This window comes from Oncorhynchus tshawytscha, linkage group LG11 (assembly GCF_018296145.1).
Source record: "Oncorhynchus tshawytscha isolate Ot180627B linkage group LG11, Otsh_v2.0, whole genome shotgun sequence".
Classification (NCBI taxonomy): Eukaryota; Metazoa; Chordata; class Actinopteri; order Salmoniformes; family Salmonidae; genus Oncorhynchus; species Oncorhynchus tshawytscha.
The window spans coordinates 11,604,075-11,748,253 of NC_056439.1; the positions used below are offsets into that span (position 1 = coordinate 11,604,075).

The 144,179-nt window shown below is 42.4% G+C and overlaps 3 protein-coding genes across 6 annotated transcripts; 1 reads left to right on the plus strand and 2 right to left on the minus strand.

Moving 5' to 3' along the window:
- Positions 1-16,351: 16,351 nt before the first annotated feature.
- On the minus strand, positions 16,352-43,808 carry LOC112261425 (succinate--CoA ligase [ADP/GDP-forming] subunit alpha, mitochondrial). The gene is made up of 9 exons (XM_042329778.1): positions 43,571-43,808; positions 40,240-40,340; positions 38,217-38,333; positions 37,871-38,083; positions 37,663-37,720; positions 36,712-36,795; positions 35,095-35,246; positions 25,137-25,325; positions 16,352-16,752 (listed from the first exon to the last, which is right to left on the minus strand). The coding sequence occupies exons 1-9, from the start codon at positions 43,602-43,604 to the stop codon at positions 16,726-16,728; spliced, it is 975 nt and encodes a 324-aa protein (XP_042185712.1). The 5' UTR covers positions 43,605-43,808; the 3' UTR covers positions 16,352-16,725.
- Positions 43,809-46,219: 2,411 nt separating this feature from the next.
- Positions 46,220-51,153, plus strand: LOC112234419 (CDGSH iron-sulfur domain-containing protein 2B). Its single transcript, XM_024402541.2, has 3 exons — positions 46,220-46,527; positions 49,388-49,602; positions 50,104-51,153. The coding sequence occupies exons 1-3, from the start codon at positions 46,425-46,427 to the stop codon at positions 50,191-50,193; spliced, it is 408 nt and encodes a 135-aa protein (XP_024258309.1). The 5' UTR covers positions 46,220-46,424; the 3' UTR covers positions 50,194-51,153.
- A 2,342-nt stretch (positions 51,154-53,495) lies between these two features.
- On the minus strand, positions 53,496-74,767 carry LOC112234418 (sodium/hydrogen exchanger 9B2). 4 transcript variants are annotated; one of them, XM_024402537.2, is made up of 14 exons: positions 74,252-74,597; positions 73,950-74,029; positions 68,288-68,543; positions 66,312-66,510; positions 65,581-65,751; positions 63,664-63,806; positions 62,658-62,785; positions 59,437-59,612; positions 58,812-58,918; positions 58,143-58,292; positions 57,584-57,692; positions 57,285-57,421; positions 56,762-56,945; positions 53,496-54,522 (listed from the first exon to the last, which is right to left on the minus strand). In XM_024402537.2, exons 3-14 carry the CDS (start codon positions 68,375-68,377, stop codon positions 54,464-54,466), a joined length of 1,653 nt encoding a protein of 550 aa, XP_024258305.1. In that variant the 5' UTR covers positions 68,378-68,543; positions 73,950-74,029; positions 74,252-74,597; the 3' UTR covers positions 53,496-54,463. The 4 variants fall into 4 exon arrangements, with proteins under 4 accessions (XP_024258305.1, XP_024258304.1, XP_024258308.1 ...); XM_024402536.2 differs by having other exon boundaries at positions 73,950-74,075; XM_024402540.2 differs by lacking the exons at positions 73,950-74,029; positions 74,252-74,597 and adding an exon at positions 74,612-74,767.
- Positions 74,768-144,179: the final 69,412 nt, after the last annotated feature.

Below are 144,179 nucleotides of genomic sequence, written 5' to 3' on the forward strand. Positions count from 1 at the left end.
ACGTAATGATGGTGTTGGAGTCGTGTTTTGGCCACGCAGGCGTGGGTGAACACCGAATACAGGAGTGACTAAGTACACACCCCTGAGGGGCCCCAGTGTTAAGAATCAGCATGGCAGACGTGTTGTTGCCTACTCTTACCAGCTGGGGGCAGCCCGTCAGGATGTCCAAGATCCAGTTGCAGAGGGAGGTGTTTAGTCCCAGAGTCCTTAGCTTAGTGATGAGCTTCGTGGGCACTATGGTGTTGAACGCTGAGCTGTAGTCAATGAACAGCATTGTCACATAGGTGTTCCTTTTGTCCAGGTGAGAAAGGGCAGTGTGGAATGCGACTGAGATTGCATCATCTGTAGATCTGTTGGGGCAGAATGCGAATTGGAGTGGGTCTAGGGTGTCCGGGAGGATACTGTTGATGTGAGCCATGACCAGCCATTCAAAGCACTTCATGGCTACCGACGTGAGTGCCACGGGGTGGTAATCATTTAGGCAGGTTACCTTCGCTTCCTTGGGCACAAGGACTATATGGTGGTCTGCTTGAAACATGTAGGTATTACAGACTCAGACAGGGAGAGGTTGAAAATGTCAGTGAAGACACATGCCAGTTGGTCCGCGCATGCTTTGAGTACACGTCCTGGTAATCGGTCTGGCCCAGCTGCTTCGTGAATGTTGACCTGTTTAAGGGTCTTGCTCACATCGGCCACCGAGAGCATTATCACAGTCATCCAGAGCAGCTGGTGCTCTTGTGCATGCTTCAGTGTTGCTTGCCTCAAAGCGAGCTTAAAGGGCATGTAGCTCATCTGGTAGGCTCACGCCACTGGACAGCTCACGTCTGGGTTTCCCTTTGTAGTCCGTAATAGTTTTCAAGCCCTACCACATCCGACGAGCATCGGAGCCGGTGTAGTAGGATTCAATCTTAATCCTTTGTTGATGCTTTGCTTGTTTGATGGTTCCTCTGAGGGCATAGCGGGATTTCTTATAAGCTTCCGGATTAGTCTCCCGCTCCTTGAAAGTGGCAGGTCTAGCCTTTAGCTCAATGCGGATGTTGCCTGTAATCCATGGCTTCTGGTTGGGATATGTACGTACGATCACTGTGGGGAGGAAGTCATCGATGCACTTATTGATGAAGCCGATGACTGAGGTGGTGCAATATAAAACTAAACTAAATATAGTCACGTCACCATTAAAAACACTATTTTGCAAAGGTATACAGTAGCCTCAGCAGCACTTTGTAGGGTATCGCTGTGGTGTAGCTGGAGGACAGCTAGCTTTGGTCTTCCTCTGAGTCCATTAACTTCAATACAAATCCTAGGAGGCTCATGATTCTCACAATAATGATGAGAACTTCCGGAGGATGTCCTCCAACCTACCAGAGCTCTTGCAGCATGAACTGACATGTTGTCCAACCAATCAAAGGATCAGAGAATGAATGTAGTACTGAAAGCGTAAGCTACAGCTAGTTAGCACTATGTGGTGAGTAGTTGACTCAAGGAGAAAGAAAATAGTTGAACAGTTTAACAAATTACATTTCTTCCTAAATGAAGGAGAATTTTTTTTTCCACTTTCCGTTTCATTTACTCAGCTAGTAAATGCAGCTAGCTTGTTTAGCCTACTGAAACTCCCTGCTCAAACAGATGGATGCTATGTTAGCTGACTGGCCAACAACACTGGAACTCTTCCAAGTCAAGGTAAGCTTTTGGTTTTATTAATTTATTGCCACCGGGGCCTGCCAGTGTAACTGCTTACTGACCACACACTGTAACGTTACTGCATGATTGTAGCAGGTTTACTAACACATTAGTTCTGTTAGCTATGTTGACTAGGACATTACTTTAGTTAATATGGGGACAACGATGTAGGCTGTGTGTAGCGGTTTGGCTTGGTTTTTTCACCTGGTCACATAGAGCTGATGTGTTGTGCATTGAAGTCCACAAGCAAATGGAAGATGTGAAAGGAGGAGAGAGCATAATGTAATTGTGAAAAGGAATACAATGTGGCTGCTATGAAACTGAACTGTTTACGAGGGATCAGGGGTGTATTCGTTCTGCCGATTCTGTTAAAAAAAGACTTTCTTACACAGTAGCAAACGGAACAAAACATACCTGAATTTGTCCAACTGCAACTGTTGGACTAATGATTACACCCACTATAAGCTAGATGCAGGCAAGAGTGTGCAAGGTGGTATATGCTGTAATAGAAATAAGGCCATGTTCATTAAAAAAATTATTATTGTCCTCCCTCATCTGAAAACGCACTGACCGCCACTGGACTGCACTTACGTTTGTCAGTGTCCAAATACATCATAGGCCTACAAACTTTTACTAGTGTAGGAAAAGGAAACAAATGCATTTCAAACCACCAATTATAGGTGCATAAATGCTAAATTATTCTCTTTTAAACGGTGCTGAACATTTGTTCCAGCAAGGTGTCACAGACAAGAAAAACAATAGCTTGTTCTCTGAGGAAGTCTTACTCTGTAGTCAACACCAACACCCGAGCAAGGGTGAAAATCTTTTCCCCATCGCAACAAGAAATAATCTTACACTGTCTTGAAAAAGGATAGCCGAGCGTCCCTAGTATTTTGCATACCCCACTCTTTTTCCCATTCCCAGAGCAATTTTCAGAGCCAGTGGTTCAATTAAAACAATACTAGCTCATGCAAATTGCATATTGTTAAGGCTTCCGTTTTATCTCACATTCTCTTGGGGCGGCTGGGTAGCCTAGTGGTTACAGCGTTAGGTCAGTAACCGAAAGGTTGCAAGATCAAATCCCTAAGCTGACAAGGTAACAATCTGTCGTTCTGCCCCTGAACAAGGCAGTTAACCCACGGTTCGTTCCTAGGCCGTCATTAAAAATAAAAGTGTTCTTAACTGACTTGCCTAGTTAAATAAAAAAATACACCTCCCTTCTCAACACCTCTTGGCCTCTCTCTCTGCCTCCCTCATAGGTATTCATTCATGGAGAGTGTGACAATCACACCTTGTTGTAGAGTCAAAGCAATGCCACTTTTCACATACATACAGAGGGAACATAGAGCAATCAGATAAATGTATAGTCTGAATGGTTTCTTTTACATCCAGCTAATTACCATCTAGGGGTCAGGGATGACGCTTAACTAAAACCACCACCTGTATGTGTCCAGGAAGACCCAAATGAAGGTCTTGTATCACTGATTGGCATGGCACCTCTGCACTATTGTTACTGTTATGTTTGAGTGGCAAACCGTCAGAGTTAACCACCCACCTTGTATCCCGTCAACATTCTCCTCATTGTACAAGATGCCCTGGAATACACTCCGGGAATTTAGCTAAATACCGCCAGCCTCTCGGAACAGTAGGAGAGAAAGCGAATCAGACCGGTTTTAATAGCGGAGGCATTTAATGAACGAGCTGGGAGCTCATTTAAATGCAAGGCACATCCTGGCACATTCCAACTGCGTATTATTTGAATACATTACGCATTAGGTGTAGTATTGTGTGTGAAGAGCACTTGCTAGGGCAATCCGTCAAGTTCATTATGGGTCGTCTGCCTGAAGGAATTTGGGGGGAGGAGGGGTTATACATTTTTCTAAATACTGCCTCTCAGTGTGTGTCTCTCCGATGGAGTCGAAGATGTGCACTCGACAGGTAATGAGATCCTTGCCTCGGGGTTGGTCCATGGTTGGGTCTCAATCACAATGACTGTATTCATAAAGATGGACAGGCCCCTGTGGCCTAAAGAAGGGCCTTGGTCATTCGCCTGGCGAGTATACTGCTGCCCCGTTGCCATAGAGATGGCACAACTTTCAGGAATTCACCTGGATGTATTGAATGGAACATATTCTGCTGCTCTGACTGGCTGCAAAACCTTCAAAACAGCAGAACGTCTGAAAAGTCCCTTATAGAACTTCACAACAACAGTACCTAGGTAGTGATCCCAACTCACTCTGAACATATATATTTTTTTGCTATCAGGTTTGTTTGAAATAATAATTTCAGACCATAATTCATCACTAAAATGTTCAAAACACAAATCGACGACTCCTTTTTGAAACAGCAACCATTTGAATAAAATAACTTCCAGGCTGCACTTAACAACCCAAATGTAATTTAATTCATTTGTGGTTCGAAAGTCACGTTGGAAATTATCTCTCGTCACACTCAAAGCGCCCTGCATGCAGACAGCGGCTGTAAGAAGACTGAAAAGACTACCTTCAAATTATTGAGCACATTGAGATACCAACTGACAAAGTGGTTGCCTGAGTGCAGTCCATTTAAAATGGGAAGAAAAGAGAAACATGTCATGGAAGAACACCCCAGGTGTGAAACCTAGGCCTACCTGTTGGTGAGCTGCATCTTGCAGCCTTCTTGCATCATAATATACAGCACATAAGTATTCTTGTTCCTCCACATCGTGTTTAATAAAAAAGAAATGCCCATGAAGCACCAAACACATACTTTGCCTAGCCTACAAATGACTGTTCTCCATATTCCTTCATCTTATCCATAACATCAGCAAGACATTAGCACGGATACATTTAAGTAATAAAAACCGCAATTGCCAAAGATAAATGGCTGAATTAGCTTAAGGCTAATTTTTTAGACATAACTGCAATTTAAAATGTTCTTATAAAAGAAAAAAAAGAGCAGTTGTTTAACTCTCCAATTGCATTCATATGACAGGGGAGGCAATGCTAATTAAAAATGTACAATGTTCACATCAGTTGCAACTTACGCCCAAATAATATACCTTTGCAATAAACTATGTTTGTTATCCAAGAAAATTAAAGTATGCATAGTTGTTTTTGCTTTCAATTTGTTTTCAAAATTATTCAGGGGCGGCAGGGTTACAGCGTTGGACTGGTTACTGAAAGGTTGCAAGTTCAAATCCCTGAGCTGACGAGTTCTGCTCCTGAACAGACCGTTAACCCACTGTTCCTAGGCAGTCATTGAAAATAAGAATTTGTTCTTAACTGACTTGCCTAGTTAAATAAAGGTAAAATACCATGGCAGTCGGCAAACAATTGTTGCGATACCTACTGTGCTGGAATATACGATCAATCATGATCTGCCCAATTCTGTACTGCCATGAAAATAACATTCTAAACCAAATAAATCCCTAAACTTCTACCACCTCCTCCCCAACCCCATTAAACTTTATCCTATACTATTCTGAAACACTCCACACTTAGAATTGTTCAGCATGTCAACAACCATTTCAACAGTAACATCTGTTACCCCCAATCTCTCTTTTGCCGTCTCTACAATAACCTTCAGCGTGGCATTTCTGCTTTCCACGACCCGAGTCGTATTGATAACATTACCAATAAAAGCTAAGAAGTCAACTTTATTCATTATCAAAGTGTCCTTTGACACTGCCCATTCATGAGCACAAGATTTCTGAACAGGCCTCGAAACCATGCCAGGCCTATCAGAAGCACCAGCCCCGACAGTAGGTCCACTTAAACCAGGTACATCCATGTAAGCTCCATCAGTCCGCACTGTAGTTCCACCAATCTGGTTTTATGACCTCTGCATACGATACATCATGACTGATCCTAGATCTCTGAGCCTCCCTCTGTACCTGGCATCCATCAAATGCTGCACTGTGTTCTCCCCCACAATTACAACACTTAACATTGCTTCCACATTCACCGTAATCATGTGCTCCTTCACACTTGGCACATCTATTCTTTCCTTTACACTGAGCAGCTACATGTACCATTCGTTGGCATTTAAAACACTGCAGTGCATATGGGACAAAATCTCTAACATTGAAACTAAGGAATCCTAGCTGTACTTTTCTCAGCAAGACTTTCTCAAACCTCAGCATCAATGATAAGCTTTCACTTCTTTGTCCCTCTTTCCTACTGATCAACATTTTGGCCTCAATCCCTCTGCCTCCCTTCGCATTTTCTTAATATCATCTGTGGACATAGATATTGGGACCCCAGTGACGAATCCCCTTAACCTAGCATAAGCACCAGGTACATGGCTTTTAATCTTCATCCCATTAAGTTTCTACATTTTCAAAATCTTCCCTTGCTGAGCCTGGCAAACACACAATATTATCAATTTACCATTTCCAATGAACCATGCTAATTTCACTTCACCTGCCTCTTTCTCTACAGCATTAGTTAGTCAGATAGTGTGTAAATGAGGCCCTGTGGTCTCATCAAACAATATCAGCACTTTCCACTCCAACACATCACTACTCTTGCTTCCTACCTTGGCCCTCTTTGTTTTCTTTGCTAGACGAGCCACTGCTTTCTGTATCATGATCTCTTCCTCCTATGTCTTTCCACTACCGACCATTCTGGCCCTTGACCATCATCCGACCGCTCCATACTATCAAAACTGACACCCATATTGTTCACATTCCAGCACAGATGTCGCTTCACCAACTTTTTCTCCATTTCAGCCTCACTACTCGCCACCATTTCCCATTAACCTCTTACCACATTTCTACAACAGCAAAACAAGATTCAACGATATCAAACAACTCTCACTTGCGGTCAAACAATCGGTCTCATTAGTTTCTAGTCACCTCGTTACACAGTTCAACCGAGAACGTGTCTTTCCTCCTCCAATCCACCATTTTCAAAATTCTAAGAATTTGTTTGCAGTTTAGCAGGTCCATCCAGGTCAAACAAACAGGTGTGTGCAATTAGCTTGAGTGCAGGATCCAGTGATGGCTGGTGCATGGTGAAATCAGGGAGGACAGGCTCATAACGGCTGGAATTAAATCATCTAGTTTAGATGTTGCGTGCGGGGCCAGTGCCAGAATGAATCAGTTGGACGGGCATTTGATTTGGCATGTTTTTTTCACGGGACCACCTATTTTTTTTTAAATGGGTGTTATTGCAAAGGTGCAATAGGTGGCTCGTGAATTTCTAGTTTGGGGAAGCTTACAATTTATCCTACCATTTCTACCCGAACTGCGTGCCAGTTGTGATTATTTTTTATCTGCGCATTTGAATAATAAAGTTTTCGTTTCTCAAAATCATTGTCACGTGGTTAATCATAATCTAAATTAAAATGATTAAAATATTTAAAAAATTCAACTAATGTAGGCCAACCCAGCAGTAGGCCTTTAACTTCCATCCTCAAATACCGACAAAATACAAACAGTAGAAAATATCCTGATGAAAATACAGATTCTTTCAATCACATTCATCTCTCTACCACTAGTGAGGTGTAACATTGTATCAAATCAGTCAACTGGGTCAGGCCTGAACCTTCGCTAGCGAACTTGCAACAACTATCTTATTCAGGCCCTCACGCTTCCATCCCACCGACAGCGTCATTGTATTTTGGTACACCAGAATTACATTCATTTCCAATGAAACACTGCGTTTGCCTTGCATTGCAGAGGCAGTTGCAACGCGTTCCGTGTGGTGCATACTCTGGATTCTATCGAACGTATGCGTCAAACTTGACAGAAATGGTAGCAGAAGGTGAATGTTGAACTTTTGTTGCATACATACCCAGACTATTTTGAGCATTGATGCTGTCGGTGTGTCCGAAGTGTCAGACTGTCAGTGTCAGACCAGTGAGCTCCGGGACAGACCGCTGTTTCTTTAGGACGTTTCCAATGGATATATGGAATCATCAGGTCATGATATTTTGCTCTTTCACATCGAGGCTTGGTGATTAGCGAGGCCAGGAGAGTGTTGAAAATATTTTTCTCACACTGTGAGGAACTTTTATCATTCACAACGTTGAGAAGCTCAGCTTATTAGTTGTGAGTTAAAATAATCAGAAATCAAATATCCCAAATGGGCACTTTCCTTCATTTGCACACGGCAGGCCAGGTAGGCCTACTTCTATGCGAGCTCAGGCTGGTTATGAAATTAACCTAAACGTATTTCTCACAAGTGAAGCAGGTTGTGAACTCTGCAAACAATGAGAATGAGAATGGCAAATGACTGTAGCCTAATTAATACACGCATTAACAGAATGTATGTAACCAAATGATGTAACATTTACTAGGCCTACTTGTGACATGTAATGGGGAATTTATACAAATAAACAATACAAAGGGGCAAACAATTCACACAATGAAAGCCAACATCTCTACCACACACCCCTCCCCTTCCTGTCTCAACATTTTAAAGTATTTTGAATTATTTGATTTCGACAGGAGTAATGATGTAATTATGCCGAAACAAACATTTACTTTAGGGGAAGCCAGCATGCGAACAGAGCACTTGACAACTTTCCTTTCCTAAGTGGCTGAAACCAGAGATCTGGTGCCCCCAACGGCCACCTCCCCCCAATTGTTTAAAAGGCACTTCTCTTTTCCCACGAGCACTGACTTTACTGATACATAGTTTGTTGGGGGGAAATATACTTGATACAATTGTAATGTGTTGTCTCACCTGGCCATCTTAAGATGAGTGCAATCATTTTAAGTCGCTATGGATAAGAGCATCTGCTAAATGACTTAAATGTAATTACGAGATGCTCATGTCTCTGCCCTAACAATGGGAGTCTTTGTCCTAAAGGCAGGAATAAACCTATTGGGTTTATTCTGGACAGATTTTGGCAAGTGAGCACACTGGCTTCCGCCTCTTCCTCTGCAAGAAAATATCGCACTGGAAAAATCGACTAAAACAGCGACTAAAACAGACCAAAACAGAGCCCCTTTGTGTTACTATACGATGCTGTCTGGACATAAATAGTATGACATACCATGCTATTTCTATCCATACAGCATCATATACATGGTCCGCACATATTGAGACAGAGGGGCGCTGTTTTACTCGCTCGGGATACTTTATCTGAGCAAGACGCCTCTTTCTGCCGATGTGCCTCTCAGTCAAATAAATGATCAATATTTCAATATTTTTTATTTGGACAGGCAAGGAGGTACAGCGGGGCGGGCCAGGACCCCTATAATGCCTTCCCTTAGTGTAAGTGTGCAGGCATGCAGATAATGTACAATTTATTTCTTTAAAGTTAGAAATTTCAAAAGAGAAGAGAGAATACTTCAAAATAGGAAAGGGTCAGTGAGGAAGAAACCTCGGCTTATTTTTGCCTCATCGCCTGTCACTCAGGCATAAAGTTTGGAAAAGTTTATTTTTCATCGCCTCCCACGCCACCTTCGCACAGCCCAAAGGTCCCCCGCCTTCTCTGCTTCCCTTCCATTGAAAATGAATGGGAAGCGGTGTTTCACCGCGCAGCACCTTGTGCTAGTGAACATGGGGCATTACTCCTTTTGATCTCTGCGATCGAAGCTGTCGCTCAGAGGGTGACGGCCAGGACTCATGCAGCGAGTTCCTCTCGCCCGTCTCATTAGATATGCGCACCTAGATAAAAAGCTTGCCGTTGGCTATGTGCTCACTTGGCAACAGTTAGAAGGAGAGTAACAGATAGAAACTCCTGAGCCCCAAAACAAATAAGATTCAAATTCCACTGGTAGTATGGTAATTTCTCTAATGCAGATTAGAAAGTAATTGCTAACAATGTGTACACATAATAAATCTTGGCCACCTACCGGTTGAAGATAAAGACTACAGAGACGTCCGGTATAGGGGGGGGGCATTTTAAAGCTTCATCAACCGACTCCAATTCCTGCATATTTAGAGAACATATTCAGTTGTCCATCTGTAAACGCTGTTCCTCAATTTTCAATGGCAGACTTACATTTTCTAGTCTATATATGTCGGCCTTGGCTTAACTGGCCTAATCTTCAAGTCTTTCTATACTGTATGTCTTTGTTACCTATTGTGCCACTTCTTTCCAAGGTTAATATGCCTAAATGGGAGAGGAATGAATCTCGGGCTGAAAGAATCACACCATCTTCACCATCTTCACTAAAATATACAGAAAGTATTCATACCCTTGGACTTATTCCACATTTTGTTGTGTTGCAGTCTGATTTCAAAATGGATTAAACAGCATTTTTTCCCTTAAGCCATCTACACACAATACCCCATAATAAACCAAGTGAAAACATGTTTATAAATTTTAGCACATTTCTTGAAAATTAAATACAGAAATATCAAATGTACATATTATATTAACACACTTTACTCAGTACACTGTGAAGTGTCTTTGGCAGCGATCACAGCCTCAAGTCTTTTTGGGTATGACGCTACAAACTTGGCACACCTGTATTTGGAGAGTTTCTTCCATTCTTCTCTGACCAAGGCCCAGAGAAGAGCCAGAGGCCAGCTCTAGGAAGAGTCTTGGTGGCTCCAAACTTCTTCCATTTGTCCAGATGGAGGCCCACTGTATTCTTGGGGAACTTCAATGCTGCAGACATTTTTTGGTACACTTCCCCAGATCTGTGCCTTGACAGAATCCTGTCTCGGTGCTCTAGGCCGATTCCTTCAACCTCACGGCTTGGTCTTTGCTCTGACATGCCGTCATGTCAACTGTGGAACCTTATATAGACAGGGTTGTGCCTTTCCAAAACATGTCCAAATCAATAGAATTTTCCACAGGTGACCTCCAATCAAGTTGTAGAAACATCTCAAGGATGATCAGTGGAAACAAGATGCACCTGAGCACAATTTCAAGTCTCATAGCAAAGGGTCAGAATACGTATGTAAATAATGTATTTCTGTTTGTTTTTTTATGTGGAAAAAAATATATAAAAACCTGTTTTCGCTTTGTCATTATGGGGTATTGTGTGTATATTGATGGGGAAAACATTTCGTCCATTTTAGAATAAGGATGTAACATAAAATGTGGGAAAAGTGGAGGGGTCTTAATACCTTCCAAATGCACTGTACTTCCATTATTCTTTTTAACCCGTTACTGGTTACCTTCAGATGAGTCCTGTGGCATCTGTAGAGCAAACAATCGTGTTCATGAGAATCTCCCCTATTCACAATGGGGTCGCATTAGTTTGTAGCCCAAACGGTTTGGACACTGCAATCAGAAGTTGGCATATAGACATTACCGATTTCGGTGGTCGTAAAGCAAAATGGAGAGCATATTCATGTTCGTGAGTCTCCCCTTTACACAGAGGGGGAGACCGTTCTGCCACTACAGATGTTTTCGTGAGAGGACCGATTTTCGGGATGTCTCATGGTCTGGCAAACACCGCTCTAGCTTTGCCACCTTTCACCGCAGATGCAGAAGTGCAACATCAGCCAATGCGGTGGATTAAGATACATCCGATATCAAAAATATCTCTAGTTTAAACTATATCTCTAGCTTAAATTGATGGATTTTGATGTTTTTTTGTTTTATTATGTTACTTAGATTGATAACTCCAGGGGGTTTTAAACACTTATTGCACCCAGAGTGAATCCATTAAACATATTACGTGACTTGTTAAGCACATCTTTACTCCTGAATTTATTTAGACTTCCCACAACAAAGGGGTTGAATATCTATTGACAAAACATTTCAGCTTTTCATTTATAATTCTTTAAAAATATATATATATTAAAAAAAAACATTATGTGGTAGTGTGTAGTAGGCCAGTGATGCAAAATGTGGAATAAGTCAAGGGGTGTTTATACTTTCTAAAGGCCTCATCACAAATCTATTTCGGAATTCTACGGAATTTCCTTGGACTCCATGGAATAGTGTCTGCTCTGACATGCACTTCTTCGGTGAGGTTTAATGGTGGCTGGCATCCAATATGTTGCATTACCGCCCCCAACTGAACTATAGTTTAGATCTTTATGATACATAATGGGAAAGTTGAACCAGGGAAAACAATATACAGTGCCTTGCGAAAGTATTCACTGCTGTTATATAAACTGCTGTTCACAAATGCTCTCCATCCAACCTCACTGAGCTCGAGCTGTTTTGCAAGGAGGAATGGGAAAAAATTTCAGTCTCTCGATGTGCAAAACTGATAGAGACATACCCCAAGCGACTTACAGCTGTAATCGCAGCAAAAGGTGGCGCTACAAAGTATTAACTTAAGGGGGCTGAATAATTTTGCACGACCAATTTTTCAGTTTTTGATTTGTTAAAAAAGTTTGAAATATCCAATAAATGTCGTTCCACTTCATGATTGTGTCCCACTTGTTGTTGATTCTTCACAAAAAAATACAGTTTTATATCTTTATGTTTGAAGCCTGAAATGTGGCAAAAGGTCGCAAAGTTCAAGGGGGCCGAATACTTTCGCAAGGCACTGTATATATACTGTTTATATAAACACACATCTATGTTTAATTGTGTTTAATTATGTGTTATGTTTAATTACCCTACTAACTAACCCTATACTCATTAAAACCCATCACCTTATTCCACTACTTTAACCCTATCTGATCCTTCCCCAGGCCAATGCCCTGAGAGGACAGGACACTACCACTTAACACACACTGTAACTCTTCTGAAGTCAAATCTCGTACCTCCAAGTACTTCTCTGTAGCTGCCACCACAACATCAATTTTCTGTGACTGTACGTTCCGTCTCTGCGGTACAGTTGATAACCATTGCTATGAATGCTAAGAGGCCATACTTACTAAAACACACATACAGTATATCACAAAAGTGAGTACACCCCTCACATTTTTGTAAATATTTGAGTTTACCTTTTCATGTGACAACACTGAAGAAATTACACTTTGCTACAATGTAAAGTAGTGAGTGTACAGCTTGTATAACAGTGTAAATTTGCTGTCCCCTCAAAATAACTCAACACACAGCCATTAATGTCTAAACCTCTGGCAACAAAAGTGAGTACACCCCTAAGTGAAAATGTCCAAATTGGGCCCAATTAGCCATTTTCCCTCCCCGGTGTCATGTGACTCGTTAGTGTTACAAGGTCTCAGGTGTGAATGGGGAACACTCACTACTTTACATTGTAGCAAAGTGTCATTTCTTCAGTGTTGTCACTTGAAAAGATATACTCAAATATTTACAAAAATGTCAGGGGTGTACTCACTTTTGTGATATACTGTGTATATATATATATATATCACACTCATTGACCTGTCCCTCTGTTCTGGCACAGATCTACTATTCACAGGGATCCTCTCAGAATCCTTCACCCTTGATCAACCCTCCTCTAGTTTCTTCAAAGCCTCAGGATACGAAACCTTCGTGACCAACTCTGACCCTGGCCACCCCACCATGCCTCTCTCGCACCGGACATGTCAGGTCCACAGCAACATGAGCAACCCTACAGTTGACACAGCTTTTTCCACGGAAACAAACACATTCCTCCGTCCCATATTCTCCTGCACACTTCCCACATGTTGGAATCTCCCTCCTACACACTGCTGTGACAAGCCCATGAAGGTGATACCTAGAACACCGCAGTGGATTCGGCACAAAAGCTCTTAACAGCATAACTCATATATCCTCACAACACCTTCTACCCCTCCATTTCACCTCCAGAACTCAAACTGGTGTCCGGCTCACCAATCTTCCTCGACATACCCTCTCCCTTGTTATTGCTAGCTTCAACAGATTCAAACCCATCCTCTGCCTCCCTCAGTCTTTTAAATCTCTCTTTCCCTCCCAATCCTCCTCCCTTAACCAATTACCCGACTGCTTCTGAAAATATTCAACTTTTCCAAGCCAAAATCTCTTTCTAGCCTCCGAGAAAGACATGCTAAGCCCTGTACTACCTCCACTTCAAATTCGGCCAGCCAATCTACCTCGGTGCCCCAGTGCATTTAACCACATGCATTTAACGGGCAGTTGGCATCCAATATGTTACATTACCGCCCCCAACTATAGTATAAATCCAATACACTTTGTTATACAAAATGGGAAAAATAAAATACAAATACATTTTTTATTACCCTACACATTAAAAACCCAATACACCATTTGACCCCATCTGTTCCTGCACCATGCAGTCGGCCTGGGAGGATGGGACACCACCACTCAACACACCCTGTAACTCTTCAAACCTCAAATACCCAAAAGCTTTTCCCAAACTTACTGAAGCATATATCATTCGTTGGCCTATCCCTCTGTGCTGGCACAGATCTACTACTCACAGGTGTCCTCTCAGGATCACTCACCCTCGACCCATCCTCCTCTACTTTCTTTACTGCCTCAGCATATGAAACCTGCACTACTCTGACTCTGGTCACTTCAACCTGTCTCTCTCACACCAGACCCTTCCAATCCCCAGCAACATATGCACCCCTACAGTTGACACACACAACTTTATCAACATAAACTATAGAATCCTTTATCCCATTTATCCTATCCCATGCACACTTTCCACTTCTTGGAATCTCTCTCCTACAATGCTGTGACATGACCATAAACGTTGCCCCTGAAACAGCACAGTGGATGCGGCACAAAAGCTCTAACAAGATAACCGATATATCCTAACTATGACTTGTCGGGTAAAGACTGACTCAAAAAGGACTGGCAGTGACTGTTTCACCACCCGATCTGCGTCGCACAAAACGGCAGGCATCAAACACCAGGAATCTTGAACTGCAATTGCTCTAGCTCCACACTTAACGCTACCCCAGAAAACACACCATTCAATGGTGCCCTCTTCCTAAGAGCAAAGCAAGAAACGGATCTTGACCCAAGTTGCGTGACACGGAGTACCCTTCTCCCTCTGGTCAGAAGAAACACAAACAAACATCACAAGTCCACTACAGGTTACCTTCACAGACCCATGTGCACCCAACTCCTTTCTCACCCACCCTGAAACCATAAACGGATCAGCCAAAAAAAGGATCCACTTTCTCTCAAAAGTGTCACTCCTACGGGACCAGATTCTTCTTTATCATGTCTATTGACGCCAAGCTCGGATACCCAGCTCTTCACCACACCTTCCTCCTCACTTAACTCACACCCCTTCACTTCAATTTCACCTCCAGAGCCTGGTCTGGCACACGGCTCACTCGATTTGCACTCAACACCAATCTGCTTCGACACCCTGACTCTATGTTTCTCGCCATCTTTCTCAAATTCAACCTCTGCTTTCCTCATTCTCTTCTCCCCCCAATCCACCTTTCTGTGTCCCTGTCCCAATATTACACTTCTCCGGACTTCACTCGCAACCCATATCCCGACGTAACTCCATCTCATAATCATCCTGCCCACCTCCGAAACATGTATTCTCCAGGTGCCAACATTTTGAGAGCATCTTCCCAATATAGCTACAGTCCTCTTCATTAGCCTTCCTTCTCATGTGACTGCAACACATGCAATGGGTTTGGGCTGAATTGGACACAGGTGGACGCCAATAAAGTTGTAGTGACATCTTAAGGATGATCAAAGGAAATTGGTTGCACCGGAGCTCAATCTGAAGTGTCATAGCAGAGGGGTGGGAATACTTATGTAAATGAAATATTTCTGGATTAACATCCAATACATTTCCCATCTAAAAATGGGATTTCACTCTGTCATTATGGGACATTGTATATAGATGGGTGAAAATAAAATGATTGAATCCATTTTAAATTCAGGCTGTAACACAAATTGTAGAATAAGTCAAGAGGTATGAATACTTCCTGAAGGCACAGTATGCTCTCTACTAGCCTGGACAAGGTAAACAATGAATTCATTGAATGTAACCTACAAGTGGGCCAATTGACTGAGGCTGTGATGATCAAAATGTAATGCCTGATTCACACTATGCTACTATGGTGAATTCTTAACTAGGCCAGCTCAGTACCATACAACTGTTTGGTCCTATATTGTGAGTAAATGGTGACCGACTGTCTGATCTTTGAATAGTAATTAGTAGTTATGATGCAAGGTGATTTATAGGTTGGTTGTCACCTGCACTGACAAACAAGCCAATAAACCCCTCCACTGATTAATCTTTTAACCAATCATAACAGATCTTTTCAGAGATGATCTGATTAGTCAAAAGACCAGTTAGTGGGGGGGGGCTGCTTCCGTTAACACAACCTTAGTATTAATCCCTGAAACCACAGCTTCAAGAGTTATGAAGTGTGAATTGAGAAGGAATTAGCATTTGTCTGATATACAGTTTTTACATTTGTCAATATGTAATGAAGCAATGCAATTATACTGTAGGACCAATAAAAGGCCTCCTACACACCACCTCTTCCAATGAGGCAAAGAGAAAATGTGTGCACATGCAAATCCCTTAATGGGTGACATGTTAGCTCGATTATAGTAAATCAAATCCCTGGATTGTATATCCTGCCTCCTAACTGGCCTCGCCAGGGAGTGACACTGCATGACGGGGGAGTGTGATTGGATGAATTTAGTTCAGTGGCGACCTTTTCAAATTGGAACAAAAGAAAAACATCTTCCAAATAAAGTCTAGTATTACATACCATTTTCAAACAGATATTGTTTTTAATGCTATTACACTGTAGCAAACTTAGCAGAACCACACGTCATATGCACCCAATAATACCACAGTGTGATAACGCTTCAACACCATCATGCTAACCTGTGTGTGCGTGCAAAAGAGAGCGAGACAAACATAAAAATGAGCCCACAACCAAAACCGTGTTCGAGATATTTTCTTATTCAGGTGTATAGCCAGTGAGAACAGACATTTTGATGGAATACTTGGTTACAGTAGGAGAGTGTAGTAGTAGAAAGACAACACAGGAACCAGATCACCTCGGTTACCTTGGCATTCCTCTGTTGTCAAACTAAACACATCAGAAGCTACCATAACAGATGCCAATAACTATCCTCTAAAAGACATGGTATCACATATTTAAAAGACATCAAGATATACTGATATATTTACTCTCTTTCTGTAATGGTATGAATTCATAGCTGAAATAAAAAACATCTTAAAAACACTGCGTAGTGAGTGTGTATGGTAGTAGGGGCTTCGGTCGGGAAGATGGGGGGGGTGCCTTTCCCCGTTTACAACATCTTCCTCTTCTCAAACTCCTGCGGAGAGAGGGACAGAACAAACAGGAGGGGGAAACAGGGGGAAGGAGAGGAAATAATTATTTATTTATGTGGATTCAGTTTGTTTACATCTGAAAGCTACACGGGGTGGGGGATTGGAGGGGATGCTAGTAGACCCTGACAAGGCACTTTCTTCCTGGGGAGGTGGGGGAAGGGATAACTTCGTCCCAAATGGCACCCCCATTCCCTACATAGGACTCGGGTCAAAAGTTGGGCACTATGGGTGCCATTTGGGATGTAGACAATCTCTCTCTCTCTCATCAGGGATTAATGAAGGAGATCTAGACAAATAACATTCAAAATCATTATTTTGGATGCAAAGATAAATACCTTACAAACCGAATAAGGCTATGCAAGGCTCATGTCCAGTGTGGAGTAGTCCATACACAGAAAACATGTATATTCACACCAAAGCATCAAGATCCACAGTCATATTATACGATAGTGAAAATAAGACGTAAAAGCACATAACCAAAAGGACGGAGAACATTACAGACGGGATGTCTCTGTTTATTAAATATCAGCAGAGGAAGGACGATAAAACAAATACTCTCCTTCCCATCCTAGAATTCCCCCATGCCACAGAGGAAAAAGCTTCCTTTATGCAAATGTCATTTATCAGGACTGCAAAACACATGCATGATGTTGCCCATTGGAAAATGCCTTACTTCCAAAATACCTGAATGTCTACTGCCACCAAGTGGTTGAAAATGTCTACTTCGGCTCAACGCCTCAACTTTGTCAGAGTACTAGAGCAACTTGGCAGGCTGTGCGTGTGTTATCTAATGTAACACTCAGGAGTGTTAAGGGAAGACGCCCTTCAGTCTCACGCGGGGCGAATTAAGTGTATCTGTACGCGCCGATCAAGGCCAGGCCCTTGACTTTCTGTGAAAGAGAGAGAGAAGAGGGGGAAGGAGAAAGAGACCGGGGGATGAGCGGGGCTGTGTTAGGGCTCCTGACGGGAGTGCTGACATGGTGGCCACGAGGCTTCAGGCACTCTGATGGATGGAAGGAGGGAGAAGGGTGGAAGGTGGCACAAGGTCCACTCATAGTCCAGAGGGAGAATGACCGAGACTATTCTCTCTGCTACCGCACAGCAAGCAGTACCGATGCGCCAGGTCTGGAACTAATAGGACCCTGACCAGCTTCTACCCCTAAGCCATAAGACTACTAAATAGTTTACCAATAGCTACCCGGACTACCTGTATTGACCCTTTTTGCACTAAATGCTTTTGACTCATCACATACGCTGCTATTGTTTATTACCTATCCTGTTGCCTAGTCAATTCATCCGTACCTATATGCACATACAGTGGGGCAAAAAAGTATTTAGTCAGCCACCAATTGTGCAAGTTGTCCCACTTAAAAAGATGAGGCATGTAATGTTCATCATAGGTACACTTCAACTATGACAGACAAAATGAGAATTTTTTCTCTCCAGAAAATCACATTGTAGGATTTTTAATGAATTTAGTTGCAAATTATGGTGGAAAATAAGTATTTGGTCAATAACAAAAGTTTCGCAATACTTTGTTATATACCCTTTGTTGGCAATGACAGAGGTCAAACGTTTTCTGTAAGTCTTCACAAGGTTTTCACACACAGTTGCTGGTATTTTGGCCCATTCCACCATGCAGATCTCCTCTAGAGCAGTGATGTTTTGGGGCTGTTGCTGGACAACACGGACTTTCAACTCCCTCCAAAGATTTTCTATGGAGTTGAGATCTGGAGACTGGCGAGGCCACTCCAGGACCTTGAAATGCTTCTTACAAAGCCACTCCTTCGTTGCCCGGGCGGTGTGTTTGGGATCATTGTCATGCTGAAAGACCCAGCCACATTTCATCTTCAATGCCCTTGCTGATGGAAGGAGGTTTTCACTCAAAATCTCACAGTACATGGCCCCATTCATTCTTTCCTTTACACGGATCAGTCGTCCTGGTCCCTTTGCAGAAAAACAGCCCCAAAGCTAGATGATTCCACCCCCATGCTTCACAGTAGATATGGTGTTCTTTGGATGCAACTCAGCATTCTTTGTCCTCCAAACACGACGAGTTGAGTTTTTACCAAAAAGTTCTATTTTGGTTTCATCTGACATTCTCCCAATCTTCTTCTGGATCAAATCAAATTTATTTATATAGCCCTTCGTACATCAGCTGATATCTCAAAGTGTTGTACAGAAACCCAGCCTAAAACCCCAAACAGCAAGCAATGCAGGTGTAGAAGCACGGTGGCTAGGAAAAACTCCCTAGAAAGGCCAAAACCTAGGAAGAAACCTAGAGCGGAACCAGGCTATGTAGGGTGGCCAGTCCTCTTCTGGCTGTGGCGGGTGGAGATTATAACAGAACATGGCCCAAGATGTCCTGGATCATCCAAATGCTCTCTAGCAAACTTCAGACGGGCCTGGACATGTACTGGCTTAAGCAGGGGGACACGTCTGGCACTGCAGAATTTGAGTCCCTGGAAGCGTAGTGTGTTACTGATGGTAGGCTTTGTTACTTTGGTCCCAGCTCTCTGCAGGTCATTCACTGGGTCCCCCCATGTGGTTCTGGGATTTTTGCTCACTGTTCTTGTGGTCATTTTGACCCCACGGGGTGAGAGCGTGCATGGAGCCCCAGATCGAGGGAGATTATCATTGGTCTTGTATGTCTTCCATTTCCTAATAATTGTTCCCACAGTTGATTTCTTCAAACCAAGCTGCTTACCTATTGCAGATTCAGTCTTCCCAGCCTGGTGCAGGTCTACAATTTTGTTTCTGGTGTCCTTTGACAGCTCTTTGGTCTTGGCCATTGTGGAGTTTGGAGTGTGACTGTTTGAGGTTGTGGACAGGTGTCTTTTATACTGATAACAAGTTCAAACAGGTGCCATTAATACAGGTAACGAGTGGAGGACAGAGGAGCTTCTTAAAGAAGTTACAGGTCTGTGAGAGCCAGAAATCTTGCTTGTTTGTAGGTGACCAAATACTTATTTACCATTTCAGGCCTCTCTCATCTTTTTAAGTGGGAGAACTTGCACAATTGGTGGCTGACTAAATACTTTTTTGCCCCACTGTATCTACCTCAATTACCTCATTCCTCAACTTGGTACCCTGTGAATATAGCCAAGCTATCGTTACTCATTCTGTATTTATTACTCGTTATTATTTTCTAATATATATATATATATATATATATATATATATATATTAATGCATGGTTGGGAAGGACCTGTAAGTAAGCGTTTCAATTTTCGTCTACACTGGTTGTTTACAAAGCATGTAACAATTTGATTTGAAGAGGGCAAGGACAGAGGAGAAGGAGAAATAGTGCTTGCTTGAGATATGCATTTAAGCAGAGGGGAAACGACTTTATTGTTCATTTTTATATTGATCCTTTATTTAACGATTTAAGTCAGCTAAGAACTAATTCTTATTTACAATATGACGCTGGGCCAATTGTGCGCCACCCTATGGGACTCCCAATCATAGCCGGTTGTGATACAGCCTGTAAACGAAAGATGTAGAGTAAGAGGAACAGGAGAGAGAAAGAGATGCGATCGTCCTTGTGTGTGTGTCAAATGTGCTCCATACCGAAAGAAGGGGAGAGGTGGAGCAAGATTAAGAAGGATGAGGGCAGGAGGAAGGAGAGAGGGAGTGATGAAGAGTGCTGGTGTGCAACAGGAACATTTTGTCAAGGGAGGCCATGAGAAAGAGTGAAAAACAGAGCAAGCAGCACACATGGGTGACTGGAGGTTTATGTGGGCTTGACACAGTCTGCCTTGAATGCTAGGTGGGTGGAGTTTGCACATTTGGGACTATTTTATCAGTGACATGCAAATTTAATCTAGAGCATTTACAGTATTGGAAAGAAAACAAATACTTGAATCTAGGTGTGGACACAAGGAGAACTTCACCGACAAGCACAAACAACACACTAGAGAGTTGGGCCTTGTACTGTACTGAGAGCTGAGCATGTTAAACCAAACCAAATTAATTACCCCCATCGGGCACTACTTTGTTTGTTTGCTCTGTTGTGTCGTGTGTATTATTACACCGATTACAGCAGCGCCAATGAGATTAACAGAGATGTATGAACACAAAATGGCTGGGAAATTAACAGGCCGGGAAATAGTTCAACATTACAATGATTATGAATTAAAACGAAAACAGTGCCACCGTCGCGCAAATCAATAACTGGGTGTTTGGGTTTGCCACCCTGCGCTCGCTCGTAATGAAAGAATAAGATGAATGGGTGTAATACAAGCTTGAACTTTTTATACGTCTTGTTAAAACCGGCTTCCTCCGGTGATAAATTGAAATATAGGCAGCAGCAGCGTAGAAGAGTTGCCCGCCCCGGCATCAACAGCCATGGTTATTAATTCCCCCTCACCGGTGCCTTTTGTTCATTACGTATTAAAAAAGTTCAATCCACAAGTCCCACAACCTTACTTGTTAACGAACCCAAAGACTGAAAACATCATAAAGGTTACTGTAAGAAGATTGGCAAATTCGCCACTGGCGCCTTGTGCTCTTCACAGATGAAAGCAGGTTCACACTGAGCACATGTGACAGACGTGACCGAGTCTGGAGACGTCGTGGAGAACGTTCTGCTGCCTGCAACATCCTCCAGCATGACCGGTTTGGCGGTGGGTCAGTCATGGTGTAGGGTGGCATTTCTTTGGGGGGCCGCACAGTCATCCATGTGCTCGCCAGAGGTAGCCGGACTGACATTAGGTACCGAGATGAGATCCTCAGACCCCTTGTGAGACCATATGCATGTGCGGTTGGCTCCGGGTTTCTCCTAATGCAAGACAATGCTAGACCCCATGTGGCTGGAGTGTGTCAGCAGTTCCTGTAAGAGGAAGGCATTGATGCTATGGACTGGCCCGCCCGTTCCCCAGACCTGAATCCAATTGAGCACATCTGGGACATCATGTCTCGCTCCATCTCGTTGCACCACAGACGGTCCAGGAGTTGGCGGATGTTTTAGTCCAGGTCTGGGAGGAGATCCCTCAGGAGACCATCCGCCACCTCATCAGGAGCATGCCCAGGCGTTGTAGGGAGGTCATACAGGCAGGTGGATGCCACACACACGACTTGTTTTAAGGACATTACATCAAAGTTGGATCAGCCTGTAGTGTGGTTTTCCACTTTAATTTTGAGTGTGACTCCAAATCCAGACCTCCATGAGTTGATACATTTGATTTCCATTGATAATTTGTGTGATTTTGTTATCAGCACATTCAACTATGTAAAGAAAAAAGTATTTAATAAGAATATTTAATTTATTCAGATCTAGGATGTGTTATTTTAGTGTTCCCTTTATTTTTTTGAGCAGTGTATATACACACACCATATCACATGGAGATCTTTTACCTTATCATGAGTAGACATCATTGCAAATGATTAAAACAATTGAAATAAAAAATCATTTAGTTATGAATTTAACTTTAATTAAATGAGTTAAGGAAACTAACTAAATAAATATTGAATGATCCCCAATGATACATGGCATCTCCCAAAAATGTTTTCAACATACATCTCTAAAATTAGTCTAGAAACTAAAGCTTTGGTTGTCTTCCTCTCGGGCTTCCGTGTCTTCTCCCTGGACCTCATTTGAACATCAGACTGAGGTGTAATCTTCACTGTCACTTTCCAACCTTGTGGAGGATGGCTCGTTGTCAGGCTCAAAAAGCCTCAAATTTCCCCAGATGGCCACCAATTTTTCAACCATTGTATTGGTCAGCCTGTTGCATGCTTTGTTGTGTGTGTTCCCAAACAAAGACCAGTTGTGCTCTGAGGCGGCTGATGTTGGTGGGATTTGGAGGATGATGGAGGCAAAAGGGGAAAGAGCCTCAGAACCATTAAATCCCTTCCACCAGGTGACTGATGAGATATTATTAAACCTCCATCCCAAAGACCTTGCTTGGAAGCGTACTTCGCCAGACTGCCAAGAACCTTGTCCTCATCCAGGCCAAGGTGGCGAGACACGGTAGTGATGACACCATAGGCCTTGTTGATCTCTGCACCATACAGGATGCTCTTGCCAGCATACTTGGGAGTCCAATATGTACGCTGCGAAGTGTATGGGCTTCAGGCAGAAATCTTCACGCTTTTTGATGTATTTCAGAACTGCAGTTTCATCTGCTTGGAGCACAGTGAAGTGGGCAATACGGATTTCTCTTCTTCCATCTGCAAGCAGTCTGAACATCAGATAGGATGGCATTGTCTCCCTCAATCCATGCAATGGCTACTGCTATAGGTTTCAGGCTGCTTTCTGCTCTCTCCCAAAATACATCATCCAGGAGGATCCTCTTGATGGGGCTGTCCATATTGGCAGACTGTGATATGGCCATTTCTTGGAGAGATTTTTATTTTACCTTTATTTAACTAGGCAAGTTAGTTAAGAACAAATTCTTATTTTCAATGACGGCCTAGGAACAGTGGGTTAACTGCCTGTTCAGGGGCATAACGACAGATTTGTACCTTGTCAGTTCGGGGATTTGAACTTGCAGCCTTCCGGTTACTAGTCCAACGCTCTAACCACTAGGGTACCCTGCCTTGCCCTCCAGGAGATTGACAAACATGATGACAACACCACCCCAACAGGTGTTGCTGGGCAGCTTCAATGCGGTGCTCTTATTCTTCTCACTTTGCTTGGTGAGGTAGATTGCTGCTATAAATCTTGATGACCCTTCACAAACCTAACCATTTCCTTGGCTCTCTTGTAGAGTGTATCCATTGTTTTCAGTGCCATGATATCCTTGAGGAGCAGATTCAATGAATGAGCAGCACAGCAAATGGGTGTGATGTGAGGGTAGGACTCCTCCACTTTAGACCAAGCAGCCTTCATGTTCACAGCATTGTCTGTCACCAGTGCAAATACATTCTGTGGTCCAATGTCATTGATGACTGCCTTCAGCTCATTGGCAATGTAGAGACCAGTGTGTTTGTTGTCCCTTGTGCCTGTGCTCTTGAAGAATACTGGTTGAGGGGTGGAGATGTGGTTAATTATTCCTTACCCACGGACATTCGACCACCCATCAGAGATGATTGCAATACATTCTGCTTTCTCTATGAATTGCTTGACCTTCACTTGAACTCTGTTGAACTCCAGCAAATGAGTAGATAAAGCATGTCTCTGGTTGGAGGGGTGTATGCTGGGCAAAGAAGATTCAGAAATCTCTTCCAATACACATTGCCTGTGAGCATCAGAGGTGAATCAGTTGCATACACAGCTCGTGTAAGACATTCATCAGCATTTCTCTGACTATGTTCCTCAAATGAGTCAAATAAAAACTTCAGACTCCAGGAGGACCATATGTTGCTATTGATAAGGTGTCTGATTCATCATTTTCACCTCAAATGGATGTAGAGGGACTTTTGTCAGAGGTTGCTTGTTGTGAACGCTGAGGGAACTTGATGCACTTGGACAGACTCTGCATCTTTGTTGCATTCTTCACATCTACATTAGCTGCAGTGAAATGTCTCCACACATCAGATAGTGGCCGTGGCATTTTCCTTTAAAGAAAAAAAATAGTAAAAATAAAAACAAATACAACTCCATGTACAGATACATGTTTTATCTAACTGCTTAACTATCTATCTTACAAAGGAGTTGTTTAGAAATGAAACATGTATGGAAACAGGTGAATTAACACAGTTAGCAGGCTCAAGCAAGATAAAACCCACTTGGTAGCAAAAACTAACTAGCAGAAACTGTTAACAAGTTAGAAATTATTTAAACACTTTGGTGTATGCTACTATTTAACAAAAAAATGTCATATCAAATATATTCACCCCACCCAGTATTGTAATCAAAACTTACCAGAAAACATGTAGTCCTTGGCTCAGACAGTGTCGTGGTGTGGGCTCAATAGCATCGCATTAGTGTGCAAGATCTTGAGAATCAGCTGTACATGTGATGCACTGCACATGATGGAAAAATGCACTGTGCATGCAGATGTTTGGAATTCCATTGACTTGGGGACAGTAAACAAAATATGCCACAAGACCCATAACTGCCTTTTGTATCACACAATTAAAAAGTTGTTATAAGCTAACGTTTTTGATGAATTTAAGCAAAATCCCCCAAATTCCCAGGCTTAACGTCCCATGGAATATTTCATGAAGAATTTCCAGAAATTCTTTGCAACCCTAGTCGAGATTGTTTTTAGTATATTTGAGGGAAGAGGAAAAGTTGGGATGTGGGACTAAAGCGACCAAAGTAACCCTTTTGCAGTCCTCCCCCAGCTATGGGAGAATGGTAGTCCGTCGCGCCACTGAATGACATTTATCTATCGCTACGGGTCTCACCCATAGAGTTGGCTATAGGGCTCGAGTCATGGTAAAGATAGATTAGCTCTTTAATACATCTCTCTAATCTCACCTTGAACATGGTGCTGCCCAGTTGAGCCGGGGACATGCTGACCACAACGCCCGCCTGCTGTAGGGCGGCAATCTTCTCTTTGGCTCCACCCTTGCCCCCTGCGATGATGGCACCGGCGTGACCCATCCTACGGCCCGGCGGGGCAGTGAGCCCGGCGATGAAAGACACCACGGGCTTGGCATTCGTTCCCTGGGGGGGGTTGAGAAGGAGACAGCCTCGGTCATACTTGTGTTCTCAGACAAATAACAGAATAGACATTCCAAAACAAAAGACATTGTCTTCCTATTAACAGACCCTCAAATAGGTATTCCTAGAACAATCTTATTTTATTATTAAAATAAAAGGACAGTAAATGTTATATTCACATTCATGCCAATACTCTATTACATGCTCTGTCCAGATGTGTGTGAAAGAGTCAATGAGACCATTTAATTGCATGGGCAGATACACACCCTCCACACCCCTCCCTGCCATTTCACATGATCTCATTCTCGCAGAAGCAGGTTATTAGTCACGCGGACACTGATTAGCTCTGGCCCTGTCCTCTCAGCTCGTCCTGATGGAGGCCAAATTCAACAGTTGAGATAGTCTTCCAGCGCTTGGCAGGAAACACTCAGGAATTACATCGTATAGGAGATGAAAGACAGGCTTGTTCATTAGGGCATGCTTAGGAAAACTTTTCGAATTGGGTAGCGAAAATGTGCGTTTCCTATTCGACCAGGTACTGTAGTAGCCACCCATTTCAGTATTTTTTTTGCCAAATAAACACAAGCCAGGCCTCTCTTCAGACACTCCTTCTCAGGTACTTGTCTTGTGATAAGGCTCTCCTTCCATCTTTCTCTCCCTCATACCCTCTCCTTCAGATGAGAGTTAACACGGCGTGTAGAACAAACTGGCCGACAAGCCAGGAAAGGTGGTCCTCCTGCTTAAGTCTTTACTTCCCTGCTACCATTTCAGCGCATGCTTTCTAAATGGAACCCTACTGAAACTGGCAGGCATGTACAGCAAGACCACTGCCCGACGACCGCTATTCATTTCAACAAGCTTGAAGACACTGCATAATTGTTTAAGCGGAGCAGCCAATCCGCTCGTCTCTCGGGCCAAGAAAATGAATTTGTTAAAAAAAAAAGTTTTAAAAAACCTGACTAACAATGTACAGTATTAACAAGGCTCATGGCCCTGAAAGCAAAATGTTCATTAAACGGGGGAATATGACTGCAATCAAGGGGGGGGGGGAAAGGTACCGGGAGGATACTAATTAGTCGAGGTGAATGTTTCCTCTTGTAAGGTGGCCCAACATTTTTTCCTCTAAATGGGTCAGAACGAGGGTGGCCATGCCTTTTTCTAAAGACTGACCTTCCTGCAGGCTTTTGTTCCACACCTGATTCTACTACTTAGCTGCTTTTCAAGACCTTGACTAGCTGAAGTACGGCTGTAGCAAAAGCCTGAACACCCAGTAGCTCTCCAGGAGGAGGGGTGGCCTCGTCTGTTTTAGAATCTCTATTCACAAAGCATCCCTGTCCATACAATCTTATTCATTATGGTCAACAAGGCAAAACTGATCCTGGATCAGCACTCCTACTTACTCAGACACTTTATGAATGCAGGCCCAATGCTGTTCTTCTAGCTAGGCCCTAAACACTCCAGTTCAGGCTCTCGCTTGTCCCATCCTAATGAATTCACAGCTTTGACAAACAAACCACCCCCTGTGTGAATCAACTTTTAAAACCTACCTGAACAAGTTAGGCTGTAATTAGTCAATTAATCTTCATCTTCCCTCAGAGAAGTCGGAGCATAAGAGAAGTCAAAATAGCATTTGAAAGTTCCCACTGCCTTTGTCCTACATTGTTAACCTTAGAGATCTATTACTTTAATAATGGAACTAAAGAGAAGGAGTAGGTTGTTTCCCTACCTCTTCTTTAGTTTGTTCCCCCACAGGAGTAGGGGTGGAAGAGGAGGCAGGGGTTGTTTCGAAATGGGCCTTGCTGTATGCTCGGGGGTAGAGCCTCAATCTTGTCAGATTAAGACGACAAACAGACAATTACAAATTGATGAGGCCCCCTATTCGCACACTAGATGTGAATGGAGTGCGCTACACACGCCCCACCGCTTTCTAAAAATCGCTCACCTGCCCTCCTAGACGACAATCGGTGTGTTAGTGAATGCATTGTGCTTGGGCTTTGCATTGTGCGTAAAGCACCTAGGAGAGAGAGCGAGCAGTGGCTAAGAGTCGAGGATGACAGGGATGAGGATACATTTAGTGTTCACGTGGGTTAGCTGCCAAATACTCTGTCTCGTTGGAAAGCATGGGCCCAAAGGTGTTCCGTCTTCGGTAGCTCTTTAGTTTTACAAATGCATGGAGGCTGAAGAATATTAGGTGGGATTTAGAAGTAGAAGTCTCAAAAAGAAAAGCGCTTAAGACCTTCTGAAAAAGGTGACTGACACTGAACAAAAATATAAAAACGCACCAAACAACAATTCCAGATTTTACAGAGTTACAGTTCATATATAAGGAAATCAGTCAATTGAAATTAATTAGGCCATAATCTATGGATTTCACATGACTGGGAAAACAGATCTGCATCGGTTGGTCACAGATGCCTCATGCAGTGCAACACATTTCCTTTGCATAGAGTTGATCAGGCTGTTACATGTCGATCCAGAGCATCCCAAACGTGCTCAATGGGTAACATGTCTAGTGAGTATGCAGGCCATGGAAGAAATGGGACATTTTCAGCTACCAGAAATTGATCCTTGCGACATGGGGCTGTGCATTATGCTGAAACATGAGGTGATGGCGGCAGATGGCACAACAATAGGCCTCAGGATCTCATCACGGTATCTCTGTGCATTCAAATTACCATCAAAATGCAATTGTGTTCGTTACCCGTAGTTTATGCCTGCCCATACCATAACCCCACCATGGTGTACTCTGTTCACAACGTTGACATCAGCAAACCGCTTGCCCACACGACACCATTTTCCCAGTACAGTTGAAAACGGGATTCATCTCCAGCAGTTTGTGCAGACATTCTTCGGTTGTTCAAACCCATCAGCTGTCCGGGTGGCTGGTCTCAGACGATCCTGCAGGTGAAGAAGCCAGATGTGGAGGTCTGGAGTGGTTCCACGTGGTCTGCGGTCGTGTGGCCGGTTGGACGTACTGCCAAATTCTCTAAAACAACATTGGAGGTAGCTTATGGTAGAAAAATTAACATTCAATTCTCTGGCAACAGCTCTGGTGGACATTCATGCAGTCAGCATGCCAACTGCACACTCCATCAAAAATTGAGACATCTGCCTCCCGGGCTGTGTCGCAGCCGGGTCGAGACCGGGAGACGGCGCACAATTGGCCCAGCGTCGTCCGGGTTAGGTGAGGGTTTGGCAGGCAGGGATGTCCTTGTCCCATCGCGCACTAGTGACTCCTGTGGCGGACCGGGGGCAATGCATGCTGACACGGTCACCAGGTGTACGGTGTTTCCTCCGACACATTGGTGAGGCTGGCTTCTGTGTTAAGCAAGCAGTGTGTCAAGAAGCAGTGCGGCTTGGCAGGGTCGTGTTTGAGGACACATGGCTCTTGACCGTCGCCTCTCCCAAGTCCGCACGGGAGTTACAGCGATGGAACAAGACTAACTACCAATTGGATATCACGAAATTGGAGAGAAAAAGAGGTTAAAAAAAACTTCTTACAACATTGTGTTGTGTGACAAAACCAAACATTTTAGAGTGGCCTTTTATTGTCCCTAGCACAAGGTGCACCTGTGTAATAATCATGCTATTTAATAAGAGTCTTGATATGCCACACCTGTCAGGTGGATGGATTATCCTGGGAAAGGATAAGCACTCACCAACAGGGATGTAAACAAATGTGTGCAAAAAAAATAAAAAAATTCAGCTCATGAAACCAAAACTTAACATGTTGACTTTATATTTTTATTCAGTATACTAAAACAGACCAGGTTGGCAAGCAGCACACAGAGTTAGAGGAATAGTTTTTCTATGTAGGCTAATGACCTCTAAAGTGTGTACTAATTTTAGCTCTGCGAAATTAAAAACATCAGAGCAACTTTTTGGTGCAAAGATCTCCCTTTCAAGGCCCCTCTTTTGTAAATTAGTTGTCTATTTTTATACATCGCATTTTTTGTTAAGCATATTTTATGTCAAGTGTAACACTTTTAATAAAGACCGATTTGACTCAAGCTCGACAATTTGATCTTCATCCCCTAGACTTAAATCGTGTACAAGTGGTCACCAAACGGTCGATCGTAATCTTCAAGGTATTTCTAGTCGATCACCAAACTTTTCTGTAGAAAGGCCAATAAAGGCGTGCTTTTATTTCTTGCGCTGTTGGTTGTAGGTGCACTTCATTCAGAAGCCTTATGCATCGGGTAGGCAAAGTGTCCCTATTTTTAACCATTTCATTTGTCTCAAATCATCGTGCCTACGGCTTCCACAGCCCCGGCCACAGCAAAGTTTGATACTAGCCTACGTGAGATTTCATAACTTTTAAAACAATGACCAGAGGGAGACTATCAAAGAATACAGCGAAGAGCAGTTGTTATTATGAGTGAATTTATGTTAAGTTATTCAGCACTGTCAACACTCTATTCAATACCATCACAAAACATAAAACGCACTTCTCCCTACTTCCACTCGCGCTGCAATGAATGAGTAGCCAAGTCTATCAATAGAGCTACATTTTTATTAGCAGCTCATCTCGTCTGTTTTAATAGAGGAATATTTTCACTTTCTCTGGTCATAGGAACAACATGAATTTGTGCATGAGGCAGATGCATTGCGACTTGAGTTTCACCATCAGGTGGAAGCTGGTGTCCCCTCTCTGATTAGTCTCACCCGGAGGAAAGGAAGGAGAGAGCGGAGACCTTGAGAGGAGGACCCTCCGCTGATTTCTCCCTCCCTCAGCTGAGACTAATACTGTGTTCAAAACAACTGGGAAATCGGAAATCTCAGACTTCCGTGCTTTCAAAATGGTTTTGAACAGTCATCCAAATCAGAGCTCTAGAAAGATGCCTGAATTCTGACTTTTCGATCTGAAGATCACGGACGTCATGACTTGACCCCCCCCCAGTTGTCTTAAAAAGAACCATGACAGCAGTAAAATAAGAAAAGATCATTCTTTAAAAATGTATGCACCACTGTGCCTCACAAGTGCTACCCGACTGATCTATAAGTCTATGGAGAAAGAGATAATTTTGAAATATCTAGCTATGGCATACCAATGTCTAGCTACTGGTAAGGGCATACCAATGTGATATTATATTCTACTTTGAGTCCCAAATGGCAACCTATTCCCTACAGTGTCATTGTATTGTACTATTCACGTACGATTGACTGTCGCTGTAACCAAGAATTTTCCTCTTGCCATCTAGCCACTTAGCTAGCAAACCAAATGCATAGATGGAGCCCTGAGCTAGATATAATATATTAGGCAAATAGATAGTTAACTTACAGTTAGTTATAACATTATAGTTTTCTGAAAAACCTGGAAATTTTGGGAAAGCTACTGACATTTTGCAACCCTAGAAAATAACATGTCTGAAGCATGGAATTGTTCTATGAGTGAAACTAAAGAGAGGAACATAATTTTGGGTCTGGCTTTGCATTCAGTGTTTCCGTTTCTCAATGTTGACAGAACAGCAACTCCGATAAAACAATTTCAGGCTTTGGTTAAACTGCTGCCTCTGGTGTTCAATGCTCGGCACACACACACACTCGACTTTCAGAGAACTACCCGCCACTTTCCAATGGGCTTTTCATGCATGTTGGTGTCACGAGCCATTGGTCTCTGGTTGTCAACACTTTGGATGATTGGTTGAGCTGGTTTGTACATGAGGAAGGGAGAGAGCGTGTGCGTCCCAAATGGCACCCTAAGCCCCATGTAGTGCACTACTTTTGACATGGTCCCAAAGGGCTCTGGTCAAAAGATGTACGCTATTAGGAAATATGGTGTTATTTTGGCCTCAGCCAAAGAGTTGTTCTCCCGAGACAAAGAGTGGTGAGAGATTTACATGTATTAGGGCAGCTGAAAGCACATAAAATTAATTTTCAGCTGCTGAACACCTGACAGACAGACAAACCTCTGTGTGTGTGTGTGTGTGTGTGTACACACACGTATTTTCTCAATCAAAATTCTGTGTCTTGACAAATCTAGAGGGCAAAACACACACTTGGCAATAACTGTTGCTGAAAGGCACAACTACTTTTCAAGCCTTGCATAATTCACCATCCATGCTCCAAAGATCAGTCTCTCCCACACCTGCCTGGAACGAGTGTGTCAATCAAAGGTGTGTGCTGTATTCTGCACCATGAACCCTAACTCGAAGTAAACACTCCACTCCTATTCCCCAGGCGTCCTCTTTTGATGACTTCTGTAACCGTAATAGCCTTGGTTTCATGCATGTTAACATTAGATGCCTCCTCCCTAAGTTTGTTTTATTCACTGCTTTAGCACACTCTGCCAACCCAGATGTTCTAGCCGTGTCTGAATCCTGGCTTAGGAAGACCACCAAAAATTCTGAAATCTTCATCCCTAACTAGAACATATTCAGACAAGATAGAACGGCCAAAGGGGGCGGTGTTGCAATCTACTGCAAAAATAGCCTGCAAAGTTCTGTCCTACTATCCAGGTCTGTACCCAAAGAATTTGAACTTCTACTTTTAAAAATCCACCTCTCTAAAAACAAGTCTTGCACTGTTGCCGCCTGCTATAGACCACCCTCTGCCCTCAGCTGTGCTCTGGACACCATATGTGAACTGAAACATGCTTTAACACCCCAGCCATCCTACAATCTAAGCTTGATGCCCTCAAGCTTACACAAATTATCAAATGAACCTACCGGGTACCACCCCAAAGCCGTAAACACGGGCACCCTCATAGATATCATCCTAACCAACTTGCCCTCTAAATACACCTCTGCTGTTTTCAACCAAGATCTCAGTGATCACTGCCTCATTGCCTGCATCCGTAATGGGTCAGCGGTCAAACGACCTCCACTCATCACTGTCAAATGCTCCCTGAAACACTTCAGCGAGCAGGCCTTTCTAATCGACCTGGCCGGGGTATCCTGGAAGGATATTGATCTCATCCCGTCAGTAGAGGATGCCTGTTTGTTGTTTTTTTAAAAACACCATCTTAAATAAGCATGCCCCATTCAAGAAATTTAGAACCAGGACATGACTGCCCTTAACCAACACAAAAACATCCTATGGCGTTATGCATTAGCATCGAACAGCCCCCGTGATATGCAACTTTTCAGGGAAGCTAGAAACCAATATACACAGGCAGTTAGAAAAGCCAAGGCTAGCTTTTTCAAGCAGAAACTTGCTTCCTGCAACACAAACTCAAAAAAGTTCTGGGACACTGTAAAGTCCATGGATAATAAGAACACCTCCTCCCAGCTGGCCACTGCACTGAAGATAGGAAACACTGTCACCACCAATAAATCCACGATAATTGAGAATTTCAATAAGCATTTTTCTACGGCTGGCCATGCTTTCCACCTGGCTACCCCTCCTACCCCGGTCAACAGCACTGCACCCCCCACAGCAACTCGCCCAAGCCTTCCCCATTTCTCCTTCTCCCAAATCCAGTCAGCTGATGTTCCGAAAGAGCTGCAAAATCTGGACTCCTACAATTCAGCTGGGCTAGACAATCTGGTTCCCTTTCTTTCTAAAATTATCTGCCGAAATTGTTGCCACCCCTATTACTAGCCTGTTCAACCTCTCTTTCGTGTCGTCTGAGATTCCCAAAGATCTTCTAGGGGGGGACACTCTTGATCCAAACTGCAACAGACCTATATCTATCCTACCCTGCCTTTCTAAGGTCTTCGAAAGCTTGTCAACAAACAGATAACCGACCATTTCGAATCCCACCATACCTTCTCCACTATGCAATCTGGTTTCAGAGCTGGTCATGGGTGCACCTCAGCCACGCTCAAGGTCCTAAACGATATCTTAACCGCCATCGATAAGAAACAATAGTGTGCAGCCGCATTCATTGACCTGGCCAAGGCTTTCGACTCTGTCAATCACCACATCCTCATCGGCAGACTCGATAGCCTTGGTTTCTCAAATGATTGCCTCGCCTGGTTCACCAACTACTTCTCTGATAGAGTTCAGTGTGTCAAATCAGAGGGCAGTCTGTGGGGGTGCCACAGGGTTCAATTCTTGGACCGACTCTCTTCTCTGTATACATCAATGATGTCGCTCTTGCTGCTGGTGAGTCTCTGATCCACCTCTACGCAGACGACACCATTCTGTATACTTCTGGCCCTTCTTTGGATACTGTGTTAACAAACCTCCAGACGAGCTTCAATGCCATAAAACACTCCTTCCGTGGCCTCCCAATTGCTCTTAAATACAAGTAAAACTAAATGCATGCGCTTCAACTGATCGCTGCCAGCACCTGCACGCCCGTCCAACATCACTACTCTGGACTGTTCTGACTTAGAATATGTGGACAACTAGAAATACCTAGGTGTCTGGTTAGACTGTAAACTCTCCTTCCAGACTCACATCAAACATCTCCAATCCAAAGTTAAATCTAGAATTGGCTTCCTATTTCGCAAAAAAGCATCCTTCACTCATGCTGCTAAACATACCCTCATAAAACTGACCATCCTACCGATCCTCGACTTCGGCGATGTCATTTACAAAATGGCCTCCAGTACCCTACTCAATAAATTGGATGCGGTCTATCACAGTGCCATCCGTTTTGTCACCAAAGCCCCATATATTACCCACCACTGCGACCTGTATGCTCTCGTTGGCTGGCCCTCGCCAAACCCACTGGCTCCAGGTCATCTACAAGTCCCTGCTAGGTAAAGTCCACCTTATGTCAACTCGCTGGTCACCATAGCAGCACCCACCTGTAGCATGCACTCCAGCAGGTATATCTCTCTGGTCACCCCCAAAACCAATATTTCCTTTGGCCGCCTCTCGTGCCAGTTCTCTGCTGCCAATGACTAGAACGAACTACAAACATCTCTGAAACTGGAAATACTTATCTCCCTCACTAGCTTTAAGTACCAGCTGTCAGAGCAGCTCACAGATTACTGCACCTGTACATAGCCCATCTATAATTTAGCCCAAACAACTACCTCTCCACCTACTGTATTTATTTATTTTGCTCCTTTGCACCCCATTATTTCTCTCTCTACCTTGCACATTCTTCCACTCTACCATTCCTGTGTTTTACTTGCTATATTGTATTTACTTCGCCAGCATGGCCTTTTTTTTGCCTTTACCTCCCTTATCTCACCTCATTTGCTCACATTGTATATAGACTCATTTTCTACTGTATTATTGACAATGTTTGTTTTACTCCATGTGTAACTCTGTGTCGTTGTATGTGTCGAACTGCTTTGCTTTATCTTGGCCAGGTCGCAATTGTAAATGAGAACTTGTTCTCAACTTGCCTACCTGGTTCAATAAAGGTGAAATAAAACAAATTTAAAAATGCACTATAGCTCACACCCTCAGCCTGTCCAGAATCCCAAGATCCATTAGCAGGTGAGAACACACACACAGTATGTCTTACTATACTTGAGGACTTTTGGGGACCAAAAAATGACTCCCATTCAAAATCCTATTTTCCTTAACACCCAACCCTAATTCGAACCTTAACATTTTACAAGTAAAGGACCGGCAAAATGTCCTCACTTCTCTGTATTTTAGCTAGTTTACCATTCTTGTGAGCACTTCTGGTACTCACAAGTATAGTGAAACATGTCCACCCACCCACGCACACGTTTTGGACCTGGGGGCTCGGAGTGGGACTTCCCGAGGGGGTCGTCGGAATCAAAGATATGAAAGGGAGTACCTGACAGAACGACACTCGTCGTTCAAAAAGGGTCTGGATGATTCACAAAAGTACTGGTGGACCATTGGCAAAGTGTTAACAGTCTGGTAGCATGTTTAACGTGTGGGTCTCTCCTCTTACAGAGTTGTGCTGTTTGAGGTAATCGGCAGCGTTCTCCTCGGCGTTGCCTCCGATCTCTCCGATCAAGATGATGCCCTCCGTCTTAGGGTCCTGCAGGAATACCTCCAGGCAGTCAATGAAGTTTGTCCCGTTGAAGGGGTCCCCGCCAATGCCTGAACAAAAACCATTAGAAATCACTGTTACGCTGCTTATATCCAGAAAGATGAATGTCAGACGTGACCGAAGGCATAGAGTACCATGTACTCATCATTTTTTAGGTTGAATTGGTTTTATATGTGACTTGGGAATTGTTATGGTTGCATTAAAAATAACTACACTTAGTGCACAAAAGATTAGGAGCGCTTTCTTAAAATTGTTTTGCACCCCCTTTTGCCCTCAGAACAGCCTCAACTCATCGGGGCATGGACTCTACAAGGCGTCGAAAGTGTTCCACACTGATGCTGGCCGATGTTGACTCCAATGCGTCCCACAGCTGTGTCAAGTTGGCTGGTTATCCTTTGGGTGGTGGGCCATTCTTGATGCACACGAGAAACTGTTGAGCGTAAAAAACCCAGCAGTACTGCAGTTCTTGACAAACCGGTGTGCCTGGCACTTACTACCACATCCCGTTCAAAGGTACTTAAAAATATTGTCTTACCAATTCACCCTCTGAACGGCACACATGCACAATCCAAGAAATAATAAATCAAATTGTATGAGTCACATGCGCCGAATACAACAGGTGGACAACGACCCAAAGCATACTTCCAAAGATGTGGAAAAATGGTTTACGGACAACAAAGTCAAGGTATTGGAGTCAGGACCTCAGACTGGGGCGAAGGTTCACCTTCCAACAGGACAACAACCCTAAGCACACAGCAAATACAATGCAGTAGTTGCTCCGGGACAAGTCTCCGAATGTCCTTGAGTGGCCCAGCCAGAGTGCTGACTTGAACCCGATCGAAAATCTCTGGAGAGACCTGAAAATAGCAACGCTCCCCATCCAACCTGACAGAGCTTGAGAGGGTCTGCAGAGAAGAATGGGAGAAACTCCCCAAATACAGGTGTGCCAGGTTTGTAGCGTCACACCCATGAAGACTCAATGCTGTAATCGCTGCCAAAGGTGCTGTAACAAAGGGTCTGAATTCTTATGTCATTATGGTGTATCGTGTGTAGATTGATGAGGGGGAAAAATATTTAATACATTTTTGAATAAGGCTGTAATGTAACAAAATGTGAAAAAGGTCAAGGGGTCTGAAATCTTTCCGAAGGCACAGTATTTTGTCTATACCAGGGATGGACAACTGGTGGCCCTTTTTGTAGGCCCGCGGAAAAATCTCTGCGCCCCATGGCAAAGTGTAGAATTGCATGAAATTACTATAAAACTTCAGATTTTTCTCTCTGCCGTCAAGAGGGGAGAAAACAATTTCAGTTACTGAAATTGTGTTGTTTGAAAATGTCTTTAGGGCTCTCAAAAAGGCTAGGGCCGGCTTTGACTGCATGGGTTGGTACACAGAACCACTGAGGCCCCTCATGATCAGTTCAGAGGTTTTAGTGGCCCCCACCCCCATCAAAGTTGCTCATCCCTGGTCTATACATTTGCAGTATGTGTATATCATAGCGTTCAGTCCCACGTACCGATGCAGAGAGACTGTCCCAGGCCAACTTGTGAAGTCTGGTGAACAGCTTCATATGTGAGAGTTCCCGATCTAGAGACAATACCTGTCAGAAAAACAAAATACCTTTATTTCACTCTGGTGTCTGGTGCCAACACAGTTCCCTTTTCTGTCGGGAGATAAGGAGAGACTGAGGACAAGTTCCAATTCTCTTAACGGGCATCCTTCCTTCTTCTTGAGAGGTAAGGAGGAAGGATGCCTTTTTAAGTATTGGAAAGGACCTGTATTCATACTGTATGGGTGCACCCTAAATTGCACCATCTTCCCTACTTTTGACTGGAGCCCCAGGGACTATTGTGAACAGGGTAGCACTGGGGACACACACTGTATGCCTTCGCAATGAGCAGCAAGTGGTGTAGGATGTCTGTGCAGCGATGCAGCTCCCCAGCAGTCACTACACCAGTGGAGGTTGGTGGGAGGAGCTATAGGAGGACAGGTTCATTGTAATGACTGGAATGGAACAAAAGGAACAGAGTCAAGCATGTGGTTTCCATACGTTTTGACACCGTTCCATTTATTCCATTCCAGACAGACAGTACAATGAGCCCGTCCTCCTATAGCACCTCCCACCAGCCTCCAATGCACCTGGAGAAACATTTGCTATGGCTGTTTCTGCTGCCTGCAGGGCTGCAGCACTGACAGCTTATCAAACTGTCTGCCGCGAGACAGTGAAGAAAAGAAACTGCTTGGTTGCTCGCTGAGCGACTATCGTTGATAGCCACATGGGCAGAGGTCCTTTCTCCCTCTCACAATTTCAACTGCACGCATGTAATTTTGGAGACTGAAGCAAGTATTGTAGGATCTCTAACTTACTGTTAACTTTCCATCAAAGAACAAGATGTTGGTCTGTCAGCATTATGACACAGCTGCCAAGTAAAAGCAGATTTTATTCAATGATTCAAAAATGTCTCACCAATCCTCCCTTTCTTGTGAATGTGGCCCGGCATGATCCCAATCTTGCATTCTCCCGGCTGCAAAATAGGAAATCACAAAGTTAACACCAAGAGAGTGCGTGTGTGTTCTAGCCTCTTACGTTGACCACTCTAAAGCAGTTGCAGCCAATGAGGCAGGTAGCGCCCTGGCGCAGCAGCTTGTCTGTGTGTATATGTGTATATTCTTACATTAATAACGCCGGGGCAGTTGGGGCCGATGAGGCGCGTGGTGCTCTGGCGCAACAGCTTGTGTTTGACCTTGACCATGTCCTGCTGGGGGATGCCCTCTGTGATGCACACCACCAGGGGCATGCCAGCGTCGATGGCCTCCATGATGGCGGCACCCGCGAATGGAGGGGGCACGTAGATCACTGTGGCCTCGGCCCCGGTGCCCTCTCTCGCCTGGAGGTGTGGGACATGGTGAATTTAGGGCTTGCTATTCATCAATGTATGTATTTAACAATTTCTTAACCAGGCAAGCTAGTTCAGAACCAGTTCACTTTTAGGGAAACACAAATAGTGGAACACATTTAACCTCCTTGACAGAGTTGAAGACAGGCACGCCAAGGTGTGTCCTCCCCCCCTTGCCGGGGGACACGCCACCGACTAGCCGGGAACCATAGTCGATTGCCTGCTGACTGTGAAACGTCCCCTAGAGGGGGAGAGAAAGAGGAAGAGTCAGGGAGAATCAGCAAGTCCCAATCCACCCAGTCGTTTCTCTTGACCTTAGCCCGCTTCAATGTTTGATTGCAGATCTGCAAGCAATATTGTGACATTCCTTCAGTTCAAAGGGTTAGGGCCAAGGGGAAAGGGTAGGGAGAGAGCAGCTGACAGTGTGTGATGGATGGAGAGGGGAATTGTCCCAGTCACTGGCGGCGCCATCCGCCAACCTTGAGATATCATTAAAGCCAGGTAGTGGGGAATGAGAAGAACAGGCCTGCCATCCACCATTAATCAACTGGGCAGAATGGTGTCCGGTGCCCGCAGAGGGAGGGGGCATAGGAATCAAGCTGACATGGGTGGGCACACAGACACCACCAGCATATTAAGACTAGGTACATCAGCAGGTAAATCAATGACTATGTGAATGGGGGTCTCCGAGAGGAGATTTGGTATATGGTATTTTACGGTGTCTGTCACTTAGTATCCCATTGACCTAAATGCATGACTAAGTGAAAATTCAGCTTAAGTGTAAGTTAGGATTCACCTGTAAGTGAAAGGGGCTTAGGTTGGCATCACATTCAATCAGTTTAAATCCAACCCAGGCACACTAAATGACCATAATCAAATGGCATCAAGTCTCTGTATTTCTTGAGGTCATCAATAAAAAATAAATCACTCACAGTCCCACCTTCACTTTTTCAGGGGCATTGAGTCCAATAATGTGTTGTAATATAATAATATAATAACATTATGAATATTAAACCTGCCAAGTTGCCTTCTCAGTTAATAATTACAGAGGCTGTTAAGAAACGCTATAGATAAGCGGCTACGAGGGCCAACTACGACACGTCCAAACCAATGACCCTAAAGTTAAAACTATAATTACCAGCAGTAAAGAGAAAGGAAAGACTGAGCCAGCAATTTTTTCCCCTCGCAATGCAGATATCTTTTCATTTCAATACTTCTTCCATTCTCCAGACTCATCTTTTTTTACTCCCTCTGTTCATTTATAAACCCAACGTGCACCGTCTGCTCACTTTGCCCTTTCCCCCCGTTGGTGGCGGTCCTAACTATCATCCACTAATGAAAGGGCAATGAATTTGAAGTATATGGCTTGATAAGCAAACCATAGACGAAAGTCGGTGTGCAGCAGCAGCAGCGACACTTGAGTTATTGCTCAGCCCTTTCTAATTAGCATGGGTGTTCATTAAGAAGAACTATATTTAATAACACTATGTTAAGTCGAAGAGTTGTTGGAGAGGAGGGGGACGGTCATTAACCTACAAGGTGAAAGAGGAGAGAGGTTTTCGCTTGTGGGACAATGACGCCAACACTCTTCTTTTGACTTTGACAGAGACCTTCCATCGTCATCCAAGGCAATATTGTGGAATGAGATTATGGGGTCATTTAACGACAACCCGTTGTCTGTGGATAAGGTGCTCAGTTACAGATCGCTAGCTACTGTTGGCTGCTTAATTATTTAAAAAAATATATATATTTTTTTTAACTCAATGTAACATCGCAAATTCAAATCCTTAGCTAGTGGATACAGTTGGTTATTTTTAAATCTCTATGCCTACATGCTCCTCTGGCAACTTTGTCAATTAATGTTTTGGGAAGATTATTGAGCGGTTTTGACTCTGCACAGGCAGATCTTCAACAATGTCTGTTGACAGTGAAACAATAACCCAATCAGGGTTGTGTTCATTCGGCACCAAACAGATGAAAGCAGATTGAGACAGGGAGGGACTACCTGGACTTGTCTTATAGGAAACGCACATTTTCAATAATTTCAGTTGCAAAAGTTAAGATTTCCTTTGAGTGCCGTAATGAATACAACCCAGTTGAATGCAGAAAGCAGCCAGTGTCGGCTGGGTGTTGTGTAGCATACACACCTGCTTCCCAGTGAAGCCTTGGCAAATGACCTTGGTGTCTTTGTCAATGTAGAGGTGCTTCCTTGAAGCAGTATAACAGTTCCTTACCCCATTTTGCTGCACTGCAAATGGAGACAGAAGGACAGGAAAGTGAGACCACACACAGGTAGATTTCCAAAAAACACTATTGTCAAAGTCACATCATGATGGAAAGGGGAGAAGGATTGCCATCTAGGAGACTTAGTCCAGCGTTGTTGCCTGAGTTGTTGTCACATGATGTTCCTCTAATTAGTTTAAATCCAATTAAAACAGACCTGAAGGTAGGCCCAGCGGCTATGTTCCAAAATCTACAGCACACAGTAGTAACTGTTAGAAGTAAAACACACATACACTATGTAGGCCACTACGCTTGGATAACGAGTTTTGCTACCCATTGTGCCTATTCCCTCATGATTGAAATGGGAAGGAAGGGAAAGGGGGACACCTAGTCCGTTGTACAACGGAATGCATTCAGCTGAAACATGTCCTCCGCATTTAACCCAACCCCTGAATCAGAGAGGTGCGGGGGACTTAATCGACATCATCGGCACCTGGGTTAACTATCTTGCTCTGGGGCAGAAAGAACGATTTTTTATCTTGTCAGCTCCGTGACTCGATCCAGCAACCTTTTGGTTACTGGCCCAACGCTCCAACCCGCCAAGAGAAGCCTATGAATGGCATTAGTATGTGCAGTTCTGTATGGCAGTCATGGTGAGATTATTATTTCACAAAAGGCCGGTTATAAATAAGGTGAAAGAAACAAATTACCATGAATGTGTAATCTACAGATGTGTGAGATTCTGGAAAAATGGAGAACAAAATATATATATCTGCTATTTGGCAATGAAAGCTTGCTAGAACAGAGGGCAACAAAATGTCAATACAGGATTAAGATTGTATCCTACTACACCGGCTCTGACACTCATCGGATGTGGCAGGTCTTGAAAACTGTTACGGACTACAAAGGGAAACCCAGCTGCGAGTGGCCCAGTGACGCGAGCCTACTAGACAAGCTACATGCCTTTTATGCTCGCGTTGAGGCAAACAACACTGCACTGAAGCATACATGAGAGCACCAGCTGTGATGGATGACTCTGTTGAAACACTCTCGTTAGCCAATGTGAGCAAGACCTTTAAACAGGTCAACATTCACAAAGCCGCAGGGCCAGACAGATTACCAGGACGTGTACTCAAAGCGTGCATGGACCAACTGTCAAGTGTCTTCACTGACATTTCAACCTCTCCCTGACCGAGTCTGTAATACCTACACGTTTCAAGCAGACCATCATAGTCCCTGTGCCCAAGGAACCAAAGGTAAAGTGCCTAAATGATTACCGCCCTGTAGCACTCACGTCTGTAGCCATGAAGTGCTTTGAAAGGCTGGTCATGGCTCACATCAACAGCATCCTCCCAGACCCACTCCAAATTGCATACCGCCCCATCAGAGCCACAGATGACGCAATCTCTATTGCACTCAACACTTCCATTCCCCACCTGGACAAAAGGAACACCTATGTGAGAATGCTGTTCATTGACTACAGCTCAGTGTTCAACACCATAGTGCCCAACACCATAGTGCCCAACACCATAGTGCCCAACACCATAGTGCCCACGAAGCTCATCACTAAGCTAAGGACCCTGGGACTAAACACCTCGCTCTGCAACTGGATCCTGGACCGCCCCCAGGTGGTAAGGGTAGGCAACAACACATCTGCTATGCTGATCCTCAACACTGGCGCCACTCAGGGGTGTGTGCTTAGTCCCCTCCTGTACTCCCTGTTCACACACACACACAAATGCATGGCCAAACAACTCCAACACCATCATTACGTTTGCTGACGACACAACAGTGGTAGGCCTGATCACTGAAAATGATGAGACAGCCTATAAGGGAGGAGGTCAGAGACCTGGCTGTGTGGTGCCAGGACAACAACCTCTCCCTCAATGTGAGCAAGACAAAGGAGCTGATCGTGGACTATAGGAAAATGCCGGCCAAACAGGCCCCCATTAACATCGCGGGGCTATAGTGGAGCGGGTTTAGAGCTTCAAGTTCCTTTGTGTCCACATCAACAAACTAACATGGTCCAAGCACACCAACAGTCGTGAAGAGGGCACGACAAAGCCTATTCCCCCTCAGGAGACTGAAAGGATTTGGCGTGGGTCCTCAGATCCTCAAAAGGTTCTACAGCTGCACCATTGAGAGCATCCCGACGGGTTGCATCACTGCCTGGTATGGCAACTGCTCGGCCTCTGACCGCATGACAGTACAGAGGGTAGTGCGTACGGCCCAGTAAATCACTGGGGCCAAGCTTCCTGCTATCCAGGACCTCTATACCAAGTAACTTTAGTTAAGTGAACAATTTCTTAAATTAAGGTACACTAAAGATATGCTGCTTTCAGTGAAGTAACTGGTAGCTTGGTTAACTCTTTTCAGAGTACTTCTAAACAGCTTCTACCCCCAAACCATAAGCATCTTGAACATCTAATTACATGTGTTAAGTAAGGTTCCTTTCTTTTTCGGCATCACTGCATCAGACCTGCCTAATTCTCACTTTAAAACATCGTTTGTGTTTAATAGGCTAAATCACACATTCTGATAACATATCATCCCAAAGTGATCTGTTCGTGCACTTTGTAGTCTGTGACATTTGAGATTTCATATTATCATTTTTTCCCACGAAGTAGTTTAGATGTAGTGAACTACTTTTTCAAAGTAACTTTAAGTTTAAGTAAAGTAAACAATTTCTTAAATGAAGGTACACTAAAGCTATGTTTCTTTCAGTCAAGTAATTGGTAGCTTGGTTAACTCTTTTCAGAGTACTAGTACTATAGTTTCCCCCAACACAGCAACCAACAGCCTGTAGCTACTTCCCATATAGAGATAACGTTGTAAATCACACATTGAAAGCTTTACTAACGTTAGCTGTTTGTAACGTTACAATACAATGGGGGAGTAACGTTGGGTAGCATTAGCTTACCAAGTGCCCAGCTAACGTTACATGACAGTTACGTTATAGTATAGCTAACTACATGCCCTAATCTCATTTGAAGAATTGACACGCTAAATATAAAGCCTAAAGGACAAGCACGGTCAAAGTTCAGTAGTTCGGACTGTGGCCTGGAAATTGATGCGCTATCTATCAGCATGCTAAAACAGTTAGCCAGTAATAGAGGCCCTTGCGTTGCTTGCCATGGCTACCCTTTGAGCAAGAAACCCCAAATTCCGTCCAAAACGTGCTCCGTGAAACACTTAATTTAGCAGAACCTAAACAGTTTAAAGACTTGAGGAGAACACATATGTTGTTGTACTTACAGAGCAGCCGGGCAAACAACCTACTATTCGACATCTTCGGTCATTCACCAATGACACGGGAGGCTACGGACCTACACGTAAAAGGCAAAGGGCTGACTACAAATATGCCCAACTAATAAAACGTACTGCAAACGTTTTTGAACTTGTTCAACCGAGATACCAATTTCACTATGTTGTTATTATACCTATTATTTAAGTCGCTGACAAAAATAGTACAACCAGTGAGACGGAAATTTCTCCAGGCAAAAGATTCAAGGTTGGCTTTAAAACAGCAAAGAATTCTGGAAAGTGGAGTTCAAACTTTCATCAACAACTCGGATGAGGCTTGCATGCCTCAAACACTAAAGTGCCTGTTATGCCCATCATAGAAAACCCGAAGGGTAAAATCTGCTGTGGAAATGTGATTCTTACACTGAACAAAAATATTCAAGAAACATGAAACAATTTCTACGTTTTTACTGAGTTACAGTTCATATAAGTCAATTGAAATGAATTCAGTAGGCCTTAATCTATGGATTTTACATAATATTAGCCAGTTAGCAGACACTTTTATCCAATGCGACTTACAGTCATGCATGCATACATTTTAAGTATGGGTGGGAATCAAAGCCACACTCCTGGCATAGCAAGCACCAAGCTCTACCAACTGAGCTACAAAGGCCAACATGACTGGGAATACAGAAATGTATCTGTTGGTCACAGATATCTTTTTTTTTTAAGGTAGGGGCGTGGATCAGAAAACCAGTCAGTATCGGGTGTGACCACCATTTGCCTCATGCAGCGCAAAACATCTCCTTCGCATGAGAGTTGATCAGGCTGTTAATTGTGGTCTGTGGAATGTCCCACTGTTCTTCAATGCCTGCGCGAAGTCGCCGGATATTGGCGGGAACTGGAAAATGCTGTCGTATACGTTGATCCAGAGCATCCCCAACATGCTCAATTGGTGACATGTCTGGTGAGTATACAGGACATGGAAGAAATGGGGATTTTTTTCAGCTTCCAGTAACTGTGTACAGATCTTTGAGACATGGGGCTGTGCATTCTCATGCTGAAACATGAGATTATGGCGGTGGATGAATGGCACAACAATGGGCCTTAGAATCTCGTCAAGGAATCTCCGTGCATTCAAATTACCATCAATAAAATGTAAATGTGTTCATTGTCTGTAGGTTAAGCCTGCCCATACCATAACCCCACTGCCACCATGGGGCACTCTGTTCACAAAGTTGACATCAGCAAACCGCTCGCCCACACGACGCCATACACGCTGACTGCCATCTGCCTGGTACAGTGGAAACTGTGTTAAGAGCACACTTCTCCAGCATGCCAGTGGCCATCAAAGGTGAGCATTTGCCCACTGAAGTCGGTTACGACGCCAAACTGCAGTCAGATCACAACGCTGGTGAGGGCAACAAGCACGCAGATGAGCTTCCCTGTGACAGTTTCTGACCGTTTGTGCAGAAATTCTTCTGTTGTGCAAACCCACAGTTTCATCAGCTGTCTGGGTGGTTGGTGGACATTCCTGCACGCTCCCTTAAAACTTGAGACATCTGTGACATTGTGTTGTGACAAAACTGCATATTTTAGAGTGGCCTTTTATGACCCCCAGCACAAGGTGCACCTGTGCAATGATCATGCTCTTTAATCAGCTTGGCAAAGGAGAAATGCTCACTAACAGGGATGTAACATTTGGGAGAAATAAGCTTTTTGTAGTTTTGGAAAGTCTATGAGATATTTTATTTCACCTCTTGAAACATGGGACCAAGTCTTTACATGTTGTGTTTATATTTTTCTTCACTATATTTGGATTCATAAGGAAGTAAATATAAACTGGAAACGAAAAATACAACGTGATGCATGCTTTTCCTATGTGCATTTCAATAGTCCTTCCATTCATCAGGAGTGAGGTGAAATAATTTGACAGGCGTAAGCAAATCATCATCCACATTGACTTGTGTTTTCAGATCAGCTCAGATTGCAGAACAGAGGAGACAAGGACAAGCCATTATGTACTATGGAGAGAGAAAAAAAATACTTTAAACTTAAATAATTTCAGATTATAAACTATGTCTGAGACATAGATATATGATTTATGTAGCCCCTAAACTTTTAGGTGGATCCCATTTATAGCCAACTACCCACATCTCTCTCTCTCTCACACACACAAACACACTGTATCTCAGTGCAAGAGGCGAGTCCCATAGGGCGCTGCACAATTGGCCCAGCGTTGGCTGGGGTAGGCCGTCATTGAAAATAAGAATTTGATCTTAACTGGCTTGCCTAGTTAAATAAAGATAAATATATATATACATCCCAGCCTATTTAATTTCCTCTTGAAGTTCTAATCAAACTTTAAAGTATTATTATATGGGTGAAATTATGAGTAAACAAACATTTACACGTTTGCTTAGGAAGGCTGAATGAATCACTTAATAAATGAATGATTGAAGCCAATGCACAAATAATAACAAATATAATAGCATACAATAGCATGGAATACAATTAATTTTTTTCCTGAAAACATCGGTAAGATACTTTGTCATACAAACATCACATAGGCCTTTGTATCAAACAAAATAAAGAAATTGGCTACTTTCTCTTTATCTGCGCCATTAGAAACTGTCCAATCAGATGACACCAACTCTGCCAACGTTCATTGTTACATGTTTTAGCATCATCTTCCGCAATTGCTTCTATTCACCAACACATCTACGCGTCTTCTCTATTTATTTCTTTTGCACGGACAATTTGTACGCAACTGTCAAGACTTGAGCTTCTAAAATAGCGTAATGACGCAAACGGACCTCAAGAAATATCCAGCTCAAACTAAAACCTGCCTATAGTTTCATTCAAGATGGTTTTAGAAACTATTTCAAAGATCATAAAAACCCAGCTCCCAGCCTACCTCAAGAAGTTCCCCCTTCCTGAGACGATCGGGGGATTTGCGAGGTTAACAGGTAAATTGTTACGGTGTTGAAAAAAGGAAAGACAGAATAGTTTGTCCCCATGCATGCCTGCCTACAATATTAGCCACAGTAGTTCGCCAGTTTTAGTGCGGTTTTTCCAAGTTTCTTATAGATTTTCGGTTTCTGTGTGGCTGTAAAAGTGCTAATCCACTTCCTACTGAATGAAGTTCCTTACTTGGCTCAGGTCAAGTTGATTGCACATTGAAGGGTAGCTTAACAGTGCACTACTTTGAGATGCATTGTAACAGTACAAGAACATGTATCAGACTCTGAGTGGGAACGTATTAATTGTACAGCCAAACAAGTGCTTCGTTTGTATGTAGCACATTTCTTCTCTTGGCTATGGAAGGGAACTATTCCAAGCATATGAAACATTAGGCTACAACAAAATATGTACAAATTAAAATCCAAGTTGAGGCTGCTTATACTTTGATATACAGGCTATGCGTGTTTTACATACTCCTGTGTGCATAAACAACCATCTCCAAGCTTCAATAATTTGATGTCATTAAACATTGCATCTACAAACCTTTATTTTGCCTTCGCTGCAAAACATGAAATACACTCATGGTATTCCCATAGAGCAGTGTAAATCTAGGATGGCATGCTTACTCAATGGAGAACAGATTCCTCTCACCTTACACCTGAATGCGGCTCACACACTAGCCTTTGAGTAGTTGTGAGAGGAAAAAGGTCTGACGACAGTAACTGTCAGTGTACAACATTGGAAAAGTTATGCCTTGAATTTAAGTACTATGACAAACCCGCTGTAAATGAGCTATGAGACCTCAGGCGACCACTTAGTTGTTTCAAGCTTTGACAACTTGAAGAAACACTGAATGCACCCCTATGGAAAGTGTCAGATTTGTGATTTAAAAATAGCCCTAAACTAGTGGCTGGCAGATATCCCTGAGTGTGCAGATGACATGGGTAGGCCGTCATTGTAAATAAGAATTTGTTCTTAACTGACTTGCCTAGTTAATTAAATAAAAGCATGATGTTTTTTCAAAGGAAAGCAACAGACATGGGTACTATTTCAAAATCTTTCAAATACTTTTGAGTGTTTTCCCCTAATTCTGTCTGAATTGCCAGATGGGAGGGGTTTGCAGTTGTGGGACTTCTATTTGTCCATTAAGCCAGACAAGCCCAATCAAGCACAGATAGAGTACAATATTTTAAATGAATTCAAATAGGATTTGAACCCAGGTCTGGAAAACAGTGGTGGTAAATTATGGTTTCTCCCATTGCTCTGAGATGCTCCATACTGAAGATCATTGAAACATTGATTTAAGTCTTCGGTAGCAAATCTATAGGCGATGCATAAACGTGAAGCGACTGGAATAATTGACATGGCACTGGAAGCTCAATTGTTAATTTCATTGCCGTTCAGTGTAGTTTTGAAGTTGTTACTTGCCTGCAGTCAGTAGCATAAGTAATGAGGTTTTTCCACCCCTATATTACATTTGTCATGTTAATGTTTTCACTCTCAGGAAAAGATGGGAGTCAAGTGAAAGGTCCCTGCAGGAATCTAAAGACACTATGGCTGTGTTTAGACAGTCAAAAGACCAATTAGTGGAAAAAATATATAAGACTGTGTTTACACAGGCAGACCAATTCTGGTATTTGTTTCACTAATTGTTGACCAATCAGATCAGCTCTGAAAAAGATCGGATGTGATTGCTCAAAATACCAATTAGTGGAAAAAAGATCAGAATTTGATGCCTGTGTACACGATGCCTCCGCAGCAAAATTCAGTCTAGCAGCTTTAAAGGGTGAGCACCTCATTAAATGATTTTGTCCGGATTCGATGGTGTTTTTACATTTGCCTTTTTTGAAGTCGAGAAATCGTATAATGAGATTAACTTTCTCCTTTTAGTCACCCTTTTTAATCAAAAGCCATTTAATTTAATTGCCCTGAGATTCAAATACACAGCCCTCAAAGTTGTCATAGTCAATGGAATAATCCATGGGACATTATCCACTGTTATATTGGCCTCTTGGAACTGTGCATCGATGGGTAGGCCAGCCTATCAGATACTAAGATGCTCTGAGAGTATGAGAGCTGATATAGAATCAGTTTTGCCTTAAGATCTTAATGAATAAGATAATTGACAGGATGGACCTGATTTAAAAAATAAAAATAATATTTTTTTTTTATTTTTTTTTTTGATAACCATGTAAATCTCTTTCGGACAAGATGACTTTGATCAATATATTCGGCTGTATTTACTGATTTGAAAATGCTAATTAGCATCAAAGTAGACATCGCGCAAGACTACAAATCCCTGCAAGCTCCTGCACATAATTTCAAGCCTACACCTTTGCGAACAAGTATTGTGTAAAATAAAAAATAGTTGACAGTTGACAGAATTGAAAGAAATTTAGGCAATTTATTAATGACTAAATTTAGCTAACATTAGACAGTTAAACCAGAGATTCTTACCTTTGCCTGAATTCGGCAGTCTCGTCCAGATCATCATGGCATTTGTAGTTCTAAATGATAGCCACATTAGCAGCTAATTAGCATTTCATTTTTGTAGGGTAAATACAGGTGAAAATATTGATAAGTCACCCTGTCTTAGAGATTTCAATGGTTACCAAAACTTCATGCCATGGTAAGCCCTTATTTTAAAAATGAATGGTGGGAAAACGATTGGAACCATTTCCTTGTTTGACCGTTAGGTTTTATGATTCATACTGTGGTACTCTATACATGTTGTGTAATTGTATGACTCCGCTATAACCCCATGTTATGGGAACCGCAGGGGTGGAACTATTGAGGAGATCCAATATCACTGCGTGTTTTACCTGTGCCTGCCTGTGTGTGTGCCTGTGTGTGTTTTCTTCCCAGTCCTTGATTGGCTCCGGTTGCTGCCTCTCCTGGGAATCTTGGCCCTGCTGGGCTACCTCACCATCCGGCCCTTCCTGCCCAAGAAGAAGAAGCAGAAGGACAGCCTGATCAACCTGAAGATCCAGAAGGAGAACCCCAAAGTGGTCAACGAGATAGATATTGAGGACTTGAAGAGCACAAATGTCTGTTACTGCCGCTGCTGGCGCTCCAAAACGGTAAATTAGACTAGAGTGAGAGTTGGATGGTTATTGCTAACACTACACCTTCTTAGTAATTTCAGGGCCCATATTCAAAGTCTCTCAGGAGTGCTGAGGATCAATACTGCCTGATAATCTTATCCATTATGATCGATCTGGACAGGGGGAACCTAATCTTAGATCGCAGTACTACTCTGGGACACTTTTTGAAAAAAGGCCCTGATCAGCCTTCATGCGTCGGTGCCAAGGGAATGGGGTGGGGGGGGTTGGCTTGAGATTGGTTTTTAGATCATGTTAGATGCAAAGACTTATAGCAATAGCTAGTGGTCTTCTAACCTTAGCAATTTATGCAGATATCAACAGTTTCTTTTTCCATTCTCACTGTCTTGAGGCCAAAGGGAAGCATATGACTGTTAAGAAATGGTGAACTATAGAGGGGAAGGGCTCAAGTTAGCTGATCTATAAGCAATGCCTTGTACTGTACGTATCAGTCTAATATTAAGTTGTTTCCTGTTGCAGTTTCCTGTTTGTGACAAATCACACATAAAGCACAATGAGTTGACTGGAGACAACGTGGGGCCTCTCATACTCAAGAAGAAGATAATATAATCCATCTTTAACACTGAGGGAGCCGCCATCTTCACTCCCTACTTGTCTTTGGTTCTTTAAAAAAAAAAGTCTGTATTTTAGGGCATGACCTTTTGCACTCTTCCAATTTGTCTTTTGTTTTGGTAAAAAAAAAAAAAAAAAAAAAGGCACATACTTTCCTTTTGGTCGTGATATGCTGTAGAAATGTTGGTGGAACGTTAACTCAAAGATTTTACCATCAACACTTTTGTAAATCTTATTTATTTCAACTTGACAATAACGGACATTAACAGAGGTTATACCAGAATAGCATAAAACCTTTCAAACTATCACCACTCCCTCTTGTCTCCTTCTGAGAACTTTTTGTACAGTGGCCATTTTCCAGTCTGGCTAGCAGCTCTCGTTAAAAACAGTTAACTTTGGTCTCCTTGGTAGCACCGCTCGGTTCCAAACTATTGGGATCACATTGAGGGGAATTTGAACTTGAATCATGATTGCAATTAGGGTAGCAGTACATTTTGTTAAGTTGAAAAAAATATGTATACTTAGCCTTTTCAATCTCTGAACTACTGCAAACTTGAAGTCTTTCACTTGCATACAAACACACTTCCAGGATTTATTTTCTCTGCCATTTCTTTGTTCCTAACCTTATAAAACATGCCTTAATTCTGTGTTCATACTGTTGTGTATTCAACCTGAGACATCTCAATTTCACAACTCCTCCACTCAACGAACCCCTTTTTTTCCCTACAAATATTTAAGCAATTCAATGTTTTGCCTTTACAGTATCAAACATGTCAATTGTCTGACTTTGCATTAAAACTGAATGTATTGCAAATATTTCTTAATACATTCATGAGATTTGAAGAAGGTAGTTGATCCTTTGTTTACTGATCCTTATGTTAAATACCAGTTTTACTGGGATTTAGGCAAACTGTGCCCACCTGTGGACTTCTGTAAAATAAAAGTTGACCTGAGTTACTTTGTTTTAGGAAAGGAGTTTGTCAAAGGGCAAGAAGAAAGAAACAGGCCTTGAAGTTTTGGAAATTAATTTACAATAATTTGAAACACACTTCCCATGAGTTTGCACAAAAATGTTGACAACGATTAGGTGGCGTTTTTATATGCCAACATAACCTAAGGACACCAGCAGCACCAGTTACTGTTTGCGTCTGCTTTCCATACCAAAACCTTGATGCTAGGACCTGACCTGTGCTTTTTGATGGTGATATCAGACCCCTTATATCACCACATTAAAGATAAGAACGTTGCCTACCTAACACAAAACATGATTACAGTACATGCAGCATCTACGCTGAGTGTTAAATGTTAAGGACACCTGCTCCTTCCATAAGACTGACCAGGTGAAAGCTATGATCCCTTATTGACGTCACTGGTTAAATCCACCTCAATTAGTGTATTGCAGATATAGGGAAGACAAGTTTAAAGGATTTTTAAGCCTTGACATGGATTGTGTATACAGTGCATTCAGAAGGTATTCAGATCCCTTGACATTTTGTTACAGCCTTAAAATTGTTCACCCCCCCCCCTCAAAGACAAAGCAAAACCCGATTTTTAGATTCTCACATTTACATAAGTATTCAGATCCTTTACTCAGTACTTTGTTGAAGCACCTTTGGCAGTGATTACAGCCTCAAGTCTTATTGGGTATGATGCTACAAGCGTGGCACACCTGTATTTGGGGACTTTCTCCCATTCTTCTCTGCAGATCCTCTCAAGTCTTGTCAGGTTGGATGGGGGGGCGTCCCTTCACAGCTATTTTCAGGTCTCTCCAGAGATGTTCGATCGGGTTCAAGTCACAGCTCTGGCTGGGCCACTCAAGAACATTCAGAGACTTGTTCCGAGGCCACTACTGCGTTGTCTTGGCAGTGTGCTTAAGGTCATTGTCCTGTTGGAAGGTGAACCGTCACCCCAGAATGTGGTCCTAAGCGCCCTGGAGCAGGTTTTCATCAAGGATCTCTGTACTTTCACACCTTTCCCTTGATTCACGCTTCATGGTGACAGGTTCCCTCCAGACGTGACGCTTGTTATTCAGGCCAAATAGTAAAATGTTGGTTTCATCATACCAGGCAATCTTGTTTCTCATGGTTTGCGAGTTCTTTAGGTGTCTTTTGGCAAACTCCAAGCGGGTTGTCATGTGCCTTTTACTGAGGTGTGGCTTCCATCTGGCCACTCTACCATAACAGCCTGATTGGTGGAGTGCTGCAGAGATGGTTGTCCTTCTGGAAGGCTCTCCCATCTCCACAGAGCTGTCAGAGTCACCATCAGGTTCTTGATCACTTCCCTGACCAAGGCCCTTCTCCCCCAAATGCTCAGTTTGGCCAGGCAGCAAGCTTTAGGAAGAGTCTTGGTGGATCCAAACTTCTTCCATTTAAAAATTATGGAGGCCACTGTGTTCTTGGGGACCTTCAATGCTGCAGACATTTTTTGGTACAGCTCCCCAGATCTGTGCCTCGACACAATCCTGTCTTGGTGCTTCAACCTCATGGCTTAGTTTTTGCTCTGACATGCACTGTCAACTGTCGGACCTTATATAGACAGGTGTGTGCCTTTAAAAATCATGTCCAATCAATTGAATTTACCACAGGTGGACTCAAATCTTGTTGTAGAACATCTCAAGGATGATCAATGGAAACAGGATGCACCTTAGCTCAATTTCAAGCCTCATAGAAAAGGGTCTGAATACTTTCTGAATGCACCCTTCAGAGGGTGAATGGGCAAAGCAAAATATTGAATTGCCTTTGAAAATCGTATGGCACCGGTTTGGGTCAAGAACTGCTAAGCTGATGGGTTTTTTCATGCTGAACAGTTTCTCTGTGTGTCCACCACCCAAAGGACATCCAGCCAACTGTAGGAAGTATTGGAGTCAACATGGGCCAGCATCCCTGTGGAACACTTCGACACCTTGTAGAGTCCATACCCGGACAAATTGAGGCTGTTCTGAGGGCAAAAGGGATGCAACTCAATATTAGGAAGGTGTCCTTAATGTGTTCTTAGTGTCAAAAGACTACCACTTTCGTTAAGGGGCCAGTGTTGACATTTTCTATCAATATCAAATAATTTCCGAGTATAATAGTCCAGTTGAGCTAGACCTACAGCATATACGTAATCTGGAGCAAATGGAATTGTTTTAACAGAAAATGTGCTTTGATCTCAGAAAACACATTTTTTTACAATTTAACAGTTAAAGTTTCAAAAGTTAAAACAGGACTCTTAAATGGTATATATTACAAATTACTACTGAAAAACCTAAAAGGGACCCTTTCAAGAGTCCATACAAACGTAACAAAAGTATCTCTAAATCAACTGCACAATTAACTCTTTATGGAATCAAAATCATAAATACTGAATAATAAAAACACGATAAAATTAATAGAACAAATAAACTGACTGTTTGGCAGTCTTTTCTTAAAAACAGATTTTTACAGTATATTGCTCTGAATGTGACGCTATTATCTGAGCCACACTGATTTTGCATGAAAGACCCCCGTCATAAATATATCTTAGCTAGGGGTCCATATTATTCATGACATTCGGTCACATTTAGTGCACAACATGATTCCAATATTGCTTAAATGGTAACATTCAATAAATAAAATTGTCTTGCCTTCGTCCAGAGTCTAGCTAGCAACAACAGTCCAACGCAAAATATAATATTTTCTTTGAATCAAACTGCACAACAAGCTAGTACAACAACCTCATAAATGCATTACATTCACACAGAATACAACATCAGCAGCTGGTAAATAATTGATGCGTAAGGCCTAAGGACAAAAATAAATGCTGTGAAGGCGTACATACAGTGTATGACTGTATGATAATGAACACACAATATGCCTGATAGTCAATGTCAAAAACATTCAATTCTAGTGGCTCAGCTCATCGAACCACTTTTAAATGATAATAGGGTATCATTTTAATAGTAGCATTACTGAATTTTCAGTATAGTGCATAATGCTTGGATATAGTGGATTGTTGGTTGAGTGGCAGCTGTAGTTCGAGGCCTGGAAACTACCCTCGGGGAGATATAAATAAACGCTGCAGGATGTCACACACACCAAGGACAGACACACAGATGAGACCCCACTGTCCAAAAGGCATTATCCTGGGTGTCACCAGAGTCTGAAATAGGAACCATATTCTCTAAACAGTACAGCACTTTAAAGAGAATAGGGTGCCATTTTAGATGCACGCTTGAAGTGCCCCCATTTCCCTACAATCCATCCATGTAATTTCCTCCTTGGTGAAGTGTACTTCCTGGTTCCCGCCATCAGAGGGTACTCTCGTAGGTGATTGGGGTCTCGGTTATAGTTCCGCTTTGCTCCCGCTCTGCATATCCAAGGAAAAAGGGTAGAAAATAATGATTAAAAAAATTGCCATTGCAGTGTGTGTGCATGCTTGCATGTGTGTGCAAGAGAAACTGAAGTGCCTCCATGTGAGTATAAACTAAATAAGACTATAGGCCAAATAGTCAATATAGAAAATGTCTCAGGGAGTGTACAGTCTGAGACACAGTGATGGGCAGGACACAGTGTAGTCAAAAAGATCTCCCTCCAAACCTGAAGAGCAAAAAAAGCCACCATTGTGTGGTGACAGGGCTGAGACGAAACAAAGACTACCTGAACCCACGATGCAAAATCATTCTCCAATCCACAGCTTCTCTTTATTAGCCTGAGAATGATTTTGCATCGTGGGTGACACTCTGTTTCACCGCTGTCAACAATGTTGAAACATTCCATATCGGTTTGGATTCCAGGCTTTTTTAAATAAAGATAATCTCAGTCATAAAGGTACACTGCTTTTCATGAACACACTTCCTTCCCTATACTGTGTGGACAAAGTTGTGACAAGCTGGTTTTAAAAAAAAGCACAATTGAGTATAATAGGAGTGGAGGTTAAAACCCATAATGGGGTGTCACCGTTTACAGTGCCCTGCAAAAGTATTCACACCCCCCTTCGCGTTTTTCCTATTTTGTTGCATGACAACTTGTAATTTAAATGGATTTTTATTTGGACGTCATATAAATGGACATACACAAAATAGTCCAAATTGGTGAAGTGAAATGATTTCCCCCCCCCCAAAAGATTCTTAAAATTAAAAATAAATTAAAAACAGAAAAGTGCCACGTGTATTCACCCACTTTGCTATGAAGCTCGTAAATAAGATCTGGTACAACCAATTACCTTCAGATGTCACTTAATTAGTTAGATTGCACACATGGACTTTATTTAAATATCACAAAGTTGTGGAGAAGTACAGATCAGGGTTGGGTTATAAAAAAAAGATCAGAAACTTTGAACATCCCACGAAGCACCATTAAATCCATTATTCAAAAATTGTAAGAATATGGCACCACAACAAACCTGCCAAGAGCGGGCTGCCCACCAAAACTCACAGACCAGGCAAGGGGGGCATTAATCAGAGAAAACAAAGAGACCAAGGATAACCCTGAATGAGCTGCAAAGCTCCACAGCGGAGATTTAAGTATCTGTCCATAGGACCACTAAACCGTACACTCCACAGAGCTGGGCTTTACGGAGAGTGTCCAAGCAAACATGTTTGGTGTTCACCAAAAGGCATGTGGGAGACTCCCCAAACATATGGAAGAAGGTACTCTGGTCAGATGACTAAAATTGAGCTTTTTGCCCATCAAGGAAAACGCTATGTCTAGCACAAACCCAACACCTCATCACCCTGAGAACACATCCCCACAGTGAAACATGCTGGTGGCGGCTGCATCATGCTGTGGGGATGTTTTTCCATCAGCAGGGACTGGGAAACTGGTCAGAATTGAAGGATGGTGCTAAATACAGGGACATTTTTGAGGGAAACCTGTTTCAGTCTTCCAGAGATTTGAGACTGGGATGGATGTTCACATTCCAGCAGGACAATGACCCTAAGCATACTGCTAAAGCAACACTTGAGTGGTTTAGGGGAAACAATTAAATGTCTTGGAATGGCCTAGGTCAAAGCCCAGACCTCAATCCAAATGAGAATCTGCGGTATGACTTAAAGATTGCTGTACACCAGCGGAACCCATCCAACTTGAAGGAGCTGGAGCGGTTTTGACTTGAAGAACGGGCAAAAATCCCAGTGGCTAAATGTGCCAAGCTTATAGAGACATACCCCCAAGAGACTTGCGGCTGTAATTGCAGCAAAAGCTGTCTCTACAAAGTATTGACTTTGGGGGGTGAATAGTTATGCATGCTAAAGTTCAGTTTTTTTTGGTCTAATTTCTTGTTTTTCACAATAAAAATATTTTGCAACTTCAAAGTGGTAGGCATGTTGTGTAAATCAAATGATACAAACCCCCTAAAAATCTATTTTAATTCCAGGTTGCAAGGCAACAAAATAGGAAAAATGCCAAGTGGGGTGAATACTTTCGCAAGCCACTGTACATCATGTGGGGATAACAGCTGTCACTCAAGCTAGGTTAGTAGTAGGTGTGGGTTTTTGTGTGTTTCTATTTTAAAAGCGATGGTGTGGCAGTCCTTACTGTTGCTGTGAGCTTCTGTCTGTGCATTTATGCAGACAGTGTGTTTGCACATTCTGTGTGTGCGTCCTCACCCCAGGCAGCGTTCTTTGGTTTCTGCAGCAGGCGAGGTCCTGTGAGTCCTATGACCAGGGCCCCTATGGGGGCTGTGAGCAAGATGGAGAGCACGGCCACTGTCAGCACGTCCATGCCATACTTCTCCAGCTCCTTATCCTCCTTGGTGCGGGCCATGTCCAGCGCTGTGGAGCCGATGGCCGCCTGGGGAGAGAAGAAACATTGTGAGAGCTGGAACTCTGTCATAAAGTTAAAATAACGCAGACATATGTAATAATAGGTGTTGCAAGTCACGCAATCACTAGTTAGAATATTCAAATGTTATGGTTATTTTGCGTGTTAAGCCTTTTTTGCGTGAAGCAAATTTCATCCTTTGATCCTGTTTTGTATGCTTATTGGATACAGTGAAATGGAGAGAATGTTGAAAGAGCAGTAAGCTGGATTCGAGCCCATGCTGGCAGAGGTAGTACATCGTACATGTGCTCCAGAGGCAGGGGTTTAGACCACTCCAGGCCACCGTAGTTTCTATTTAACGTTAAGTACCTGTACAGTGGCTTTGGGTAGCCAGGCCAGAGCGATGAAGAGCTTCTCTTTGAAGTTGAAGCCGGCACACAGCACACAGACAAAGGTGAAGAGAACACGCACCAGCAGACCAATGGCCAGAGAGCCTATGCCCAGGCCTGGTGGGACAGAGAAGTTAAGAGGGGGTTGAATGATAAACACTTTATTCAAGTTAAAGTAGGAAAACACCCCTAATAGATTATCGCCAAAGAGCGGGGTATAAATGTATACGTAGTGTGTGTTCTTACGGACTGTGTGTTTGAGGGTGTTTGTGTTCTCACCGACAGTGTTTTTGTCCAGCTCTGAGATCTGGATCTCGGCCCCGATCAAGCCGAAGAGCAGTGGCTGGAACACCTCCCAGGCAATACCCACTATGTCCTCCACAGGGACCTGCACATACACCGAGTCAGACAGACACACGTTACGGTTTCTGAAAGTACTGACGTTTTCAAATACAATTTGTGAAAGTAGAGCAAATGGAGGGGTGATAAAGTGATAAAAACCACCTACGACACAAACCAGACTACAGAGAGAGTTCAGCAAATGCCAAGACTTCACAACTGTGTTACTCTACTGGAGAATCTGCCTCCCATAGAGACAATACAAGATGTGACTGACTATATTTGGGATTAGGCCTCTATCCTGATTGGAAGGGTCCCACTGTGTGTTAAGACAGCAGTTTGTGCTGCACTGGAACATCCAATGCTTTAGTTGAGTCCACTGTGTTGGAGGTAAGGGCTCGGGGGGCATTTGGGTGAGAGTGTAAGTGCCTAGCTAGAAGATGCAGGGTACGGCGTGTTGAGTGAGTGGGATGGGGTTGTGTGTGTGTGATTGACTGACCTTTGACCTTCTCCAGCCCAGGCTGGCCAGGAAGGCGAGGACCAGGGTGCAGAGGCCCCCCGAGCCGGGGAAGCCGGCCACGTTGCTGCCGAACACGGCAAACACCGACAGGCCCAGTAGCAGGAATGAGCGCTTCATCACTACGTTGTCCTACAGTAGAAAGAGTGAGAGAGAAGGAAGGATGTATTACTAAAGGTTTTCCAAACAAGGACTATGTCCCTGGAGTCACATTACTGAGAAAGGCAAACGCTACTGAGAAAACTGAGCTCCATTATAGGTCAACTCCACAGTCCAGTTTCCTCTCTATTACACTCCACACTACCCTTTCACACCTGGACAAAAAGGAACACCTATGCGAGAACGCTATTCAGTGACTACAGCTCAGAGTTCAACACCATAGTGCCCTCAAAGCTCATCAGTAAGCTAAGGACTCGGACTAAACACCTCACTCTGCAACTGTATCCTGGACTTCCTGTCGGGCCGCCCCCCAGGTGGTAAAGGTAGGTAACAACATATCTGCCATGCTGATCCTCAACACGGGTGCCCCTCAGGGGTGCGTGCTCAGTCCCATTACAGCATTTCACAGTAAGGTCTACACCTGCTGTATTTGGCGCATGTGACAAATAACATTTGATTTGAAAGCAGAGTCCTTTCAATGGTGATTCGTACCTGGTCTTTGCTGGGAAAGTAACGCAACAGAAATCCCAGCAGGACCCCAGCTACCATTCCCCCTCCCACCTCCAGTATACCTCTCAGCAGGTTGTACCACATGGAGCCTGCAGAGAGAGACACAGCACAACAAAACATATGAAATTAATATCAAAACAGGTGGGATTGTCCCAAATGGCACCCTGTTACTTTTGACCAGAGACCTATATGGGCCCTGGTCAAAGTAGTTCAATATATAGGGAATGCGATGCCATTTAGGACACAGATTCCAGCAGGAAGTCAATAATAAAAAGCATGCAATACAGAGGAAGACACAGTAATAGCAGAACACATGCAGTTTGCTCATACTAATGGTCCCGTGGCTCAGTTGGTAGAGCATGGCGCTTGCAACAACAGGGTTCGTAGGTTCGATTCCCGAAGTGTGAGGGTGTCATCTATTGGATCCAGGACAGATTGCAGGAAGATTTCTATTAATGCTGCAACAAAAACAGATAAGTTCTATTCTTTTTCTAGTGGTCTCCTCGCATCATTGGCTCAGAGTAGAGGCACAGATCAACAACCTCCCTCCTGATTGGCTTAGAGCAGAAGAACAGATCAACATGCTCCCGACTGATTGGATCCCTACCGGTGGCAAAGGCCATGCCCATGCAGGTGGTGAAGCCGGTGATGGCCAGGATGTCGTCGAAGCTGCCGGCAGCCATGAGGAGGGTAGGGATGCCCTGCTCCAAGCCGTAGCCATCCTTCTGCAGCAGCAGCATGGAGGGAACCACCACGGCCGGGGACACGGCTCCCAGCACAAATCTACAGGAGACGGGAGAGCCAAAGTGAGGGTTAATCATCATATCATATTCATCAGGTTTGTGTTGCCAGGCTGAAGAGTGACTTCAGAAGTAACAACCTGTAAAATGAATACTGATAATAATATTGTCATATGACCATTTAGCAGATAGCCAGTACAAACCGACAGGAGAGGAGACAGAGTTCATCATATAATATGGCCCTGTAGAAGATGCTTTCAAAGGACTGTAAAAGCACATCGAGCAACTGCTGATGTTAAATAAAAAATAATGATTGATTAACCAGTTGGATTTAGGGGGCGCTATTTTAATTTTTGGATGAAAAACGTTCCCATTTTAAACAAGATATTTTGTCACGAAAAGATGATCGACTATGCATATAATTGACAGCTTTGGAAAGAAGACACTGACGTTTCCAAAACTGCAAAGATATTGTCTGTGAGTGCCACAGAACTGATGTTACAGGCGAAACCCAGATAAAAATCCAACCAGGAAGTGCCGCATTTTTTAAAACCGCCTCATGCCAATGACTCCTTATATGGCTGTGAATGAGCTACGAATGAGCTTACGTTTTCCACGTTTTCCCCAAGGTGTTTACAGCATTGTGACGTCTTTTTAGGCATTTCCCTTGAAGGATGGCTATAAGGGACCATATATGGCATGTGGTCACATGGTGTCCCCCGCAGAAAACCTTGCGTAAAATACTGAGGTAGCCATTTTTCCAATCGCTTCTTATGAGAAACCAACTGCCTCGACGGATATATTATCGAATATATTTGTTAAAAACACCTTGAGGATGGATCCTAAACAACGTTTGCCGTGTTTGTCGATATTATGTAGCTAATTTAGAAAAAAGTTTGGCGTTATAGTTGTAGCATTTTTCGGTCGATTTCTCAGCCAAGGATGATGAAGAAACGGGAGCTTTTTCGCCTACAAAAATAATCTTTTTGGGAAAAAAGGAACATTTGCCATCTAACTGGGAGTCTCCTGAGTGAAAGCATCCGAAGTTCTTCAAAGGTAATTATTTAATTTGGTATAGCATAGCATTATGCCATGATAAACTTACACAAATGCTTGTCATAGCGTTGGCTGTAACGCATATTTTGAAAATCTGAGATGACAGTGTTAACAAAAGGCTAAGCTTGTGTTTGAATATATTTATTTCATTTCATTTGCGATTTTCATGAATAGGAAAAGTTTATAGGGGTATTTATGTCCGTTGCGGTATGCTAATGCGTTTGAGGCTATGATTACGCTCCCGGATACGGGTTTGCTCGTCGCAACTGGTTAATATGAAGACCTCACCAACCATGAAGAGACAGGGGAGGGGTTATGGGGGATAATACAATGAGCATAGACAAAGTGTTTAATGATGCAGCTTTACTAATAGGAATTAGTTTGAGATATACACTATACATTCAAAAGTATGTTGACATCCCAGCCACAAACAATGCTGTATAAAATTGAACACACAGCCATGCAATCTCCATAGGGATAACATTGGCAGCAGGATGGCCAAACTGAAGAGCTTTGAACCTTTCAACGTGGCAGTTTGTCAAATTTCTGCCCTGCTAGAGCTGCCCCGGGTAACTGTAAGTGCTGTTATTGTGAAGTGGAAATGTCTAGGAGCAACAACGGCTCAGCCGTGAAGTGGTAGGCCTCACAAGCTCACAGAACAGGACCGCTGAAGCACGTAGTGCGGAAAAATCATCTGTCCTCGGCTGCAACACTCACTACCGAGTTCCAAACGGCCACTGGAAGCAATATCAGCACAAGAACTGTTGGTCGGGAGCTTCATGAAAAGGGTTTCCATGGCCGAGCAGCTGCACACAAGCCTAAGATCACCATGCGCAATACCAAGCGTCGGCTGGAGTGGTGTAAAGCTCGCCGCCATTAGACTCTGTAGCAGTGGAAACCTGTTCTCTGGAGTGATGAATCCGCTTCAGCATCTGGCAGTCCAAAGGACAAATCTGGGTTTGGCGGAAGCCAGGAGAACTCTGCCTGCCCCATTGAATAGTGCCAACTGTATAGTTTGGTGTAGGTGGAATAATGTCTGGGGTTGTTTTTCATGGTTCGGGCCCTTAGTGTCAGTAGGGAAATCTTAACACTATAGCATACAATGACATTCAAGATGATTGTGCTTTCTTGTTTCAGCATGACAATGCCCCGTGCACAAAGCGTGGTCCATACAGAAATGGTTTGTCGAGATCGGTGTGGAAGAACTTGACTAACCTGCAGAGCCCTGACCTCAACACATTCAAACACCTTTGGGACGAATTGGAACGCTGACTGCGAGCCAGGCCTAATCGCCCAACATCAGTGCCCAACCTCACTAATGCTCGTGCCTGAATGGAAGCATGTCCCCGCAGCAATGTTCCAATATCTAGTTGAAAGCCTCCCCAGAAGAGTAGAGGCTGTTATAGCAGCAAAAGGGGGACCAACTCCATATTGATGCCCATGATTTTGGAATGCGATGTTCGACAAGCATACTTTTGGTAATGTAGGAGGGTAGGGTAGTGTATTTAGAGGGATGGATGAATAGAACGATGGATAGATCAGAGTGAGACACCGTATGAGTGGAGAGGACAGGAGAGAGAGTAAGAGGAGAGAGGATGAGAGAAATATAGAAGACAGAGGGCAAGGGGCTAAGAGTCAGAGGATGAAATGAAAATATATAAAGGCTGGGTATCCAATCCTACTCCTGGAGAGCTCCCCTCCTGTAGGTTTTCGCTCCAACCCCAGTTATAAACTAACCTGGTTCACCTTATCAACCAGCTCATTATTAGAATCAGGTGCGTTAGATCAAGGTTGGAGTGAAAACCTACAGGACAGTAGCTCTCCAGGAACAGGGTTGGAGAGCCCTGGTATAAAGTATACTTCAAGTGTTCACGGTGAGTTACAGTAGCTGCCAAATACTCTACACCGGTCTTAATAGAAAGGAAGTGGTGTTAGGTAGCCCTTTAGTTTTACAAATGCATCGGGAGGCTGCAGAATACTAAGTGGAATTTAGACGACTGACCGACAGACCCGAGACAGACAGAGAGTTTACCCTAGGATGAATCCCCAGATCCAGGGCAGGCCCATGAGGAAGTGGGAGGCGATGGCGACGGTGCAGGCCTCGATGATGCAGGGTCCCATTCCCACACGTATACACACCATACTCAGCTTCTTCAGAGCCTGGGAACACACATGTATACAAACACACACACATTAATGGAAAAATCTAAATGTCATTAGTCCACTGTTGATACAATCCCAAGTTAAGAGGAACAATCCACATTTCATTAGCCCCAAATGTTTTGCAGGTCAGCAGTAAAGTTGACATAATGTGGAAAGTGACACTTTGCTTCTTGAAGGTCCTGAAAGCTTGACTGCTAAAATGCAAAACATTTTGGGACTGTAACAAACAGTGGACTAATGAAAAAAATACACACACCGTTTTTGAGTGGATTTCTCCTTTAACACAGGTTATCACAGGAAAACAAATAGAAAAGGACTAAACACTAAAAGCTTTGGCCTATGGAGAGTGTGATCGAAAAATTACATATTTACCTGGTTTGTTTGACAGTTAGCGATTAATACTTTACAAATAGGACATTGCTGTTGTTTAATTATGTATTTCTGTAAAGAGATGGTTTCCACTCTAGCTTCCTGCAGTTAGTCTGGGCGTAAGATCAAGCATTCTATAGACAAAATGTGGTATGTGTGACCCAAGATAGAGATAACCTGAAAGAGCTTAGAACAATGTTGTTGTCATCTTCCTGGCATCTGGGAAACTAAGCCGGGTTGGGGGCAAAACACCATCCTATGTAGATAACCAAGGTGGCTTATGGGAGTTGGAAGCAGTCTGACTAAGCATTTTTAAGTCATATATAAGGTCTCGGTTTTATCATTATCAGTTAGGCTCTTGGCCCAACAACCAAGACTGTTGGGTCAACGGTTTCATTATTGCAACAGTTCATCGATATTGAATAAAGATGATTGTTTGAAGAAATGACAAAGTCTCTCTCACTTTGAATAGAATATTCCACCGAAAGAGTGTTTTATTGACATACCGAGGCATCCAATCCCAGGCCTGCTCGGGCCAGGATGACAGCAAGGGCAATGTTCCTCAGGGAGGCGGACCATCGGTAGTCGATGTACACGGCATCCGTTACCACGGGGATATTACGCAGCAGGAAGCCCGACAATAGCATACCTGTGGAGAATGACAGAACAATGATACTATTATATTATTAAAGTTAATACTTCTATAAGCAACCATGGTGTTATTCTTTGGACTTTCTCTCACAGCAAGAGGGACAAAAAACAATGTCTTGCTGTGTCGTTCTGAAAACAAACGTGTTTTTATAAAAATATATATAAAAAAAGAGCTAAACAGAGGCTAAGATATTATTCCCATCTTCACATTGGTTCAAATGCCAAGAAATACATATTTTACGACATTCTTTGTTCTGATAGTCTGGGAACTGCATATTAAAAAGGTTGAAGATCAATTGGTTTAAGATATCAAAAGGCTTCTAGGCATAGGAGTCTTTTGAGAGTAAAGGAAAAACCTTTCCATGTAGGAATAGCACAAACTGAAGACATGCATACAGTGGAGTCTTTCATTTACTGTATGAAATTGAATTGCCTTTGAAGGTCAGAAAGATCAATATGGTCCTGTGTGGTTCAGTTGGTAAGAGAGTGGCATTAGCCATCAGGGTTGTGGATTTGATTCCACACTGGTGGCATTCAAAACCGTATGCACTCACATCACTGTGCTGTAAACAGCTTTGGATAAAATGCCTGCTTAATAGTGTATTATCAAGAAAGTACAGAACAATTCCATCCCATTTGGGACGCAAGCAATGACTACTGTCTGAGCAGGGAGGAACCAGTTGACAGGCATAAGAATGTGGGACCGACTGTCGGTTAGCCCAAGTTAAGTAAAAAATAAATACCATCAAGGCTGTAACAAAGCTTGAACGAAATGGAATTCCTGCTTTGTTCCGTTTCAATGCTGCGTCCCCAGGCAACGCAGGCCCAAAAAAGTATTCAGCTCAAACAATAAAACGGGGACTTAACTGGGGAAGCAGCATGTCTGGGTTCACAAAGAAAAACAGGGGTTGGAGAGACATTAAATATCAAAGATCTATATCCAACAAACAGGACTTCAATTCTGGACTATGGGAGTGGGCTCTGTCAGACTACGCTAACGATCAACGTTTAGAAATGAAAGACCCAGCACAAACACTTCTTTATTATCTACAATCTCCTTTCTGGACTATTGAAAATGAGGAGTAGGCTGTGAACCGGAACGACAGCCTTCTACCTTCTTGCGGGCTAAATGAGTGGCCACTGTCTTATTATAGGGGTCTGTGCAAACTACAGGACTTTTCATGTGGTTACCTGCATCAAGAGAGACTTTGGTCAAAGCTCAACCAAGTCTCTCTTGTTTGTCGAGAAATGAAAATACATGTTTCATTCAATTCCTATCAGTCTAAGTCAACAAGGGTGTTAATTTGGTTAGAAATGGGATAAGGTGTGATATGAACTCACTTCACTGTTTAGGTATGGTAGTAACATGTAGCAGCATCGGCAAAGCCAGATAGAATAATAGGGGGACTGTTTGACCATCCGTGTATAGTAAAGAGTAGTAGTTAGGGGACAAGCAAGTGCATGCAGGCTAAATATAGTGAGTGGGTGTGCTTAATCTGAATGTGTGCTTATTATAGTAAGTAGGTGTATTCTATCTACTATATCAGCAGATATATATTACCAGCAGCCAGGCCGATGGCATGTCTGACTGTTGCTAAGGAGCATGTAGGGCACTCGACACCCTGAAGATGGCATTTCTTCTCATTCTCAACAAGTCAAATGAAGTAGAGGTTACAGAATATAACTTGTATGCTGCACATTCACAGACAAGACAGACCCCATCACCTACAACACACACACAAACACTTACTCTCTCCATTCGCATTACCTACCTAGGAGCGGGGGAAAGGGAGGCAGTTTGGGAAGCCGTATGAGGCCCACCAGTTTGCCCCCGGTGACAGAGCAGATGAAGAGCACGGTGATGCCGAACAGGTTCCCCCCCGGCAGACACTCCTTCTCTGTGATGGACCACACCACGCCAAACAGCACTAATGCAATGAGGACTGGGAGGGAGGAGAGGTCAGAAGTCAGTACGTAGCCAGTATTTTTAGCCTTTTACCTGCCAAATGAAATAATAGATTTCATGTGCTGTACTTGATTTGGTTTGCAAGGTACAATGGTCTCAAAAGTCTACTACTAAGCCTAAATGTTAACTTGTAAATGGCAGTATATCAGGAACAGTGGGTTGTGCTTTAGTCCATCTGTAAACCTACTCCATTTGTGTTATATAAATGCCTCTGAGTACTGTGGCACTGTTCAACAGCGTGTGCTGGATAAAGAGAGGAACACACTGGTTCTACAAACCCCCACCATTTTCCACTCAACCAAGCACAAAATGTGACAAGATGCCAACCCCTGATCCCATAGCAATGTCACCATGGTAACATCTCTACGGTAGCATTAGCCCCCCCCCCGGTGCCCAGAAGTAAATAAAACAGACCAAAATGGCATTATCAGCACATTGAAGCCACTCTAGTGTTAGGCCTATATTGCATCTATATTCTGGTGTCCATAGGCCACTCTAGACAATATTAGAGTGGTCTATATCTATGTTGGTGCCCACCCTTGGTGATGAGGGAGGCCAGGAGGCCTCGGGGCGGGCAGGGGCATGCCCGGCGGAGCCTGCCACAGCAGATGACCGGGGGGTCGGTGTTGGTGCCCGCATCCACCACCGGGTTACGGGGGATAAAGTAGGTCTCCTCCGTGACCTGGGGGGTTGGGCTCCGGCTCACCACCACCTGAATCTGGTTGACACCCAGGAACTACCGGGAGGACGGACGTAGAGGAAAGGGGTCTTAGTTCAATAGGAAAATGTGTCCGTAGCCATACTTTTAAAATGAAACTTTACTACAAAAATGCCATTTCAATACAAGCTTCTGAAAAAGTAACTACTGGATATTTTTATATTATTTCAAAAAGATTCCTATCGTACTCTAACCAGTTAAAAAGGTGCAATATGCAAATATTGCCCCGTCATTTTCTGGTTGCTAAAATTCAAATAGAACGCTTAATTTAAGTTTATGAAACATAACAAGCAATGTATAGTGTAGAGAAACAATGTACCATTCAAACCGTTGTTAAATATATTTTCAATAACCAAAAAGATTTATATTTTCAGCTGGTGTACAAAACCAAAAGATGCAAAAACTCAACTTAACAGAAGCATAGAAATAGTGCACAGAGAACAGATCTTGCTTCCAATTAAAATAACTGATCTATAATTCATATTTCTATGTGAATTTGGACAGGTCGCCCAAAAAACTGCATATTGTAGCATTAACTTCTTGAGCTGAAATCATTGCAATCTCTCAAGAGAGAATGATTTTGGCCAGGAAGTTTTTTTTGGGGTAGCCTAGCCTAACTCTTGAAAGTTGATAAGAATGCTACTGGAGCCAATGCAACTGGCTTTTTTTGCCTCCATTTCTTTGTCACACCTACAGTATGTTAATTAAGTGGTTCTCATTGTTGACAGAGAGGTCACACTAACAAGACACTACTGTGTTCCCAGTGTTAGGTTCTAAATAAACGGAGTAAAAACTCACGGACGACTAGTAAAGCTCAAACCAAGCATATTCACCCACTGCGTTACACAGCAGCGTAAGACAAAAACACACTTACACAAGTACTGGTATTTAAACCTTCTCCGTACACATCTGGACAGCCAATGCATCTCTGTTGCAAGGCAGGATGTTAAGTGATATGGGTAATAAACTGTTCCTTCTCCCTTAATGTGACCTGGCCTCAGCCCCCATTCCTCACTAATCCACAGCTATCCATCCTTATCAGTGACCACAATCATGTGATTGCCTTTCTCTTACTTCGTAACATTCCAAGTCCCTGGCTCATATCCAACCTTAATTGACTCCACCATATACATTCCTCCTACAGATAACCATTCACTTCTGGTGTAGCAAGTATTTCAAATTAAAACCCAACAACTGAAACCAGACTGTGGCCCTTCTCCTTTCCATAGGATACCTGAAGTCTAACAATAACATCCTCTGCACTCCCCTCTCTCCCGGGGGTACCATGAACAAGGACATTTCATGTTTCAAGTTTAGAAGTCAGAACCCATCCCCAGTAAACAATAGTTCTCATGCTTATCCTAAAGAGTAGATCCCGACTTTTACTACAAAGAATGTGCCGCAATGTGAACAGTCAATGTCATGAACAAGGCTTTTGATCCAACTTACAGAAATACCACACTCTGTGGAAAAAGAGGCTGGCAAAAATCATGTGCAAATCTGCTGGTAGGGTACATCGAGGTGTTTCAAATGACCTAACAGAAAGTCAGCAATGATGATTTTACTTTTGTTTTCAAGTAAATATTTGACCCCATAAATACATAGTGCCAAATAAGAGTGCACAGTACACGGCTAATAACACATTTAAACTAATGCCTTCAAAACTGATTCTAGATCAATATGTGTGGAATTGTCTACTATTACGCCAAAGCTTTCGGTCAGCCATTTCAGCATCATTAAATTATGTAAAAGGATATCTATTATCATTTTGGCCAAAGCACTAGATATACTATACCTCTGCATGGTTCGTTACTGAAGAGGCTCCGGGACAGTGTTCTAGGTCCAGCAAGGGAGAAGGTGTAGGCAGCTGGTCGTCCTCCATCATGGCATCTAGTACAGTTCACTTTCTCCTCCTCACTTCTTCTCAAACCTCACAGCAAACCTGTTGAGGGGTTGGGTGGGCCATCGATGCACTGCTGCTCTGCTCTTCTCCTGTTGTATCCTAAGGTCAGACTCTGTCCAGCACTAGCTCCCATTCAGTGAGTCGTCACCTGTTTATCAGTCAAAGGCAGTGACAGTGAGTGTTTGCTTGGTGGAACTGGCCAGAAGCATTTTGAGGCAAACATGGCTGCAGAGATATGAGGTGGAAACCAGCCAAGTGCAGGAGCAATCAAAGGTGAAGGTAAACAGGACTGTAAAACAGTTTCCAATGTGCAGCATTCTGCTACCAGTATGGAATGAGATTGGGAGTATGGGCATCAATGCAGAATTTCCTCTTCTTTAACTTCAGTTATGCGAGTAAAGTCCTACTTGTATAAAAATAAATTGTGACAGCTGTGATGGAAACAGTAAGCTTCGGTACAATTTTATAAATGCCGACAGATCATTTGTTTGTTCAACATGGTGGGATCTTTTTGTGTCTGTAAAATGTATTATGCGCAAAATGGTGGTGGTTACACCTTTATGCACAAATGTTGATACAGTATAATAACCATCACGTATGAGTAAACTTGGAAGTCGTGATGATATGGCGTGTGGTCCTCCCACTACAACTTGGGAAACCATTGTGTTTATTAGGCTACAGATTAAATAAATGAACTTCACAGGGTGGTGACAGTGCACCGTGATGAGCTTGATACCGCTTTCCAATAAATAGGGTCTTATTTCGGTGACATGATGATCGGTGCTAGACAAACAAAAAATATTCCTCGCTCTTCCATAATAATCTCATCATGTAGACAACCTCAATACAGAATTGGTCAGATGAAGCTGTTTTGCTAGCACAGACTGGAATATGTTCCGGGATTCATCCAATGGCATTGAGGAGTATACTACATCAGTCACCGGCTTCCTCAATAAGTGCATCGACGACGTCGTCCCCACAGTGATCGTACGTACATATCCCAACCAAAAGCCATGGATTACAGGTCAAATCTGCACCAAGCTAAAGGCTAGAGTTTCCTCTTTCAAGGAGTGGGACACTGATCCGGATGCTTATAAGAAATCCTGCTATGCCCTCAGACAAACCAAACAGGCAAGCATCAATACAGGACTAAGATTGAATCCTACTACACTGGCTCTGACACTCGTCGGATGTGGCAGGGCTTGATAACTATTACGGACAACAAAAGGGAAACCCAGCCGAGAGCGGCCCAGTGACGCGAGCCTACCAGACGAGCTAAATGCCTTTTATGCTCTCTTTTAGGGAAGAAACACTGAAGCATGCATTGGGACCACCAGCTGTTCCGGAAGACTGTATGATCACGCTCCCCATAGCCGATGTGAGTAAGAACTTTAAACAGGTCAACATTCACAAATGCGTGGGGCCAAACGGATTACCAGGACGTGTACCTAAAGCATGCGCAGACCAACTGGCAAGTGCCATCACTGACATTTTCAACCTCTCCCTGTCTGAGTCTGTAATAACAACATGTTTCAAACAGAACACCATAGTCCCTGTGCCCAAGATAGCGAAGGTAACCCGCCTAAATTATTACCACTCCATAGCACTCACGTCTGTAGCCATAAAGTGCTTTGAAAGGCTGGTCATAGCTCACAACATCATGCCAGAAAGCCTAGACCCACTCCAATTCACATACTGCCCCAACAGATCCACAGACTACGCCATCTCAATCGCACTCCATACTGCCCTCTCTCACCTGGACAAAAGGAACAGCTATGTAAGAACGCTGTTCATTGAACGCTGAGCTGTAGTCTACACCAGTGCCCACAAAGCTCATCACTAAGCTAAGGACCGTGGGACTAAACTCCTCCCTCTGCAACTGGATCCTGGACTTCCTGACAGACGTCCCCAGGTGGTAAGGGTAGGCAACAACACATTCGCCACGCTGATCCTCAACACTGGGGCCCCTCAGGGGTGCGTGCCTAGTCCCCTCCTGTACTCCCTTTTCACCCACGACTGCGTGGCAAAGCACGACTCCAACATCATCATTAAGTTTGCAGACGACAACAGTGATCACCGACAAGACAGCCTATAGGGAGGTCAGACAATAACCTCCCCCTCAATGTGAGAAAGACAATGGAGATGATTGTGGACTATAGGAAAAGGAGGGCCAAACAGGCCCCAAATTAACATTGACTGGACTGAAGTGGAGCAGTGTCGAGTTTCAAGTTCCTTGGAGTCCACATTAGAGGTCGACCGATTAATCGGAATGGCCAACTAATTAGGGCCAATTTCAAGTTTACATAACGGCCAAAAAATACAGATTTCCGATTATTTAAATAAATATATATATATATATATAAAAATTAAATACCTTTATTTAACTAGGCAAGTCAGTTTTAAGAACACATTCTTATTTTCAATGACTGCCTATGAACTGTGGGTTAACTGCCTTGTTCAGGGGTTTCAATCTTGTAACCGCACAGTTAACCAGTCCAACGCTCTAACCATTGCATTCCGAGTAGCCTGCCTGTTACGCGAATGCAGTAGAAGCCAAGGTAAATTGTTAGCTAGCATTAAACTTCTTATAAAAAACAATCAATCATAATCACTAGTTATAACTACTAATCCAGTTTAGCAGGCCATATCAACCAGGTGAAATTGTGTAATTTCTCTTGCGTTCATTGCACGCAGAGTCAGGGTAAACGCAACAGTTTGGGCTGCCTGGCTCATTGCGAACTAATTTGCCAGAATTTTATGTAATTATGACATACATTGAAGGTTGTGCAATGTAACAAGAATATTTAGACTTAGGGATGCCATCCATTAGATAAAATACCGAACGGCTCCGTATTTCACTGAAATAAAACATTTTCTTTTCGAAATGATAGTTTTCGATCATATTAATGACCAAAGGCTCGTATTTCTGTGTGTTCTTATGTTATAATTAAGTTTGATTTGATAGAGCAGTCTGACTGAGCAGCAGCAGACCCGTAATCATTCATCCAAACAGCACTTTCGTGCGTTTTGCCTGCAGCTCTTCGCAAGCACAGCGCTGTTCATGACTTCAAGCCTATCAGCCTAATGGCTTGTGTAACCAATGTGAAATGGCTAGCTAGAAATCGCTAATACTGTTTCAAACGTCACTCGCTTTTAGATTTGGAGTAGTTATTCCCCTTGTGCTGCAAGGGCCGCAGCTTTTGTGGAGCGATGGGTAACGATGCTTCGAGTGTGGCTGTTGTCGATGTGTTCCTGGTTCGAGCCCAGGTAGGGGCGAGCAGGGGGACGGAAGCTATACTGTTACACTGGTAATACTATAGTGCCTATAAGAACATCCAATAGTCAAAGGTATATGAAATACAAATGGTATAGAGACAAATAGTCCTATAAATACTATATTAACTACAACCTAGAACCTCTTACCTTGAAATATTGAAGTCTCATGTTAAAAGGAACCACCAACTTTCATATGTTCTCATGTTCTGAGCAAGGAACTTAAACGTTAGCTTTTTTACATGGCACATATTGCACTTTTACTTCTCCAACACTGTTTTTGTATTATTTAAACCAAATGGAACATGTTTCATTATTTATTTGAGGCTAAATTGATTTTATTGATGTTTTATATTAAGTTAAAATAAGTGTTAATTCAGTATTGTTGTAATTGTTAAACAAAACGGCATTGGCTTTTTGGTCCTCCAATAATCGGTATCGGCGTTGAAAAATCATAATCGGTCGACCTCTAGTCCACATCACCAACAAACTAACATGGTCCAAACACACCACGACAGTTGTGAAGAGAGCACGACACCTTTTCCCCCTCAGGAGACTGAAAAGATTTGGCATGGATCCCCAGCTATTCAAAAAGTTCTACAGCTGCACCATCGAGAGCATCCTGACTGGTTGCATTAACACCTGTTATGGCAACTGCTCAGCATCTGACTGGAAGGCACTACAGAGGGTAGTGCGTACAGCCCAGTACATCACTGGGGACAAGCTTCCTGCCACCCAGGACCTCTATACCAGGCAGTGTCAGAGGAAGGCCCAAAAAATTGTCAAAGACTCCAGCCACCCTAGTCAGACTGTTCTCTCTGCTACTGCACAACAACTGGTACCGGAACGCCAAGTCCAAGACCAAAAGGCTCCTTAACAGCTTCTATCCCGCAGCCAGAAGACTGCTGAACAACTAATGGCCACCCAGACTATTTACATTGAACCCCCCTTTTGTTTTTACACTGCTGCTACTCGCTGTTTATGAAAAGTTTTACCATAGTCACTGTACAACTTACCTCGATTAACCTGTACCCACACACATGGACTTGGTACCGGTAACCCCTGTATTTAGCCTTGTTTCTGTTATGTTAATTTCTTGTGTGCTGACAATGTAAAAATATTTTCGTTCTGCACCTGAACAAAGTAGTAAACCTACTGTTCCTAGGCCGTCATTGTAAATAAGAATTTGTTCTTAACTAAAAAAGAATTCGGTGTTCCAGCACTGTATTTGACCTGCGCATGTGCCAGCACCGGTAGCTCCAGCAAACTTAAAGCATGCATATTAGAAATCGTTTTCACATATACTGTATATGTCCGAATCAAACAGGTTTCGCAAAACTAACATGGTAGCTGTGATAAGCGATTTTCTATATGTATTTCTCCCACGTGGCGCAGCGGTCTAAAGCACTGCATTTCAGTGCTAGAGGCGTCACTACATACCATGGTTCGATTGCAGGCTGTATCACAACAGGCCGTGTTTGTGAGTCCCATAGGGCGGCGCAGAATTGGCCCAGCGTCGTTAGGGTTTGGCCGGGGTAGACCGCTGCGCCACTCGGGAGCCCCTAAACTTTTCTTAGCTGACTAGCCTAGTTAAATAAAGGTTAAATAAATTAAAAAGTCCCCCGTGATTTCAGATGTGTCGATGTAAACTGGATAATAAGGGAAGCCATTCTTGCAAAAGCATGTCAACGTTTTAAAATAACTATTATCTGTCCATCCACAATAATCGTATGGTTGTGTGCATGTAACCGTGGTTAAGTCTCGCACGTCAAAGCTGCAAAGTTTGAAAAACACATTATTGCAAACCAGCCATTAGGCTACTGAAAATGATAACCAACATGACCCGCAACGTTGTTGATGCCAGTAAACTACGTTGACCGACGTTAGCTAATCCAATTTTGAAAAGGCCAACACTAATCAATGCTAGGTTTAGCTCGACACCATATGGCACATTTTGGAACCTAGCTACTTTAGCACGCTAACATTAATCGCAAACCTGTGGCATATGGTCTCACGCCTTAGCAACAAGCTAGCCAGTTGGCTTCATTATCGGATCTTTACATTTCACATTATTCACATCGACGGTCTTTAAAAAAAATTGATATATTCCTGTAGAATGTTAAAACATAGCTACCCAACACCGTGCCTAGCTATTATTCCGCCACAGCTGAACCGATTTACCGCGCGTAAACTTTCAGAAAAATAACTACAACTGACTTACTGTACACATTTTTATAAAATCACACCAATAAAGTAGTCACGACATTTGACTGTCACTCACCTCAAAACCGCAATAACTGCCATGCCCATGTATGAACTGTTCGTGTACCTGCTGGCTAGAAGGATGAGTGATGTCCACTCCTGCACGGAGTACGTGATTATGATGGGCAGGAGGGATGACAAGACCCTGGTCAATTGTCCAGCGTCATCAGGGTTTGATGGTGATTGTAAATAAGAATGTGTTCTTAAAAAACTGACTTGCCTAGTTTAAAAAAATAAACATTTTAATGTTCCCTTTTGAATTCCAAAAATATTTAGATGAACCTAACACCAAAGCTCGTAAAACTGCTGTATTATACTTACGTCACTGTTACCTCCCAGCTTTTTCGCCGGTTGACGGACGTTAGTTGGCTGGCTAGGGAAAGAAATTAATCTCGGATCTAATTCGCTAGTTTTAGTGCTTAATTAACTACTTCCACTCTTTGCCGATCCTGTGCAGACAACCCTACCAAATGGCCATATGGCTACATCTACTTGGTTGAATCTCCAGGTTTACACCAGGTACTACACGTAGCTAGTTAGAAACACACAAGTGTTAGCAAGCGATTTTACAGTGAATGAAGTTCTTCGAACACAGAAATGAATCGAGTAACGTTAATAACCGGGAGTCCACAGCTTTCTAACTTTACGGTGTATAGTATGAAACCATGAGGTTCATCTAACCTGGTCCTTGGCCAGTTGATGAAACTTAATGTGGTGGTTTTCTCCTGATATAGTTCTAAAAAAACTCTACTCAACAACTTTTCAGCATTTTTTAGCTATAAAAACTGTGTTCGTTAGGCTATCTGAATAAATGCCACGTTCACGTGCAGATCGGGACGAGGCAACTCGGACATATTCTTCTTCTGTGAATTTTATGACAAACTACAACCCAAAAAGGTGTATTGCCGCCACCAACTGGAAGTTAAAAAAATCCACTATGATTTCTATCTTCCTGGACCCTCTCTCCACCTTGGCAGTGCATTAATTACCATAGCAATAAAGGCCACAAAGTCCACCTTCTTAACCTTTAAAATGTCAGGATCTTGCTGGTGAAAGGCAACCCCTGCAACCTGCAGTGTAGGCCTATCCACCACCATGGACTCTTCTGGTGCACCATTCAACCCCTCCACCCTTTTCACAGCTGCTGTATATGAAATGCTCTGTACAACCCTGACTTTGGCCACCTCATTCTCTTTCACCCTTGTGGGGCGTTCGAAAGACTTGGCTTCATGGTTCTCACCGCAATTGCAACATGTCACATATTAATCACTTTTATAACACAAAATATGATATTTTCCACAACTTGGACATCTCGGCTTCTCCCTTCTGCAAATACTTGACACATGACCAAAAGCTTTACAATGATCACATTGCGTGTGTCTTGGGATAAATGCTCTGACTCTGTAGTTAATATACTCTAACTGCACTTGAGTAGGGAGAGACTCCATATCAAAAACAAAAGAACAGCTAGACTTCACTTTTTAACACACGATTCATCCTGTTCCGAAAAGACGCACACAACACTTCAAACGTATCAGGTTGGTTAAGACACAACGCGCATTCCTTCTGATCCGCAGAAGCACAGAAAATCAAAACAAGCCCGCTTCTCGTCATCCTTACCGCCTTCACTTTACCCAGCACTTTCTCCACCAGTTTGGATAACTCAAATGGTTTCTTCCAGATTGGTACTCTGCTCAGCTGCTCCTCATTAACAAACCATACTCCTACTAGATACGAAGGGTCATTCTCATCACTGTACACTATTTTGCTCAGTTTTCCATTATTTTGGACAATACTCCAATTCTCCTTGATTCTACCACCATTGTATTCAGAATCCACTTCTGCCATCTTTCGTCCAAAAACATCCATTTGAATCTGCTCTTTGACTGATAATCGTGATGTACACTACAGTTCAAAAGTTTGGGGTCACTTAGAAATGTCCTTGTTTTTGAAAGAAAAGCACATTTTTTGTCCATTAAAATAACATCAAATTGATCAGAAATACAATGTAGACATTGTTAATGTTGTATGTTAATTTCTCTACCATAAACCGCTTCCAACATCATTTTAAAGAATTTGGCAGTACGCCCAACCGGCCTCACAGCCGTAGACCACGTGTCACCACACAGCCCAGGACCTCCACATCTGGCTACTCTTTTACTCCAGGACTTGGGGAGATTGAGGCAAAAAAAGATGGTAATTGTTGCCCACTAGTTTTCCAATTGTAAAATAAAAAACTATTGTATTATTTATTTCTATCCTATATCCATTGATATGCCTGGTTTCTATCAGTTATTATTAATAGAAATACACTTGTGTCATGTAGGTAATTAGTCCAGACAACTTAAAGAGAATGGTTATTGTAAGTAAACATGTTATATGTATTTCTAAAGGAAAGGATTGATCTGCAAATAAGCATAACCCTATGGTCAATGAAGACAATGTCATATCTCAAATCAAATCACATTTTATTGATTGCATGCACATATTTTGCAGATGTTATTGCGGGTGTACCGAAATGCTTGTGTTCCTAGTTCCAACCCTGCAGTAATATCTAACAATTCACAACAATAAACACAAATCTAAAAGTACAAGAATGGAATGAAGAAATATATAACATTAGGACGAGCAACTTTGGAGTCTGGAATATAAATACAGTACATATGTGTGATGGGATGTATAGATGTTATGGACAGTATGTGGATAGAATATTTAGCATATCTGTAGAATACTGATGAGTCCTGGCTCTAAACTTTAAATGTTGTTAATTATCAGGTATCCTATTGAAATATTGAGTTCCATAGTCTGGTTTCTACACCATAAGTGAATGGTTATCTGTAGGAGGAATGTATATGGTGGAGGCAATTAAGCTTGGAATGTATTGAGTAAAGGAAAGGCAATCACATGTTTACAGGCAGGGTGGAGAGATGTGGTTTAGTGAGGAGGCGGGCCGAGGTCAGGTCAGGTCACATTAAGGGAGAAGGAACAGTTTATTGCCCGCATCACTTAACTTCCTGCCTAGCAATGAAGATGTCATGTTTAGAGAGAAGGAGGAGACTTGGGGTATATATATACTACCACTGGTGGAAATATGTATTTTTCTTATGCAGCTGTATGACCCAGTGGATGAATAAACTTGGTTTGAGCCTTATTAAGCGTCCGTGAGTTTTGCACTGTTTATTTAGAACCTAACAATACGTAGGATAGAATAGTATACATACAGCAATAGTTGAATAGAATGGCCTTGACTAGAAAACAGTACATACATATGAAATTAGTAAAAAAGCATGTAAACATTATTAAAGTGACCAGTGTTCAATGCCTATGTACATAGGGCAGCAGTCTCTAAGGTGCATGGTAGAGTAACCGGGTGATAGTCGGCTAGTGACAGTGACTAAGTTCAGGGCAGGGTAATGGGTGGAGGCCGGCTAGTGATGGCTTTTTAACAGTCTGATGGTCTTGAGATATAAGCTGTTTTTCAGTCTCTCTGTCTCAGCTTTGATGCACCTGTGCTGACCTAACCTTCTGGATGATAGCCGGGTGAACAGGCCGTGCCTCGGGTGGTTGATGTCCTTGATGATCTTTTAAGCCTCCCTGTGACATCGGGTGCTGTGGATGTCCTGGAGGGCCGGCAGTGTGCCCCAAGTGATGAGTTGGGCAGACCGCACCACCCTCTGGAGAGCCTTACAGTTTTTATGTACAGTTGCTGTACCAGGCGGTGATACATCATGACAGGATGCTCTCAATGGTGCATCTGTAAACGTTTGTGAGGGTCTTAGGGGCCAAGCCATATTTCTTCAGCTTCCTGAGGTTGAAGAGGCGCTGTTGTGCCTTCTTCACCACACTGTCTGTGTGGGTGGACCATTTCAGATTGTCAGTGATGTGTTCACCGAGGAACTTGAAGCTTTTCACCTTCTCCACTGTGGCCCGTCAATGTGGATGGGGGAGTGCTCCCTCTGCTGTCTCCTAAATGTTGACGTTGTTGGAGAGGTTATTTTTCTGGCACCACTCCGTCAGGGCCCTCTTCTCCTCCCTGTAGGCTGTCTTGTCATTGTTGGTGATCAGGCCTACCACTGTTGTGTCGTCTGCAAAATTGATGGTTGAGTTGGAGGTGTGCGTGGCCACGCAGTCATGGGTGAACAGGGAGTACAGGAGGGGGCTGAGCATGCACCATTTGTGGGGCACGTGTGTTGAGGATCAGCGTAGTGGAGGTGTTGTTTCCTACCTTCACTACCATTCTATCTGGAGGCTCCATGCCCGGCTTTGCCCCCCCCCCCTCCATGCCCGGCTTTGCCCCCCCCTGTACACGGATCAACTCAGCCACAGTATTTTATTGTTTAGGCTGCGTATTGTGTATTCATGATACAAAACAAAGACACAATTAAAGACATTTTATTATTTTTCAAGAGACAATTTAACATAATCCACATAATAATTGTTCTTTATTTTTACTATTTTCTACATTGTAGAACAATAGTGAAGATATCAAAACAATGACACAACACATATGGAATCATGTAGTAACCAAAAAACTGTTAAAACCTCTGCTGAATCGGTGTCCCAAAACTGAGATGCAATAATGTGACTGGAATGACGTTGTAAACCACAGCCAACTTTCCGGGACATAGACATGTCCTATATGGGCAGAAAGCTTAAGTTATTGTTAATCTAACTGCAGTGTCCACTTCACAGTAGCTATTACAGTGAAAAAATACCATGCTATTGTTTGAGAATTGTGCACAACAACAAAATACTTTTATCATGGCTACTGGTTTGATACATTCACCTCTGAAGGTAAATAATGTACTTACATTCAGTAATCTTGCTCTGATTTGCCATCCTGAGGGTCCCAGAGATAAAATAGAGTGTAGTTTTGTTTGATAAAATAAATTTTTATATTCAAATGTAGGAACTGGGTTCTACAGTTTGACCCCACTGCTGTCTCTGGCTCCACACCCACCCCGCCTGGCCATCTAGATGTGTGAAGATTAGTGTCTTTTCTGTAGGGAAGATAATGGTCCATCATGTATGACATTCTTGGGAGTGTGTAAATGTAATATTTTTATTACCATAGCATTTTTGTATGTTCTCTATAGTTATTTACTTTAAAATGTATCAATTGACCAATTCAGCACAGCAAACTCGTGACGGACACCTGGCAGACTTATGTAATTCTTCAATGGATCCATCTGACACTTTGCAGACACACTGCTGTGGTCTTGTTGACAACATCTAAATTACTCTTAGAATCCTACATCGCTGTAGGATGTAGGAGAATATAACACATTAGATCTGGTAAGATATGAACAAAAAAAATACAAACAAAAATTATATTCTATTTTTTTTTCATCATCTTTGAAATGCAAGATAAAGGCCAAAATAAAATAGAAAACATATATTTTTTTGTTTGTATTATCTATTACCAGATCTAATGTGTTTTATTCTCCTACATTAATTTCACATTTCCACAAACTTCAAAGTGTTTCCTTTCAAATGGTGTTAAGAATATGCATATACTTGCTTCAGGTCGTGAGCTACACACAGTTAGATATGGGTATTTTGTTTTAGGTGGGTCCAATCCTTAAGTTAAACAAATCAAAATATATTTTGTATTTGAGATTCTTCAAAGTAGCCACCCTTTGCCCTGATGACAGCTTTGCACACTCTTGGCATTCTCTCAACCAGCTTCACCTGGAATGATTTTCCAACATACTTGAAGGAGTTCCCACATATCCTGAGCACTTGTTGGCTGATTTTCCTTCACTCTGTGGTCCAACCCATCCCAAACCATCTCAATTGGTTTGAGGTTGGGTGATTGTAGAGGCCAGGTCATCTGATGCAGCACTCCATCACTCTCCTTCTTGATAAAATAGCCCTTACACAGCCTGGAGGTATGTTGGGTCATTGTCCTGTTGAAAAACAAATGAAAGTCCCATTAAGCGCAAACCAGATTGGATGGTGTATTGCTGCAGAATCCTGTGGTAGCCATGCTGGTTAAGTGTGCCTTGAATTCTAAATAAATCACTGACAGTGTCACCAGCAAAGCACCCCTGACACCATCACACCTCCTCCTCCATGCTTCATGGTGGGAACCACACATGCAGAGATCATCAGTTCACCTACTCTGCATCTCACAAAGACACAGCGGTTGGAACCAAAAATCTCAAATTTGGACTCATCAGACCAAAGGACAGATTTCCACCGGTCTAATGTCCATTGCTCGTGTTTCTTCACCCAAGCAAGTCTCTTCTTCTTATTGGTGTCCTTTAGTAGTGGTTTCTTTGCAGAAATTCAACCACGAAGGCCTGATTCATGCAGTCTCCTCTGAACAGTTGATGTTGAGATGTGTCTGTTACTTGAACTCTGTGAAGCATTTATTTGGGTTGCAATTTCTGAGGCTGGTAACTCTAATGAACTTATCCTCTGCAGCAGAGGTAACTCTGGGTCTTCCTTTCCTGTGGCGGTCCTCATGAGAGCCAGTTTCATCATATCGCTTGATGGTTTTTGCAACTGCACTTGAAGAAACTTTCAAAGATCTTGACTGACCTTTATGTCTTAAAGTAATGATGGACAGTTGTTTCTCTTTGATTATTTGAGCTGTTCTTTCCATAATATGGACTTGGTCTTTTACCAAATCAAAATATATTTCTTCAAAGTTCTTCAGACTTCTTTAGGCAGACTAAAGAGAGGAGGAAAAAACAGTTCCATTTCATTTAAACTCTCCATCAGCCATAACTAGTAATGTGTTACCTGAAAAAACATTTGTCAACTGATCTCTGACTGCATTAGCAGATACAAACTACAGCTCTGTCATTTAGCACAACCCAGTGACTTACTAATGCGTGTTAACTTACTAATGCATGTTAATACAGATCAAATATTAACCAATATTCAGACATTTTACTGCGGACCCAAACCCAGCTTCGCAAGTCTTTAAATCGCTCTAGACCATAAATACACAAGACGTGGGTTCAAATTTGAAATCATATGCATGTCAATTACTTTACCTGTGCTTGGTTGAGCAAACCCCGCCCACCTGGCACTACAGGCAGGCTAAAGTTTACACTCCTCACCTCGTCTGAAGAGAGGTAGACACACAGGTGAACCACCTCCTCGGCAGTGCAATTCCTGCCTGTATTGTGACTCAACAGGATGTCAGCCAAGCCTACATCCTCAGTCATGGCTTGTCTTAGAGAACTTTAGCATTTTAGCTAACCCTATCCCTTTTCCTAACCTTAACCCAATTCTACTAACCTGCTACGTTAATTCTACCTGCGTAGGTTCTCCTAACATTCTACAAAAAATATGTTATGACCATAGCTGCATACCATCTAGTCAAAATCTGCATCGTCCCCCTCATAGAATGAGTGTCAACAGTCCCTATAGAGCAGAGAAAACATATTGTACAGGCCAATTCCACGGTAACAGAATTGCACTGAGAGTCACATTTTTTACTTAAAATGTATGCCAAATAAAATAACTTTGATTTCAAAGTTTGACAAGCCATACAACTCTTTGCACAAGGACTACCTTTAACAATTTACACTGAAAGAACACATTACTGAAAGAACTGTGCAGATGCAAAGTTTGGTAACAGAATTTCAGTCAAATCTCCCTCAGTTTTTTATGTGACCACGTTTTCAAATTAAGATTCAAAGATGTCTGGGAAAGAATGGTGTGTCAGGCATGACACCTTGGGCACGGATACATTTTGTCTAGTCTATCTCCTTTCATAGTGTGTTGCATTATGGGGATAGAAATTATCCGACTTGCGCCTACACGTCAACTGCATGAACTTTACAAAATCCACGTGATGAAAGATTATGCCGTTTTTTATGAAGTCACCTTCAAGCAGCCATCACCTGCCTAGTAGCCATCACCTGCCTAGTAGGAGGCACTATTTGTCAACCAATCACGATCCAAAGACGTGACTGAAAAAGGAAGCAACTTTGCAACAATTCTGAAGCTACAGGGGATACTAATTAAAGTGATATTTGAGACATCTCTCTAACCAATTCATTATGTACACGCTATGTTTTCAGTTGGTGAGTGTGTGATATGTGGATATATAAAAGTTTATGTAACATGAATAAAGATCAACCTTTCTAAACAATAGCAGCTATTTTGATACTGCCATGTTGATCTGAGAACTTCTGTTGGAAAACCACTACAGTGTCTGACGTTTGGCTCACAGATGCACCTCCCCTGACTTCACTCACCGACTTTTGTCTAAAGTTGGCTTCGTTAGCCTTACTTTGAAAAAATAGCTTTTGGATATTGAAGTGAAGTGGATTTACACCTGGTAAAAGAATTGCAGTTACAGAATTTCATCATGTACTACGTAGAAATGCATAGTTATGGATATGAACGTCATTCTCTTCATGGTGATAAATCCTAAATATGAACACACAGGTATCAATATGCAATATCCTCCGTATCCTCCGTACTCCATATTTATGTATATTCTACACACTGGCTATTATTTTAACGAGCTCCACCCCAAAACAAGACCAAATTTGGTTGGTCCGGACCGGGAAAAGTCTGAACCAATCATAGACATCTATGTTTCACACGTTTTGACATTACAGCAAAGTAAACCTCAGTAGAGTACAGTACAGTAGAGTACAGCACAGAACAGTACAGTAGACTTCAGTATAGTACAGTACAATAGAGTACGGTAAAGTAGAGTAGAGTTCAGTACAGTAGAGTACATTAGTTCAGTACATGTGTGTTCTACTGTGTACTGTACTGTAGAGAACTCTGCTCTTCTCTACTGTACATGACTGTTACTGTACAGAACTATACTCTGCTCAACCTTTTTTACATTACTGTACTGTACTGCTCTACTGTACTGTGCTCTCCACACTTGTGAAAGATAGATGACTATGATTGGTTCGGATTTGGTCCTGTCCGAACTGGACAAAATCTGAAACAATCACGGATGTTTATGTTTGGGCCAAATCAAGGCCAATCCAGACTGGACCAAAAATCAACATCTGTGTACATTGAATTTAAAGCGTACCAAAATTTTTTTTTAAAGAGGTCTGTGGACCAAGACGGAACAAATTTCAGCTACTTTTCAACGTCCATGGACGTTCGGTGTCGGTTGGTTGGTTACAGTAAATGGAATGAGAGGAGGCTCATGGGTCGGTGTCAGTAAGAGAGGTGACATTAACTGGAGAGAGAGAGAGGCAGAGAGAGGGAAAGAGAAAGAGGGGTTGTCCAGACTGTTTTCACACTTGCTTTGACCACCAGATGACAGAAAGAGAAAGAAAACACTTATAAGTTGAACATAACAGTATGCCAGTGGAAGGGAGGACTGTAGCAGGTGGCCAAACTGGGGTTTGTGACTACTTTAATTTCCCATTGTAGCCATTAGCAATGATTCCGTTACTTATTTTTCAGATATTCCGTTAGTTTGAATCACGTAATAATTCATAAACCCAGTAGATATGAGTAAAAACACTATAACTAATTGTTAGGTCTACCTTTACTTGTTACCTCTGTGAACTTTCATCATCCCCTCTCACGAGGGAGAGAAATTAGAAAATATCTGTGGGTTTTAACAGAATTTCATGGCACAGGTCAATGTTTCTTAAACTTACACAAGGCAAATCATTTCTCCAAAATGGAACATGAGTGTTGATTTTAGTTGGCAGGGGTCTTTATTTTTAAGAGTTTTTCTGGTAGATACAGCTGAAGTTGGAAGTTTACATACATCTGAGCCAAATATATTTAAACTCAGTTTTTCACAATTCCTGGCATTTAATCCTAGTAAAAATGCTCTGTCTTAGGTCAGTAAGGATCACCCCTTTATTTAAAGAATGTGAAATGTCAGAATAATAGTAGAGAGAATGATTTATTTCAGCTTTTATTTCTTTCATCACATTCCCAGTGGGTTCAGAAGTTTACATACACTCAATTAGTTTTTGGTAGCACTGCCTTCAAATTGTTTAACTTGGGTCAAACGTTTCAGGTAGCATTCCATAAGATTCCCATAATAATTTGGGTGAATTTTGGCCCATTCCTCCTGACAGAGCTGGTGTAACTGAGTTAGGTTTATAGGCCTCCTTGCTCGCACACGCTTTTTCAGTTCTGCCCACAAATGTTCTGTAGGAATGAGGTCAGGGCTTTGTGATGGCCACTCAAATACCTTGACTTTGTTATCCTTAAGCCATTTTGCCACAACTTTGGCAGTATGCTTGGGGTCATTGTCCAATTGGAAGACCCATTTGCGACCAAGCTTTAACTTCCTGACTGATGTCTTGAGATGTTGCTTCAATATATCCACATAATCTTCCTCCTCATGACGCCATCTATTTGGTGAAGTGCACCAGTCCCTCCTGCAGCAAAGCACCCCTACAACATGATGCTGCCACCCCCGTGCCTCACGGTTGGGATGGTGTTCTTCAGCTTGCAAGCCTCCCCCTTATTCCTCCAAACAAAATTATGGTCATTATGGCCAAACAGTTCTATTTGTGTTTCATCAGACCAGAGGACATTTCTCCAAAAAGTACGATCTTTGTCCCCATGTGCAGTTGCAAACCGTAGTCTGGCTTTTTTATGGCAGTTTTGGAGCGGTGGCTTCTTCCTTGCTGAGCAGCCTTTCATGTTATGTCAATATAGGACTTGTTTTACTGTGGATATAGATACTTTTGTACCTGTTTCCCCCAGAATCTTCACAAGGTCCTTTAATGTTGTTCTGGGATTGATTTGCACTTTTCGCACCAAAGTACTTTCATCTCTAGGAGACAGAACACGTCTCCTTTCTGAGAGGTATGACGACTGCGTGGTCCCATGGCATTTATACTTGTGTACTATTGTTTGTACAGATGAATGTGGTACCTTCAAGCATTTGGAAATTGCTCCCAAGCATGAACCAGACTTGTGGAGGTCTACAAAAAAAAATTCAGAGGTCTACAAATTGTCCCATGATGTCAAGCGAAGAGGCACTGAGTTTGAAGGTAGGCCTTGAAATACAATTATAAGTGAAATAATCTGTCTGTAAACAATTGCTGGAAAAATTACTTGTGTCATGCACAAAGTAGATGTCCTAACTGACTTGCCAAAACTATAGTTTGTTGACAAGAAATTTGTGGAGTGGTTGAAAAACTAGTTTTAATGACTCCAACCTCAGTGTATGATAACTTCTGAATTCAACTGTATTTTCTAATTCCCCTTTTCCATCTGTTTGACCAGAAATCAAAGCCTTCGCTTATTCCTAATATTTAGGATAGAAAATGGTTGAAAATTGTATGTATGCCTTAATTTCTCAAAAATATAGACGCTGCATTTGACACCAGATTTGACATGCTCCTATGAACTTCACATGTAGGTGCTCATGGGTCCTTTTACATGGGCCAGTTGGTTTCTGCTCGCTCGCCAACACCTTATTTGTCAAGAGAGCAGAAACAGACTGGCACACAGGCTAATGGTAAACCACAATGGTAAAACAACTGCAATACACCCTTTTCACAAAGGGAAGCTACCACCTCTACCATAAGCCATTATGTGGCTGCCTGCCTGACCAACTCTGTACTTCATGGTCATCTCTAAAACTTTGACAGCTTTAAAGTTACTTACACACTGGGTTCTTACTGAGACATGCTGGCACCATTTAGATATTCCACTCTGCTGTTGTGTCATAAGTCCTCAAGTGTGTCTGTGTCATCATATAACACAGTATGTGCTGTCCTTGAGTAATAGTGGAGTATATGATTAAAATGGAGAAGCACTTTAATCAGACTTTATACAAGGAATGCGTCCCAAATTACACCATATTCCCTTTATAATTCACTACATTTGACCAGGGCTGCTATACGCTGAGTGTCCAAAACATTAGGAACACCTTCGTAATATTGAGTTGCACCCCCCTTTGCCCTCAGAACAGCCTCAATTCGCCGGGGTATGGACTCCACAAGGTGTCGAAAGCGTTCCACAGGGATGCTGGCCCATGTTGACTCCAATGCTTCCCACAGTTGTGTCAAGTTGGCTGGTTATCCTTTGGTGGTGGGCCATTCTTGATGCACACAGGAAACTGCTGAGCGTGAAAAACCCAGCAGTGTTGGAGTTCTTGACACACTTAAACCGATGTGCCTGCCACCTACTACCATACTGTGTTCAAAGGCACCTAAATATGTTGTCTTGCCCATTCACCCTCTGAATGACACACATACATGATTTGCATCTCTATTGTCTCAAGGCTTAAACATCATTTTTTAATCTGTCTCCACACCTTCAGCTACTGATTGAAGTGAATTTCACAAGTAACATCAATTAGGTAACCTGGTAACCTGGTTTCACCTGGTAAGTCTATGTCATGGAAAGAACAGGTGTTCCTAATGTTTTTCACACTTGGTGAGACCAATGACTGCAGCATTGGAGGTGCTGTACACAAATATTCATCACTCCAACGTTTTGCTTGACTAATTACATTGTCAGAGATAAGAGGATCAGAGTGGATATGGACTCTGTGGCCACATCTCATTAGCTGTTCAGGAATTATACTGTCTATTCATATCATATCAGAAATATAGTAAGTGAACACAAAATCACATTAATGATACTTTACCTTAAGGGCCATTGATGCATTGTTAATGATAGTCCCAGACTTCTTGGCCAACATCTGAGTTGAAAAAACAAAGTTGATCAAGAACGGGAGTGGGAAACCAATTAGGGGATGAACTCTATTTTAAGTGTTTCACCAAATTAGTCAGATATTAGTAATAACTAGTAACTACTCACTATTAAATTGAAGGTGCTGGTGCACTCCCTATCTACATAAAAGACAGCTGATTATAATAAAAGCCAACTCAAGTTCGACTGAAAGAGCTCAGAGTGGAGGGATGCATTGTATGGTAAGCAGCACTAATTAAGACTACACTTTGTGGTAATTTGGTCAGTATATGGGTAACCCAGGAGTAGTGGGTAGAGGTTAGCGTCCTATGTCCCATGGCTCAATGCAATGCAGTTAATCCGGGTGGGAGGGCAGAGGAAGGAAAAACAACATGTCAGTCAAATGACCGCAGCACCTCTCTCTCTCTCTCTCTCTCTCTCTCTGTCTCTGTCTCTCTCTCTCTGTCTCTGTCTCTCTCTCTCTCTGTCTCTCTCTCTGTCTCTCTCTCTCTGTCTCTGTCTCTCTCTCTCTCTGTCTCACCCCCCCCTCGCTCCCCCATGCCCCTCTCTATAGGCTACAATAGGATGATAGGATAATCAGGGAACAACAGGGGCAGAATGGACATATGTCTTCCTGTAATCCTTAGGTCAGAGGTCATGTGGAGTGTACTCCGTGGAGGGATGAGGGAGATGGTGTGGGTCAGCCTGCTCACGAGGTACATGCTGCGGGTGTTGACGTCGGTCTCCTTGTAGTCCAGTTTGGAGCCAAAATGGACGAACCTGGGAGAGGATGATGATGGGTGGTGGTGTTCCAGGTTGTCATTTTTGCAGTTGCTCTGGGAATCTTAGATTGCTATCATATTAATATGTTTTTTTAGGTGTGAGATATGGCTGCAAAAAGGGACGACTTGGAGCACCACCAATGGCTTCTCGTTGACACCTCAGTCAAGTTAGTCTGGTTGTACCAGACATTGCACCACCAAATTCTCATTCAAGTCAACCCTCGTCCACTTCCAGATCAGTGTCAAAGTTGAGGGAGACAAGAGTGCTTATTCACAGGGCCTGAGCAAGGTGCTGTGCAGATGAGCCTTATACCTGTGAACAAACTGTCTATACTGTGGGTCTTCTGAGGGTGACACCGACCTACATATCAAGGCAGGATCTTAGTGACCTCCATTAAGGGGATTGGTTGGTGACAGAGTGGAGGTAAGCCCATGGAATTCTGGGATTTTGGAATGTACAGTGACTGCTGGAGATTTACAGTGAGTTGAGAGAGAAGTGCTAAATAATTTAAAAATGTAAGTAGTTGTTGTTACTGTAGGTTTACAGTGATTAACAACAGTGCCATAGCTATTTAGAGACAGTGGGTGCAAATCAAATGCTGGAAATTAGTCCAAGGTAAAGTGCGGTGGCTCAATGCGTCTTCTTACTTCAATGGGTAAAATGTTTTAATTGCATTAGTCCCTACACAAATAAACGAGTTGATGAGAGTGAAACAAGACCAGGAAAAATCTCAACTTGAAACAACATTGAAGAATATCTCTACATGGTCAAACTCCTAGGCCAGACCTTCCACTCGGTTCTTCTTGGTCCCATCCTTCACTTTGGTCTCAATAGCTATTAAGATACACGTTAGCCTGGTTAAATCAAAGTGAATACTGGTGAGCACAGCGTTTAGTCTGGCTACATAAACATATGATTAGCTTCAATAAGCCCTACCTAGTACAAGGAGATGTGTCATAGGGGGATGTATTGCACACTAGATCATGTGAGGCGATTTGTGCCTAGATTAACAGGATTAGTAGGTGTGGGTAGAGGAGAGTCCACGGAAGAGAGCAGCAGGACCCTTTGAACTCACTATCTGAGAGGCACATCTAGTCTATATATACACTAGGCATGGTTAGTGAACGACCACTGACCTGTACGCGGGATTATCAGTATGGTTGTGGGCTATAAACTACTGTGCTCATAGACCATGTCATAGAAATACATTGAGTACAGAAATGTATGGCGAGAGGTTAGAAAGGGATTAGCAAGAGATAAAGCCTTGAATAGTGTTTTTATGCAGCCTTTGAAAATACTAGTATTCTACTGGTACTCTAGTTTAACACTGTCAGAGTTGGAATGTTAATGTGAGTCAATTGCTCTCAAATCATACAAATTGGTCAAGGTTAGGATTAGATGTAGGGTTAAGGTTAGTGTTAAGTGGGGAAGCTCAGGCATAGAGTTATTGGACCATCATTGGGAGGTTCTGGGAACCATTCAGATCTGTATAATAAACATCCATTTTCTGTTGATGAAGGAGCACTCTTTCATTCTCAAGATGCCCAGTAGATGTCAGTAGTAAACCATAAGAAACGGCCAGTGTGGCCATTGAGTTCTTTCACTCTTCATGGATATGTTGCTGTAACTTGGGCTCCATATTTGGCAAAGGCCTACAATGTATAAAATATAGAATATCATGATTTTCCACACAAAATATCAGTACAATTGTCAAATGAATACATATTATACTACACATCATGAATACGCGATGACATAGACTGTACAACTTGTTTTTCTGAGTGCCTTGAAAATCATATTCACAATGACTGCATAAGTGATCCCTTTATCAAGACATGACAGAACAGTAAATACATCAACATTCAACACTTTCTCATGCAAATCCATTCCCTTTTCAAATCCATTCTTCTCCTCGGCCTTCAGCCAAAGTGACATCAGCTGCATCATTAACCATAAAACAGACGATTTGAGAACAAGTGTACACCATCTGAGAGCAGTGGGTCCTGAAAAAACACTTTACTTTAGTTTGATCTTTTCACTTTGTCTGTTGCTGAACACACATTGCTCAGTGTGTTCAGCGTAATGATGGCTTTTTTACACACACACACACACACACACACACACACACACACACACACACACACACACACACACACACACACACACACACACACACTCCCTCAAGAAGCAGTGCTTCAAGGAACTCAATCAAGACATGGGCAATATGATCCAATCCCAGCAGTGATTATTAATTAGCAAAGCCCTATAAGCTAGGCCCTTCTTTTCTGGCAAGACATCGCACTAGAGGAAACAAGAGGAACTCTTGGATTTGTGTAATTAATCATTAATGTGCAAGCAGAGCGTGGAGTCTAGAGAGAAGTGTTACATGATATTATTTGGTAGGCGGATAATCTTTGTTCTGAAAATCTACAGCTGTAGTTAGAGATCCCTGAAAAGGTAGCATGTCATGGTAAGATGCTGCAAGGTATGAATTCCCTTTATAATATGTCCAGGGAGGCTACAGCACATGTGTTCAAAAGCTGGAAGTTAAGTAAGCCAATTTTGACTTTATTAGTTGATGGGAACTTCTCTCTTTCCATCACTTTAGAAATGAGGACTTTTTCAAATAAACACTTCACTTTGCAGCACGATTGTATCCTCTAGTGCTTTTCTCATGTTTCTGGCTGATAAGAACCCTCGGAAACAAACCTGTTGGTACCGGACACGGACACACACACACACACTGCGGGGGCTTGGCAAGGGAGAGAGTGCACGTCAATGGAAAGAGTGCACGTCAATGGAAAAAGAGTGCACGTCAGGATAGTGGAGCCCATGGACAGAAATAACAATTCACAATTCAGAAATAATATGTCACCAAAGCGACATATGCCTAACATTTATTTGAGTTAAGGCTGGTTTATACCTGTTCTAACAACATGTTTGCAGACCTCTAGAATGTGTCTACAGACCAAGTATACACCAGCCTTTACAATAGAAAGCTATGTTGGTTCTACCATCCTGAACAAACCAGTTTTCTCTCTCCATATTTGCCACACAGAGAGAGTAGCTACAGTAATAGCAGGAATCAGTCGAAAGGGTCCTAAATGTTCATAACAAAGAAGATGCATTAACATTATAAGCCAGAAAATGGGCCGTATCATCTATAAATAATTGTGTATGAAATCTGGTTGTGCAGCAGTGTGGTTGTGATGTGTAAATTGAGTAAATATTACTATGCAGCTCTTCCAATGCCCTGGGCGGCTGCTGACAACACAATGACTTTCCCGTCCAGTCGGCAAATGATGATGCAGGCTTTAATTCTACAGGAAATGGTAATGCTGTGGATGAATAAAAACAATATTATTACTATTATTACTGTTAAAAATCGCAGTCAGTATAGTGAAGCTGATGTTGTTGTTGTAAAATATACAAAATACTCAGCAGTGGAGGCTTGTCCAAAATAAACATGCAGCTTATATGAAAAATTCTTCGGGCTAGGGGGCAGGATACTGAATTTCTGCCTGACTGACGTGCCCAAAGTAAACTGCCTGTTACTCAGGCCCAGAGGCTAGGATATGCATATAATTGACAGAATTTAATTAGATAGAAAACACCTTGAAGTTTCTAAAACTGTTAAAATAATGTATGTGTGTATAACAGAACTGATATGGCAGGCAAAAACCTGAGGAAAATCCTTTTTTTTTTTTGGAGGTCACAGTCCATTCCAATAGAAGTTTACGGGTCTATATATCAAAATTCCTCCCAGATTGCAGTTCCTATGGCTTCCACTAGATGTCAACAGTCTTTATACAGAGTTTCAGACTTGTTTCTTGAAAAATGAATGAGTAACATTAGTTGTAGTTTATCCAAGGTGTTGTCCTTAGGAAAGGTAGGCTTTTGGCGCGCGTGAATGAGGGCACACTCTTAATTATTTTCGTATCCTATTGAACACCGTTCTTTCCGTCTGAAATATGATAATTTATTTACATATTAGGGTACCTGTGGATTCAGATTTCAAAAAGGCTTTTTGGCGAAAGAAAACGATGCTATTATCTGAGGATAGCACCTCCGTAAACAAAAGAGAGAAAGCATATTTCAACCCTGCAGGTGCGACACAAAACGCTGAAATAAAAATATAAATCATGCCTTACCTTGAACGAGCTTCTTTTGTTGGCACTCAAATATGTCCCATAAACATCACAAATTGTCCTTTTGTTTGATTAATTTCGTCGATATATATCCAAAATGTCAATTTATTTGGCGCATTTGATCAAAGAAAACACTGGTTCCAACTTGTGCAACGTGACTACAAAATATCTCAAAAGTTACCTATAAACTTTGCCGAAACATTTCAAACTACTTTTGTAATACAACTTTAGGTATGTTTTAAAGTAAATAATCGATCAAATTGAAGACGGGATGATCTGTGTTCAATACAGGAAGCAAACAAACTGACGCTACCTTCCCGATCACGCGCCTCTATCTAACAGTACACTTGAAGTGACCCTCGTTTTGAACAGGGCTACTTCTTCATTACACAAAGGAAAAACAACCAATTTCTAAAGAATGGTGACATCTAGTGGAAGCGGTAGGAACTGGATTCCCAGTGAAAACACATTGAAAAGAGTGTGACCTCCAAAAAAAATCTGAATGGTTTGTCCTCGGGGTTTCGCCTGCTACATAAGTTCTGTTATACACACAGACATGATTCAAACAGTTTTAGAAACTTCAGAGTGTTTTCTATCCAAATCTACTAATATGCATATCTTATCTTCTGGGGATGACTAGCAGGCAGTTGAATTTGGGCATGCATTTCATCCAGATGTGAAAATACTGCCCCCTGTCACCAAGAAGTTAAACTGCTAGCGGGACACCTAGGCCAAAGAGGTTCATATAAGCGATATATATGCAAGCGATATATCTGCAAGCAATATATACAATGACCTTATCCTCTCCCTGTCGTAGTGTTATTTTTTATATGAAGAATATGGAGGCGAATATCACTTTGGTTGACTGTAATGAAACAATAAGTAACATAACACAAGAGACTCTGTTCACTGGACTTGTTTACGATGGATGCACGCAGACCGACTTGCCCAATCATCTTTTACAGTGCCTTCGGAAGGCATTCAGACCTTTTTCCACATTTTGTTAGGTTATAGCCTTATTCTAAAATGTATTAAATTGTTTTCCCTCATCTACACATAATGCCCAATAATTACAAATCAAAAACTGTTTTTTAGAAATGTACTCAGTACTTTGTTGAAGCACCTTTGGCAGTGATTACAGCCTCGAGTCTTCTTGCGTATGACACTACAAGCTTGGCACACCTGTATTTGGGGAGTTTCTCACATTCTTCTCTGCAGATCCTCTCACGCTCTGTCAGATTGGATGTGGAGCGATGCTGCACAGCTATTTTCAGGTCTCTTCAGAGATGTCCGATCAGGTTCAAGTCTGGGCTCTGGCTGGGTCTGTGTGCTTAGGGTTGTTGTCTTGTTGGAAGGTGACCCTTCACCCCAGTCTGAGGTCCTGAGAGCATCGGGGGCAGGTTTTCATCAAGGATCTCTCTGGACTTGATGCTGACTAGTCTCCCTGTTGCTGAAAAACATCCCCACAACATGATTCTGCCACCACCATGCTTCACCGTAGGGATGGTGCCATGTTTCCTCCCGACGTAACGCATTCAGGCCAAAGAGTTCAATCTTGGTTTCATCAGACCAGAGAATCTTGTTTCTCATGGTCTAAGAGTCTTCGTGCTTTTTGGCAAATTCCAAGCGGGCTGTGATGTGCTTTTCATTGAGGAGTGGCTTCTGTCTGGCCACTCTACCATAAAGGCCTGATTGGTGGAGTGCTGCAGAGATGGTTGTCCTTCTGGAAGGTTCTCCCATCTCCACAGAGGAATTCTAGAGTTCTGTCAGAGTGACCATCGGGTTGTGGGACCTTATATAGACAGGTGTGCACCTTTCCAAATCATGTTCAATCAATTGAATTTACCACAGGTGGACTCCAATCAGGTTGTAGAATCATCTCAAGGATGATCAATGGAAACAAGATGTACCTGAGCTAAATTTTGAATCTCATAGCAAAGGGTCTTTATACTCATGTAAATGAGGTATTTCTGTTTTTTATTTTTTACAAATTTGCAGAAATGTCTAAAAACCTGTTTTTACTTTGCTGAGATGGATTTTGTTTTATCCATTTAAGAATAAGGCTGTAACGCAACAAAATGTTGGAAAAGTCAAGGGGTCTGAATACTTCCGAAGGCACTGTATATGACATTAATATATATATATATATATATTTATATATATATATATTAATGTCATATACAGTGCCTTCGGAAGTATTCAGACCCCTTGACTTTTCCAACATTTTGTTACTTCAGTGGCCTTCGACCTTTTGCACTAGTGATAGTTTTAGCACACCTGCTGCAAACATGACAGGTGCGTATTGCTTTGGCTATAATTTTTTTTTTACATACCCTAACAGGTCTGTTGTATTGGAACTGTTTTATATATATATATATATATATATATATATATATATATATATATATATATATATATATATATTTTATAAATAAAAAAATTAAAAAAAAATTTAAAAAAAAAAAAATATATATATATATATATATATATAAAACAGTTCCAATATTATATATATATATATATATATATAAAACAGTTCCAATACAACAGACCTGTTAGGGTATGTAAAAAAAAAAAAAAAATATAGCCAAAGCAATACGCACCTGTCATGTTTGCAGCAGGTGTGCTAAAACTATCACTAGTGCAAAAGGTCGAAGGCCACTGAAGTACCATCATTCATGACAAAGTCACAAAAAAAGTTGAAGACATACCACATCAAAATACCATTTAATCTGTGAAGGGCTGGCTTACTGATGAAATACTTTGACAACCCTTGAAGCCATATGTTTTCAGAAGCTCTCACCTCTTTTTACTCACTAGCCTACCATAACATTTCCACAGTTCTATTTCAAAACAGTTTCAATTCTTTTCATTTAAAAGTAAATAAGATGAAATGTTTTATTTCACTTATTCAGATTCCCAAATTGTGACTGCAAGCAAAGGCATTCTTTTGATCTATAGTAAAGTGTGTGCATGGAAGATAAATTGACGTTTCCAATGAAATTAATTTGCATGAGTCATAAGTCTAGACAGGCCAAAATAACTTTGTAAGACTTGAAATAACTTACCTTGGATCTGCAAAGACACCTGACTAGACAAGTTTAATGTCAATGTCAGGATGTTGTACGGTGAAATTACGCCTAGATACTGATCTGGGGTTAGTTTTTCATTTCCCCCACTAATGGTTAAGGTTAGGATTGGGGGAAAGGAAGCTGATCCTAGATCTGTGCCTAGGGTAAACTTCACCTATTAGCTTCAGACCCTCGCTATCTGACTGACAGCTAGCAAGATGAAAAGACATTAGAGTGAGAGAGGTGATGTGGTGGACATATCTGCACATTTGGGATGTAGTACACCATTTTTGGGGACCACTTTTTGGTGTGTGGGGCTACTTTCAGAACTACTGGTTAAAAGTACACAAAACTATCAGAGAATATGTTTAAAGATTTTTTTTAAATGGTGTTAATACAGATAGAGGTTTTCAACCTTCTCTGGTTTCAACATACATTTTAAATGTCATATTATTCTTAAACAAACTCTTAATCACGTTAACAGATTAAATATAATAAACTGTTTAAACACATTGTTTTGTGATGAGGATATTTGGTGTATAGTTTGCTAGGACCAGACGTCATATCCACTTGTGTTATCTGGGTCAAAATAGAGGAAGTACCCAAATACATGCATAAGAAAACAGGAAAACGCTCATCCAGAGAGGGCGCTCCTAGTGGCCGGAGACTTTAAGGCAGGGTCTTTAAGGCAAACTTAAATCCATTTTACCTAATTTCTACCAGCATCTTAAATGTGCAACCAGAGGGAAAAAAACTCTAGACCACCTTTACTCCACACACAGAGACACGTACAAAGCTCTCACTCTCCCTTAATTTGGCAAATCTGATGGTAATTCTATCCTCCTGATTCCAGCTTACAAGCAAAAATTAAAGCAGGAAGCACCAGTGACTCGGTCAATAAAAAAGTGGTCAGATGAAGCAGAGGCTAAGCTACAGGACTGTTTTGCTATCGCAGACTGGAACATGTTCCGGGATTCTTCCAATGGCATTGAGGAGTACACCACATCAGTCACTGGCTTCATCAATAAGTGCATCGATAACGTCGTCCCCACAGTGACTGTACGTACATACCCCAACCAGAAGCCATGGATTACAGGCAACATCCGCACTGAGCTACCGCTTTCAAGGAACGGGACTCTAACCCGGAAGCTGATAAGAAATCCCGCTATGCCCTCCAACGAACCATCAAACAGGCAAAGCGGCAATACAGAACAAAGATTGAATCATACTACACTGGCTCCGAAGCTTGTTGGATGTGGCAGGGCTTGCAAACTATTACAGACTACAAAGGGAAGCACAGCCGCGAGCTGCCCAGTCACACGAGCCTCCCAGACGAGCTAAATTACTTCTATGCTCGCTTCAAAGCATAAGACAGGCCTGCCATGCCTACGATGTCATAGGCGCACATTCATAGTGTTGAGTTCTGCAGCCCAATCAATTCTAGTGTGGGGGACCTAATGAAACAGTGGGAATAAATCAATCAAAAGGAAAAGTACCGAGGCACCACTTGACATGAACCATCATTGGCCGAGACACAGATGAACGACAGTGGTGAAAAACAGGGTTTATCTACCCTTCCGTTATCAAACTAATGAGTAGATGGCTTGACGCCATAGGCTACGGCCCTGGTCAAAAGTAGTGAACTATAAATGGAACAGGTAGCCATTTGGGATGCACACCTTTTTCATTCAACGAAAGCTGACTGTCAAGCCTTTTTACAAAGTAAATTTTCTTGGATTCAAACATATTAATAAATGTATTCATTGCTGTTAGTGCAAGCCACGACATGATGTGAGGTGGATGTAAAGAGCGAGGGAATATTGGACACAGAGAACTGTTGGAGCAGATGTTCCATCACATCTGTATAAGGGGACTCGGAGTATGAATTAACTCGGAGTATGAATTAATGTGTCATGTTTGTTAAAACCTGTTATGGCTGCAATCCCGATATCGGGATAGATATGACAACTACCAGTGAAAATAGAGGGCGCCACATTCAAACCACAGAAATCTCATAATTACAATTCCTAAAACATACATGTATCTTATATCATTTTAAAGCTATTCTCGTTGTTAATCCCACCAACGTGTCCGATTTCAAATAGGCTTTTCAGTGAAAGCACTACAAACAATTATGTTAGGTCTCCACCAAACCACAATAAGCACAGCCATTTTCCAGCAAAATATAGCATTCACAAAAACCATAAATAAAGATCAAATGAATCACTAACCTTGAATTATCTTCATCAGATAACACTCATAGGACTTAATGTTATACAATACATGCATGTTTTGTTTGATAAAGTTCATATTTATATCAAAATATCTGAGTTTACATTGGCTATTTAGATTCACTAGTTCCAAAAACATCAAGTGATTTTGCATAGCCACATCGTTTCAACAGAAATACTCATCATAAATGTAGATGATAATACAAGTTATACACATGGAATTATAGATATACCTCTCCTTAATGCAACCGCTGTGTCAGATTTCAAATAAAGTTTACGGAAAAAGCAACCCATGCAATAATCTGAGACAGCACTCAGAACAGTAGCCAAATTAGCCTCCATGTTGGAGTCAACAGAAACCAGAAAATACATGATAAATGTTTCCTTACCTTTGATGAACTTCATCAGAATGCAGTCCTAGAAATCCCAGGTCCACAATAAATGCTTGATTTGTTCGTAAATGTCTGTTATTTATGTCCAATTAGCTACTTTGGTTAGCGCGTTTGGTAAACAATTCCAAAGTCACAAAGTGCGTCCACTATAACGTGACGAAATGTCCAAAAGTTCAGTAACAGTCAGTAGAAACATGTCAAACGATGTACTAAATCAATCTTTCGAATGTTGTTTACATATATCTTGAATAACGTTCCAACCGGAGAATTAGAATTACTTCAGATGAGCGGTGAAACGCAAGTCCTTCCCCTGTGAACGCGCCTGGTGAAAGCAAGGTCCACTCATGGCTGTGGTGACTATTTCCTGTGTCAATCGACCCCCCTTCACATTAGAGTCATCAGACAAAGTTCTATTGACTGCTGACATCTAGTGGAAGGCGTAGGAAGTGAAAACTCATCCATATCTCGCTGTAATTTCAATGAGACCTTGGTTGAAAATCTGCCAAGTTGGATAGCTAGCAAGCAAGGGATCGCCAGCCAGTATAGTAATGGAACATTTAGAACGAACGACTGGGTTGCGTCCATAGATAGAGAACAAAAAGACGCAATGACTGGGTCGCGTCTCTGGCAATCGAACCGATAGAACGAACGACCAGCCGGCTTGGGTAGCAGCCTTAGTTTTGTGTCGGGACTATATCTTGTGGAAGGATGAAATAGTATGAATATATTCATCAGAATAACATTTGTAAATGAAAATATGTCAATCATTATTGGAATATGTTGGTATATATTGAATATATTGGCACCCGTATGAAAGTGATAATGCCCTCAAAGCTGGTGTTTGGAGAATATCTTGGCACGTCTCAGGCCTAACAATACCAGTGCCAATATATCCAGTGCCAATATATATGACAAGATAAAGAATAGTATACCAAGTGCATTGGTTGGTTTAATAAATAGTGAAGTTGTAAGAGAATATGTATTTATGTTTCCTCATTTGTTTATTGGTAGCAGCAAGAAGAAAGTCAATTGATCGAATATCCCGGTTAAAATGCTGTATAGAAAAATGATAGAAAAACATGTTAGAAGGCCAGCTGCAGAGAGAGTTTGGAAAGTCGTTTTTCTGGAATTGGATGGAAATAAAGATATGGAAAACAGATAAGATTCTGTATGACAGAGACCACTGATGTTGGTGGTGGGGATGTTAAAGGGGGGTGTGTGCGTGTGCTCGCGTGTGTGTGATGGTGTGGGTGTTATGATAGGATAGAAAGATGCATCACCCCCCTCCAATTAACCAGATCCTATGTGTTTGATTTAATTACACCTTGATTAGATCCCTGTGAGACATCTCTTACTCAAATTTCACGGGGACATAATTAGCATGGATCTCCCTCAAATCCTACTATAGTTCTGAAGATGGCCCCTATTCATTGCGTTATAAACATGACACATTTTACTGAACAATAGGCTCAACTGACTTAATTGTTAGTGTAAAAGTTAACTGAGAACTACGTTGCTGTGAACGACAATAATTGTTATCACTGTATATTATTCCTTCTCACAATTTGTACAAGACCAGGTAAGAAGACACATTTTATTGTGTCAATTATTCAAGTTTTTCCTCCACGCAAACGCCAGTGTAGCTATAGACCTATCTTTGTAATGTTCTATTATGTTCTAAAACCACATTTCGAAGGAGTTATTATGTACCTTGAGGGAGAGAAGCTCTAGTCCAGCCGGCCTCAGCTGAGCCTCTTAGAGTCGGCCCCCTGACAGCTTAGTTGAACCACAGCCATGGAAATATGGTAAAGAGGGCTAGGTTTAATTCTAAATTATGCTGTGATCTTTCCTTGCTGTGAGATAATGAAATGGCTGTTGGGTCTTTCTGTTTAAAAAAAAAAAGAACACGAAAATACTAAAAAGAAATCCCCCATTTTCTCAATGGCGACAAGACTGAATAATGCTTTGAATTTCACCTAGAAAAAGCTTTAATGCCTAGGGACACTACTCTCGACACTGCAGTACATTACCTTTACATTTTATGACAAAGTAAGTAAAGTAAGATCATTACAAAATAATTGTATAGTTAAAAAAGGTTAAATAAATAATATATATATATAATTAAGATATATTAAGATATTAGGATGATCCACCCAAAATGCAACCTAACTTATCTTGTCTGTAGTCAAATGACAGAATCATACATGTGCCATCCCTCAACTCCTATGTTCCTGCTATCTATGTGTATTATGTAGCATGTCCAGTATGCTTTCACTGATACTGACAATATGTGGGGGAATAACATGACCAAAATGCTGTTATAAACTGACTAGTTCGAGCCCTGAATGCTGATTGGCTGAAAGCTGTGGTATATCAGACCATATACCATGGGTATGATTTTTTTTTTACTGTTCTAATTACATTGGTAAGCAATTTATAATAGCAATAAGGCTCCTCTGGGTTTGTGGTATATGGTCAATATATCACACCTCCTCGGGCCGTAAGAGCTTAATTGTAGCCTGTTCAACACATTCCCTTAAAAACCTACCACAGTTGGATTTTTGAATTCCAACCCCCAAGAGCACATACCCGCTAAGGTGGGTGGAGATGCAAGCAGGTTCTATCCATCTACTGTGTGTATGTGTGTGTGTTTGTGTGTGTGTGTGGGGGGGTGCACAGTTTTGCTGAGTAGACTGCCAATTCCAGGGAGCACCATCAGAGTAAACCAAAAGTCCTAATATGAAAACGAAAAAATACAACGCTGAGGATGTTGAGGATGCAATCCAACAGTCTTATGTGAAAGCCTTTATACTACATTCTAGCCACAACAATCCAAATATGGGAAAACACAGACTTTAGTGAGGTCAGTGAGATATTAACTTCCTGACTTTCAGTATGCATAAAGTGTTTATTACATTGTATATTTTTTATTTGGTCTGGTTGGTTTCACATTGCCAAATGTCAAACAAACTAAAATGCCGAAACAAAACCATGTGTCCATGCAAGTCAATTGTTTATTGGACAAATATGCTCACGTTATATCCATATCATGAAGCATCACTGTGTGTCCCAACCTTCATATTACATTCGCTTTACTCTTCCAATAACATGCAGGAGGAAACAGCTCAATAGCCTCTCTAACTGAAGTGAATAGGTTATATTCAGTAGCCTTTATCCCCGGTATTGTCCCTGTCTCCCCTAATCTGCATCGGATGGGCTCATAAATGCCCTGCTACTCACAGTATGTTTCAGAGATCTCACAATGTAATGCTGCATGCATTTCATCAAATGCTCGCAGTCAAACAGCCAATAACAATGCGCGACTCTGGTTATTTTCCTGTGTTTGGTCCGAACTGCGAACCACAGTGCGTTGTTTAGTGTGTTCCCGAGTGCGGATAGAGTGTTCACACCAGTCTAAATGGACCGAACTAAGGGGGTAACACACCAGAGTTCGGAAAAACAACTTTGCTGTGAAAGCCCCCCTTAGTCTGGTTTCAATTCCAGTTTGTCTACAAATTAATAATCTGATCTGTTGCATTTACATCTCCATTTCAATCAAAAATATCAGTTAGAGAATATGACTAAATCAACTTTAAATAAAGTTTAATTTGATTTAGTCCTATTCTTTAACCTTGATTTTTGGTTGAGACGGAGACGTGACTCCAACATGTCAATTATTAATTTGTAGACAGACTGGAATTAAAGCCAGACTAAAGTCAGCAGAAGAAACACCTCCTTCAAATGTTGATATTTGGTTGTGTTGACATCCAAACAATTCAATGTCACTAAATATCATTACATTTGAAATCAGGGGTTGAAACCCTAGGCCTATTGTGGTTTTTTTTGGGGGGGGGGTGGTTTGAATTGAAACAATAGCCTTTCATGACTTTGCAAATGATATATAGGCCTACTGTCACGCCCTGACCTTAGAGAGCCTTTTTATGTCTCTATTTGATTTGGTCAGTTTGTGATTTGGGTAGGCATTCTATGTTCTGTTTTCTAGGTTTGTGTATTTCTATGTTTTGGCCGGGTATGGTTCTCAATCAGGGACAGCTGTCTATGGTTGTCTCTGATTGGGAATCATACTTAGGCAGCCTTGTTCCCTTTTGTCATTGTGGGAAGTTGTCTTTGTTAGTGGCACTGTAGCCCTCATAAGCTTCACGGTCATTTTGTTGTGTCTTGTTTTTGTTGGCGACATTATAAATACAGAAATGTACGCTCACCACGCTGCGCATTGGTCCACTTCTTCAGACGATCGTGACAGAACTCCCCACCACCAAGGGACCAAGCAGCGTGGCCAGGAGGAGCATGAATCCTGGGCCCGGGAGAAGAGAGAGTGGAGGACATCTTGGACATGGGAGCAGGTTATGGCAGGGGACAAAACCCTGCCATGGAAACAGGCGGAAGTAGCAAGGGAGGAACGACAACGATACCAGGAGTCACGGCAACGAAACAGGCACGAGAGGCAGCCCCAAAAACATTTTTTGGGGGGGGGACACACGGAGAGATTGGCGGAGTCAGGTTCTAGACCTGAGCCAACTCCCCGTGCTTACCGTGGGGAGAAGCGTGGTACTGGTCAGGCACCGTAAAGCGGTTGAGCGCACGGTGTCTCCAGTGCACGTTCACAGCCCGGTGCGCTACATCCCAGCTCCCCGCATCTGCCGGGCTAGGGTGAGCATCCAGCCAGGACAGATGGTGCCGGCTCAGCGTGCCTGGTCTCCAGTGTGTCTCTTCGGCCCAGGATATCCGGCGCCGGCTCTGCGCACTGTGTCTCCAGTGCGTCTGCACAGCCCAGTGCGTCCTGTGCCAGCGCCCCGCATTTGCAGGGCGAAGATAACCATCCAGCCAGGATGGGTTGTGCAGGCTCTACGCTCGAGACCACGGCCCAGTGTATCCGGTACCTCCGCCAAGAATCAAGCCTCCAGTATGATCCATGGCACGAAGCCTCCATTGATGATCCATGGCACGAAGCCTCCAGTGATGATCCATGGCAGGAAGCCTCCAGTGATGATCCATGGCAGGAAGCCTCCAGTGATGATCCATGGCAAGAAGCCTCCAGTGATGATCCATGGCAGGAAGCCTCCAGTGATGATCCATGGCAAGAAGCCTCCAGTGATGATCCATGGCAAGAAGCCTCCAGTGATGATCCATGGCAAGAAGCCTCCAGTGATGATCCATGGCACGAAGCCTCCAGTGATGATCCATGGCAAACCAGAGGGCAATGGCTTTTCAATGTACAACAGTAGTCTTCTGTAACAAGCAATACGTATTAAACATGTTTACAGACATCCATGACTGAATGGTTTCACAAACTTCTTTAAAGATTTTGTAAGTAAATTGTAACAGGCCTCATTCAGCAGTCTGAATTAACCTATAGACACCTAAACATCAATGTTTAGAGAAGCCTGGAGATTAATTCCACAAGTAAGGGGCAAAGGGCTGATTTACCTAACTCTGTACAGACCAAAGGAATTTCCAGAGCAAGCAATCCCTGAGACTGTGTATGATAACTCCGACTCGTACATCTAATGGTTATTGTGGATGTTAGAGGGAGTTTACAGTATGTCAAAGAGCTTTATAAAGGCAAAGAGAGCAATGAATTGACCTACGTGACCTCAAAGAGGGTCGGCCTACTTTATGATAGAGAATGCAGGGATGTGTACTGAACCTGTACCCATAATAAAACAAGGTGTTTATATTGCTGAGTGGACACTTATTGTTATTCAAGATGTTCCAAAGTTCGTAGATGACCATCAAGGTCAAATAGAGGGGGCAAAAGTTCAACACTCAGGAGTCAATGTCATGTCTGTTTCATAGCCTGAGAGAGAGGATCTATTACATAAAGGTATCGCAGATGCACACTACGTAACACATTATATTCATAATTCCCTAACAATTGGATGTCATTGTCTTTCAGAACTGTTACAAAACATTGAAATGTTGTTGAATAGTTGAGAGAGAGAACACACTTAATAGATAATAAATAATAGATCATCACAACACACGCAGGGCCCGTCTTTAAAAAAAAAGACCCTTTCAAAGAGGAGGGTGTGATTGACAGATATACAATGTACATTCTCTGAATATTCCCAACGGACATCATCGAAGAAAGAAAAAATGTTGTTTGGGGGGACCCTTATGTACATATGGTGACCTTCTGTGTAAGGGCCAACCTGATGACTATTTATACATGGATTTGATAAGAACTATTTTTTTTAAAGACACATATTTACACATTCACACGAACCTGGGGGGGGTGAGACAGAGGTCCGGTCATCCTCGGAGCCACCTGGACACAACTGTTTTTCAGACAGTTGTTTTCAAAGGCACACTTTCTCTCACACACACACACACACACACACACACACACACACACACACACACACACACACACACACACACACACACACACACACACACATCCACCAGGACCCCTTGACTCTTGTGTAGAGATAGAGAGAAACAGATCGGGGAGACAGACAGAGATATTTAATTCATTGAAGGTAAATTACATTTTTAAAAACACTTTATTTTCTTCAAAAATGTTACTCCCGAAATGCCTTCATATTACACTTATTAAAAAGTGCACTATGCAATATTAAACTATAACCATGTTTTTTTAGTAAATATTTCTATAAATCTTACAAATGATTATACAATACTACACATTTACTACCCATTAAATGTTTATATGACTAAATAATTTTGGTGGAAAGACCAGGGGTCTGCTTGTAACCTGCCACCAAGCCTCACACACCCAGATGGCCAGAGTAAGAGCTGTCATTCCTTAAATTAATCAAAAACCCTTTTATTTTCTTCAAAAATGTAACTACCAAAATGCATACATATTACAATTATTATTTTGTTGTGTTGGTCATTTTCAGGGGATCTCTCTCTGTACCTCTCTGACAGACAGACAGACAGACAGACAGACAGACAGACAGACAGACAGACAGACAGACAGACAGACAGACAGACAGACAGACACACACACACACACACACACACACACACACACCCATGGAGGAAGAGAGCTGTCATTCCTTAAATGTAAATAGTTTTTAAAAACCTTTATTTTTTATTCTAAAACTTTAGAACCTAATTGCAGACATATTATTATTAAACAATACTACACATTAATACCCATTAAATGTTTGTATGTATAAATATTTCATTGTAAGAAAGACAAAAAAAATGTTTTTGATCCTTTTGTCACTTTTGAGTCTGGACTAAATGCGACTGAAGAGATTCCTATGGCTTTCAAATCATCTGGCCCGTAGACGTCCTCTTCCAATGCGTACCCGGGCTGGGATGTTCCACCCAGGGCCTGTTCGATCTGACATAGAGCAAGTTTTATCTTAAGCCATTCTCTCAAGCGAAACGCAGGAGAAAATGGCTTAAGATGGTTTTGTCATTGTGTCCCAGACATAAAGGACACAATACACCTAGAATTGGTCAAGGAGACATGTTTTCTGTAGATTATCTGTGTTACACTTGGCACAGAACAAGTATAACGTGCCACCGAAAGGTTTCTGGATCAAATCCCAGAGTTGTCGTTCTACCCCTGAACAAGGCAGTTAACCCACTGTTCCCCGGTAGGCCGTCAATTGTAAAAAATAATTTGTTCTTAATTAACTGACTTGCCTAGTTAAATAATGGTTAAATATTTTTTTTTTAAATTAAAATTATACTCAGGCAGGCTTACCCTGGAAATCACTTTTTCATATACAAAGGGACTGTCATGATCGTTGTATGGAGTAGAAGGTGAGGACCAAAACACAGCGTTGTTAGTATACATTATTCTTTATTGAAGGAAGAACATGAAGTAAACTGAACCAAAACAATAAACTAATAACGACCGTGAAGCTATAATAAGAACTGTGCTGACACAAGCAACTTACATAGACATAGATAATCACCCACAAAGTACACACAGAATATGGTTGCCTAAATATGGTTCCCAATCAGAGACAACGATAGACGATAGCCTCTAATTGAGAACCAATCTAGGAAACCATAGACATACAATTGACCTAGAAAGGAAACAGCCCCAAAAACATACAAAACCCCTAGACACGACAAAACACATACATCACCCATGTCACACCCTGACCTAACTAAAATAACAAGGAAAACAAAGAATACTAAGGTCAGGGTGTGACAGTACCCCCCCCCAAAGGTAGGGACTCCCGGCCGCACACCTAAACCTATAGGGGAGGGCCTGGGTGGGTGTCTGTCCATAGTGGCGGCTCTGGCGGTGGACGTGGACCCAACTCCCCCATAGTCTTAGTCTGCTTTTGTGGCCTCCTAGGAACGGCAACCCTCGCCGCCAACCTAGGACTGGCAACCCTACTAAAGGGCCCCACTGGACTGAGGGGCAGCTCCAGACTGAGGGGCAGCTCCGGACTGAGGGGCAGCTCCGGACTGGCTACTACATTCTCTCTCTTGTTTTTCTACAAGGTGAAATATAATATAAGTGAGAGAAAATGCACCTCCTTCTTGCTCCTTCACACTCCTCCCTCACACATATCTACAGCTGAGCTAGATGGAATTATGCGCTCCTGATACTGTATGTGAAAATGAAAAACAAAACAATGTTGTGGATAGATGTGAATGCAATCCAACAGTCTTACAGTTTGCATTTACCTTTGAGTCATTTAGCAGACACTCTTCTCCAGAGGGACTTACAGTAGTGAGTGCATACATTTTCACATTATTTTCGTTCTTATGTGGAAGCCCTTATACTCACTGGTGTAACGCAGTTTCTCTGGACCCCCGCAAGAACAGCGTTCGTCACAACAACAGCGTCTCTTCCCCCTCAGGAGGTTGAAAAGGTTTGGCATGCGACCTCACATCCTCAGCTGTACCATTGAGAGCATCTTGACTGGCTGCATCACTGCTTGGTATGGCAATAGCACCGCCCTCGATCGCATGATGCTAAAGAGGGTGGTGCGGACAGCCCAGTACATCACTGGGGCCGAGCTCCCTCCCTGCCATCCAGGACCTCTATATCAGGCGGTGTGAAAGGAAGGCCCGGAAAATCATTAAAGACTCCAACCATCCAAGCCATAGAATGTTCTCTCTGCTTTTGCATGGGAAACGGTACCGGTGCATCAAGTCTGACAACAACAGGCTCCTCCTGAACAGCTTCTATCTCCATGCCATAAGACTGCTAGATAGCTAACAAAATGGCTACACAATCTGCGTTGACCGTTGTATTTTATTCTTATTTTTGCCTCTATGCACACTCACGCTATGCACACTGATATTCCAACACACATACAAACACTCACTCCATCATGTGCTCACACACGCATAATATGCACGTACATTTATACTGACTCTACACACACCCACTCACGTACTGTACAATCATCATATACGCGGCTGCTACTCTATTTACCATCCTGATGCCTAGTCACCTTTCGCCTAAACATATCTACTTCTATCAATCCAGTATCCCTGCACATTGTAAATATGGTAGTGGAACTTACTTACTTTATCGTGTTCTCCTTATTTCTATATCTCATGTGTTTTTGTTCTACCTTGTTATTCTTTGTAGTACATTGTTTATGATTACTGCATTGTTGGGGTTAGAGCTCGCAAGAAAGTCATTTAACTGTACTTGTGCATGTGACATTAAAACTTTAAACTACCAATCGCTGTCCATGGTGCTGAAATGATAACATGTCTATGCATCTGACTATCGAATTGATGATAGTCTTTCTGTGGTGCCAGGGCATGTAGCTTTGCTTTAGCTAATGGCTAAATGTTTACTGGTAGGCCTATTTGGTTGTCATTTTCTCATGTTAAGCCTAACATTCATTTCACAAAGCTATACATGGTGTTGCAATGCTGCCATTTAGACTGCTGGAAATTCAAACATTGCAGATTGTAAAATATATTTTCGATACAACAGCATACTAATCAGCTAATAGTATATATTTTTTAATATGCAACTGTCCTGTGTAGCCTACCTGAACTTGCAGGACATGAGCCGTCCTTGTGTTCTCTCCCAGCTTGGTTAAAAAGTTGTTGCGAGTAAAACCAGTCTATTAACGCTAAATAATACAGCCAGTCCATCCATGAAAACACTAGCTTACAAGGGATTGTTTCATTATGCAGTGTTGCCTACTGTCTAACCCGTGACTTTTTCCTTATTTTGTTACATTATAGCTTTATTCTACAATGGATTAAATTCAAAAATGTCCTCAGCAATCTACACACAACCCCCCATAATGACAAAATGTGGGAAAAGTCAAGGGGTCTGAATACTTTCCGAAGGCACTGGCATTAGCTTTTTTGAGTGTGTATTGATGGGGACAAAGTAGTAAAATGTTGGCTAATCACTGATGACTGTGTGTCCTACAGACTAATCCTGCTGCTAACGAAGATGACCTTGACACCAGCTTAAGTAGTACAGAGCCTGTAGACCCATTGGATGAAAGAATTCAGCCGGGAACAAGCTCAAGCGCAACAACATCTGACTCGGAAACAAGCCAGGACAGCCAAAGGTATTATGAAAGCACAACACCCTCTTGAGAAAACAAAACAATACACTAAACTGTCTGCAAGCCAAGAGTTCCTCAAACTTTTCACACCCTTGCAGGAATGGCTGTTAGTGTATTACTCTAGCCTATTCACTCTATTGTTGGAAGTGCTTGTCTACTCAACAGCACAACTATAGGTGCTCATACACAACAATACACGACTAGACTGTCGACAACTCAAGCCCCCTGTAAACTTTTCACGTCTTTGTTAACAGCCCATTTAAATTATTGACTCTCATGATCTGTCTTTATGTTTTACACATCCTCATGATCAGTCTTTATGTTTTACACATCCTCGTGATCAGTCTATGTTTTACACATCCTCATGATCAGTCTATGTTTTACACATCCTCATGATCAGTCTATGTTTTATACATCCTAATGATCAGTCTTTATATTTTACAATTCCTCATGATCAATCTATGTTTTACACATTCTCATGATCAGTCTTTATGTTTTATACATCCTCATGATCAGTCTTTATGTTCTACACATCCTCATGATCAGTCTTTATGTTTTGCACATCCCCATGATCAGTCTTCATGTTTTACACATCCTCATGATCAGCCTTTATGTTCTACACATCCTCGTGATCAGTCTATGTTTTACACATCCTCATGATCAGTCTTTATGTTTTATACATCCTCATGATCTGTCTTTATGTTTCACACATTCTCATGATCAGTCTTTATGTTTTATACATTCTCATGATCAGTCTATGTTTTATACATCCTCATGATCAGTCTTTATGTTTTGCACATCCCCATGATCAGTCTTCATGTTTCACACATCCTCATGATCAGCCTTTATGTTCTACACATCCTCATGATCAGTCTTTATGTTTTATACATCCTCATGATCAGTATTTATGTTTTACACATCCTCATGATCAGTCTTTATGTTTTGCACATCCCCATGATCAGTCTTCATGTTTTACACATCCTCATGATCAGTCTTTATGTTTTGCACATCCTCATGATCAGTCTTTATGTTTTATACATCCTCATGATCAGTCTTTATGTTTTGCACATCCCCATGATCAGTCTTCATGTTTTACACATCCTCATGATCAGCCTTTATGTTCTACACATCCTCGTGATCAGTCTGTTTTACACATCCTCATGATCAGTATTTATGTTTTACACATCCTCATGATCAGTCTTTATGTTTTGCACATCCCCATGATCAGTCTTCATGTTTTACACATCCTCGTGATCAGTCTTTATGTTTTACACATCCTCATGATCAGTCTTCATGTTTTACACATCCTCATGATCAGTCTTCATGTTTTACACATCCTCATGATCAGTCTTCATGTTTTACACATCCTCATGATCAGTCTTCATGTTTTACACACCCTCATGATCAGTCCTTATGTTTTACACATCCTCATGATCAGTCTTCATGTCTTTCCAGGAGACTTACAATACAAAAAAATATTCTACAAGAGATCAAAGCAGTGGGTGGTGAAGAAAGTGATGAAGCCCCGAACCCAACACTTCAGGGGGATAGACAGGGCACAGTAGCTTCAGTCAACCTGTAAATTAGTACCACCCCCATTTCAAAAAGCCTGCGTTCAATGGTGGGATCAAAGAAGAGGGGCTCCCGTCAGGCTGTAGTCCTAACAAAGCCAGGGAAAATGAGTCAACCTAGATATCCTGCAATGTCCTGGCAGATAGGAACATCATTGAGATTAGTCCAATGGCTCTATTGATCAAGGACAACAATATCTACTAGCTGCTAGCGTGATTGTGCAATCGACAAAACACAAAGGCCACAATAATTGCTACAAAACATGAGTCCATTCATTTTTGACCAGACAGCACACTCAATCAATAAAAAAATATATAATAGACATCGATGACAGGCGCATGGGCCTACAGAGCTCGTGGGCCCCCCATGGGGGGGGGGTCCAGCGTTCGAGTGGCTATACTACATTGTAGCCACAACATTCTAAATAATGGGAAAACTCTAACAAAGTGTCACGCCCTGGTCAAAGTATTTTGTGTTTATCTTTATGTATTTGGTCAGGCCAGGGTGTGGCATGGGGTTTTTGTAATTGTGGTGTGTTTGTCTTGGGGTTTTGGTGGTGGTATTGGGATTGTAGCTTAGTGGGTTATCTAGCAAAGTCTATGGCTGTCTGGAGTGGTTCTCAATCAGAGGCAGATGCTTATCGTTGTCTCTGATTGGGAACCATATTTAGGCAGCCATATTCTTTGAGTTTGTCGTGGGTGATTGTCCTTAGTGTCCTATGTGTACTCTCGGTTAGTTTGCACTAGATAGGCTGTTTCGGTTTCGATTACGTTTATTGTTTTGTGTAGTGTTCGTGTTTCTTTGTCTGATTAAACATGAATCTCAATCGACACGCTGCAGTTTGGTCTGACTCTCCTTCATCACCACTAGAAAACCGTTACAGAATCACCCACCACCAACGGACCAAGCAGCGTGTTAACAGGCAGCAGCAGCAGCAGGAGCAGCTGCAGTGGGAGAGGCTGCACCACCTGGAGAAATGGACATGGGAGGAAGAACTGGACGGTAAAGGACCCTGGGCTCAGCCTGGAGAATATCGCCGCCCCAAGGAAGAACTGGAGGCGGCGAAAGCTGAGAGGCGCAGATATGAGGAGGCAGCACGGCGTAGCGGATGGAAGCCTGAGAATCAGCCCCAAAAATTTCTTGGGGGGGGGCTCAGGGAGAGTGTGGCAGAGTCAGGAGTCAGACCTGAGCCAACTCTCCCTGTTTATCGTGAGGAGCCAATGAAGAGACCAGAACCAGAGCCGGTGTTGGAGGTGAGCGAAAAAGAGACTGTGAAGGAGTTAATGGGGAAATTGGAGGAGAGAGAAATGAGGGAGTTGCTGTGTTGGTGCTTTTTGCATGGAATTCGCCCGACGGAACGTGTTGGGGATTTGATGGCACCTGGGTTAGCGCTCCATACTCGTCCTGAGGTGCGTGTTAGTTGGCTGGTGAAGTTGGTGCCAGCCTCACGCACCAGGCCTCCTGTGCACATCCCTAGCCTTGCACGTCCTGTGCCAACACTGCTCTCAAGATCTCCAGTACGCCTTCACGGTCTAGCCCATCCTGTGCCACCTCCACACTCCAGTCCTCCGGTAGCAGCTCCCCGCACCAGGCTTCCTGTGCGTGTCCTCGATCCAGTACCACCAGTTCCAGCACCACGCACCAGGCCTTCAGTGTGCCCCGCCTGTTTAGCGCAGCCAGAGCCTTTCTCCTCTACAGCGCTGCCGGAGCCTCCCGCCTGTTCAGCGCAGCCAGAGCCTTCCTCCTCTACAGCGCTGCCGGAGTCTCCCGCCTGTTCAGCGCAGCCAGAGCTGCCAGTCCGCATGGAGCAGCCAGAGCTGTCAGTCTACATGGAGCAGCCAGAGCTGTCAGTCTGCATGGAGCAGCCAGAGCTGTCAGTCTGCATGGAGCAGCCAGTCTGCAAGGAGCAGCCAGAGCTGTCAGTCTGCATGGAGCAGCCAGAGCAGCCAGTCTGCATGGAGCTGTCAGTCTGCATGGAGCAGCCAGAGCTGTCAGTCTGCATGGAGCAGCCAGAGCTGCCAGTCTGCATGGAGCTGTCAGTCTGCATGGAGCAGCCAGAGCTGTCAGTCTGCATGGAGCAGACAGAGCTGCCAGTCTGCATGGAGCAGTCAGAGCTGTCAGTCTACATGGAGCAGCCAGAGATGCCAGTCTGCATGGAGCTGTCAGTCTACATGAAGCAGCCAGAGCTGTCAGTCTGCAAGGAGCTGTCAGTCTGCAAGGAGCTGTCAGTCAGCCAGACTCTTCCAGATCTGCCAGTCAACCAGACTCTTCCAGATCTGCCAGTCAACCAGACTCTTCCAGATCTGCCAGTCAACCAGACTCTTCCAGATCTGCCAGTCAACCAGACTCTTCCAGATCTGCCAGTCAACCAGACTCTTCCAGATCTGCCAGTCAATCAGACTCTTCCAGATCCGCCAGTCAGCCGGGATCTGCCAGAACTGCCAGTCAACCAGGATCCGCCAGAACTGCCAGTCGGCCAGGATCTGCCAGTCGTCCAGGATCTGCCAGTCAGCCAGGATCCGCCAGTCTGCCAGGATCCACCAGTCAGCCAGGATCCGCCAGAAGTGCCAGTCAGCCGGGATCCGCCAGTCTGCCAGGATCCGCCAGTCTGCCAGGATCCACCAGTCAGCCGGGATCCGCCAGTCTGCCAGGATCCACCAGTCAGCCAGGATCCGCCAGAACTGCCAGTCGGCCAGGATCCGCCAGTCTGCCAGGATCCGCCAGAACTGCCAGTCGGCCAGGATCTGCCAGTCGGCCAGGATCTGCCAGTCGGCCAGGATCTGCCAGTCGGCCAGGATCCGCCAGTCTGCCAGGATCAGTTAGATCCGCCATTCAGCCAGGATCCGCCAGTCTGCCAGGATCCGCCAGTCAGCCAGGATCCGCCAGTCAGCCAGGATCCGCCAGTCAGCCAGGATCCGCCAGTCTGCCAGGATCCGCCAGTCTGCCAGGATCCGCCAGTCTGCCAGGATCCAGGCCAGTCAGCCAGGATCCGCCAGAAGTGCCAGTCAGCCAGGATCTGCCGGAACCACCAGCCAGCCAGGATCTGGTAGATCCATCAACCCGCCTGAGTTTCCTCTCACTCCTGAGCTTCCTCTCACTCCCGAGCTTCCCCTCACTCCTGAGCTTCCTCTCAGCTTCCCCTGAGCTTCCCCTCGGTCCCGAGCTTCCCCTCGGTCCCGAGCTTCCCCTCGGTCCCGAGCTTCCCCTCGGTCCCGAGCTTCCCCTCAGTCCCGAGCTTCCCCTCGGTCCCGAGCTACCTCAGTCCAGTGGGGCCCGTTGTTAGGTTTCCTAGGCCAAGGTTAGCGGCGAGGGTCGCCACTCAAGGGACACTAAGGAGGTGGACTAAGACAATTATGGAGTGGGGTCCACGTCCAGCACCAGAGCCGCCACCGCGGACAGATGCCCACCCAGACCCTCCCCTACAGGTTTAGGTTGTGCGTTCGGGAGTCCGCACCTTAGGGGGGTTCTGTCACGCCCTGGTCAAAGTATTTTGTGTTTATCTTTATGTATTTGGTCAGGCCAGGGTGTGGCATGGGGTTTTTGTAATTGTGGTGTGTTTGTCTTGGGGTTTTGGTGGTGGTATTGGGATTGTAGCTTAGTGGGTTATCTAGCAAAGTCTATGGCTGTCTGGAGTGGTTCTCAATCAGAGGCAGATGCTTATCGTTGTCTCTGATTTGGGAACCATATTTAGGCAGCCATATTCTTTGAGTTTGTCGTGGGTGATTGTCCTTAGTGTCCTATGTGTACTCTCGGTTAGTTTGCACTAGATAGGCTGTTTCGGTTTCGATTACGTTTATTGTTTTGTGTAGTGTTCGTGTTTCTTTGTTTGATTAAACATGAATCTCAATCGACACGCTGCAGTTTGGTCCGACTCTCCTTCATCACCACTAGAAAACCGTTACACAAAGGCTTTAATGGGGTCAGTGATATATTAACTTCCTGACTTTGGTAGGCGTAGAGCGTCTCAGAGTAGGAGTGCTGATTTTAGCTTTTAAATTACAATGAATAAGATTACATGGACAGGGGGGACCTGATCCTAGATCATCACTCACTTCTCTGACACACTTGATACATGTGCCCACAGATACTGCCTCAAAAGCAGGACATGTGAGCAGAGTTGAGCAGGTAGAAATCTGACTCATTGCTCATGGCACTGCTCCGGTGCTCCGGTATAAACCGCTCCCCATTCGCTCCATTCATTAAAATCACAAGTTAACCAACACCCATCTGGACTTACTAATTGTTTTTGAATTATTGAAACCAAACCATATGGATTTGAATGAAAACAATTTGAATAAACATGAAAAGGGGAATGTAAAAGAAGCAAACATCATTTCAAATTGGCTACGTGTCTTATTAAAACCGCATATAAACACTAAATAGGTCAGGAGCCAGAAAGAAGGAACAAATATTAATTATTTATGCTATATTATTTCAATTATTTCAAGGCTATAGCCTACAAAGAAATACCTTGTGAAGCATTTGCGAGTGCGACACGGTAGGCTGCTAGGGGCATAAAGCCCTCAGTATTTAAATAACATATCATTGTATTAAATCATTATAGTCTATAAATTGTGCATATAGGCTGTGACTTACTTAGAATTAAATACACATTAAACAAAAAAATGACTTAGTGCCTTTGAATTAATTTTTAGAAGTCATTTTTTGAAACACGAGTTTGGCCAGTCTGTGGCTTCAGGCTCATGCGATGGTGCATGAAGAGCAGGCCGGTCGCAGAGAAAATCCTCTGCACACTTGCAGAGCCACTGGGGAAGCTAACCACCCTTTTGGCCCCTCTTGCCAGGCTCGGCAGAGATCCAGGGTTGTTTAGACATTTTTCTATAGGTAGGCCTAAAGGTCTTTAGGTAAAATAACCCAATCAAAACAGAAAGTTCCTTGAACATGGGAAAATGCCAGACCTATAGGGCCAAAATCAATTATGGCCAATTGTATAGATAATAGAACGAAAATGAACAACATGTTTAAGAGATCAGATTTTTATGTTTATAAATATTTTACTACAATGATACACTTAGTTATCTAACCACCTCATTCCTTTCTTTTAGCACGTGCACGTAGCATGCTTTGGGATACGTGTCTTTTTACATTCCACAGTGATTCTTTAGTTGTGGACACTAAATCACTGCACTCACTCTCTTGCTCTTGGTCCTCATCTTTGTAAGTCACCTTGATTTAGCACCTGTGTGTTTAATCAGTTTCTTTATGAAAATATTTAGAGAACTCCATGACAGTAGCTAAAGCAAGGGGCTGTGGCAGCACACAAGATGACTACAAATGCATGCTGGGGCGGGCATACCCTGAGCTCGTGAAGGAAGCGTTACTGGAGCGAAATTGGAGCAGGCAAGAAGGCCAAAGCTCCAGTATTTTGGAATCTCACTCCAAGTTCCAGTCAAATTGGGCACCCTCCACTCCTCGCTCCGCTCCAACTCCACTCTGCTCACATACTCTGCTAAAAGGCATCATCTTTGCGAATTGAGACAGACCCTACATGTCCATTTATCATGTTAATGGCTGCCGTCCAGCCAATCAGCCATGATTGATCTGGTCTTGTCAGCCAATAGACTGCTCCATATGGTGTGCCACTCACATAACACTCCCCCATGAGAGGATGTAATTAGCAAATTTATGTAACAGTATAGCTTTCCATCCCTCTCCTCGCTCCTACCTGGGCTCGAACCAGGGACCCTCTGCACACAGACAACAGGCACACTCAAAACATCGTTAAGCCGCGGACCTTGCAGAGCAAGGGGAACAAATACTTCAAGGTCTCAGAGCGAGTGACGTCACCGATTGAAACGCTATTAGCGCGCACCCCGCTAACTAGCTAGCCATTTCACATTGGTTACATCTACCTGGTTCCCAGTTACACTTGTAAATATCAAGCACGACCAATATCTAGCTGAAACTGGACCAACATAGCTGAAAAACAAAAAAGTTCCCACCAGCACGTGTCTGCCCTGTCAGCGGATGCATGTGCTTGTTTCAGCATTTCCTCCTCTGTTCATTCTCTCTCTTTCGCTCCCTCCAGGCGCTTGGTATGAGGTGCATTTACATTTTACTCCAAGGTTAGTAAATTACCGTTTTTTTTATCGCTTTGAGGCAATTTCCTTAGTACAAAACTCAAAACAGATCATCAAAAAGGCAGTTATTCAAAAGTCTTCAGCACATTTTCAATTGACTAAGTACCAAAAATCATACAGACACTTTTTCACCAAACTTAATCAGTGTTTTGTCTACAAATACATGTTGCACATTGCAATACATAAAGTAATTGCCTTTCACAATGACTCACATGACTTTTGATATACAGTGCCTTGCGAAAGTATTCGGCCCACCTTGAACTTTGCGACCTTTTGCCACATTTCAGGCTTCAAACATAAAGATATAAAACTGTATTTTTTTGTGAAGAATCAACAACAAGTGGGACACAATCATGAAGTGGAACGACATTTACTGGATATTTCAAACTTTTTTAACAAATCAAAAAATGAAAAATTGGGCGTGCAAAATTATTCAGCCCCCTTAAGTTAATACTTTGTAGCGCCACCTTTTGCTGCGATTACAGCTGTAAGTCGCTTGGGGTATGTCTCTATCAGTTTTGCTGATATGCTCATATCTGTTATTTTTTTTGCTAGGGTATGGATCACTGAATTCAAAATATTTATTGCCAGGATATCTTTGATCATTCATAAGGCAAGGCACTCTGACGGAACCCGGCAGTCTGCTGTGTTTGAGAATATGGTTTCTGTGTCATCTAAATGAGTTATTCTCAACCAGGGGGACTAGGACTGAGCCCTGGGGGACCTCAGTTAGCTTTCAGGAGGTCCCTGAAAAAGCATGGAAATAAATAGGAAAATAACATCAGGTCGTCCCTGAAAAAGCAAGGAAATAAATAGGAAAACAACAGCAGGAGTTCTCTCGCAGAAGGGGGTGAATGTAGCAGAAGGGGGTGAATGTAGCAGAGGTGAGTTTGACTCACGCTCTCGTGATGAGGTAGCCCTGCCTACGACTTCAAACCAGTGCCGAGCAGTTGTCATACCAGGCAGTGATGCAAACAGTCAGGATGCTTGGACCATGTTAGTTTGTTGGTGATGTGGACACCAAGGATCTTAAAGCTCTCAACCTGCTCCACTACAGCCCCCTCGATGGGAATGGGGGCGTGGTCAGTCCTCTTTTTCATGTAGTCCACAATCATCTCCTTAGTCTTAATCACGTTGAGGGAGAGGTTGTTGTCCTGGCACCAAACGGCCAGTTCTCTGACCTCCTCCCTTTTGGCTGTCTCGTCATTGTTGGTGAACAGGCCTGCCACTGTTGTGTCATCGGCAAACTTAATGATGGTGTTGGAGTCGTGCCTGGCCGTGCAGTCATGAGTGAACAGGGAGTACAGGAGGGGACCCAGTGTTAAGGATCAGTGTGGTGGATGTGTTGTTACCTTCCCTTACCACCTGGGGGTGGCCCGTCAGGAATTCCAGGATCCAGTTGCAGAGGGAGATGCTTTGTCCCAGGGTCCTTAGCTTAGTGATGAGCTTTGAGGGCACTATGGTGTTGAACTCTGAGCTGTAGTCAATGAATAGCATTCTCACATAGGTGTTCCTTTTGTCCAGGTGGGAAAGGGCAGTGTGGAGTGCAAATTGGAATGGGTCTAGGGTTTCTGTGATAATGGTGTTGATGTGAGCCATGACCAGTCTTTCAAAGAACTTCATGGCTACAGACGTGTGCTACGTGTCGGTAGTAATTTAGGCAGGTTACCTTAGTGTTCTTGGGCACAGGGACTATGGTGGTCTGCTTGAAACATGTTGGTATTACAGATTCAGAAAGGGAGATGTTGAAAATGTCAGTGAAGACCTTTGCCAGTTAGTCAGCGCATGCTCAGAGTACACGTCCTGGTAATCCGTCTGGCCCTGCGGCCTTGTGAATGTTGACCTGTTTAAAGGTCTTACTTATCGGCTGCAGAGAGCGTGATCACACAGTCATCCAGAACAGCTGGTGCTCTCATGCATGTTTCAGTGTTACTTGCCTCGAAGCGAGTATAGAAGTGATTTAGCTCGTCTGGTAGGCTCCTGTCACTGGGAAGCTCTCAGCTGTGCTTCCATTTGTAGTCTGTAATAGTTTGCAAGCCCTGCTACATCCGACGAGAGTCGAAACTGCTGTATTACAATTCGATCTTAGTCCTGTATTGACGCTTTGCCTGTTTGATGGTTCATCGGAGGGCATAGCGGGATATCTTATAAGCTTCAGGGTTAGAGTCCCACTCCTTGAAAGCGGCAGCTCTACCCTTTAGCTCAGTGCGGATGTTGCCTGTAATCCATGGCTTCTGGTTGGGGTATGTGTGTACAGTCACTGTGGGGACGATGTCATTGATGCTCATATTAATGAAGCCAGTGACTGATGTGGTGTACTCCTCAATGCCATCGGAAGAATCCCAGAACATAGTCCAGTCTGTGCTAGCAAAACAGTCTGGTAGCTTTGCATCTACTTCATCTGACCACTTTTTTGTTGACCGAGTCACTGGTGCCTCAGAATCAGGAGGATAGAATTATTGTCAGATTTGCCAAGTGGAGGGTGAGGGAGAACTTTGTACGCATCTCTGTGTCTGGAGTAAAGGTGGTCTAGAGTGTTTTTTCCTCTGGTTGCCCATTTAATAACATGCTGATAGAAATGAGGTAAAACGGATTTAAGTTTCCCTGTGTTAAAGTCCCTGGCCACTAGGAGCGACACCTCTGGATGAGCATTTTCCCTTGCCAGCATCATGTATGCGGTCCTTCAGCGAGCAAAACCGACTCAGTGACTAACAAATAAAAGATATTACAGTTTTTATGTCCCGTCCTTCAGGTAGGATATAGTTTTTACGTGAGTTCATTTTATTTTCTAGCTATTATACATTTGCCAGTAGTATGGATGGCAAGGGCAGAGTAGCCACTCATCGGCAGATCCTCACAAGGCACCGCGATATCTTTTCAGTGTCTTTCTCCTGCGAATGACGGGTAGGTGGGCCTGTTCGGGTGTCTGGAGTAAATCCCTCTCATTAAATAAATATTATTTGTCCATTTCAAGGTGAGCAATCGCTGTTCTGATTTCCAGAAACTCTTTTCGGTCATAAGAGACAGTAGCAGCAACATTATGTACAAAATAAGTTACAAAAACCATGAAAAAATCAGGCACGGTGTAGTTGTTGATATTCTTACTAGGCATAAACCCAGACTTTGAAATTACAGAGGAGTTTGCTTCAGTGCACTCAATGAAGAGCACATCCACAGGGAACAATTTAATGGAAGAGGTTAATAAGTGTGTGGGGGGCTAGAGAGCGTGCTATGGAGTAGACGTGCTTTGCTAGAGCTCCGCTCCATTTTGAAACAAATTAGTATTTATCTTAACCTCTCACGACCTATATCTTCAAACAAATATGACAAAGGGAAAAGGCACCAGAAAATGGAGTGCTAAACAAGATAATTTGAATGAGATAGACAACGAACCAATTTCAACGTCGCCAACCCACGAGGAGTTAGCTGAAGAGGCTAGCTTCCAAGAGATCCCCACAGAGCCTACGCAAAGTGACATACTGGCTGCCATAAACTCACTAAGCAAGAAGGTGGACACAAGGTTGGCTGATATCTCAAAGAGTATTGGGACTTTGGCCGAAACTGTGAAGGCAACTCAGAGAAGGGTGCATGAGGTTGAGCAAACGACAGTCGATCACGAGGCCAGGCTACAGGACATAGAGAAACAGTGCGCAACGTTAAAAAATGACAACAAAACCCTGAAAGCCCGACTGGAAATGCTTGAGTCGCATTCAAGACGCCAGAACATCCGAATATGTGGCATCCAGGAGGACACTGAGAAAGGGAAACCCACTGAATTTGTCTCAGAGCTGATACCGGCCCTGCTGGGGAGTGAACACTTCAAAACGGCCATCCTGATTGACCGCGCACACAGATCTCAGGCAACGAAGCCGGCCAAGGGCGGGCCACCAAGGCCGTTCATTGTACGGCTGCACTATCCCCAGACCAGGGATCTCATCCTCAAGCTGGCTAGTCAAAAGTTCCCCCTTAACTTCAACGGAGCGAGGGTGTCTTTCTACCCAGATCTTACCTTGGAGGTGAGGAACCAACGGAAAGAGTATGATGAGGTACGCAACAAATGCAGGGTGGCCAACATCCGATATGGATTCCTCTTCCCAGCCCGGTTTAAGGTGACAGTCGAAGGATCAACACGTACGTTTGATAACCCAAAAGAGGCCGATCTGTTCTTGACAAGCAAGCTCCCTGGCTGAGGATACAGAACGGCTGTGTCAGCCAGCTAAATGACCAAATACAGGCCAGGAATGTGTTTGGATTTCCGGACTATGTCTTTTCGATTAGAAGATCAGAATTTGTGACTTATGATTGGTGAGATGTTGTGGCTAATATAGCATTGTTTGGCACATCATGTTTTAGCGCCACTCACCCCCTAACGTGAGAGTTAATTGTTAAGTGTTATTTAATATTAGCGTATATGCGGAGCATCTATAGACGACGAGTTAGTTCAAGCTGTATGTCTAGACACCCTAAGGTTTGTGTGTTAGCCAAGGAGTGCTTCATTTGGGGAAGTCACTCAGTAAAGGGACGGGAGGGGGGATGGGATCTGTGTTTTATGTTCACGTTTATTATTAGTACAGGTGGCATGACAAGCTCCCACACGGCGGGACGTTTTTCTTCTGAGTTTTGTATGACAGCAACAATTTGCTCTAAAATAAGAAATGCCACATAGTGACAGAGCACAGAGTAGACCAGGTGGAATAAAGATAGTCAGCTGGAACTGTAATGGCTTAGGGCATGTGGTGAAACAAGCTAAGGTTTTTTCTCATCTTAAATCACTGGGTGCTGACATAGTGTTTCTTCAAGAAACTCATATTAAACGTTCCGCTCAGGCCAAGCTACGAGTCGGCTGGATCAGTCAGATATACCAGTCTAACTTTGATGCAAAAGCGAGAGGGGTAGCAATCCTGATAAGGAAAAACATTCCGTTTCTTTACTCATCCTCGATTTCAGACCCTAATGGTCGGTATATTATTGTGGCTGGTACACTGAATTCGAAACCAGTAACCTTGGTCAATTTACATGGACCCAACTTCGATGATCCATTATTTTTTCAAAGGGTATTTAAGGACATTATTGTTATTGTTATTGTTGGAGGGGACTTTAACTGTACGTTAGATCCTCTTTTAGATAAACAGCTATCAAGGTCACTTCAACAATCAAATGCCAGTGTATGTCTAAATACATTGATGACAAACCTGAACATTGTCGATATTTGGAGACTGACGCACCCAACAGACAGGGATTACTCTTTCTTTTCATCAGTTCATAAGTCATATTCCAGAATTGACTATTTTTTGTTGGACTCCAAACTAATTTCAGCAGCTGAGTCGGTTACCTATCACCCTATTCTAATTACGGACCACTCTCCTATGTCCATGGTGCTGAAACTCGACAATATGTCGACAGGTCGGCGACCGTGGCGCTTAGACGCATACCTGCTAAAAGATGAGGCTTTTTGTCAGTATTTGAAGGAGCAGATTGCCTTTTTCCTCGGAACTAACGACACGGGGGATGTTGACGACTCCACCCTTTGGGAATCTCTAAAGGCTGTGATTAGAGGTTACATTATTTCTTATACATCAGAGAGGAAGAAGCACGCCAATACTAGGCTAAGAGAAATTGAAAGGGAGTTAGGGGAACAGGAGAACGTTTTTAGGACGAATTCCTCGTATACAGTCCTTGAGAAGATCACAAAGTTAAAATATGAATACAATACCATCCTTTCGAAACGGGTGGGCTCTTTACTTGCTAGAACGCAACAAAGTTATTCTGAACTGGGTGACAAACCACATACATTATTAGCAAGACAGCTAAGGCATGTACTGGGATCTAGAGCTATTCACAAAATAAAAGACAAGAAGGGTAAAATAGTAACAGATCCGCAGGATATTAATAAATGCTTTGCGCAGTTTTACTCAGAGCTACACCAATCAAAATGCGATGCTACTGATTCACAAACTATGGAACGCTTTCTCGCTGAATGTGAACTTCCTAAACTAGACAGGGGGGCAGCTTCTGCACTCGATGCAGGGATAACTTTGGAGGAAATTAACACAGTGATAGCACAATTTCCAAACAGCAAGGCCCCTGGGCCCGATGGATATGTAATATAATTCTATAAGAAGTACTGCGCCAGTCTATCTCCACTTATGTTGCGAATGTTTAAACAATCCAAAGAAAATGCCAAACTCCCGCAAACACTGTATGAGGCTACAATAGCACTGATCTTGAAAAAAGATAGAGATTCCTTTGAGATGTCGTCTTATCGCCCTGTGTCTTTACTCCCCATAGAAAACAAGGTGTTGACAAAGATATTGGCAAACCGATTGAAAACATATATTTCTGACATCATACACCCTGACCAGACAGGTTTTATCCCGGGCCGACATATACACTACAATTTGAGACGTCTTTTCAACGTAATGTATCACGATCATAAGGTTGAGGCAGTGGTAATAGCTCTTGATGCAGAGAAGGCGTTTGACCGGATTGAGTGGAAATATATGATGTCGGTTCTGGAGCACTTCGGGTTCGGAAAGGAATTTATTAATTGGATAAGAATTATTTATGCACACCCAATGGCGTCCGTGGTAACCAATCAAGAAATGTCGCAGTCATTCCGCTTGTTCAAGGGGTGCCGACAGGGGTGCCCTATTTCGCCTGCTCTCTTCGCTATAGCCATGGAACCCCTTGCTACTCGCATTCGGGCATGTGCTGATATAGCTTCTGTTAAAATAAAGGACACACAGCACAACATTTCCCTATATGCAGACGATGTTCTTTTGTTTTTGTCCAAGCCTAAAACTTCTATTCCACCCTTACTTAACTTGATAAACACATTTGGCTCCTTCTCTGGCTACAAGATAAACTGGCAAAAAAGTGAGTTGATGCCAATATCACGGCCTGTGGATATGCAATTTCTGCAATCTACCCCGTTTAAAACAGTGATGGACAAGTTCACAAGCCTTGGCATTGTAGTGACAAGAGACCTTGATCAGCTATTGAAAGCGAATTGGGACATGAAAATATATCAGCTTAAACAAAATATAGATTTTTGGAAAACTCTGCCTATCTCCTTGGTTGGTCGTATAAACGCTATTAACACTACTAGTCCGTTCCCTATCAGATGACCAGCGGGAGAAGTATACATCGCTGCTGCGTGCTTTGAGCGGTGAGTTTTCTTGTCGTTTTGAGGATTTCAAAGTGTTGGAAAATGGCATGCTGTTGTTTCCTCTCCTTTCACCTTCCAGTGTGGATAACGCTCCCACTGACTTGCAACGATCTTCAGTCTGATGCAGTGATTGGAGAACTATTCAAAACAATGTCACTGACGAGGTTCTATGCATCTCTCGATGAACAAAACTTTCCAACGATTAGGAGTCATGCTCAGAAGATGTGTCATGTTCTGACCCTAGTTATTGTGTTAATTGTTTGTTTTAGTTGTTCAGGACGTGAGTTGGGTGGGCATTCTATGTTTTGTGTTTCTAGGTTGGTTTTCTGTGTTTGGCCTCGTATGGTTCTCAATCAGAGGCAGGTGTCGTTAGTTGTCGCTGATTGAGAATCATACTTAGGTAGCCTGGGTTTCACTGTTGTTTTGTGGGTGATTGTTTCCGTGTCTGTGCTTTTCGCCACACGGTACTGTTTCGGTTTTGTAATTCACGTCATCATTTATTGTTTTTGTTCTAGTGTTAATTTTGTCTTCATTAAATACATTATGGGTACTTACCACGCTGCATCTTGGTCCGATCTTTGCTACACCTCCTCTTCAGACGAGGAGGGAAACCCTTACAAGATGTTTGTACTGTTTGGGTCAACCTATGTATGTGAACAGACATTTTCAGTGATAAAATATAACAAGTCAAGGGACAGATCACCTCTCAGCAATCCTGCGCATAGCGACATCAGAAACTATACCTGACTTCCTTGCTCTAGTCAATGCCCATCAGAGACTTCACTCCTCACACTGATTGAGCAGTTTAAATGTAATGTTGAGCTCTCTCTCTTGTGTTTTTGTGCATAGCGGTTAACAGTATATGATTCTGGCCTGCGATGGCAAAATATACGGTATATTCTAATGTGGCCCTCCATGGAAAATAATTGCACAGGCCTGCAGTAGTGTGTCAAAACCCACAAAAGCTACCACAAAAGGCAAAACATTACATTACACCATAGCCTAAGTGTCAACAGTATGTTTATGTTATATAATGTTTTGGGAAATTGACCATGGGAAATTGACCATATAACATTGACCATATATAATGATCATTGTAATTGCGCACACATTGCACACACATGAACCTACCCCAATGCTCTGTTGCTGATGCCTGGGATGAATACAGGAGCAGGACAAGAACCCTCTTTTTGACTGATGACTGATATAAGGGCATGTACATGATAGGCTTATCTGGCTTATATGATTATGATGGTCATAATGCTTCTTGACAGAGTCATAAAGTGTATTTTCTACAAGCTATTTAAAACCTCTTAAATGTAAAGTCCCCATATTTGGGGACCCATTGAGATTTGTCTTTTTCAATTCAGTCTGGTATGAGAGCGGTAGCCCCGATCTGAAGAAGCAGGGTGTCTGCAGGAGAGCTGACTATCTTGGTTATTGATCTGTGCCTTAAAATCTTTGGTGTGACTTATGGACATGCAAATGTATAAGGGCAGGCCGAGCCAATGACCTCATTTCAATATGGCTGCTACCTACATTCCGTTTAGTGTTGTGAAGCATTTGTTTTTCTTTAACGAAATTAACGGAATAACACGGAATACATTGATTCGCACCGGAAGCCGGGACTCCACAGATCATGAGGATGTCTTATTTGTCTGCCTGTGACTTACCATTATTGAAAACCAGCCCCGAGAGTCAAAATGTTGATTTTACACAATGTTTTTACCAAACAGCAAACATTTTACAAGATAAGCTTCATTTTGGTCCATGTTCGAGCTATAGCTACATGGGTGGGTATGAAATTAATCCTTAGGTGGGTAAGAACAAACCTATGCTAAATCCATTGCCAATGTTATTTGATGATGTATGACTTAATGGCAACATTGAATGTACACCGAGTGACTATATCTTTGTGCATGAAAAATCTGATGAAAACCCTTGGATATCCCCTGTATGTACCCCGACACCACCACAATGTTTGAGAGAGGTTGGTGTTGTAGAAGTATAGTTTTTATAGGGAACAGTGCAATTACCACATTCGGACACTTTGGAGAGGTTGAAAGGACACTTGAATGTACCCTGGATACCCCATAACACCCCCACACTGTTTGAGTGAGGTTGATATGGTAGAAATTGTGTTTTATACTGAACAAATAGCATTTAGGAACTCCAAATATGTAATGGCACTGGAATTATCTAATTTACAGACATATGCCACTTTGGAGAGGTTTAGGGACACATGACCAAATGTCCCGTGACCACACCTGACAGCACTTACTAAAACATCTGCCCATTTCTAGTTGTTAGGTCTATAAATCCCTTTTTTTCTGATTGTTCACATGTTGTGGAAGCCTTCTGATGTGTTTCAATCTCTGGGCATCAATAATTCACTTATAGCTTGTCAATGAAAGACTACTTTCACATTTCTTTTTTTATTCTTATTTTGTGTGTGCTTGATCTTGTGTCTTCTGAACTATGTAACTCCTATCTGTCTTCTGATCATTTCCTCCCAAATGTCATCTTTCCAAATATACCACGTTTTGGCATGTCAGAATCATGTAATTACACATGAATAGCAGTTACTTTTGTGTGTGTCTATTTAGGCGGAAATCAACATTTTGCAATTACATCTAAGATGATGACAAAAAACATGACTGTAAAGAATTCAGCAGGTGTCAATATATGGGTTATGACAGTGTTGTGACTATATTATGACAGGAAATGACAAGTTATGTAAGCTGTAATGCATATTATGACATTATTATGACCGTTATGACACTAGGTGTCAAGTCAAGTGTTACCCATTTTTGTACATATTTGTACTGGTTCCCTGTGGGAATATGAAAACCTACAACCCTGGCATTGCAAGCGCCATGCTCTACCAACTGAGCCACATGGGACAAAGAGCTTGTGCTTTTTAATGTCCTTTGAATTATATTATTATTGTTATTTTATTAAACCTTCATTTTGACAGGGAAGTCGTACTGAGACTAGGGTCTCTTTTTTTTCAGATGAGCCCTGCATAAGTACATCAAACATATGTACAATGTAAAAAATGATAAAACATATGACGAAAAACAGGCACATTCAACATCTCTGATCATTTCTCTGAACTGACCAAGGGGGACCAGAACATTTCATTTCAGAGATCTCTGTGAGTTGTTCCACATAAACGGCGCAACATTTTTTTAAAGCAGCTTTACCCAACTCTGTGGAGACCTAAGGGTCCTCCATGTTATCCAAGCCTGTGAGCAGGTTTGGTCATTTGTACGTCTAAATTGAATTAATGATGATAGATACATAGGACGTTTCTGCATGAGTGCTTTGTAAATTAACACAAGATAATGCTGCTCTCTCCTTACTTACAAAGAGGCCCAACCTACTTTTTTTGGTACAAAACACAATGGATAGTTCTATAACCATCACAAGTAATAAACCTAAGGGCACAATGAAAAACAGCATCTAGTGGTTTAAGTGTGGACACTGCTGCATGCAAGAAAAAGCATGTGAACCCTTTGGAATTACCTGGATTTCTGCATAAATTGGTCATCAAATTTGATCTGAGCTTCATTTAAGTCACAACAACAAGACAAACATAGTGTGCTTAAACTAATAACAAAAAGTATTGTATTTTTCATGTCCATGTTGAATACATCTTTTAAACATTCACAGTGTACGTTGGGAAAAGTATGTGAACGACTAGGCTAATGACTTCTCCAAAAGCTAATTGGAGTCAGGAGTCAGCAAACCTGGAGTCCAATCAATGGGACGAGATTGGAGATTTTGGTTAGAACTGCCTTGCCCTATAAAAAACAGAATTTGAGTGGGCCATTCACAAGAAGCATTGCCTGATGTGAACCATGCCTCGAACAGAAGAGATCTCAGAAGACCTCAGATTAAGAATTGTTGACTTGCATAAAGCTGGAAAGGGTTACAAAAGTATCTCTAAAAGCCTTGATGTTCATCAGTCCACAGTAAGGCAAATTGTCTGTAAATGGAGAAAGTTCAGCACTGTTGCTACTCTCCCTAGGAGTGGCCGTCCTGCAAAGATGACTGCAAGAGCACAGCGCAGAATGCTCAATGAGATTAAGAATCCTAGAGTTTCAGCTAGAGATTTATAGAAATCTCTGGAACATGCCTACATCTCTGTTGACAAGTCTGATGCGTAAAACACTAAAAAAGAATGGTGTTCATGGAGGACACCACGGAAGAAGCCACTGCTGTCCGAAAAAACCATTACTGCAAAAGTGCACCTGGATGTTCCACAGCGCTACTGGCAAAATATTCTGTGTACAGATGAAACTACAGTTGAGTTGTTTGGAAGGAACACACAACTCTATGTATGGAGAAAAAAAGGCACAGCACACCAATATCAAAACCTCATCCCAGCTGTAAAGTATGGTGGAGGGAGCATCATGGTTTGGGGCTGCTTTGCTGCCTCAGGGCCTGGACAGCTTGCTATCATCGACAGAAAAATGAATTCCCAAGTGTATTAAGACAGTTTGCAGAAGAATGGTAGGCTATCTGTCCGCCAATTGAAGCTCAACAGAAGCTGGGTGATGCATCAGGATAACGACCCAAAACACAGAAGTAAATCAACAGAATGGCTTCAACAGAAGAAAATACAGTCCTGACCCTGAGATGCAGTGGCATGACCTCAAGAGAGCAGTTCACATCAGACATCCCAATAAATTGTGAACTGAAACAGTTTTGTAAAGAGGAATGGTCCAAAATTCTTCCTGAACGTTATGCTGGTCTGATCCACAACTACAGAAAATGTTTGGTTGAGGTTATTGCTGCCAAAGGAGGGTCAACCAGTTATTAAATCCAAGGATTAACATACTTTTTCCACCCTGCACTGTGAATGTTTACACTGTGTTCAATAAAGACATGAAAGTGTATAATTGTTTGTGTGTTATTAGTTGAAGTAGACTGTGTTTGTCTATTGTTGTGACCTAGATGAAGATAAGATCAAATACTATGACCAATTTATGCAGAAATACAGGTATTTCCATAGGATTCACATATTTGTTCTTGCCCCTGTTGATAATATCCTCAATTTACCTCCTATTAACAAAAGTCAGGCATGCTTTGTTTCTGTAAAAGAAACCAACATTGAACTTCAATTTCTTCACCAACTCAGTGACAGGTTTTTTTAAATGACAGTTTGTCATCAAGCCAGATACCAGGAAGGAACTCAATTTGTGTACATTTCAAACTACACATTTATTTAAATCTGGGTTATGGAAACTATTTAAAAAAGCATACTTTTTGTTTTCATTTAGCACTAACTTTACATCCAATAGTGACCTCTGCAATGCCAGAAAATCTGATTTCAGATTTTTATTTGATTATTTCACCTTTATTTAACCAGGTAGGCCAGTTGAGAACAAGTTCTCATTTACAACTGCGACCTGGTCAAGATGAAGCAAAACAGTGTGACAACACAGTGTTACACATGGGATAAACAAATGTACAGTCAATAACACAATAGAACAATCTATATACAGTGTGTGCACATGAAGTAAGGAGGTAAGGCAATAAATAGGCCATAGTGGCGAAGTAATTACAATTTAGCAATTAACACTGGAGTGATGGATGTGCAAGTAGAAATAATGGTGTGCAAAAGAGCAGAAAAACAAAAAAAATGTGGGGATGAGGAAGGTAGTTGGTTGGATGGGCTATTTACAGATGGGCTGTGTACAGCTGCAGCGATCGGTAAGCTGCTCTGACAGCTAATGCTTAAATTTAGTGAGGGAGATATAAGTCTCCAACTTCAGTGATTTTTGCAATTCGTTCCAGTCATTGGCAGCAGAGAACTGGAAGGAAAGGCGGCCAAAGAGGTGTTTGCTTTGGGGATGACCAGTGAAATATACCTGCTGGAGCGCGTGCTACGGGTGGGTGTTGCCATGGTGACCAGTGAGCTGAGATAAGGCGGAGCTTTACCTAGCAAAGACTTATGACCTGGAGCCAGTGGGTTTGGCAACGAATATGTAGCGAGGCCCAGTCAACGAGAGCATACAGGTCGCAGTGGTGGGTAGTTGTTAAGGGAATTTTTATCAATAATGACTAATTATGTATACATTTCAATCAGGACTGACTAATCAGAATACTATTATGTTACTATATATGTACTAATCAGAATACTATTATGTTACTGTATATGTATGAATTTTCTTTCTTAATCCTAGTACTGAATATAATGTGTGTAAATATAATCAAGAATTAGAACAATGACTGTCTGTTCCTTGGTAGAAATGAATTAACTATATCTTCAGACTGGCTAGAATGCTTATCTACACAAGAAGACCTTGGCTTGGTCATAAATTATATTAAATTGGTAGGGAGACGATGTGGGAAGGCTTGAGATACTGCCTTTGTACCAGGGTGGGAGAAGAGATGGGACAGTTCGAAAACTAATGACGTCATTTTCAGTTTATAACCTGTGGTAAACTGTATCGTGTTCAGTACTCTCGTGAATACATTCTGCTGTTTGACTTTAAGACTGGGCTCTGTCCATTACTATAGAATAAGGGTCTTACAAATCCTTAAGAATTGACAGAGTGTTTAATTTTAATTGGGTGTTAAAACATAGAGTTATTTAATTCCTGGTGACAAAACTGATGGCAGTGTGATATACTGCATCCAATTTGCTTGCTGAGTAGAGTGTTGGAGGCTATTTTGTAAATGACATCACCGAAGTAAGCCAAGGATCGGTAGGATAGTCAGTTTTCCGAGGGTATGTTTGGCAGCATGAGTGAAGGAGGCTTTGTTGCGAAGTAGGAAGCCGATTTTAGATGTAATTTTGGATTGGCGATGCATAATATGAGTCTGGAAGAAGAGTTTACAGTCTCACCAGACACCTACAGTGAGGGAAAAAAGTATTTGATCCCCTGCTGATTTTGTACATTTGCACACTGACAAAGAAATGATCCTTCCATAATTTTAATGGTAGGTTTATTTGAACAGTGAGAGACAGAATAACAACGAAAAAATCCAGAAAAACGCATGTCAAAAATGTTATAAATTGATTTGCATTTTAATATTTATAAAGTATTTATAATTGTCCACATATTCTAAATCAGAACTGTCCACAGTAGTGATGCTAGTCGGGCGGACGGGTGCGGGCAGCGATCAGTTGAAGAGCATGCATTTTGTTTTACTAGCATTTAAAAGGCTTGGCCAACCGATGGCGCAATGAAATACGACACTGTCATCTGCATACAAATGAACAAAAACATTTTTACAGCATTACTAATGTTCTTTATATAGATTGTAAACAGTAGTTTGCTGAGTATCAAATCTTGGGGCATCCCTTTATGTAACTCAAAGAACTCAGGTTTGACCCCATCTACATTGATGGCCTGAGTTCTGTCATTAAGATAATTACGAAACCATCGGCAAGCATTAGTACACAGCTTATTCAACAGAATAACATGGTCTACAGTATCAAAAGCTTTTGACAAGTCTACAAACATGGCAGCACAATTCTTTCTATTATCTAAGACATTTGCAATATCATTTACAACAAGCATGGTAGCCATAGTGGTACTTTGTTTAGGTCTGAATCTGGATTGATTAACATTAAGAATACCATGTACAGACAGAAAATAACATAGCTGTTTGTTGATTCTAGGATTCTCGCAAGACAAGGGAGCCTGGAAATGGATCGATAACTATCGGGATCACTACTATCCCCGCCCTTACGGAGTGGCAGCACAAAAGATGCTTTCCACACTTTTTGGAATATTTCCTGATAATAAAGTTACATTTAAAAAAATGTGTGTTACTGAGCCAGCAATGAGAGGCGCCGCAAACTCAAGCAATGATTGGTCCAAATTGTCAGCCACTAATGACTTATTGATTTATTGCTGTCAATAGCTCATAAGGCAGCAAGACCTTTTGTTTCTGTGAGTTGCCTAAAAGAAAAACCCTGACTACCACTAAATCACTTGAGATTGACTGATCATCCATCGAGGCAACTGGGAAGAACAGTCAACTGACTGGCCAAGACCAGTATTTTATTCAAATAAGAAACCAGCTGAGATAAAATGCAGAATAAAAGCATCACAAATCTGAACTTTTTCAGTAGTAATGCAGGAGTCTAAAACGACTTGCTTAGACAGGGAAGTCGAAGATTTACCCTGCCTCAGTGAATTAACAGTTTTCCAGAATTTAGAGGGAACACTAACAGAGTCTGCCTAAGAAAGTCATTTGGCCTCTTTAACTGAGGCAGTGCACCTATTTCTCAACCGCCTAAATAGCTGCCAATCAGCTAATGAGACAGTTTGTCTAGCCTTGGCCCAGGCTTGATTTTTTTTCATAAAGAGGAGGTCTGAGAGTGCAGGAGGGTAATTGGATTTTGACTCTGAGTTGCTTGAAAGGGGACATTATTATCAGCCAGAGAGGTAAAAATGGATGAGAAAAATGAAAGTGCCAAAACAGGGCCTGTAGAAACACTATAGATCATGAAGGATCACCTGGGGTAAGAATTTCTAAAAATGCATTTCAAAAATGTATATTTGTTATCTCTAATGCAAGCAATAGGTCAATTGTCGCTGATATAATTTGCAAAAACAACACTAGCCTATTAAATACATGGGGGCGGTTAGTCAGCATTGAGGATTGATATCTTGATATGTCATGAAGTTTTGATCTTCTTCAGAAATCAACATTGTTTTCTTCCTCACTGACTGGCCACACAAGCCCAAGACTGATAACTATCACCGAAAGGCATTAATATCTTCAAAAGTAATCTCTTCCTCGGCGCCCTCTGAAAACATCAAATTTAACATGAATTGGGAAAGGGAATCTGACTATTCACAAGGAGGGTTATTTTTTTTTAAACACAAAAGCATGAATGGCTGCTGATATCAGAACTGGAATCAACGGGGACAACAGGATACATGATGTGTTACGTCAGGTATCCTCTGAGTCATGAGGTAGGTAACGACAGCACCGCATCACACTACATTAAGTAGAACCAAGGGTGCGCCAGTGCAATCTTTGAAAAGCTCCACAGTCCTGCTGGTTTTTGTTCCTTGCTTTTTGACAAACATTCTAGGATTGCCTATGGAGATCAAACACCATTTTTTTTTTTGCCTGGTCTAACTCAGTATCTGATTATCAACCGAAGAGAATGAAAAACAAGCAGACGTTGACTACGACCCTCAAGGGTCAACATTGTGCACTCCTGCATCCGCCCAATGTGCTGTACTGTTAAGGAGCCACTCCACTCCAAGATAGCATAGAGAAGTCACATCCCCCCTAAACCAATGTTCTTTCCCTGAGTAATCTAGCCGTGTTGAGCACGAGGGGTAGCACAGATAGGGGTGTGATTGCTTTGTGATTGCCTGGCAGGACTCACTCTTTAATTTGGAGCCTGGGGGCCCATCAGGACCCTGCTCAAAGCATTGCTGTTCCTACTCATTGTTTTCAAGGATCGGCTAATCTCAAAAGACCGGAGCAAAACAAGATGTTGGCAACAATGAGACGATAAGATAGTGCTTGAATTGATTCTGAGGCTCTTGGTTAATTGCCCGGAGCAATATTTTAGATATTGAGTGCAGAGGAAATCTTCTCAAATGAATCTAGTTGTTTTTGTAATCTGTTGTTCATTGCTTTTAAAGACTCCCAAGAGCAAGTTGAGGAAAAACTCCCGAGCTGTATTATATCTGAATGTAATTGACCATTGTTTTGCGGCAGGGGAGGCAGCGACCATTTCTGTGTCTAGGGAGTCTAAGGCTCAGCTGAGCAGTTTATTTCTCCAATGCGACGCTTTGAATCGAGTGGAATGTCCGCTGGTCACTACAGCCAGCGGGAACAGCCATTTCATCCCAGTGAAGAAACCAGAACAATCTGTAGGTCCTAATCGCAGTTTGACAGAGCGCAACTCTGTGCCTGTGGCAGGCCAATGAGAAGTGCTTGTATGATTGCAGGGCAAACTGCACTGTTCATGATTGAGTATTCTTGTGGAGAACATGATAGTCTCGCTGACATCTTCCTGAGGAGGAAAGTCTGTGTGTGTGTGTGTGTGTGTGTGTGTGTGCGTGTGTGTGAGTGTGTATGTGATTGTGTGTGTGCCGCGTGTGTGTTGTTGTGTGTGTGCGCATGTGTGTGTAAGCCACTGTCATTCAGGGATAAATTGCGTTTTGAGGGAAACCTAAGATGGAAATTAAAAGATGAGGTTCATGTAAGGCAAAAGAAAAGGAGAGATAAAACACACAACAACCCAATAGAAATAGTGTCCTGTGTGGCTCAATCGGTAGAGCATGCCGCTTGCACCGTCATGGGTTCGAATCCCGCTGGGGCCACACACACAGAACATTTACGCAAGCATGACTGTAAGTCGCTTTGGATACATTATATATCATTATTTTTATAGTGTAAGGCTGCAGGCAAAAATAGATTTTGTCTCTGAATATTAAGGATAAAGCCAGTGGTTTTTCAATGGGAGTGATCCGTTGATGGATGACTAGAACAGAGATAATTGTCTGTTAAAAATGCACAATATGTTGGCCTTTGTGCGTATCTTAACTCGTCCGAAAATAGTTGACTTGAGTTGAACTTTTGTGGACAAAAATGTACAATGATGGGATGTGTATCAATTTTCATGTGTCACTGTGTGGCCACAGCCTGTTCTAGGCAACAGACAGCACTACGTTTAGCTCATCTCTGTCTAAAGGTTATCATACTGTCTGTAGACTGTATCACAGTTAGGTGCTGTTTGTGATATCTCTCTGTACTGCCGAACAGAGGTACTGGAGATTATCTATCTATCTATCTATCTATCTATCTATCTTGAATGGATTATGCATTCTGTTTGATCAGGCCCCAAGCCTACCCTCAGGTAATTCTACAAATGGCAGCCATGATTAATGTAACCATGCCAGCTCTCTTTAGGAGCCCAAGGCATAGCAATGAGCAAGGTTTTACATGGCTGGGGCTGGCAACTGATCGATTTATACTGGTGGCATATCTGACTGAATATAGTCATATGATATGTGTTTGTGTATTACATGGAATGTTTCATTTTGTATGTGTGACTAGCATTATAATCAAGAGTCTATATTTTCCGTTCCACTTCCCAAGGACCTTAGAGATGCTTCCGATTTGCCACTCAGAAATCTCAAAATGGTGGTCTGAAACGAGATGGAAAGTGGTGAAAATAATGAACAGAAATGCCGGAAAAGCTTGAGATTGTTTATTCAACACAGAACTACACTTAACTACCAGGTCTCACAACGTTATCCTCATCCTTTAAGTCCAGGAAGGTGCCGTTTCTTGTCTTCCCTGGTGACTCATTTATAGTGTGCATGTGTCTGCCTGTGTGTGTGTGTGTGTGTGTGTGTGTGTGTGTGTGTGTGTGTGTGTGTGTGTGTGTGTGTGTGTGTGTGTAAATAGGTTTTTGATAAGCTTGACTCTCTTTTGTTTGTGTGTGTTCCTCTCCCCTCTGGGAATGTACTATGTGAGGCTAGAGACATTAACTGAATGTGTCTATTGTTGATTGTTCCACTTGATTGTGAGGTAAAATCTGCTGCACAAAAATCCTTTAAATGGATTTATTGTGACAACGGGCACTTTGCCAAATGATTCCCTTGTTTTCTGGTGAAAAGTAATTAATTAGTCAATGCAACATCAGAAGGTACCAGATTACTTGATCATTTTGAACAATTATCTCACAATTACACATTGATTTAATACAATACAATAACACCTTGGGAAAGTCTCTGTTGATCACCTTTTTGCGCAAATGACAGCCAAACCCCTATACTTCACATTTGAACACTTGGCTGCTCTTGTAAATAAATGGTGATTTCAAAATATATCTTGCTTGTCCTAACAAAACACTAATCCCTTTTTCCAATTTCATTGACCTTTCAAAAAAATATATTCTTGGCCAATAGGCATTTGTCCACTGATAATTAAAACAGAAATGTTCAACAGGCATTAAGAGACATGCATATTCACATTATTGCATATTCATAGATACGGGCTCTTGTCAAGTTTACCAAAAAGTGATAGAGGGCGAGGGTGAACCCACTGGGCACATACTGGTTGAATCAACATTCCTTCCTCTTAATTTCAATGAAATTACATTAAACCAACATCTGTGCTCCGCCCACAACCGTAAGGCTCTCCAGAGGGTGGTGCAACGCATCACCGGGGGAAAACTACCTGCCCTCCAGGAGGCCAAAAAAGATCATCAAGGACAACAACCACCCGAGCCACTGCCTGTTCACCCCGCTATCATCCAGAAGGCAAGGTCAGTACAGGTGCATCAAAGCTGGGACCGAGAGACTGAAAAACAGCTTCTATCTCAAGGCCATCAGACGGTTAAACAGCCACCACTAACATTGAGTGGCTGCTGCCAACATACTGACTCAAATCTCTAGCCACTTTATTAATAAAAAATTGGATGCAATAAATGTATCACTAGTTACTTTAAACAATGCCAATGTCATGACGTGGCGCTCTTTGGGTATAGCGAGTACCCTCCCCCTCTCTCTGACCACCTCTCTCTCCCTCCTACACCCAGGTTCTGTTATCTCACATCGTAAATTGCATGAGGAGACTCTCCTCAGGGCCAGGCAGTATAGAAAGAGGGTTTCACAGTAGAACAAAGGAACTTCTTCTACATCACAGAACTTGAGAACTGAACAATATCCATGTTTTGGTGAACGTGTAAACGGTCGGTGGAGAAACCAGCTACGACCGGTCCGTTATGTTTTATGATTGTGACCTCAGGAAAGACAATACAGCCACATTACCAGAACTCTGTTTTATACAGGAGCCTCAGTTATGAGGTTTTGCATCTAATTATTGTATCAAATTAATGAGTAAAGATTAAACTAGTTGTGAAATTATGTAATGTAATTTTAAACTGTTTAATGAAAGAGAATCCAATTCCCTTTAAAGTTTAACTAAGTTATTGGCCCACGCCATGAGCACAGACTGTCACGACTTCTGCCGAAGTCGGTTCCTCTCCTTGTTCGGGCGACATCACCGGTCTTCTAGCCATCGCCGATCCATTTTCATGTTCCAATTGTTTTGTCTTGTTTTCACACTCACCTGGTTTCAATTCCCTAATTACATGTATATTTTCCCTCTGTTTCTCCCATGTCCTTGTCGGCAACTGTTCTGTGTTACTGGTGCGCTACGGGTTTTGTACCCATGTGTTTGTTTTTTATGCTGTTAGTTTTACGTATTAAACTGCTCAGGCTATTCACCAAGTTCTGCTCTCCAGCGTTTGACTTCCCTGCCACCAGTTACACACCCCTTTACAGAGACATTGATATGGCAACATGCGACAGCCCCTTTTTACTGTTCCAAATAAAAACACCACCTAGAGAAATCATCTGTAGACCATGCGTACCTCGATCACAGAGGGGGCGAAAGTTTTTGAATTCCTAACCAAACCACCTGGAGCATTGGATACACTGGTCGAAATGGTTAAACTCTGAGACTAACGATACTGACAGAATAAGAGACTAACGATACCGACAAATCTTCGATACTAATTACTAGTCTGCAGCTAGATATTATGTACCATTGAATGCGAACCGACAACCGCCAAAACATCTATTCTACAAGAACATTTCTGAATGTGACTCTGAAGTATCCATTCTAACCACAAAAGACTCCAGGGACGCAAAGAGAAGTTCAGATGAACTTTCCAACAGAAAGACGGACGATTCCAACAGAGATCACGACGACACACTGAGCTTTAAAATATATATATATATATATATATACACAGTGCCTTGCGAAAGTATTCGGCCCCCTTGAACATTGCGACCTTTTGCCACATTTCAGGCTTCAAACATAAAGATATAAAACTATATTTTTTTGTGAAGAATCAACAACAAGTGGGACACAATCATGAAGTGGAACGACATTTATTGGATATTTCAAACTTTTTTAACAAATCAAAAAATGGAAAATTGGGCGTGCAAAATTATTCAGCCCCTTTACTTTCAGTGCAGCAAACTCTCTCCAGAAGTTCAGTGAGGATCTCTGAATGATCCAATGTTGACCTAAATGACTAATGATGATAAATACAATCCACCTGTGTGTAATCAAGTCTCCGTATAAATGCACCTGCACTGTGATAGTCTCAGAGGTCCGTTAAAAGCGCAGAGAGCATCATGAAGAACAAGGAACACACCAGGCAGGTCCGAGATACTGTTGTGAAGAAGTTTAAAGCCGTATTTGGATACAAAAAGATTTCCCAAGCTTTAAACATCCCAAGGAGCACTGTGCAAGCGATAATATTGAAATGGAAGGAGTATCAGACCACTGCAAATCTACCAAGACCTGGCCGTCCCTCTAAACTTTCAGCTCATACAAGGAGAAGACTGATCAGAGATGCAGCCAAGAGGCCCATGATCACTCTGGATGAACTGCAGAGATCTACAGCTGAGGTGGGAGACTCTGTCCATAGGACAACAATCAGTCGTATATTGCACAAATCTGGCCTTTATGGAAGAGTGGCAAGAAGAAAGCCATTTCTTAAAGATATCCATAAAGTGTTGTTTAAAGTTTGACACAAGCCACCTGGGAGACACACCAAACATGTGGAAGAAGGTGCTCTGGTCAGATGAAACCAAAATTGAACTTTTTGGCAACAATGCAAAACGTTATGTTTGGCGTAAAAGCAACACAGCTCATCACCCTGAACACACCATCCCCACTGTCAAACATGGTGGTGGCAGCATCATGGTTTGGGCCTGCTTTTCTTCAGCAGGGACAGGGAAGATGGTTAAAATTGATGGGAAGATGTCTTCCAACAAGACAATGATCCAAAACATAAAGCAAAATCTACAATGGAATGGTTCAAAAATAAAGATATCCAGGTGTTAGAATGGCCAAGTCAAAGTCCAGACCTGAATCCAATCGAGAATCTGTGGAAAGAACTGAAAACTGCTGTTCACAAATGCTCTCCATCCAACCTCACTGAGCTCGAGCTGTTTTGCAAGGAGGAATGGGAAAAAAGTTCAGTCTCTCGATGTGCAAAACTGATAGAGACATACCCCAAGCGACTTACAGCTGTAATCGCAGCAAAAGGTGGCGCTACAAAGTATTAACTTAAGGGGGCTGAATAATTTTGCACGCCCAATTTTCCAGTTTTTGATTCGTTAAAAAAGTTTGAAATATCCAATAAATGTCGTTCCACTTCATGATTGTGTCCCACTTGTTGTTGATTCTTCACAAAAAAATACAGTTTTATCTTTATGTTTGAAGCCTGAAATGTGGCAAAAGGTCGCAAAGTTTAAGGGGGCCGAATACTTTTGCAAGGCACTGTATATATATATATATATATAGCAGTTATTCCCGAATGAGTGAGCGTTCATGTGCAAAGGATTAGTATTTCTATCAATATAATTATCAACTGTGTAGAGTCTTTTGTCTTTTGCGCTTTTCTCAGTCCCTTTGCCTACCAAGCCACCATACCGGTTTAGCCCACTAGGGAACCTCTCCTATCACTTCCTTGTAACCATATCTATTGTTTGCTTGTTATGCATTTCTGTGATTATTTAGTTAATAATTTATTTACTAAGACAATTGATGTATGGATGATTTATAGTGAAGGCTGGGTCCGTGCAGATAACCAACAACGTACGACGTTTGGAATGAGACTAACGAAAAGAACAATTAATTAATTAGAAGACTTATTGATCAGATATTAAAATATCTGAAAAGTTATATTAGGAAAATGATAACTTTGTAATCTGAAGAATTTCCTTGGTGCCCCAACTTCCTGGTTAATTACAATTACATGATTAGTTTAATCACGTAATAATAATTACAGAGAATTGATTTGATAAAATGAATTCAATGATGCCAAAGACACGACACCACTTTATATATATTATATAATGTTTACATACCCTACATTACTCATATCATATGTATATACCGTACTCTATACCATCTATTTCATCTTGCCTATGCTGTTTGACCATCGCTCATCCATATATTTATATGTACATATTCTTATTCATCCCTTTACATTTGTGTGTATAAGGTAGTTGGTCTGAAATTGTTAGATTACTTGTTAGATATTACTGCATGGTCGGAACTAGAAGCACAAGCATTTCGTACACACTCACATTGACATCTGCTTACCATGTGTATGTGAACAATAACATTTGATTTGATTTGTGCACACTGGGGAATAGAGAGATGGAATAAGCCAATGCATCTGCTCCACAAAACAAGTCTCCCTTCAACTTATATATTGTGATCAACCTCATTGGTATCATTTATCCAACTAGAAAAGGTACATTTCCTGAAGAAAATGTGTGCCTGTGTCATCTTTTAGTTGTCTTAGATGTATAGTCTAGTTGGAAGTGTACTTGATATAATTGGTATAGATCGACAATCTAGTTGGTCGACATCTTCTCCATTAAAAGTAGTTACAAGCACTATATCAAACTGGCTGACATGGACTGAGAGATCTTGCATATCTGTTGCATCTAATCCTACCACCACCATATCACTATTACCCTCTACCATGCTCACCCAAGGGCTACTTTCAAAAGATCCTCTGCCTACGTTAGGAAGTCTTATTGTGGGAGTGGTGGAGCACAAAGCACAGTGGGGAAGCTGTGATCTGTCCCATAACCGCACACACACACACACACACACACACACACACACACACACACACACAGCAACACACAAATGCAGGAAGTGCAGCTTAAGGACATCTTCTACTAGGGACACTCCTGTAGTCGCTAGGGACACTCATACTCATGTCGGAACATGCTGTGAACACATGGTGAGGTGTGTGAGTGAGGGAATATGAATTTCCCCAAGCATTTGATGCAATAGACCTACAGTTGAAGTCGGAAGCATACATACACCTTAGCCAAAAACATTTAAACTCAGGTTTACACAATTAGGATCACCACTTTATTTTAAGTGTGAAATGAATGTGAAATGTCAGAATAATAGTACAGAGAATGATTTATTTCAGATTTTATTTCTTTCATCATATTCCCAGTGGGTCAGAGGTTTACATAAACTCAATTAGTATTTGGTGGCATTGGCTTCAAATTGTTTAACTTGGGTCAAACATTTTGGGTAGCCTTCCACAAGCTTCCCACAATACGTTGGGTGAATATTGGCCCATTCCTCCTGACAGAGCTGGTGTAACTGGTGTAACTTCGGAAGTATGTTTGGGGTCATTGTCCATTTGGAAGAACCATTTGCGACCAAGCTTCCTGACTGATGTCTTGAGATGTTGTTCAATATATCCGCATAATGCTCCTTCCTCATGAGCCATCTATTTTGTGAAGTGCACTAGTCCCTCCTGCAGCAAAGCACCCCCACAACATGATGCTGCCACCCTGTGCTTCACGGTTGGGATGGTGTTCTTCGGCTTGCAAGCCTCCCCCTTTTTCCTCCAAACATAATGATGGTCATTATGGCCAAACAGTTCTATTTTTGTTCCAGAGGACATTTCTCCAAAAAGTACGATCTTTGTCCTCATCTGCAGTTGCAAACCGTAATCTGGCTTTTTTATGGCGGTTTTGGAGCAGTGGCTTCTTCCTTGCTGAGAGGCCTTTCAGGTTATGTCGATACAGGACTCGTTTTACTGTGGATACTTTTGTACCCGTTTCCTCCAACATCTTCACAAGGTCCTTTGCTGTTGTTCTGGGATTGATTTGCACTTTTCGCACCAAAGTACTTTCATCTCTAGGAGACAGAACGCATCTCCTTCCTGAGCGGTATGACGGCTGCGTGGTTCCGTGGTGTTTATACTTGCGTACTATTGTTTGTACAGATGAACGTGGTACCTTCAGGCGTTTGGAAATTGCTCCCAAGGATGAAGCAGACTTGTGGAGGTCCACAATTATTTTTCTGAGGTCTTGGCTGATTTCTTTTGATTTTCCCATGATGTCAAGCAAAGAGGCACTGAGTTTGAAGGTAGGCCTTGAAATACATCCACAGGTACACCTCCAATTGACTCAAATTATGTCAATCAGAAGCTTCTAAAGCTATGACATTATTTTCTGGAATTTTCCAAGCTGTTTAAAGGCACAGTCAACTTAGTGTATGTAAACTTCTGACCCACTGGAATTGTGATACAGTGAATTATAAGTGAAATAATCTGTCTGTAAACAATTGTTGGAGAAATTACTTGTGTCAGTTTTGGCATTCCATGGTGACCTCACCATGCGGTAAATTGGTTAATAGACCAAAAACAGAGTTCCAAACCTCTCTGCCAAATATCAGCTAGTTTTCAGTTTTCCCCTTCCCACTCAGACCACTCCCAGAGAGTACTAGCTAAATAATTGCTTGAGAAATTGCATTAAAGTAATACTCCCACCAGTGTATCAGCTGTGGTAAACAGACATGGGCTTTAAAAAGACACCAAATCTCAACAGTCAATCAGACTCCAAAGAGAGGGGATAGGATTGAGCTACTTTGCCAGACATCTAATTGATGAAAATTAAGGCATAAATACACATATAAACTTATGTAAATCACTGGGTAACCTTTCGATCAAAAAAGGGGAGCGATGACAGCCTACATAACATACCTTTATCAAAGCCTCATTGTGGTGTAATACCACCCATCAAAACATCCTGTGACACAGACACACAGTAGTGTATGTTGAAAGATATGCAAATTAGAATAGATATTTGGATAGCAGGCAAGGGAGACGAATGCATATGACGGAAGTGCTGGTATTGTATTGACGATCAAGAGTACATTCGCAACGGGAAACACATCTAAGAAATGGTGTGTGTGTTGAGGTGTTTGAGGTCTCGAGTCTCTGCCTTGATAAAAGTCAACAGAATGCATCTTACATAATCAAAATCCGAAGGAAGAGGCCCGGCTCAGAATCAACGTACACAACACCAGATATGGTGTCTCGAGTGTAAACCTCTCTCTGGGATTATCCACCTCACACTCTGACGTGTATAAAGACTCAGCATATATATTTCACATGAGGGACACACTTTCAGAGAAAGCTTTAAACTTGTAATGTACTATGGAGCGAATATGAAAGCAACCTCTTTTGGAATGCAGGTAGCAATGTCAAGACGCGCTGTATGAAATACTGTATAAGACAAGTTTATGACGTGACTAGTCAGATGAATGATCTGTATGCTTGACTCTGAATTCGTAATACACATGTGAAGGTGTGCAGGGTTGCAAGTGCAGTTGATAAAAGAAAAAGACAAGACTAATTTAATACACATCTTAATGATTGTGTGATGTGTCGAATTCTATTCCTCTTTCAAGAAAAAAGTACACCAAATCTTTATGAAACCACAAATACTGTGTTTATGAACCCATGGCATTTGATTGAAAAATTCCCCTTCAGATTCTTTTAAGAATGAACAATAGGGGAATGGAATTTAGACAACACAGGCTCTTTTTGATCTGGATTAAACATTTTGAAAAACTGACCCCTGAATATAGGATAAATAGGATCCTTTAGAGACTGATGGAACTAACTGTCTTTCAAGACAGGAAATAGTTAATTCCATTGTCTGGGCTTAAGTATTCAGAGCCTTTAATCAGTACATTGTTGAAGCACCTTTGGCAGCGATTACATCCTCAAGTTTTCTTGGGTATGACGCTACAACCTTGGCACACCTGTATTTGGGGAGTTTCTCCCATTCTTCTCTGCAGATCCTCTCAAGCTCTGTTTCAAGTATCTCCAGAGATGTTCGATAGGTTTCATGTCCGGGCTATGGCTTTGCCACTCAAGGACTTTCAGAGGCTTGTCCCAAAGCCACTCCTCTGTTGTCTTGGATGTGTGCTTCGGGTCCTGTTGGAAGGTGAACCTTCGCCAAGTATGTAGGTCCTGAGCATTCTGGAGCATGTTTTCATCAACGTAACGGAGCAAAGTACATTTTTAACTCGATCCGGACTAGTCCCTGCCGCTGAAAAACATCCCCACAGCAGGATGCTGCCACCACTATGCTTTACCATAGGGACGGTGCCAGGTTTCCTCCAGACATGACGCTGGGCATTCAAGCCAAAGATTTCAATCTTGGTTTCATTGGAACAGAGAATCTTGTTTCTCATGGTCTGAGAGTCCTTTGGATGCCTTTTGGCAAACTCCAAGCAGGCTATCGTGTCTTTTACTGAGGAGTGGCTTCCGTCTGGGCACTCTACCATAAAGGCCTGGTTGGTGAAGTGCTGCAGAGATTGTTGTCCTTCTGGAAGGTTCTCCCATCTCCAAAAAGGAAGTCTGTCCATTGGTTCTTGGTCACCTCCCTGACCAAGGCCCTTCCCCCCCGATTGCTCACTTTGGCCGGGCGGCCAGCTCTGGAAGAGTCTTGGTGGTTCCAAACTTCTTCTATTTAAGAATGATGGAGGCCACTGTGTTCTGGGGGACCTTCAATGCTGCAAAAAAAAATTGGTACCCTCCCCCAGAACTGTGCCTTGACACAATCCTGTCTTGGAGCTCTATGGAAAATTCCTTCGACCACATGGCTTGGTTTTTGCTCTGGCATGCAGTGTCAACTGTGGGACCTTATATAGACAGGTGTGTGCCTTTCCAAATCATGTCCAATCAATTGAGTGTACCACAGTGGACTCCAAAGAAGTTGTAGAAACATCTCAAGCATGATCAATGGAAACTCACTTTCGAGTCTCATAGCAAAGAGTCTGAATAAATCTTTGTTTTTCATGTTTTATACATTTGCTAAAACCTGTTTTCACTCTGCCATTATGGTGTACTGTGTAAAACATTTAATTGAATCTATTTTAGAATAAAGCTGTAACGTAACAAAATGTGGAAAAAGGGAAAGGGTCTGAATACTTTGCGAATGCACCGTACCTTACTACTTAACCTGACAAAAGCACTGACACAGAGCAGCCACAAACTGTCCGCACACACACGCTGCTCTACCATGTGATACGTAGGTGGTAGGATATATTGCTTGGCTGCTACAGCAACAGTTCTCTCAGAAGAGCCTCTGCGTGCCAATTGCCTTATTTAGTGGTGTGATTCCAACCATGACTGGTGTGAGTTTGAAAAAAAAACAAAAAACACTTCCATGGAATCACAGTAGCTGCTCTCCAAAAAGACATCAGGGCCGTATCCACAAAGCTGCTCAGAGTAGGAGTGATGATCTAGGATCAGTGGCCCTTTTTAAATCAAAATTAATACGATTATATGGACCTGATCCTAGATCAGCACTCCCACTCTGAGACACTATATGGATACGAGCCCAGATCAACTGAATTACTCATTCAATCAGTGGTGGGAAAAAGTACCCAATTGTCATAGTTGAGTAAAAGTAAAGATACCTTAATAGAAAATGAAAAGTCACCCAGTAAAATACTACTTGAGTAAAAGCCAAAGTATTTGGATTTAAATATACTTGAGAATCAAAAGTAAAAGTGTAAATAATTTCAAATTCCTTATATAAAGCAAACCAGATGGAATCATTTTCTTGTTTTGTTAATTTACGGACAGCCAGGGCCATGCTCCAACAATGAGACAAAATGTACAAACTAAGCATGTGTTTAATGAGTCTACCAGATCAGCGGCAGTAGGGATTTTCTCTTGATAAGTGTGTGAATTAGACAATATTCCTGTTCTATTAAGCACAAATGATGTAACTAGTACTTTTGGGTGGAGCAAAAAGTACAGAATTTTCTTTAGGAATGTAGTGAAGT

Bases quoted from the DNA above. Each gene is read 5' to 3' on its own strand.
- LOC112261425 (XM_042329778.1), bottom strand. From the start codon at position 43,604: ATGTCGAATAGTAGGTTGTTTGCCCGGCTGCTCT. The intron at 35,247-36,711 runs GTACGTGGGACT...GTTTTTGTTCAG, and splicing joins GGGACAGTCTCTCTGCATCG to GCATTGGCGGGGACCCCTTC. The intron at 16,753-25,136 runs GTGAGATTAGAG...CTCTCTCCGCAG, and splicing joins TGGGCAGCACCATGTTCAAG to GAGTTTGAGAAGAGGAAGAT.
- LOC112234419 (XM_024402541.2), top strand. From the start codon at position 46,425: ATGGTTTTAGAAACTATTTCAAAGATCATAAAAACCCAGCTCCCAGCC. The intron at 46,528-49,387 runs GTAAATTGTTAC...TTTTCTTCCCAG, and splicing joins GGGATTTGCGAGGTTAACAG to TCCTTGATTGGCTCCGGTTG. The intron at 49,603-50,103 runs GTAAATTAGACT...TTCCTGTTGCAG, and splicing joins GCTGCTGGCGCTCCAAAACG to TTTCCTGTTTGTGACAAATC.
- LOC112234418 (XM_024402540.2), bottom strand. From the start codon at position 68,377: ATGATGGAGGACGACCAGCTGCCTACACCTTCTCCCTTGCTGGACCTA. The intron at 65,752-66,311 runs GTGGGCACCAAC...CCTCCCTCCCAG, and splicing joins GGCCTCCCTCATCACCAAGG to TCCTCATTGCATTAGTGCTG. The intron at 58,293-58,811 runs GTACGAATCACC...TTTCTACTGTAG, and splicing joins ACTTTCCCAGCAAAGACCAG to GACAACGTAGTGATGAAGCG.